The 142,754-nt window shown below is 49.5% G+C and overlaps 1 protein-coding gene across 5 annotated transcripts; it reads right to left on the bottom strand.

Moving 5' to 3' along the window:
* Nucleotides 1-75,668: 75,668 nt before the first annotated feature.
* On the bottom strand, nucleotides 75,669-141,256 carry ETS1 (ETS proto-oncogene 1, transcription factor). 5 transcript variants are annotated; one of them, XM_086626838.1, is made up of 9 exons: nucleotides 141,173-141,256; nucleotides 139,440-139,572; nucleotides 95,562-95,681; nucleotides 94,718-94,918; nucleotides 90,901-90,978; nucleotides 89,748-89,996; nucleotides 85,905-86,165; nucleotides 76,688-76,806; nucleotides 75,669-75,931 (listed from the first exon to the last, which is right to left on the bottom strand). In XM_086626838.1, the coding sequence occupies exons 1-9, from the start codon at nucleotides 141,242-141,244 to the stop codon at nucleotides 75,716-75,718; spliced, it is 1,449 nt and encodes a 482-aa protein (XP_086482964.1). In that variant the 5' UTR covers nucleotides 141,245-141,256; the 3' UTR covers nucleotides 75,669-75,715. The 5 variants fall into 5 exon arrangements, with proteins under 5 accessions (XP_086482964.1, XP_086482961.1, XP_086482962.1 ...); XM_086626835.1 differs by having other exon boundaries at nucleotides 139,440-139,575; nucleotides 141,173-141,244; XM_086626836.1 differs by lacking the exons at nucleotides 139,440-139,572; nucleotides 141,173-141,256 and adding an exon at nucleotides 119,397-119,466.
* Between the last annotated feature and the right edge of the window lie 1,498 nt (nucleotides 141,257-142,754).

The following is a 142,754-nucleotide window of genomic DNA, read 5'->3' as shown; positions in this document are numbered from 1 at the left end:
ATTAAGGGGTGATGCATAGCAACAGCCTCCAGCAGCCTGTGGGCTTCTCGTAATACTAATTAATTTTGCTGCTTTGGGCTCTACTGTAAGCCTCCGAGACCTGGCTGTAAAAAAGAGAGGCTGTAAATCAGGAGTCCAAGCACCCAGCACCTTCTGCTTTATTTCAAAGCTCAGCTTTGCAGCACGTTGCCCTCCTGCTTTCCACCAGAGCCACACAGGGGGTTGGAACTCAGACCTTTCCAGCTCCAGAAATCTTAATAAGCCGTGGTTTTCCTAAAAAGTCCTTCTTTTTTAATTTCTGCAAGGCGATATCCTCGTGTTACAACCCTCTCTAAGTGGGCAGCGCATGAATTTCCCAAAAGCAAACCCCAGTGCAGAACTTAACTTCTGTGTTTTTAGGGGAAAGCTGTAAAGGTCTGCACCACTCCTTTCAGGAGCCGTTCAGGAAGGTTTTTTTTGGGGAAGTTTGGCTCATTTTACGCCGTTTGAAAAGGCAGAATGTTGGAATCAAGGCTCTCCTGAGACCAACATCTTTGCACAGATGAAACCTTGGATGCAAAAGTATCTCTTTGGTGGGACTTGGGTTGATGTTCAAATGGTTTTAGGGCCTCCAAGGTGCAGGGTGAGATGGCCAGGTATGATTTCCCAGGGTTTTTTCTCAGATCCGATGCAGCAAGTGGTTGGATCCAGATGAGAGGGGAAATGCTCAGTACCCTGCTCCCGCCGTCACCCATTCGGCCGTTGCTGCACGTTTGGAGGCATCTCTATGGACCAGAAACTGCTGCAAATCCTCCAGAGATCAGCATCTCCCTTTTTCCTACATCAGACCTGCAAGCTTTGCTTCCCAAAAGTCCTTTTTTTAATTCTCATTTCCTCGCAGGGGAGGTTTTCCTCCTGCCTTGACTACATGCGATATGCTTGGAGGAAGAAACAACCCAGATGAGGTTGCAAATGTAGATGGAGAGCATGAAGTTAACTTGAGGGATAAAAGCCCCCTTTGAGTCCTGCATTGAGAAAAACTGAGCTAGAAGACACCAAAAAAAGTTAAAGATAGGCTTCTGCCTAAGGAACAGTGCAGGGCATCAAGGTGGGACTTCAGTCCCTTGATTTGTGGGGAAAAGCTCTTCATTTTTCCATATTTCCATATTTCACTCTTTTGGCTTAGGGCTGTGAGCGACATTGTGAGGACAACTCCATGCCAAGCACCCAGAGCAGAAACCCACCCATCAGTGGGCATTAATCCCAGCTTAAATCAAGTGTCATTTCCCAGCTCCTTATTTGTTGCATCGTACATGATAGGACAAAAAGAACTTAAGGATTAAAAAAAAAAAAAGTAAATAAATAAATAAAAAGAAATCATATGGAAGCAATTAGCAGCAACTTCATTCAAAAAAACATTAAGGTGCTTGTAGCATTAAGGCTCAAGTGATCTGTACTCTGGGACCATAATTCACCGACACTTAATAGCGTTTACCCTGCAGATGTGCGTTTTATGCAGAAATATCAGCTTACCGCTTTGAAAAATTAACCTATTGAAGGCTGTCAAGCCGTGGACATGCTCAGGGGACTATTAGATGTTGGGTTTTTTACCTACAGGCTGGGAGAGAGAGACGGGTTAACTGGGGAAGGGGATATTTTAACGTGGCGGCAAGAGGAGGAGGTTGCACCCTTTGTCTTATGAGAAAGGAAATTTCCCTTGTTGTAAAATTCACGGTGAGTTGGGCATGTATTGGAGAAGGCAAAAACTTTTCCAGCCTTGGGAAAGGAAGATTTGGAGGGTAGCAGATGCAATACCTCCTGGGAGATGTTTTCCATACGGCACTTCTTCTGCTTATGGGACGCCAGCAAGAGCAGCTATAAATATTAATGCCATTTGAAAGGGTTTGGTGATTTTAAAGAAAAAAAAAAATGGCATTTTGATTCACAAAACGCAGCTTTGTTGGTTTAGGTCTTTTTCCCCCTTCCTCAATGCAGGACTGTAACAAATGCTGGGCTTTCCTATGGGGCAGTAATTGTAATTTCCAAACTGGTTTACAGCATGGGCTGCCTCTTCGGAGAGAGACGCGTCCGGATTTATTCTGCACGGCACTTTTCAGGATAAATTATTACCTGCTGTCTGAGGGGAAAAGAGGTGGAGATGCTCAAAGACCCCTGAGGAGACCGGTGGGACCCACCGAGGGCTGGAAGCACCGTCAAGCCTCAGCTGAGAGATTTTGGATACTGCCCAAACGCAGAGGCAAGATGAGGCCAAAGCGGCTTCGTTGTCCTTCCAGCGGCTGGAGTCGATGGCAAGACAAAAAACAGGAAAGAAAAGGAGTTTTTTAGCTCATCAGCTCAATGATAACATAATGGAGGATTATTTTTCCACCCTAATTAACTGGTCCAAGCTGAGGAGGAAACTACTCCCATTGCCATCCATGGGGAGACCAGGCATTTTGTGGGAGCGATTTGGGGGGTGATCAGCAGGATGACACCCTCAACCCTTTCCTCGAGGCCGCCCGTTCTGATGGTGATGATGCCAGTTGACACCGGGGACAGATCTGGCTCTTGGCACGCCAAACCCTTGGCATCAGGATATTTTTCCGCTCCACACCCCAACTCCAAGCTTCGGGAACAGGAACGGCTGAAAAGTTTCCAGCACCACTCCCTGCTCATGCGGATGGGTATCACAAAAAAGGAAAAAAGTCCATAAAATGGATTTAGGGAGTCCTGTGATGTGCCAGTGTTAAATCTGGGGGTTGTTTTCTATCATCTCTTGGGGGAGAGACCCAGCTCCCAGGATTGCAGCGGGAATCACGAGATCCAGCGCTGGCCCAAGGCGAGCAGCTCACCGTGCTTTGGGCTTTCCCACCGCAGAATGGGGAAGATCACATTTACGAGACCCCAACATGCACCTGCCTCCTCTTTTTAGGGTGAAAACCTTGTTTTTTAAAAATAGAGATATCTATGTAAATGTGCTTACTTTACTTGGCACAGCCATGTCATCATCTCAACCGAAGCCGGTAGGAAACAGCCCTATAAATAAACTTGTACCTCCACCCAAGTGGTCCCTTTCCCTACAGTGATCCCAAAGCCCTGCCAAGCAAAATCATATTTTACCATCAACCTTATATTAAACTAAAGTGAATTCTCATCCCTTTGGGTCACCTGGGGCTCATTCAAGGTTTTCTTTTCTAGTCTTTTTGCCAGCCAGGACTGTCAGGGATGTTTTAGTGAAAATGCAAAGCATCTCCATATTTTTGCTGTAGGTATGTGTTTTCCAGATACAGCTTGGAGCAAAAAGTAGAATGCATAAATAACCCACTCCCCTCGAGTCATCATAAACCTTCAGCATCGTCAGAATCAAAGGGCTTTTGCAGGGCAAATAGTTCGCAGGCAGCTCGTGGAGTGTCAGTACGTTTTTCATAGGGGGGAAAAAAAAGGCTCAAGGGAAAAAAAAAAAGGAGAAGGGGAAAAAATAGAAAAGAAGAGGGAGAAAAAGAAAGAAAAAATAGAATGGAAAAATAGAAAAAAATAGAAAAAAGAAAGAATAAAAAGAAAAATAAGCAATAGATAGAAAAAATTATAGAAAAAATAGAAAGAAAAATGGGAAAAAAATAGACAGGAAAAAAAAGAACGAGAAAAATAGAAAGAAAGAAAGGTCCCTCAGAACCCTGATGTTGAATCAGAAAAGCAAAACCCAAGGTCTCTCCGTTAACACGTTTCAATTACCGAGGTGAACGCTGCTCTCACGCGCCGCGGGGATTCGGGGTTATTTATTCAGCCTCATAGATCACGGGCTTTTCTTAGTGGGAGTTAGGAGCAGGATCTTGTCTTCCCCATCTCTTTGAAGAACAATAAGGTACGGGGAGGGAAAAAAAAAAAAATAACAAAAAGGCCTTTTTTTTTTGAAGGGCACGTATTTAATCTTATCAGAGGCAGGCAGGACAATAACAGGAAAGGGTAGGGAGGCCTCGCCGGGGGATGCGGAGGGAAGGGCAGGGAGTAACGAGGGGTTAAAAAGCAAAATTCAGCGATGCCCCCAGGGACACGTCTAATCAGAGGTCTGGCTGATATTTAACCTGGCAAAACACCACGTGGAGCTGCACAAGGAGACAGCTGGTTGCTCACGGGCAGGGTAGTGAGGAGGAAGGCAGGCGAAAGGATGAAAGGCTGTTTCCCCTCCTCGCAGGTTTGAAAATTCCCCTATTTCCAGCAAAATGCACGTTGTGCTACCCTATCTCAAGGTCCAGCTCCTTCCATGGTCCTTTTCTGCCCATCGTATTTGGAAATCAGGATGATGGTGCCCAAAGTGGAGGGGAATTTTGGTAGCTTTTGGCTGCCCAATCCATTGGGCTTGGTACATGGATAAATCTCTGCCCCTCATTCCTCAGCCAGGGTCTGACCAACGATTTTTCCTGGCAGCCTTAAGATAAAGGTGCTTTTGGACAATGCCAAAGCGTTGTTTTTTTTCCCCTGGAACGAGATTTTTCTGCTCTGAAACGACACAGAAAAGGGTATTTTGCATCAGCAGCATCTTCCATCCAGAGCTGGTTGCGCCCAGGTGCTGAATAATTGATGCAACAAATCTTGCAGTGTTTTTCAAAGAGATTATTCAAGAGTTTTCTCCCCTTTAATCTGTGTCTTCACCACTGCAAGGATGGGGAACCATTTGAAAAAATCAGCAGGCAGAGGGCTGAAAATGGAAAAAGAAATGATCGTTCACCAAAAAAGCTGTGGAAGCCCTTGAGATGGGAACGTCGCAGATACCGAAGGCATCGGTACAGCCTGGCCCTTGCATCCCTTCTACATCCCATTGCACAGCTAAAGGCCTTTGGCTATGAAATGTAGCAGTTCTTGGGATTATTTCATGCTTTTACCCAAAAAACAAAAGGTGACATTTCAATATTTCAGAGCTCACATCAGTATTTAGCACTGAATAAATATAAGCCACTGCTTTGGCACCAACCACCGTGACACAGGGATGTCTTTACCTGCTGTCTTGTTTGATGGCTTTGGGTAACTGTTGCAACTTTAAATATAAAGAGCTTTGGAAATCAGATTTTGCATCTCCCTGGCCCCTCTCAGATAGCAGTAGGGCATTGGCTCATCACTATACCTTCCTTTCTTGGCAGCATCTTTTAATTACACAGCAATAGGCATCTCATCTCATCTCCAACGCGGTCTGTGTAAAGGACATGACTTGGGAGAGTATTTGGGAAGGCTGATAGGGACAGATGTGGGGTCTAGGCAAGCTAAACAGCAGCCAAAAAAATAGCCAAAAGGCAGAGATGTGATGCTCGTGGTCCAAGGAGCACACTCTGACCAAGACTTTGTGGGACTTGGTCATCCCAAATACTTTTCTTAATTATTTAAGCTCGATGAGAAGCACTTAAACCTCAACTGTGCCTGATGCAGAGGAGGGACTTGCTTCTCCCTTATTTCCAAGGCTCGCCCCGAGCTGCTGAATTTCGCAGGGAAAACAGCTTCTCTGCCTCTCCTGGTGAAGCTTTTCTGTTTTGCATCTGATAAATATTCATCGGCCGAGAGACAGGAGTCAGCGAGAAGGCAAGGCTCAGGCTGCAGCGGGCGAGGAGCTTTGAACCGCTGCTCCAGCATCAACTACTGGTCAAAATAAAAGTAATGATAGAAGCTGTCTGCTCCTAATAGCTCACAAACTCCCTAAATGAGGCTGCAAAAACCCGTGCTCCTCCGTTCCTCTGCTGATAAAGCAGGACAGTGTTTTCTTCTGGATGTTACAAGGCTAAAATAACTCAACGCCCCCCATCTCGCATCGATCCGGGCTGCCTAATTACCCCGATCCCTTTTTCCCCACCTCAGTCGCGAGGTCTTGGGAGTCCGTCTTCTTCCAAGGTGATGATCTCCAGGCAATTTTACAGCCTGGAAGGGCAGGGATAAAATGTAGCTTTGTCATCCAAGCCAAGGAGAAAGTGTCATGCCTAATGAAGCCTTGTTGATGCGGTCTAGAGCCGAAATGTTTTGCAGGTGTTTGTTGCGGAGAAGAGGACAGATAATGAATAAAACATGTTTGTACTTTAGTCTCCAGTAAATGTGACAAACTCCAATCTTATGGCTTGGGGGGGGGGGAGCGGGGAATGATATGAAATATGAGTTGGAGCTCATCTGAAAAGCTCGTAACTAATCCAAGATGTTGGGCTGTGTAGTCTCACTGCTACGGGGTATGGGTTGAGCCAGGTTTATAAGAGACCAGGGAAATAGAGAGGGGGCTGGAGTTATCTTTAAGAAGACAGCAGGATGTGACCCCTGGCCGCTGATGATATAATTCTGCGCATTAAAGCGAGGATTGTCTTCATCCTTCTACTCGAAGACTGATCTGACCCTGTTGTTTTCGAGCCCAAAGGAGAAGCCAAAAGGGGAAAAAAAAAAAAAAACCCACAACATTTTAGATGCCAAAGCTTATTGCGTTGAAACGCACATGCTGAAAAACCTCCAGAGTCCTTCAGGATTATTAGAGCTCTGAGGTCAGCGGCTGCGATGAGCAGCCAACAAATAAAGGATCGTTTTAGGAGCAGTGATTCTCCAGTACTTATTCCTGCGTGACACCCCTGGCACCCCGCCGATGTACCCTGGCTTGGGGCTGCTGAATCATCTCAAACTTGGACTTTCCACCTTTCTTGAGGACAAAGTCATGGTTTTCTATAGGAAGTTCACGTTTTTTTCCTACTAGTGCTAGCTGGAGGGTTTGAGGACTAGAGGTTGAACTGAATCCACGTGGGAAAATGACCTGGGAATGAGATCAGCCCGGTGGCTTTGGCACTGGGAGTGCGTACGATGCAATGGGGTCATCTTCTCCCTGCCCATTGAGTTACCCTGCCTTCACCCCAGCTCAAGAAGAAGCAGAAATAGCTTAAAGTCTGTTCTCTGAACACCTGTATTAGTCAATTAATTCTTTTCTGATCCGTTTTCGCTATGCTTGCACTTCCTTTTACATCATTATGTGTAATTAGGGAGCCAAATATTCCCCCGGAATACACCTACGCTTGATCTAAATTAAGCAAAGAAAGGGTTAGCTACGTGCTCCAGGTCAGTGCTGAGTTCAGTTCCTGGAGGTTCTCCTCTCTTCTTGTGTTTTTTTTTTCCCTTCCACAATCTCTTACCCACTTTTTGAACCTGACCCCATCCATACACATTGTCTTTGTGGCTGGAAAACAACAAAAAACACTGATATGTGCCATCGCAAATTAAAAATAGCCTAAAGTAGAAGCTTGGAGGAAAGTGCTGACTTTGTAGCACAAGGGATGGTGTCTCCAGTTGGTTCAAAACAACTCGCTCATTTATCTTCTAATTAATTAGAATTTTTTGCTAGTCTATATTCGAGAGGATTCTCCCAGTTATGAAGGACGCAGCTGAGATCACGGGGAAGCAGAGCGCTCTGCGTCTCAGCCCACCAAACCACGAGGTGCCGTCGGGAGACAGCTCCTGGGCTCGAGCCTACAAAATCATCAAAAAAAAAAGAATGATATTCCCAGGTCCTGGCTTGCAAAATCCTGCAGGTTTGGGAATGCAAAAACGGACGTGTTGCTTTATGGACATCCTGAAATGAACCCTCCCTTTTCACTTTTAACTTGTGCTTTATTCCTCATGGGATGCTCCCTCTGCTCCTCAGCCTTCCGCACTTTGTTGATCGCCTTATGTTTTTAATGTTTAATGTTAACATCTCCTGGGAGCTGGCTCAGAGCATTTCAGCCCTGCGTGATCTCACTGCTGACCTCAGGTATTGCTTTATACAAGCCCAGGTCTCTACTCTGGACTCTTTTCCCTTCATTTCTGTCTGCAGGTTCTTTGTATTTAACCCAGATGGCTTCACCCTGTCAAAAACATGAACTGTCATAACTGCTAAAGGCAGTTGCTCAATTGCTTGGGGTTTGGACCTGTTCCTCTTTCCAAGAGGAAAGAACGAAGCAGTGCATGGGCTTTCAAATCCACCCCGATTTGCCAAAAATACTTCAGCACCAAACACGTGCTTTGCACAGGAGTTCGTTAGCTGCCAGAGAATCATTTTGGCAAGTATTACTTTTTTAAAAAATAGTTAAAATCCCAGGAAAGCTCTTACTCTTTCTATCGCAGAGCATGCTGATTCCCACCTGGAGGTCAGATAACCATTAAACTAAATGCACAGATGGTCATGTAAAGCCACAACCTCCCTTTGAAGCCTGTAAGCCACCAGCAGAACATAGAGACAGGACATCAGCACAGCCCACAGCGATGCTCAGGGTGCATGGACAGGCAAGAATCTGCCCTCATAGGTGGATTTGTGGCACCGGTGGAGCTGTTTAGGATCTCAGGAGGCAGCTTTGGTTGCTAAGCTTGTTCAGATCTAGCCTTGCTTCGCCGCTGCACCATCACAGGCTGCAGGCAGATGGCTCTGGCATCCGTCCTTGCATCTCAAAGCCCTTTTCCTTCTCATTTTCTCCGGCGTGCAAAGATGTGGTCTATTTTTGAGGATGCTGGTAAGTAGCATCTCTCTTCAGGTGCAGTTATAACACCAGGAAACAGGAGTTCCACACACAGATGTGTGTGAGAGAGAGATAGATCTATCTTTCTCCAAACATATATTTATCACTTAATGAATTCATGGTGTGCACACACGTGGGTGTGTTTTATGGCTCATTTTCCAGCCTTCCTAGCCCAAAAACTAAAGCAGAAGTCCTCAAAACCCCCATCCAACAGGCATTTTGGATATTTCAAACATCAGAGCCCCATTTTTGAGAGTTTGGTAACTTTTTGAACCACGACATGAAGTGACTGAAGCTGGAGGAGTCATGACCTCAGCTCAGGAGACAAAACCACCAAAGGCTCAGTTGCTGATCCCAAATGCATGCAGGGAAAGCCTTTTCACCACATTCCTCCACACACTCTGTGAGGTCACCAAGTCTGTTGAAAGCCAATTTAGTGTCATCTTAGCAAAGGTGAAGAGTCACAAGCCCACTGATTTCTTCTTCCCCGCCTTGTGCATCCTCCAGGACATGCCAACACCTCCAGTTCTGCTGAAATGGGATAATCCTACCCTTTGGATCTCACCAAGGAGAGGTAGAGATGGTTATGAAGTGAGATGGGGCTTCTCCTTTGTTCTTTATTACTATTTTCTGCACATTTTATTTATTTGGTTATTTTGGCAAGGCCCCAGGTGGGAGATGATTTGCTGGAAGAAACTATGCCAAAATACATGTTGCATCCATGGGCATGGCCTCACTTTCTGGGCTCTCTCTCTGATTTGAGTCTATTTTCCTGGCTTGAAAGCCAAACTCAAGCAAGCACAGTTCAGAAAAGCTTTTAAAAGAGTCATGGGTGAAAGAGTTGGAAAATGCTTTAATTGGCTTTTGAAATTGTCTTTAAATTACCATCGAGCGATCTTCTCCAAGGCGAATTTCCCATTAGCCAAATTCTTTAGAAAATTAACCTCTGCACCCCCACCAGCTTTCTGCCTCACCCCTTTCCTCCCTTTGCCATGCCCAGTTCCCGTTAAAATTAGAAAAAAAAAAATGCAGAAGGCAGGAACGAAGGAAGGAAAAAGCGTAAAGAAGAAAGGAAATCTCCAAAAAGACAAGGGTGACTTAAAATCGGAGCAATTAATCCATTCCCATTGCCATCTTCGTGATCTTTTTGTATCCCTGAGTCCTTGCTGATGTCTCTTGTTATCTGAGTGCATTTCCTCGATTTCATGGATGAAAATGGTGATTTTTTCCATCAGTTATGACCCATGGACCTGGGGAGGTTTCTTACCCTGCTCAAGGAGATAATGCTACATTCGGGGTTAAATTGAGAAGTTTCTGTGCTTCAGCATGGTTCGCCGTTTTTTTTTTCCATGCTTTTGCTTTCTTGTTATCTTTCTTCATATCTGCCCAGGCATCAAACTCTGTCACTTGAAGGGGTTTGCATCCTTCCCCTACCTCTGGACATCGCTGAAGTCCAAGAGCTGCAAGCATCTCACTTACTTTCCAAACATTTTGGGGGGATCCAAACTTTTCTTCCTCTCCCAAAGTCTACAGGGAGTCAACAGAGCATCCACTGGGAGCAACAATCTGGTGAGGAGAAGTTTCACAAGCTCATGGATTGGATGTCAGTAGGAGATGAAACCCAAGTGTATTTTGAGGTCTTTTGCTCAGTCCTTCCAGGAAAATAGCTCTACCAATGATGCCTGGCAGACCCTCAGTGCCGAGCCCTTTCTGGTTTCCTACAGCAGCCTGGCCTCGTTTTTCATCGAGTATTTTCCTTCAAAGAAACAAGAAAAAACAGAGATATCTTCAGTTTTTGCCAAAACCTCCACCGATGACAAGGTGAATTAATTTGCCTGGAAATCACTCTTATTTCTTAACGTTGTGGAATCAAGAGAGAACAGACTCCTTTGAGAAAAATTTCCCTTTCTCCCTGACATGCCAGGTCCTACAGCAGCTGCTGAGGATACAGAGGAGAAGGTGGTCAAGGAAGGAATTAAGCAACTATTCCAAACGAGTAATGAAGGTGCTGATAGATAACAATAAAGACAAAGCAAGTTAGAAGTGGGTCAGGGCAAGAAGTAGTTTCTCTCCCAGTAAGAAATGTGTCTGGCCTGCTTCCCTGATGAGCTCATACATCTGACAATAGCCTTGCTTTAATGTTTTGCAGACCTCAGGTATATTATCATACCCTGAGCCTGAACCCTCCAGGGAAACCACATGGAGGAGGGAGGTGGGAAGCATCCGTGCGGTGGTAGGATGCCCACAGCAGCGGGATAGGGATGCTTTTGGTGGTGGGATGGAGATGGCCATGGTGGTGGGTCAGAGATGGCCACGGCCAGTGGGCCAGAGACCAAGAGGTGGCGCTGACAGACTGCTGTCCAGCCAAAAAATCAGATTATTAGCTCCGGCAGCAGAGGAAAGCTGGCACCTACCCAAGGCAGACGTGTTTTTATCTCTTATCTCCGTGCGCTCAGGCTGGAGGAGGCATTCTCAGGCACTAATCTCATGTCTGTCCTGCACGGAGTCCCCGAGGAGGCAGGGGAGCTGCTGGGGTTAGGAGCAACACACAGCATGTGGCACTCGTCTTCCAAGGCTGAAGGCCACGGTCAAAAGCAGCTCTAATTAAATTAAATGGAAGGAACCGTATTTTTCTGGTAAAGAAAACACGACTACTTTGCTGAACGGGAGGCTCAGGGGGGTTAAGAGAGGGTGAAAAATGCTGGCTGTGCAGAGGAGGCAATGCAGACTATTTCCTTCCCCATCTTGACCCATTTTTTGTTTCTCCTTGAGGGCACTGCAGGAGGCAGAGTCTTACAGAGGGGTGAAGCTCTGAGCAAGCCTTTGACATCAGGAGGCATTGAGCAACCTGGTGTAGTGGAGGGTTTCCCTGCCCATGGCAGGGAGGTTGGAACTGGATGATCTTTGAGGTCCCTTCCAACCCAAACCATTCTGTGATTCTATGATTCTATGAGTCACTTTGGCCAGGCATGTTATGCAGCTCCCGGGGGTTTCATGGCCACCTCTGCCATGCATTCAAAGAAAAAGCGCTTTTTTACAGAGAAAAACCAAAGATTTAGCAAGGCATGTCTGATAAGCAGGTGGCTGCAGGTAAAAACCAGCTCAGTGTACTTCGTCTCCCTGTTCCTCAACATCTTAAAGCATTTCTGGTACTAGAGATGAGTCACTGGAAATCCCCACTGTCTAGCGATGCTCTTCCTTGGGGCGTTTCTTTCAAGCACCGTTTGATGCTACTTTGAGCATCACACCGCAGAGTCCACGTTTAGTCTTTCTGGTACCACAATGCACTAAAGTTCGGGGAATAAGAGGAAGAAAGGTAAAGAGGGCACCTATTTTAGGCAGTAAGAGCATGTACTGCTGATGGGCAGGTTTGCAAAGAGTCTATCTTCTAGAGAACATCACTCGCATCTCCGTGGTTTGGCCATTAATAGCCCAAGTTGTGTTTGCAGTCAGGAACTACTTACATCTTTCTTCAGGAGCCAACATGGGAGAAAGCGGTGGGTGTGTTTCATGTGGGCATCTGGACGGGGTTAAAATCCTCAGGGCTTCTCCAGGTTTGGAAGAGATCACAGGCTGAGCTGGAAACAGGAGGCTCACATGGCACCGTGCAGCAATACACCGGCTATCTCCTGCCTCCTTGGGTTGTACATCATCATGGAAAAGATTCAACTGTCTCAAGAGGGTGTGAGTATTTCCAGCAAAAGGTCTGCAGCTCCCTGGTTGAAATCAATAGGGTCAAGCAGCAAATCCATCAGCAAAACATCCATTTCATATTTGAGTCTCAGTTCTCACCGTCGATGGGTAAAAGTTAAAGATGCATCTGAGACAAAGACATCAGAAAGATGATTGAGAAGGGAAAACCCCAGATTGACGTGTCTGTGTCGTAAACAGTTGGCAACAAGTATTTCTTTGCACCAAAGATCTTGGGGAATGTTAAAGTTGGAGGAGATTCAGGCTTGGAGAAAGCAGTGGCAAAGTCAGTTTGTGTGTGGATCAAAAAAACCCAAATGCTGCTGGTGTCACATCCACAAAAGCAGACAGTGAGTCAAGAAACCCCTCAAACAGGAGGGAAACGCAGCCCGAAGCTCCCAGAAAAGCCATGGGGAGGGGAAAAATCAAGTGACAGAGTCAGGTTTGGTGGCCATTTGTAGCTTTGAGGGTTTGACTTTGCAACCTCCGTGCTTTTCCCTGACCCAGCAACGTTGGCTTCTGTGTATCCTGGTCCAACTCCAAGAGATATTTTTGCTTAAAAAAAAAAGTGAAATTTCTCCCTGGAAGACCAGACCAACTTGTGCAGGAGGCTTGCCTCATCTCCTGGGGCTGTGACCCATATGGGTGAGGAGAACAATTCCCAATGAAGGAGTTTGGATAATCATTGAGGGATGGCAGGTAGCTTAAGATAACTCCTTCCATGACATCATAGTGATTAAGGATCTTGGATGGGCATCATTTCAACAATACAAGAGAAAAGGTGATACAAGAGAAGATGGAGAAAGGTTTACACAGCTTGGACAACCCTTGGGAGCCCTGGGGGTGGGAATAAGCTTCCAGGAACGTCGCTGGGCAAAGGTGCCACACCGGGAAGGCACGGGGAGAAAAAGAGACCATGCCATCAGATGCTAAGGTTGACCATATCTGGAAGGGATGCTAAAACTCAGCTTCAGGACAGATGTTAGCAGTAACTGTAGACTCTCCTTACCCAGCACCAGCCTAATAGGTACAAATCTGCCAATTAAGGCCCAATTAAGGTTCATTTTTAAATACATTCTCCCTACTCAGCAAAGGGCTTGCATGCATTAAACTATTAGCAATAGGCAGTTTGGTCAAGGTCATTGTCCCTTTCATCTAAGGATCTCAAAGTGCTTGATGAAACACCGTTGCCTTTCTCTGTGGTAGGTAGAGGCTCTAATGTTATTTTAATATCATGAACCTAATTTCTAAGGATAAATTACAGTGGGAGAGAAAGAGCACATGGACCCATGTGGATAAAAATAAAAATCCATATTGCCCCGTTATCTGGCATTGGTTAAGCTTCTGCTTGTAGAAGTTTTTTTGGCTAATTTCTCTCCCTTTTTTTTTTTTTTTTTTTTTTTTTTTTAAATGAAATGCTATTTATTTATAGCTAAACGCCAACTTTGAAGCCAGAGCCAAGCATTTGGGGAGCTGCTCAGATAGGGCTCTTGAAAAGGAGAATTATGTCTGTTTCAGATGTTTTCAGAAGTTATTGTTTAAAGACAGTGAGAACTATGACATTTCTCCCAACGAGCTCACCCTCCCCTCGGCATTTCTAGAGGACATGGGCAAAGCAGATGTCTCCAGAGCTGGGAGAAGAAGTGGTGACAAGTGTGTGTGTGGGGGGAGAAGCATCAGGGAGGGGATCAGATGAAAGAAGATTTCAGACAGGAAGCCTCAAAGGACCAATGTTGATGTAAAGTGCTCCCTGATGCCCCATGGGAACCTTGTCCTGCTGCTCACCGGGGTATGGGCCACAAACGTGCGACATGTTCGGAGGTGGCCATAAGATGTTTCACTTTCCCCAAAAAGCCATTCATTGACCATTCCAGTGGTCAAGAAGTTGGTCACCTTTTACAATGTACCTCGGTGGGCTTTAAGCTCATGAGCTTCCTCTGACCCAAAATAAAGTTCTTTTCAGGCCAAGGCGTAAAGGAGGAGCCTTCTGGTACCATTGGATGGACTGTGCTACATTTTTCAGAAGGCTTTTTTACTTTATTTGAACACTTTTCTTCGCAACATAAAGCTTTTCACCACTTCTTCCAGGCGATCACTCAAGGTTTCAAGGAAAACCAAAGACTGATGTCACACATGATGTCCCAGGGAAACTCAGGGCTGCCAGCTCTCGTTGGGAGCCATTTCCCTTCCCCATCTCAGCAACCTTTGTGCTTAGAAGCAGCAACAGAGAGGCTATTTCTAACCACTGCTCCCATAATAAGACCCTATGAATGGCCATGGGAAGCCTTTTGCCAGGAACCGCCGGATTTCGCCTCAGAGACGAGGGGATTATAGAAACGTTGGATTTTCCCGTGGCTCCTGCTTTGGTGGCTGAATGACATCATGCCCTCCCGACTGGCGATAAGACAGAGAGTCTTTGATAGCGTGGAGAGGGGGGGGTCTCTGGCCCACGGCCAAAAACGATTACGAGCGGCACGTACCTTCAGCGCGTCACATTGGCTGAGCAATTCCTGGAGGATGATATAACTTCCTCCAGGCAAGTGAGGCTCATGTGGAGCTGTAACGGAGACAAACTGGGGCTCTATCTTGGAGAATGGTGGTTGTTTGAGGGAGGAGAGGGGAGAAGACAGCAGAATGCATCCTCCCAGCTGGAGCAGCTTGGAGAGATAGGACGTTATTAGCCATCTCCTGGGTAATCAGGAATTTTGCTGCCTCTTTATGAACTTCCCATCCTTAACGTATTACCCGCTGCCCCTACAAGTACAAAACCAAATCTCACTGTAGGTTTTCCCAAAAGCTTTAGAGAAGAGCACCCCTTTGGCCAACTAAGTCCTTGCAAAGGTACAGGCAAATTTCCTGTAATTGCACCGCTGTCCTCCAATGCCATGGCTTTCATTTGGGAGCCTGGGCCTGGAGATCAGCAGCTCAGGCTCTCTCAACCAGCAAGACTGTTCTGGAGGAACGCAACTATAACAGAAAACTGCAGCAAACGATGCTCTGCCTCATGGACCTTCATTTCCCTGGGGTTTTCTCCATAATAGCATCAACCTCAGGACAAAATTGGTCCACACAGTTTATAGTATTTGACTTGATAACATTGTTATCCCTGTGCCTGCCTTCCCATGAGTGGTCCCTACTCATTTGGGTTAAAGATACCACCTAAGCATCCCTGGAGCAATTTTCCCAAGTCTGACACTAGCACAGAGATGTCTGCTTCTCTAGGACTTGTTAAAAGCTTTTAAAAAAACAAAATAGGAGGAAAGTAGCATACTGAGCATGGGAGAAGAGTCTCAGCAGTTGCTTTAAGGGGATTTTGTGTAACAACTCAGGGAAAAGTTTCCAAACCAGAGCTGCGGTGTTTGCAAACACCTTGTTCAGTGAAGCACACCAAAATCCCAGCTTTTTACCCCAGAGCCACGATGCCACGTTGGGTAAGGGGGAAGAATAGAGCGGTTTGGTCCTGTTTGAAGTGTAAATCTCAGCTCACCCTTCACTCTGGGGCCATTAGCAATGTGTCCATAAGACTCTAAGATCTCCATTTGTCCCCCTGGAAATCTGAAAGCTATTAGCACGCTCGAGAAAGGGAGGTAAATGAAAATGTGTTCACCAGTTTCACCAGATGTGAGGCTAGTGTCATGGACAGATTTTATTATTCTATAAATACCAGGGGCAGAAGGTTGTTATTAGCCACTCAGTAATTAATACAATGTGCAACAGCCTCAGACATGGCCCACCACTTAGTGTCCAATTAATAGCGTGCTGCCCTCCCGAGCATGTGTTAAACTCCCCAGATGTTGTGCAAAGTCGGAAGAAACGTAGGCACCGGGCAGAAGTATCCCTGAACGAGATCCTGAGCTCAGAAGACAGAGCTGATCTGAACACAGACGATGTTAAATATCACGGACATCAAAGCCCGCACGAGCGCGTTTCTGCACGCAGTCACGGCGCGTGCAAAGGATGCGAATGCAAACTCCCAAACCAGAGAGCTGCGTACTGAAGAGGCGGCTAAGCGAACAAATCCCAGATTTGCAGTTCCCCACTGCATGCTAATAAGCTGCTTTCATGCACTATTAGCATAGCAGAGAGCACTAGAACATCTGCACAGCCAAGGACGCTGCCTTCCTCTGCAGAAAGCCCCTGCTCGCTGCAGCGCAAGATGTGAAAATGTTCTGCTAACGCGTACTGATGCTGTTGATAAAACATTGAAACCGTTCTATTAACGGGTGCTCTTGCTCCTCTTCCAGCAAGCCAGAAATATCTGAGGCTGGATGTTTGGAATGATGCTCCAAAAAGTATAAATTGATGGATTTGCAAAGGAGTTAACTGGGGGCATTTCGGGTGGTAGCGCAGAGGTGGACGGGGTGGTGATGAATGCAGGGGTGGGTTGGGGAGCTTATGAGTGGTACAGGAAGGGAAAGTTGTTCCCACAGCAGCTCAAATGTGCTGTTGTGGAAAAAAGGGGAAGTATCTGGCCCTGATATGGGAAATCATGAGCTTTAAGTACTGGCTGTATAGAAAAGCCCTGCGTGGACCATGACAAATTTATTACGTAGTGGGTTTGCTCGCAATAGCAAGGATGGGACTCGGTGCCCCAGCACATCGCCTCCTCTTCTGTATTATTGTATCCTTGAAGGTGTCATGATCAAAAAGAATGCTTTCAGGAAAACTAGGTGTTATGTTCTATTACAGCCACATAATGTCAGAATTTACCTAAGCCAGGGCATCCAAGTGCCTGTGAGCCCTTCAGGGTCCTAGCTGCGTTGCCAGTGACATGGAATTTGCTCCTCTGCTCGTCGATTAAAATCATTACAACATCTCCTGAGGATAGATACGATCTGGCACCGGTGATCAGCACAGTTTAACTCCCCGAGTTGGGGTTTGTGGAGCCCTGGTCCTTCTCTGGGCAGCATTGAGCATCACTGCCAAGATACTGAGTTCAGCTCTGGGGCCCCCAACATCAGAAGGACATGGAGCTGTTGGAGTGAGTTTAGAGGAGGCCACGAAGATGATCTGAGGGCTGGAGCATCTCTGCTATGAAGACAGGTGAAAGAGTATCACCTAGCACCAGGGTTGCTTGGCAAACCTCTCTGCTCATCCCCATCAACGAACCCTGTTTTTTTTTAACCCTGCAAAGGCTCTTGTTTGGATTCCCATGGGCAAATTTTGATCAAGTACTTCAGAACAGCTCCCTGATGGATGCTCATTGCAGAAGGAAGCAGCCAGGGCTTGGTGTGTGCCCGATATTCTCTTCTTTAAGCTTGGCCTGGAATGCAAATACATCCCTAAAGCTGGTAGCTTGGTGCTTAGTCCTAACCATGTTATCCAAGCCTCTTGCCTAAGCAACCTCCCACTTTTTATGTTACCTGTGTCTTACACGGATCCTCTGTTTGCAAAGATCAGCTCAGGATGATTTAAAGTCAATTAAGAGCAAGGAAAAAGCACAGGAGGGCTCCTAATGATTTGTAGCAAAGAGGCTATAAAATCGGTAGCCTTGGAGGCACAAAACCAGTGCATGGCCCACAGCTCACAGTTGGACAATCCCATCACGGTGGCTTTTTGGCTCCAGCCTCCTGGTGCCGAGGCGGGAGAGAGAATAAGTCTTGATGTGACTTTGCTGGAGTGATTTATTTTACTGCATGTGCGCAGTAGAGTCTTGGCGTTTCGACAAGAGGTCACTGCCAACTTCAGGCTAGCCAGACTACACCCTGGTGTAAAATGAAATGGATGAACAAGAACATTTTTCCACAATAACAGAGCGAGGGATGCAAACGATACTCCTCGAACATCCATTGCTAATTCTCTGACCTTCGAGCAGTCTGGCAGCCGGCCCCTGAGATGAGTAGAGGTGATAAAATCGCTTGCCAAGCCCTCGTTTCCCAGCTCCATCTGGACTATCTAGCAGCAAACACTTGCATCCCCTACAAGACCATGCAAGGGCCGTTTCCAAGCCATTCCCACGTACTGCTGGGTGATGGGATGGGACCATGGCAGGTGCCACCGCCTCAACTACCCGTAGCCTGGGATGGAAGCAGGTTAAAGCACCTTGTGTGATCCATGTGCTGAAACATTCACTGCATCTTTCCTGCCTCTCTGGACACTCAGATTTTCTGAAAAGAAAAATTTGGGTCTACTGAAGGCTTTAGGTGTGAATCTAACACTCTTAAACTCATAGAGTTGATGAAATGTCTGACAGAAGAGACCATCTGGGTCACCAAAGGATTGCAGAAGAGCATACAAAGGTCTTAACGTGCAAGGACGAAAATATCCATGGTAAAATATCCATGTGCAAGGAGGAAAATATCCATGGCAGCTCTTCAGCACAATAACCTGAGCTGTCAGCCCTGCCATACCAATTGCTCCCAAGGGGCTCCTCTGATCCTCCATACGTTCAGCAGAACTTGCTCTCAGCAAAGCTCTGATACTTTCCCTCCTCTTGTTTACATCTCTTAAATATTTTCAGGCTGTTGTCATGTCCTGAGGTAGTCGTTACGTTGCCGAACTGGAGGAATGTAGGAGCAAAAGGCTGCTGGAAATCGAGATTTATCAATCTCGGCTGAAGATCTCAAGAAAATGGAGAGTTTTTCCAAGGCTTTGGGGGAACACGTGTTGTTTCTTGCTCTGCTTGGATAACATTTATGGAAAGGAGGTTTTAGTCCAGACCTGAGAGATGTTGCTCTGACAGATAATTAATAATAGTCTGTTTGTTATTCAGCCTCATTGCGTTGGGCTGAGCCCATCCACAGACCATTTTCCCCATGTGAAATGGAGCTGGTGTATTGTGGTGAGCCCTTCATTCCCTGACAGCCTTTCTTCTTTCCCATATGCCATTTTCTCAAGGATAGGGGTATAAAACCTTCAAATACCATATAAGAGGGTAGGATCTGACCATCAATGCCAAGAGCAAGAGCACAAACACCTATGGGATGGCATTGCCACCCCCTTAGCAACCTGCTGCAGGGACCCTCTTGCTGCACCCAACACGGAGCCTTCATGCCACCCCACTGCTCTCCCCACACGGCCGATCTTGAGCAGTTTCAGGGCTTCAACATGGTGTTAACATGGGCCAGACGCCAGCGAGATCTTTCCTTTCTCTTTTTCTGGCAAGGCTTGTCCGTCTTCCTGGCCGCAGGGCTGAGAGCAGCAGAAGGATCGCGCTAGCGGAGCAGACCCCGGAGGAGGATGGCGTAGGGATGCGGCGAGGTTATCTCTTTAACAGGTTTCTCCTGTCCTCTGAACATATGTGCAGTAACACGTCTCTGGAAAATATGTGAGTGGGTGAGTTTGGACTCGGCTCTCTCCCAGATGGGACGTTACACAACCCACATCACAAAACCATCAGCCGCGGTTTGACAGAGCTGCCAGCACCCCCCATCCCTTTATCAGAGGCCCAGAAATGTCCATATGATCGCTCCTCTCCCCCAAACCTCCTTTTTGCTCTCACTTACAAGCAGGAAACATGTTGGCAAAAGGGTTTGGCCCGAGAGAAAGGAAAAAAAAAAAAAATCAGAAGAAGAAATGAGAGGGAAGAACAAAGCTTCAAAAGGAGAATGTGGAAAAGATGAGGCTTGGGGGTGCAAGCTGAGCCCACGGCATCAAAGCTGGCACCCTTAAAGGGCACAGATACCTGTGTTCATGTCCCCAGGGCACCCAAACCCAGCAGGTTTTGCCCCATTTTCTGACAGTAGCTTTGCATTTCTGCTGGGGGTTGCTTCACAGCATCCTCTTGGTTGTCCCCTATTGCTCCTACTCACAGGTTGCACAGCCCCGACAAGTTATAGCAACATCTCCAAGACAGAGAGGACTGAGGGCTTCATGCAGCACCTAACCCGTTCTTTTTAGGGCTGTTGCTTAATATGAAGCACTCTAAAGACTCAACCCATTTGCATTTGGGAAGGAGGAAGGTTTTGCTAAGCCCAAAGTGACATCTGAATTCAACAGCCCACAGCTGGGATGCATTTCACCAGCTCCAGAGATCGTTCTAGTGTAAAGAGCTATTTCCCTGCAAACAACCCAGCATAATTCTTAGGAAAACCATCTGAGCCCTTGGCCTTAGCTCAAAACACATTAGAAAATCAAAAGCATTTATTTTATCCAATTTTTCTCCCGAGCTTTGTTCAATACTATCCAGAACAAGTAGGCTTAATAGACTTTGTTTTGTGACTGCAGACACCTTTCATAGCTTTGCTTTTTCATCACATGCGAACTCAGATATTCATCATCTGAAATCCGGTTAGCAACGTGTTCTCCTTCCCTGGTCCTGGATTTGCATTTTGTCCACTCTTGCTTAATGAATTTGATGTGTCAGGGCTTATAAATCATTAAAGTCATTAACTGTTAGCATCCCATTTTGGCACCAAAAGTCTCAAAGTGCCATAAAGGTATTTAAAACTCAGCAGGGGCGGTGCTGCAGGGAAGAAGCTCTCATCTCTAAGGTTTTCTGTGGTTTTAGGGTGCTCAAATTTGCTAAAATATAGCAGATTTTGAGGAGGCTGGGGGGGTGCAGGAAGGAAACTGTTCAGCAGCTCAGACTGAACTTAAAATTTTGATAAAATCTGGCAAAAAAATAAAAGTCCAGACAAGGCATTCTCCCTCTTGCTATTTCCCAAAAGGATGTTTGGGTGTTGTGGTGGGTTTTTTTTTTGTTTGTTTGTTTGTTTTTTTAGTTTTCAAGGATATTTGGTCTTAAAAATGGAGCCAGCACAACAGGGTTTACTCCTTGACCAAAAAACTCCTTTTGAAAGTCAAAAGAACCATTTCCTAACTTCGGAAGAGAAATTAATTTGGCACAGAACTCCAGTTTTGTTTGCTTTGACCTGACCTGAACTTTGCTTGGCTCCTTGCTGATGCTTTCTCTCCTGAGGTTTCGTCCACATCTCGTGGATGCAAACACCTCGGGCTCAGCAGCCTTGGGACCACATCTCCGATACCCAGGCTCTGAAACGGGTGTCATGAGCACCCCAGATTTAAGGTGGGTGTGAAAATCTGGCAGATTCATGCCGATCTAAAAGCACTCTTGGTCTTGAAGGTCCCAAAGATGCTTTCAGGTGACAAGTATCTTCCAGGATTAAAAGCATTGGCAGCATTTGATAGAGCAGATCCATATTTAAGCTCCCAAAACCTGCTCTTCCCAAGTCTCTTCTATTTCCTAAAAAGCAGAATTGTGCTTATTTCCAAGAATAAAGGACTATCCCATTGCTAACCAGGACCTGCAGGTAACAGATGTTGTTATTACGGGATATTTCCTCCCTAAACCTGGATCCCAGCGGTATCAGATGAGTCAACCACGCACGTGACCCAACCACGATGGAATTTTTTTCTGTAGAGTGAGACACCAAACACCTTGCCACTTCCTAAAGCGAACAGGCTCCATCTCAACACCCATAAATCAAAAAGCCCAGACCTTTGAATTGGGCTCACCCAGATCTTTGAAGCATACTTTAGTTTGGGGTGGGGTGGTAGAGGGTTTTTTTTTCCACTCATTCTAAAAATTATTATTTTTTAACAGACTCGCTGCCAACCAAAAGACAAATTTTCTTTGAATGTCAAAACAGGATGTTTTTGACAATTTCAGGATATTCTAAAACCTTTGTTTTTTCTCTTTTTGAAACAGGAAGCTCGTTTGAAAGCCTTTTCCTGCAAACGGTTTCAGTCGTGTCAGAACCAGCACTTTCTGACAAAGTTTGGGGACTTTTTTTTAAAAAAAAAAAAAAAAAGCTGCACACAAAAATAATTTAAAAAATTTTAAAAATCCTCTACCGGGTTACTCGATAGTGAAGATGGGTGTGGATTTCTGCTCCTAAAAAGGTCATAAATGGGTAATATGTCAAGATTGAAGTATCCTGGCAACTGGGTGGTGGGGATGGGGATGTCTGACATCGATATTTGGAGACCAAGGTCATGGCAAGGAATTGAAGTGAATGTATCCATGACGTATACTGCAACCTAGACATCTCCGCTGCATCCCCAAAACCAGGCAGGTGGCACCTCTGAGTGCAAGTGTGATGCAGGAGGGAATGGAGGAGGTGGTGGATGGTGGAGAAGCCCCGTAGAAACGTGGCGCTGCTCAAAATGCTCAATTCTCGACGAGGAACCGAAACGATATTTGCAAGTCAAACTCTTTCCACCGCTTTGCACGTGGAAGGAAATGGGGCTAAGGCAGATCAAGGGGACTGAAAGACCAGTCAGGATGGGTTTGTGGTGGGCTGAAGCATAGGAGCTCTTGTTTGGGGCTGCGAGGAGGTCAAGGCTGCATTGCAATGTTTGTTGGCCTGGATTCTGCACAGACCACCTAAGTGTTGACTCCTCTTCCTCTGCCCTGCCGATGATGTAACGTGAGCTCCAGAAGGGATTGCAACAGGATGAAATCCAAGCCCTATCACTACCGAAAATGATGCCAGAAGGTTGACCAGGGGCTCTGGAGCCCTGGATCTTAAGGTATTAACCTGGATGCGTTAATGAAGCTGCAGATGGGAAGCATTTCCAAAGAAGTCTCCTCCTTTCTTAACCTGACTCTGACTCCCACAACCAGCTCTGAATCCCTTGTGATACAGGAATGGGAAAAATAACCTGTTTCACACACGAGCATATGTATTCCAAGACATTAGTCTTTTATTTTATTAGAGATGGGACCAGCGCATCCTGGTCTGGCTTCAAACCATCACCACCTTACTTGGCTCTCATCTGGTCCTCAAGAGGATGAGCACTTAGCTTTCCAAATGCCAAAAAAGCAGATGCTTCATTGAGATGTCTGCTCCAGAGGCTGCTAAATACAGCCTGGGCATAGCATCTGCAAAGCTATGGGACACCTCCGTGAGATCCCAGCTTCATCGAAGCTCATTGACCATAAATGAGCCTCTACGGAGCAGCAGGACCTCAAAATGGATAGAAGTGGGAAAGGTAGAATCACCATCGAGTGCCAAGCCTTTTTTCTGCATTGTTGGGTGGTCTGAAATTTATGGGATTAATATGATGCATACACAATACTTCACCTTCATCTTCTCTATTTTTGCCAGGCTTTTGTGGTGACTTGCAAGAGAAGTCAATGTCAGAAGGAATGTAATGAAATATTCGTTCCTTCTGTTAAGGAAATTCAGCGAAAGGCAGGAAGAAGGAACCAAATGTGAGATCAAGACAGGAAGATGTGTCCTGCTTGTTTCATTTGCCTTTCTGTAACCCAGAGCAGGGAGAGGAAAGGTCTGACTCCTCACCATCATGCTGAATACAGCAGGACAAGCAAAGACCAAGAGCAGGACAAGGACTCTGATGGGAGACACAAGAAACTCCTTTAATTTACAAAGGAAGAGAAGTGCAGGTTTATTTGAATTTTAGCAAAGGGAGAACATTGCAACGAGAAATCTGTCTTGATTTTCTCTCCTACAGCTCGAAGCAGCAGGACCCTGGTGGTGGTGGACACGACGGTCACCTTCATCCGCTCGCCTTGGACAGTACGGTTGCTGAGTGGCAGTGCCTGAACGAATTAATGCTCCAGTGCTCCCCATCAAAAATGTTCTACAGGAGTGCAAAGCACTAATAAAATTGTTCCCCAGATGGGATTTTCAGACTCCTTTTTCCTTGTCTTTCATCTAATTTGATTAACTTAGCTCATTTCCTGTTCTCCCTGTGATCTCGCTTATGAGATGTGCAATCACAGGTTTTATTGCAGCCTGATTAGGATCAGTAAATGACAGGAGAGAGATTTGCAAGCACGACCTCAGCCCGACTCGGCTGCTTCCGTGTCCTCTGGGTCCCCTGAGCTACCTCTCTGTACCCCACTGCCAGGGGATGAGGTGGCCCGAGGTAGCAGGAGCAAGCTGGGGGCTTCTGGGCCACCCAGGGAGCACAGGAGCATCTCAGGACCACGGGGCTGCAGCTTGTAGGTTATGGGCAACACAAAACCTACTGTGCTTATGTGCCATAGATTACACAACGATACGTTGGATAGATCCCAAATTTTCTACTGCTGCCCTGCTTTGGGGGGGTGCCAGCTTTGCACCGCTCCGTGGGGAGTATCACAGAGGATGAGAACCGGGGACTTGTCCTCTCAGCCTTGTTATCTGCTCCTGACCCTTCTGTTTAAACAACGTTAAGCCTTCAAAAAATAAATACGCTGGGACAGTTTGGCTTTATTCAGCTCACCACCTGGCAGCACTCCTGAAACATCCAGGAGTTCTCGCAGAGCTATTTAGCATAATATTTGACTCTTCTATCATTCCTTTCATCCTGAAGTGCTTCTCAAAGCCAAGACCACCACTGGAGTCAAACTTCTTGTAGGACAGTGGGGTTTTTCCTTAAGGACCATATCCTACATCATCCTGGGACCCCCAAGCATCCTCCATTCCCTTAAAATTGGTGAGAGCTCAGCACGTTGCACATCCATGAGGATGTAGCTAGGGGGTAATGGTTTTAAAATAGAGGGAGGTAGGTTCAGGTTGGATATTAGGAAAAAATTTTTTACTATGAGAGTGGTAGAACACTGGAACAGGTTGCCCAGAGAGGTGGTGGATGCTCCATCCCTGGAGACGTTCAAGGCCAGGTTGGACAAGGCCCTGAGCAACCTGATCTAGTTGGAGATATCCCTGTTCCTTGCAGGGGGGTTGGACTAGATGACCTTTGAAGGTCCCTTCCAGCCCTAACCATTCTATGATTCTATGATTCTATGACAACGCTACTGCAAAGAGGTTGGGTGGTCCTGTTTTTGGAAAAAGTGGTGCCTTTGGAAAAAAATGTCCAAAATGTACAGAGAGGGCATCGGATTTGGCTCTGTAATACTCTGCTGGAGCGTGGGCTGGTAGAGTGTTTCTGTTAGTAATATCCAAAGCAGGACAACCACCTTCCTGGAGTTGATTCCTACACACCTCTACCTTTGGAGCCACTTTTGGTCTAGCTGCTTTCCAGGTTTTGGGAGCAGTTTTAGTGGTGAAAGAGGTCCCAAGCCATCAGTCTGCCCCGGGACAGGGATGCAGGGACAAGGGCAGCACAGCCTTTCTCATGGCATCTCCCGAGGACAGATTGACTTGAGCTTGTTTGGCGTTTCCATCTGTGTGCCCTTGGCCAGATCCCAAGGACTTCAACTTCTCTTTCCACCCCTATATAGGCGAGATGGAGAAACTCACTCCATTTTTGTGGGGTTTTGTAGAGTAGCTCTCCCTGTAGTGCTGTTTACTGAGAATTAAATAACTCCTTGGATCACAAAAACACCCCTGTCCCCATAATTAAACCCGAAACTTGATGAACATCAGCATGAAAAACCTCCAGTGTGGTGTCATGTCACGGCAGCTGCACAAAGAGGGTTCAGTGCAAAAGCTCCTCGCTCAGATGTTGCACTTGGACTTGATTCTTCCAACTCAGAGAGATTTTAATCTGTTGTTTTCCTTAAAATTGCCCCGAAGAGGTGACTGGCCCCAAAATCCTCGTTCTCAATGCTGGACTGCAAGGATGTATTTGCCCGGGGAGGGTGAGAGGTGAGAGAAGATACTTTTGGGTCCAGCAAGACCCAGTTCGTGCTGCTGATGAAGGCAGATGGTCTGGAGCATCACGTTTCCAAGCAGGCTCTGGAGAAGCATCCTTGCAATTAGAGGCAGGATTGCCAGGAAAAAATAAGAAAATCTGGAAAAAAAAACGAGCCTGGGACTTGTTGTAGGAGCTCTCCTCCCTCCTCCGGACACCCGGGTAGTGCCCAGCCCTGGAAGCTGTCAGGCACGTGGAAATGGGGTCTGGCTGATGTTAAGCAGGACGGGGACCGGTGGGTTTTATTAGCAAAATACAAACAAGATTGCAACCAAGAGTTGAGTGTGTGTGGCTGGGGGAGCTGGTCAACCCCTCTGCAAGCCAAAATCTGTCCTTGCCTAACCTGGGCTTTGCTGGTTGGGTGCTGGAAGAGGGAGCAGGGTCCAGGCAGGGTGGTTGGAGCTGGAAAGTTCATTAGAGAAGGATGGCATCTCCCTGCTAACGAGGCTGGAGATGGGGAATGTGCAGCGCATCAAGGAGCTGCCTGCGCAGCCGAAGCTGAAGTTAAAGAGAAGGTAATTATATGATTAGGGGCTAATGAAGGGCAATTGAAATGGATAAGCCGTGCTTGGAAAACACAAATGAGGCTGACCACGGAGTTTCTAGGGAGACCAGATTGTCCTGATCTCAGCTGAGGAGGAGAAAGGGGGGATGCAGATCCCTGCCAAGCCAAGCCGGGGAAGACAATGTCTTTTCTGAGTCAGGATCTCCAACTTCAAGCCAAATTGAAGCTGTTTGCCATGACTTTATCCCTGTTCCTTGCAGAGGGGTTGGACTAGATGACCTTTGAAGGTCCCTTCCAGCCCTAACCATTCTGTGATTCTATGACTTTTTGTGCACACAGGCTCCCGTACCCTAAACTCAGTTACCACAAGGCAACAACTTCTCAAAGCCTGCGAGGGTGAAGACAAATTGCGTTTGCTGCCCCTGTACCCCACCAGCAAGTCCTTCTCCCCCGCGGCATGGTGTGTTTTCCAGCTGCTGTGACTTCAATCATGTCTCCTAGTCCCTGGGCAGAGCTACAAAATGGTTTTTAATGTGTCTGACTGGGAAGGAGGTTATTAATCCGTCTGGGGGCACGGGGGTCGCGATGCAAGGGGTGGTGCTGCTTTCCTCCAGGTCTGAGGAAGCCAATCAACAGGCACCCAGAAGACACGGTATCTGTTTATTTGATTTATTTAATAAATATATTTAATCCTTAAGATTAAATCCTTCATCCTGCATGAAGAGATGCTCTGTCGGGGAAAAGCATCCCACCGAACCATGGCAGTGCCCGCTTGTCTGCATCCCTGGGCGTGGGTGAGGATGCTGTGCATGGCCAAGGGGTGAAGGGCAGGGTACCATTCCTTGGCCAAGCAAGAAACACCCATCTGAGCAGATCATCCCTCTCCAGCACACAGCTGTGTTATTTCTGCTGCCGGGAGATAAAAGGTTGTAAATATTTCCCTGAAAACAGGTGAAACACTCACTGGCAGGGATCGAACCAAAAAGCAACAGTGGTTGGAGATATCCCACACGCTTGTGCTGCTCCTTGGGGATGTCCCATCCCCATTCCCAAGCAAGGAAATGTGCTGAGCCGCTGTGGTTTCCCCCTTGGCACGGCGAGAGGGTCTGCAGATGGGAGGGGGGGGTCACGCCAGGCTGATAACAGCCCCGGAAACCCATCAGAGACACCCGGCCCTGACCCTCTGCCTCTCGTCAAAATTACCTGCCAAAGGAGGCTCCGCTCCAGCCCTGCACCTTGTCAGCTTTTATGGTAATAAGAAACAGCTGCTCGTGGGGGATGGCAAAGCAGGAGTGAAAGGGGCTGGCGGCGGAGCGGGGAGGGGAGAAAGAATCATTCATAATTTTTTGCTCCTTGCCCAAGGCTCCAGCATGAGGCAGGGGTAGGGAGGAGGGGCCCAAAAAGGCTGGCAGTGGGAATGCTGAGGATGCTCGGACCCTCCCAAAGCCAACTCCTGGGACCTGCTCACCTGTGGATGCAGCCAACACGTGTGCTGGGGTCAATTTTTCCGGCTCGATGGGATTTCCCATTCTGCCAAGTAGGTTTTGGCTCTGATGTTGGCTCCTGACAGCATCCCGCTGTCCCAGCTCAGAGGAAAGCTTTGTGCGGAGGGGATACCATCTAGCACCAGAGCCGAGCTTCCCAGCCCAGTCTCAAGGTCATCCCCAGGAGATAAGCTCAAATTTTTACCCAAAATAGCCATTCCACACCCCAAACTGCCTGCAGATCTCAAATCACTGCTCTGTGCAGACCACAGATCTCCAAGGAGGGCTGGTCCCATGGGGATGGTTGTCCTCTGGATGTGACAGCATCATCCCTCTCTACACTCCAGCACCCCAAGCCCCCCACAGCACCCCAAATTTTCAGCTTTGGTTTTGGGATTTGCACCCTGCTTAGCGTTGGGAATAGGAGCGGGGTGAGGATTTGCATATGTGCCCAGGTCGGGTTTCTGGGAAGAGCAGCATCATCAAGGAACCAGCTCCGTAATCGGGTTAGCTACGCTAATTTTCAGGAACAGGTTGCTGCTAACGAGTTTTAATTAAAACCATCTTCATGGTGTCAGCAAGTTGAAATCAAGGGCAGCTATTCATATCAGTGGTAATTCTCCCCGCTGGATAGGCAGGCGGGCAGCAGGTAGGACCACTCGTCTGCTGGTGTTCCAATTTTGGGACAAATAAAGCAAAATTTGCCAACCCCAATGTCTCAAGCCCCTCTCGGGTCCCACACACAAAGCCCACGGTTGGCTTAGCCTCCTCCAGCAGCTTAGATGTTTTCTCACTCTCCCATCTCCCAAGCTTTCTCCAGGCTAATTTTAGCAACCACAAGGTTTCTCCAGGGCTTAATCCCACTCAAGACGGGGAAAAGGAAGAGTTTTCCTGCTGTGAAGTCACTCGCTGCTTTTTTTTTTTTTTCCATGAAAATGCAAGTTTTGGGCCTTCTGAACCTCTGGAAGAGATTTTCCCCTTCTTTTTCCCAGCCCTGGCGCTGCCCTGAGATTTCACAGCTCGTTGGAGCCACGCTTCGAGTACATCTTGAGGCTTTTAAAGACAGCTCTTTTATGCTCTCTCCAGCTTTTAAAGCTCGAGGGAGACGGGGCTGTGATGGTTTCGGATGCACCAGTTCTGCACCGTGAAACGGGATCCGTGCTGGGTACCGCTCTCCTCACCAGAGAAGGAGGGTGAGTGTATTTTGTGGGTGGAAAAAAAAAAAGGCTTCTGTCTCTGTCCTTGCAGTTCTGATGTTTGGGTCAGGCTCATGGATTGCTCAGATCAGGGATTTAATTCACCAAGATAAAAAAATTCCAGTTCAATCCATCAGTGGAACATTAAGATTGAATTCCAGGGGCTGTTTGCGTCCATGCCATTTCCCCACTCAACTCCAAATACAAGAAGAACTGAAACAGGCTTCTCATCACAGAAACACAGTATTTTCCATTTTTTCCCCAAAAAAACAAGTCTTTAGCCCAAATCTGTGGCTGCTGTTGGCTTTTTGTCTCCCTCTTGTGACTGGCTTGGAAAAGGTTTCCAGCTGGATTGTTGCGAGGAGGTGGGATGCTCCTTCCACCACATCAGGTCTCAGCTCCATGGGTTGAGCACCAAGGGGCTGTCATGACATCAGGCAAGAATTAATGGCAGCTCAAAGATCTGAATTCCCATGCAGGATTGTCCCTAAGGAATTGCAAAGGCACAAATCCTGCCTGGGCACATGCATCATTTGTCCGTTGTCAAGCCCCAGGACCAGCACCCTGATGCACTGGTGCACCAGTGCTGAAGCACTCCTAGAGAAAAGTTGTATTTTTTAGAAAAATCTCAAATCTGTCTTATTTACCAGGAATAAAAAATCCTTAATTTGCAATTAAATAAAGGGAAAAACCTGCTGGAGTGGGTTTTTTTAACCTGGCTGGCTCCAGAGCAGTCGCAGAGGGTGGGTTTTGTCCACCCACGGTGCCTTTAAGACCCCATACCACAGAAAAAACTTGGTTTTTCCCAGCGTTGGTCGGATGAAGAAGGAATTGGAAGCAGATGTTGGAGGCAGCAGTTTGTTGGACGGGGCACAGCGAGGGGTGCAAGCGGTTGGGGTCGAGCCCCCATCTTCAACCCCGGGCTCCCGTTGCTCGAGGTGGGGCTGAACTCGCCGCCCCCCCGGCCATGCGCTCGGCAGACGGGCTCCAAACCTAAACCAGATGGAAAGGGGAGGGCTTTTTTGGGGGGAGGGAATGAGGAGCTAGTGAGACAAAGTGATTCGAATAGATCATCCGCAGTGAGACAGCTGAGGTGCTCCGGGGATGGAGAATAAAATTTGGGATAAAGCCTCCAGCGATGGGTTTTTTGCTGCATCTCCCTTGCAGGGATCCCTAAAAGCATGAATGTACATCAAGCATCTGGACAGTCAGGGTTTGGTTTTTTTCCATCCTAGGAGGCAGAGTTAATCCGTCCTTCTTTCCAAGACCCAACTGATGGCAGGTTTGACAGTCCCCAGGTCTACCATCACATTTTCTCCCCATCCTTCACCCAGATCCTGCAGTGGGAGCGAGCCGTGAATGCGGCAGGGCTTGCATTTCACACGGGTAAAAAAATATAAGAAGTCCTGGTTCCCTCAGTCCTGGGGAAAATTTTGGGAGTTTTTCAGCTGAGATGGGAGAGACAGCACCCATGTGAACCCCGTGCCTCTGTTTGGGAGGATTTTGGGGTTGGCAGGAGTGTTGTATCGCCGTGCAAGACGCTGGCTGCCGCTTACAGAAAAAAAAAAAAACCTTGAGAAAACACGGTGAAATTTCCTCTTTTTACCTTATAGTTCAGAAAAAGCAGAGGAAATAGGGCAGATATGTCATCTCAATGGCCCGTCTCCACCTGCAACACAGATTTCATGGGCATCTGTGGGAAAAGCCACTGATTTTGGGGCGCTGCGTGGTGCCAGGGACGGCAGGACGATGTGCTGGCTCCGGCCAAATCCAAATTGCAATGAAAATCCACTCTTTACCCAGTGTTTTTTTTGCTGACATCCTCCCTGCAGACTGTCCTATGCAAAAAAAAAATACCAAAAATAGCCCTTTTCTTTTGCCTTCATGAGTCTGGGACTCTACATGCACAAATTCTTCCCTCTCCCTTTCCAAACCAGCCTTGGAAAAGAAGAAAATTATTGAATTAGCCAAGTTAATCAGGTGAGCTTCTGACACACCTCATTTATCTTTCTTTCGAGCCTGAGCCTGGGAGACCCAAAAATGGGATTAAGCGCAGCGATAAACAAAAGATCCCAGACGGCCAAGAGATTTGTGGATTTTCCCCTGATCTGAACTCTGGGCTGGATGGCCCAACATTTGTTTTTTATTTTTGAATAATAGGAAATGACGGAATCGGGGTTTTTCTTCCACATTTTCGTGACCAATTAAAATAGCCTGGAGGAGATGGGAAGAAGGTCTGGTAAGGTGATGGCCAGAGGGATTAACTGCTCTACCCTGGTTTGAGACCTAAACGAAGGGTCTTCTCCACCCTGTTAGTTCAGAGGGGGGGTTGCAGCTCCCATCTCCCCTCGCCCAGATACTTCCCTGCTTGAATCTCCCCATCCGGAGGGGGAGTGGGAGCTCACTTTTGGGTTATGTAGAGTGCAAGCATTGGGATGAAAACACTCGTGAAGCTTTCACAGCCTGCCTGCAGACACCCTTGGTCACCTCCATCCATCACCCTGGATCCAGCCCCTGTAGGCAATCCATCACCTGCAGGAGCCTTCTCTACCCGCATCCTCCTGATGCCTTGCAGACACAGAGCTAAATCCCTCTTCCTCCCCCCGCCTAAACCCCAGCCAGCACTGCTTGGATTTTGGCAGAAATCACATTTTCCATTTAAAAAATCCCTTCCTTGCAAACATTCCCACCACCCATCTCTATTTCATGTTCATCAGGGGGGTTTGGGTGCTACGGAGCTACTGCTTGCACTGAATGTAAGCAGCAGAGAGAAGATGCTCTGTGTCTGGAGGATGTCAACGGGGAATGGAAACGTGGCCCTAGACCTTCTCAGCAGCGCTTCTGGTTTGGGGATAAGTGGAAGTCCTTTGCTAGGATTATGAGAAATAGAGACAGAACGGGTTTCAAAGCCCTTGAGCTAAGTGAAAATTTTCTAGCAGGTTTCTCCTGCCTGCTGGCTTTTCTTCCCTGAATGAAATACGTTCCTTTGGCTGGAATTTCCTGAGAGGAGCACAGAAACCCATAGTCATGGGCTGAGAAACTATAATTGATCTCTTAATTTCTGTATTTTGAAGGAAAACCTTTTTGCTGGAAGATTTTGAAGGTGTCATAAAAAAAAAAAATAAATAATGCAAGCAGCATCTTTCCATGTAAACTCTTCTAAGAGCTGCAACCTTATTCCTAAGGCTCCTAAATCAGCAGCATTTGCTGGATGTAACTAAATAATCCAGCTTAGATCCTTGTTGGATCTAAGAAATACATCTTCACAAGAAGGTGAGCATTTTTCTTTTAGTTTAGTAGAAAACAACCCTGGAAAGACAGAATTCAGTACTGGAATTCCATATTTCCTCCAAAGCAAACAGCTTTTTTGGCTGCTTAAGGTGCCGTAAAACTGGTCCATGAGGCCTTGAATGGACTGTGAGGCTATTGAAGACATCACACAGTGATCTGGATGTGAAACCCCAGACATACATCCACAGCAGGAAAACTCAGCCCCCACGCAATTTTAGAAGGTTATTCAAGCAGAAACTTTATTTCTGCAGAATTTGTTTATGGGCTGGTGAAGAGGGAGAGCAAGAGAGATGTTTCCCTCTTGGAAAGAAGTGTTTCACACCAGCTTAAGCATGCATTGAAATTTAACCACTCAGGTCAGCTGGAAATAGCTCCTGAAGACCCTTCAAGCTGGAATTGTTGGGTTCTTCCTTTTCTCTAAGACTTTTCATCTTTTAGGGTTCGGGTTTCACGCTTCCAGCATCCCAAAGGAGTCCCAAAGCATCCCAAAGGAGTCCCAAAGCATCCCAAAGGAGTGAAGCTGGTCTGAAAGGAGGAGGAAGAGGAGGAGGTGACCTTCTCACCCCAACCCAAAAGCAGAGGAGGCATTTCCGTCCCTATAGCCACTAGATGGTGCCAAGAGAAAGAGTGTGGGAGAAACAGGGTGGGAGGAAGGAGGGGTACCCATATCACCAAAAATCCCCTGGGGATGAGGGATGTTGAGCATCGTTCCCAAATCTGAGCCTCAACACACCGACTGCAAACCGTGGAGCTGAGCCTCACGCTGAAAAACGAACAGTTTGCAGCTAAAGACCTTCCAGACTATGTCCATAGGAAGGTGGTGGCTGTGGAGCATTTAGGACCTATCCAATGGCTGTGGCAGGTGATGCAGGTATAGTGGGAAAGCCCTTGGTTGGTTTATACTGGGTTTGCAGGCTGGTTTCACTCCATGTGGTTGTGCTCACACCAAGGATGCTTTCTCCACTCCTCCTGTCTCTGTCCCCATCAGATGACCCTGGTTTCCTCAACCAGTGAAGATACGATACATGAAAAGAGGGAGACACCTCTGCCATCACGGTGGAAACTTGTAACTGTGGTGAGATGGGTCCTGGCTCACTTATCTATGGAGATGCCCAAGGAAATGAAGTGCTCCCTGCACTGTAGGGACATTCTCTCCTGCTAGCTGGGCACCCAACAGTGTAACTCCCCACAGCTGTAAACTTGCCATTTCCACTGGCACATAATTTGGAAACCTGAAAGAGCCGGGTGGATCATAAGGTGTCATCAGCCAATCTTTCATTTGCAGATCCCTTTGCTTTTGAAGCCAAACTGTTATATCATCTCCTTTACTCCTCTCTTGCAGCCAGCAGTCCTCTTTGACAGCCTGCCCCAACCTTCTTGCACTTCCCGCTCTCCTCCCATTTCTATTTTACCCATGACTTACTGGGAAAAAAACCTCACAGCTCCTGTGAAACCAGCTCCTGCCTTTCCTCAAGTTGTTGCTCCATCCTCTAAGTGTCGTTTCTTGATGTCTAGCTTGTCCACACTCACAATCAAAGCCCAAGCTCTGCAGAACCCTGATGCATCTGCAGCTCCAGGGGACCTTTCAGAGAATCATAGAATCATAGAATGGTTAGGGCTGGAAGGGACCTTCAAAGGTCATCTAGTCCAACTCCTCTGCAAGGAACCTGATAAAGTACAACCATGGAGCTCATGCTTCAGCTGAACCAAGAGCCAGAGACATGGATGTGGGTTCACCACGCTGAGATTACTGATAACAATCTCCTCGTAGGCTCCTGCTGCAGGAGAAAGCATGGTTGGAAATACTGCTGGGGTGTGGGAGACGTGGGTGCAGCGGGTGGACCTGCAGATATTGCAGCCTTCTTGCAAATCCGGGGTGCAAGATTTGGGGAGCATCTCTCGGCTGCGTTTCGAGATCAAAAGCAAACCTCACTCGGCTTCGTTTCGACGAAAGTTTGAAGCTTGAAAAAAAAAACCTACAAAAGCCAAATGAAGTTCTCTGTATCTGTCAGCCTGCTGAATTTGCCCATCCGTGCCAGGTCGCCTGGGTTGGTTTTGGGTCTCACACTCTTTATATTTCTCCTAAAAGCCCCAGTTCCCGGAATCCCATTGTTACAGATGAGCCTCCACTTTCTTTTCTTTTTAATTGTGGAGGTTTCTAGACCTGATTCCATCTCAAAAACGTGACCTCAGGCTACCTCAGAGGCTCAGAAAATCCTTGCCCGTTCCCAGAGGATCTATAAAAAGAGCTCATGAACTTTGAGGTCCTCTCCACGCCGAGGAGGGGAGGAGGGAGGATTCACAATGCTGTTTGTATTTGCCGTGAAAAAAGCTTTGTCACAGCCAGCCAGGCTTGATGAGCCAAACTCATTGCACATGTGAAGGCTTCCATTTAAACTGGAGTAGGAAAAGAGCCAAAAAGGGCAGAAAAAAAGCCAAAGTATTGGGTTTCCCATGGTTCAGCATCTCTCATGGAATAATGAAGATCAAGGAATAATGCTGTGGTGGACACTGAGATAAAACGATGGGATCCATGCTGCCATGTATGGCATTTTCTTGGGGAAACTGAGGCACAGAAGGATTTGGCTGTACTGGAAATCTGCAGCACAGCTGGTGACTGGATGTAAAGGTGCCCGAGCATCCTTTTCCCATGTGTTGTCTTCCTAACTGGCAAGAAAAAGATTTACCTGCAGCATGGGCATTTCTCAGGACTTGCCTGCAGCCAGTCAACAGAGCTGGAAAGCTGGTACATGGCACGGGGATGTGTCTCCAGGTTCCCTTTCACCCCTCTCCCTCCCTTCTCAAAGTCCTGGGATTTGCTTTCTTCATCCTGTATCATCCAAGCTGGAAAACCGATGCAACAACAATGCTGGGCTGGGCTCTCCATCCACAGCATTCCCAGAAATTGGTAGTTTCTTCTCATTTTTCCCTCCTTTATCCTGCAATCTACAGGGGGAAAGAGCAACGTGTCACTTGAACTTGCTCACCAAGCCAAGTCAAAATCCTCTGGGGAAGCTCTTTTTTGTCACTTGGGTTTGTACATAGCTTAGCACAGAGCAACCACCCACCACGGCTCGGCCATGCCATGCTCCCACGTTCCCATCCCCAGCATCCAACAGCTTTTCCTCTTTTAAAACCTAAGAAAAAAAAGGAGCAGATCAAGCTTGAAGCTAAAATCCAGGGAGAAAACCTTCTCTATTAATAAACCATGGGCCGAGCATCTCCCTCCTCACCCCTTCGCCCACATGTCTCCATCCTGGAGAACCAGCTGCGGCGTGTAGGAGAAAACGACCCTGTCACGGCTGTCTGCGCCGTGTTATTGTTAGTGTTACGTTACAAATCCTCTTTCCATGCAGAGGTCCCAGGGGGGTCATAAATGGGGCGGGGGGAGGTCAGGACCCTGCCAATAAACAAGACCCCCAGCCCCACCGCAGCCTCCCCGCAGCGGCTGGAGTGACGTGGTTGGGATTTACCCGCTGGTTTGCAGGTTTGGTCCTCCAGACCCTGGCTCCGAGATGTTCACCATCCATTCCCAGCCAGCCAGGACATGTAAATCCCCTTGGAAATACAGCACAGCAGCAGTATGATGCGGCCAGAGTTGCTTTTTACCCCTTGCAGCTTGATCTAAGCTTTTAAAATAAGGTGTAAGGAGGAATTGTTGGTTTTCCCCCATAATTAACATTTTTGGCCAACGGCGTTGCCCGGTGGCAGCCTTCAGCCAAGTATTGTTTCCCAGTGCATATTCCCAGCACAGCTCCATGGCTGTTTGTAGGCAGGATGTGCAAAAATATCTTAAAATAAACTCAGGTGTGGAGGGAAAGTCAAGGCTGATGCTCAGGGTTGGCTCCTTACGCGCGGTTTTACAAAGGCTTTTCTGCATCTCCTGATGCAAAGAGGATTTTGAGAGCATCCCGGTGGGAATCAGGCTCTAACTCTCTGCTGCGGCATTTGTGATCCCAAGTAGCAGCAGGGAAAGGGTTAACGCAAGATCCCACAGGAGAAGATCCCATCAGATCCCATTAGGAAGGTTCACAGCAGCCCACGGGGCAAATATCAGGAGCATTGTAGCCTCTTCTCACCATCTTCCCCTGCGTTGGACCATGTCATTGAGGATGTTTCTTATTAATTGAGGATATTTCTTATTAATTGAGGATAGTTCTTATTAATTGAGGATAGTTCTTACTAATATGTGGGTTTATTTTGCTGCTTAGGGTGGGAAAAGGCTGGAGAAGCCAAAAATCATGCAAGTGAGGACCAAAACTCAAGCTCTCTTGCTTGCATTCCCTTTTCCCATGTTATTCTCCAGCACCTTCTGCCCTCCCATGGGCACATCTACAGCCCTGGGTAGATATTTGCAAAATAGGTGGAGGATAAACTAAAAAATGGGACTTATCCACCATGAAAAATAAAACTCCTCAATGAATCATAGCTATCACGAAGACCATATTGTCCAAAGCATTGAGGTTTCCAGATGATTTCGGAGCTTGAACCTCCCTCAGATGACGTTGAGTGGAACCTGTGCTCCACAGGCAATGAAGATCTCCTAAAAAAATCCTGCCCACGGGTGCCGTGGGAGGGTTGCAGAGGTGGAAGCAACAGTTTGTTGCCCAAGTCCAAGTGACTTTCGGTGATGCCTCCAAAAACCCCACACCCAAAGAGCAGTTGGCTGCCCACGGACTGAAAGCTGATCTTCCCGTGCCTGACTCACGGACACGGGCTCAGCCGCTCCGAAACCACCGTGCAGGTAGTTTGCTAATAGGGAAAAAAAAAAGAAAAAGAGGAGAAAAAATTGGAAAAGAGAGGGAGAAAGAGAGAAAAAGAAGGGCTCAGCTGCATGAAGGTGCTGAGCTTGAGCTGGTGATGGAGCATCCGGGATTACTTTTGGGTCCAGCGTTGGAGTAAACTTTGAATAGCCAAAATCTGGTTAAAACCATGTTTTCTATCATTGCAAACTGGCACTTTTTGAAAGGAGGCAGCTCAGGCTGGGCTCGTAAATCTGCATCTCGAGGAGTCAAGGAGGGACCTGCATTTCTTACCACGTTGGGCCACATCATCGGTGATGCTCAGCGGTGAGGTAGAGGAGGTTTTGGGCTAGGATGCTCTCCGTGCAACGAGACACGTCGCTTGTTTTCAACATCTCTTTTACGTTGCGTCTCACCGAAAAGCAAATGTTGTAGGTGCAGCAAAGACATTTCTGTGGGTCCTCTCGTGCTGAGGTCTTGAGTGTTACCATGTACACCCCAAAAAAAAAAAAAAAAAAGAAAACCCGAGGCAAATAGCGTGGTGACTCAGAGGTATGTGTGATATCAGTTTCACATAGGGTAGATGTGAAAAGAGCTCCCCATCTCATTTCTGCCAGCGGGCCGGGTTGGTAACAGCTCCTTTTTTCAAAGGCAAGAAGGTGTTTGGTTTTTCTTTTCTTTTTCGTGTTATTTTTTTGTGTGTGTGTGTTTTGTTTTGTTTTGCAGATGCTTCACCCAGAAGGCGAGCGAAGCACTAGGCGAGCAAGATCAAGGGCTGACTAGCCACGGAGGACCTGGAGACAGGCAAAACAAAATTCGGAGGTGCAGCGAGCTGGGAACCGCAAGAATCGATACCGAGAGGTGGTTGGGTTGAGGCTCCTCAGCAGTTGTACGGTGGAGGAACCTGGGGGATGATTCAAATGCCACGCTCCAGGGTAAAAAAATGGCTTTATGGGCTTCAAATCCTTCCTCCAGATTATATTTGCAAATAGAGATGGAGCGTTTTCCCTGGAAAAACGTGCAGATCCATGCAAATCTATTGAAAGGGCTTGAGGTCGGAGATGAAAACACAAGAGTTCCTGGCTCAGGATCTGTAATAAGCTTTATTTGAGGGGATTTTAATCAATCTGCCTTGATTTGTGCCATTTTTCACAGGAGGGTGGCAAAGCCACGATGCGCTTTGGAAGGAGTGAGAAAACTCCCCATTTGTGGGAACGGGGAAACTGAGGCACGGCATGGGGACGTAACTTGCTTGCATGGATGGGACAAATCAGGGCCGGCTACAATATTTCGTGTTTATTGGAGGATTTTGGAGCTCATTTTTACAATTTTGGTGAAGTAAATCAGGGTCTGGTAAGAAAATAGCCTCGTGTCCAGGGAAACTTTGCCTGACAATAAGTCAGGGGAGGAACTGGTGCTGAGAAGGTCAAGTTCATGTCCAAAAATGCAAACAGTTGCGTATTTTGATTAAATCCCCCTTTTCTGAAGGCAGCTGATATTTTCCCACGTGAAGCTGTATTTTGCCTGTTGTAAAGGGAGCTGCTTTGCCTCTTCAAGCATCCCAATAAAGGCTGAATAAATAAATAATACAGAATATGTTCAATAAAAAATGTATATACGCGTCCTAGCCCCATCAGCCACGAGACCTTCCCCTCCACGAGAAAATATTGTCAAGACCTCAGTAAAAAAGGGGTGATTTGGGCTCGATTCAACCCAAATACCCATAAAAAACCAACGAGCCTCCACCTTTCTCAGCTTCTTTTTCCAAATGGTGAAGGCTTGGAGCATCCTGGGGACTGAGGACTTTGCCTTCATCCCTTCTGCCCGTTGAAAAGTGGTTTATTAACGAAGCCTGGTGTAATTATATCCCCTCCTCACACTACTGTAACCTTCAACAGTCCCTAAATGAATGGACTTGGTGCATTCGATCCCCAATTTCCCTCCAGCTCCATCCCCTCCCAGCCCCAAATTTCCTCTTCCCCGCCTCGTAAAAGGATTTTCTCCCCAAGAAACGCAGTTACTATTTTACTGAGGGGGTCAGGACCTTTCTTTTTTCTTTTTTCTTTCTTTTTTTTAATCCGTTTTATTGCCTGCACCGGGGAGTGAGGTTTTCCATCTGGGGAGAAGACGTGTAACGCAATCCAAAAATAACAGCGCGGTCGGAGAGATGGAGAAACGGAGATGGACAGTAAAACCCTGCCCCAAAACGCCCTCCTCGTGGTGTGGGACCAGCATTGCACACATTTGAGTGGAAGATTTAGATATTTATTTCTATATTTATCCCAAAGGTGCCATTCCTGAGTGTTATGTACTTGAAGAGACTCTCAGTTATTAAAAAAATGGAGCGGGAGAGTCGTAAGCAGCTTTTTCCCCATAGAGATCTTGGCAACATCTGGATCTGGGTTTTTTTTCCCCAAAACAAAGGCTGTGCTTCAGGGGAGATGCTGGGCCAGACGTGCATCCCTACGGATTCACCCTGGGGAACGGGAACCAGAATCAGGCAGCATTGTCCTTGCGAAAAAAAGGAGGGGAAAAAAAAAAAAGCAGAAGCTCTTGTTTGCTTTTATATAACCCTGTGTCCAACAACACAGAGCCTGAGTCATGGCCAGATGTGCAGGCAGATGCTGATAATTCACCTGGCAACGATGAATCCAGCAAAACGCTGCTGTACTCCCGCACAAAGCGGATTATATGCACTTACAACAGCAATTTTCCTAATTATTTTTTTTATAATGGCAGGGGAGTTGGAATCGGATGATATTTGAGGTCCCTTCCAACCCAAACCATTCTGTGATTCTATGATTTTGAACCCAAAGTCACCCAAATCAGTCAACGCTGCAGCTTAGATATCTCCTCAAAACAACCCAAGAACAACTTCGACTTCGGAAAGCTTGACCAACCTGAGGGTATCATGTCCCCCACCAGCCCTGTCCCCATCCCCTTCACCTCTGCTCCCACCGTCCCCATGGTCTGATATCTGTACAAAGCCATGCCCCAGCCCGACCAGGCTTTAGGTGATGTCTTGAACTCTTTGCATCCTGTATTTATTTTAGGAAACGGGGGCTTTTAGCATCAAGAAAACATCCATAGAAGCTGCCAAGCTGCTGAGGACCGACCCACCTCATATCACGCACCACCCTTCACATCAGAGGGGATGGGAAAGGGATGGGAGAGTTATTTTTTCAGCTGATAATTCAATATAACACAAGATATTTTTCAAAAAGCTGCTCCGAGCACAAGCTATGGGGCTCCATGGGAATTATTCCCCCTGGGTATCCACCCAAATGCCCCCTGCATCCTTTTTTTTTTTTTTTTTTCAACCTCCTGACCAAGCTGCTCTGCCAGTAGGGTGGATGTCTGGGTAGCAGACAGCAAAAATCCACCCCAAAACCCTTCGCAGCCCACGTTAAAAATCCTGCCTCTGCCTACACCCACTGCAAGTCCAAGAAACTGCTATTTCTGGCTAAAAAAAAAATCACCCCCCTAATGCACAAAGCTCCAGCAGCATAAATATCAGTGTGGGGGGGTGCTTAATGTATAGGGAGAACATAATGCTGCACATTTCCTATGAAAAACTGGGATTGGGTAGCACGGAGAGAGTGAATTTGGGGATTATTTTATTATTTATGGTTTATTCAATAAACAAACCCAAAATATACAAGGAGGATGCTTTTCAAGTCACCTTTTTTCCCTTCTCCCCTTTGTTAAAACAGTTATGGCATCCAGGCAGGAAATAAAATTCCAATTTTTCTTTTTTTTCTCTTTGCTAGCAAAATAATCATCTATTTATTTTAGAAAACAGGGCTCAGAAAAAAACACGTATGCTCTTCATGAATCCACCATCCCTCAATGTTCTCAAAGATGCTGTAACATCATTTTCTTTTGAAATGGAGAGGGGGAAAAGTAAAGGTTGGAAAAAGAACCTGGTCCCCACATAACTCTGTTTCTCCTCTGGCTGCATCATTCCTCCTTTAGCTTTTCAAAAGGGTTTTTTCTTTTTTATTTTTTTTTTTCAGTTTTGAAATGACTCTTCGCTCCCCGTTGGTCGGCTCAAAAGGTGGAGAGAAGGAAGGTCTCAAGTGGTCGGATGCATGGCTTTTTGCTTTAAGAAAAGAAGATAAAACACCCCAAAAATAAAGGATTTGGGTTTTTTTTTCCTCGTTTAAGGAAAAAATAATATGTAAAATATTAAAATTGGAGGGGTTTGAGGTGGGTTTTTTTTTTTTTTTTGATTCAGAGCTGACCCTCGGCACAGCCAACACCACTAGAGGGACCAAAAGGTGTTTCGAGTGATGCTGGTGCCTTCCTAGAGGTGTTTTTCCATATGCGCTGCCTTAAAAAATGACAAAATAAAATAATATAATAACACATATAAAATAAATGACAGTTAAAAAAAAAAAAAATAGTACCAGCTATTATTTGGAAGGATTTTGCTAAAGAGACTCCCCCAAGTCTCCTGCAACATCATTATCTCACGTATTTTAAACCCCATTTGCCACTACTTGTGTACTTATATGTACTTATAATCTGTATTTTGGGTATATTTGTGCCTATAACAAGTTGTTTCGTATCAATACAACTCGCAGGGATGTAATTCCAGTTTTCAGGGGACAGAACTCAGCTCCTGGGCTGGAGGAGCCCCACTCTGACCCTCCTGCCATGGCTAATGCCCATGGGCTGCAGGACCTCACCAGCTCCAGGCAGCTGAGGCTGAAAATGGATAATTATTTCTCCTGGGGTTTTGAAACTCCTTTTCCACGTTCTTTGATAAAGTGAAAAAGGGAAGAGCTTTTCCTGGCATTCTTCTCTTGAGATATTTGGCTCCTAAAGAATAGGCGATGGTTTGCAACTTACAAAAAAATAGAAATGAAGACCCCATAGGAATGGACCTGGTGGGATTTGACATTGAGCTGCTGGAGCGGGTCCAGAGGAGGCCATGAAGATGATACGAGGTCTACAGCACCTCTGCTATGGAGACAGGCTGAGAGAGTTGGGGCTGTTCAGCCTGGAAAAGGCTCCGGGGAGACCTTCCAGCACCTTCCAGTACCTGAAGGGGCTACAAGAAAGCTGGAGAGGGGTTTTGGACAAGGGTGTGCAGTGTCAGGACATGGGGCAATGGCTTTAAACTGAAAGAGGGGAGATTTCGATGAGATCTAAGCAAGAAATTTTTTACATTGAGGGTGGTGAGGCACTGGCACAGGTTGCCCGGAGGAGCTGTGGCTGCCCCATCCCTGGAAGAGTTCAAGGCCAAGTTGGATGAGGCTTTGAGCAACCTGGTGTAGTGGAGGGTGTCCCCGCCCATGGCAGGGGTTTTGAACTGGATCATCTTTAAGATCTCTTCCAACCCAAACCATTCTGTGATTCTCATGGTGCAAAGTCCAGAACCCAGAGCGATCACCCCAACCCAGCTTCTGACCCTGAAATTAAGGGATTTCCAGGACCAAAGTCATGAAGTTCTCCGTGCTGCCGGCAGCGATGCTCAAACACTTCAATCACGCACGGGATCAAAAAGCCCTTTCAGGGAGGAGAACAAGTCCCAGGAGGCATTTTGATGCCCGGCGTGCCCCTCCGAAGGGCCAGAATGGAAAATCGATGTATACAAAGGTATCTGAACCACGGGCTGTTGTCCCAGAGGCATCTCCCAGTGGAGCAGGTCCCTGAGCATCCCTGCTCCGGAGGACCACGTCACGTCTGGAGCGCAGGAAGGGGCCGGGCTCCCCTCCAGCGCCGTCCCGATGCTCTCGGTCATGAGCGGCCAAGATGTTTCCTGCAATTCTTGCTGGCCCTGACCTGGCTTTCATTATCGTCCTGACGCTCGGCACCCGCAGCAGCTGGCTATCACTGACCTTCCCCACTGAAGCCGAGCTGGGCTGCAGCATCCCCCTTTATCCCAGTTTATCTGTCCATGGCTCTTGCTTCCTTTGACGTCTTTAGATTATCATGGAGCAGAGGTGGCTTTGTGGGATGGATTATACAGCTGAGGAGCATCGCAGCCTCCTGTGTCCTCAAGAATCACAGCAATGTGCGCAGATAACCCCATGAGATGCTGGAGTTGGGTGGAAAAGCCTTCCTGCCTCCAGCCAGCTCTGGAAGAGCAACCAGAGATGCCCACATCATTCATGAGCAGCTCTCTTGCTACCAAACACTGCTATTTAAAAGTGCATTGGTGTAAGGTCCTGGCTAGATTTGGGGTGTCATTGCAAAGTCTTGCAAGCCTTGGTGGGGAACAGGAGGTGTGACCTCTCCTCTCCAGGCTGTTGGGATGTTCAGCGTGAAACCATGGTGGTATCCTAAATCGTGGAACCATAGAATGGTTTAGGTTGGAAGGGACCTCAAAGATCATCCAGTTCCAACCCCCCTGCCATGGGCAGGGACACCCTCCACTACACCAGGTTGCCCAAAGCCCCATCCAACCTGGCCTTGAACACTGCCAGGGATGGGGCAGCCACAGCTTCTCTGGGCAACCTGTTCCAGTGTTTCACCACTCTCAGAGGGAAGATGTGGTCCAATCACCCACAATCCAACATCAAGCAGGTGCTGTCTCCCCCGCCATCCCCCGCCACAGCAAACTGGCATCCATGGAGGTACATGCACCCCTTTTTGGGAAACCCCAGAGCCGGTAATAGGGGGGCTCCACCTGCCAAACCGAAACCCCCACAGTCCAGCCCACACCAAACTCCCCCTCCCTGCAAAGAAAACACCACGGCTCTGCTGACGGGGGGGTCACCACGCCATTTGGGGAAGACCCAACACCCCAAAACCCCTACCACACTTCAGAGACCAGTTGCACCCCCCAACCCCCCCTGGAGCTGAGCTGCATCGCTGCCTTACCGCCCGGCAAGGCAGCCTTGGCCCCGCGGCGTGAGCAATTCATTCTCACCAGCCTTTTCCATCCTCCCACTCCCTATTGTTTGCCGGAGTCTGGCCCTGACCCTGGGTATTTATAACCCCCCTTTCCGGCACGGCATTGTGTGCCGGCGGCCCCGGCGCGCACCCCGCGTCCTGGATGAGCCGGGGCTCGACTCCTCATTTCCTCACTTTCCTGTTTACAGGGCTCGGGAGGAGCCAGTCCAGGCCACTCCTCAGAGACCTCTGTGAACTCCTAGTTATCCCTCCAGAGAAGAGAAGGGCAGCAGCTTGGGATGGGTCCGGCCAACCCATCAAGCCCCCGAAATTTGGGAAAAGATGGGTCGCGCCGTAAGACGTCCTATCGCTATTGGAAACGGGTCATGCTCGCCATCAGTTTGCAAACTCTGATGGGTTTGTCCCAAGACTGATCACTCATTGCAGAGGAAAAATGGGTGGGAGACCAGCTCCCTCGTCATTTGTCTGTCCGTTGGATCAAACCCTCTCTGTGTTCATCACTTCCTCCAGGACGGGCGTGTTTTGCACCAAGCAATCAGATCTGGGCTATCTTGAGTCCCTTTACCTCCCTGAAATGCTGTGTAACCCCAAAACAATATCCAGGCTCAGATCTGGGCCCCAAAATAGGCTTTTTTCTTCTCTCCTAGAGCAGGTAGAGGGTGGTAGCCCAGTGATCCATGGCCATGCCTTGATGTGGGCAAGTCTCGTATGTGTGGCGTATTAGGAAAGGAAAAACAAAAAATCTACACTCTGCCCTGGGATCATGTGCAAAACAGTTTATTACAGCCAAAAGAGACCTTTTGCCCAAATACCTTTTATTGTTCATGGAGGTAAATTAACAAATCTGGCAAAGGACCATCGCTGGGGCGTTGCCGAGACCTCACCAGCATTTCCACCCCCCTGCCAGTGACCTCTGCGACAGAGCTTGGGCCAAAACAGGATGGAGTTCAGGCTTCTCTCTGCTGAAGGGATACATTTCAGGCTGAAAAAAAATAACTTGATGTTTAATGAGAAAAAGTGTGTCAAGAAAACGTGAGCCCCTGATCCTGAATTCAGTTGCTTTCCCTTGGCTGGGTGGATGAACGCGAGGGTTCCCTGCCCGTCCTAGTGGAGGGAGAGCCGAGGCATAGGGAAAAGGCATTTTCCTCATGCCAAAAAGAAGGTAGAATTCCAAAAAGGAGGAAAACCAACCCCTGGGTTTCCTCCAAATAGGTTGCGATCAGCAGGTTGGGCAGAAATGTGGCCCATTCCCACCCCATCATCCTCTCTGGGCTGCATGGGAGGATGATTTATCTCCATTTTTTGCCACTTTTCTTTGCTTAAATGAAGATGTTGCCAAGCCCATCGTTTGCAAAGGTCACCCACAGAGCCAAACTCCGTCCCCCATCCAACAGCCTCTCTAGGACGGCCGCCTCCTGCCTCCCAAAACCCCTCCGTGCGGTCCCACCAGCGGGAATTAAACAAAGCCAAACAAGAACCCTCCCAGCATTAATCTAACCCCTGCAAAAGCTGGGTGGAGCGAGCGCTCCAGGAAACCCCCACTCAAAGCCATTCATTAGTTAAACGCTGTATAAATAATTATCTCTGCTGCTGGTTCCCCAGCCTTCAACCTCTGGGTCCAGGTGGGGACGTCAATCCCCGCGTCTACTCATCGCTGGAGGAACACGAGTCGTTTTTTTTTCCCCCTCCAATGTGCAAACACCGACATCTGAACAATAGCCTTGCGTCAGCCCCCGGTCCCACCACCATTACTCATGGAGTTCCAATATTTGTGTGGTTTTTTATCCTGGTCCTGACCTGCAGATGGAGAATTACACCCCAAAATCCCACCTGGAGCCCCGGCTGGGCTGGCAGATGTGCAGACCCCCCCAGCTGTCACTTAACACTTATTCTTTATCTGGCTAGGACAGGAGAGGCAAATATATTTCCAGATGTTTCCTACCCCGGAGTCCAGCCCAAGGTTTTTGGGTTTTTCAGTCCTGGGCTGCCCATTCTGGTGGGCGAGAGGAAGCAGCTGACTGTAAATGCTGATTTTTTTTCACAAAAAAAAAAAACAGAAAAAAGCAAAAAAAAAAGAAATCCACGGAGCTTCTATGGATTGATTTTTAATATCAAAATAAAATCTCATGTGCTTTCTTATTTATTAGGTCATTGATATCACTGTTTGTGGGGGTTGGGGAAGAGGAGAGGGATGAATAACAAGAATAATCCTCCATAAGGGAGTCAGTCACAGCATCACGACAGCGTTCATCAGAGCTGGCCTTTGTGAGGAAACCGAATTTCCTTCGCTGGAAATGTGATGGAAACGTAATGGAAATTCAACTGAAGGCTTACACACACATTCCATAGGTTTCATCCATCGCTGGTAGGGAAGGGACCAAAGCATCTCCTGGTATGATATTGAATGTGTTGGTTTGGGCAAAACGAGATCTCATGAGAAAAATTAAAAAAAAAACAAAACAGACTTTAGTCTTCATTTTGAATTTTATTTTAATTCTAAAGCAAAATAGTGTGTGCATTTTCCATGGAAAGCCTGCCCCTGGGTGTCACCATCTCTGAGGTGGAGCTATAGAACCAGATCCAAAGCATCCCACCCACGTCCTGGCAGGAGGAAGGTCCTGCTGCCAGCATAGGCTGCGGTTCCTCGATGCTGTGACTATTTACTCATCTGCTAGACCTGCTCCAGCCAGTGCAAAATGAGCTTTGCCTTAGCACCCTGCATCCCTTTGCCTGTGTAAATTCCATCCTTCATCCCTCTGGAACCCCTCCTGCAAACAAGCAGCAGCTGGGGAAGGAAAGCCCTTCCTTGCAAGCAGGGTGGCACTTTTTGGTGAAAGAAATTGTGCATCAGGGATCATGGGATTTGTGTGATATGAGAATTTACAGCTGGGAGATGTAAATTCTGATATTTTTTTCAGAACAAAAAGAAAAGAAGGTGCTTGTCACCCACCTCAAATGAGCAGGGAAATCACAGGTGAAGGAGTTGAGCTTGGAGAGCCACCTTCCTTCCAGATGGAAGCCAGGATGCTTCTGAAAGAGCTGTGAGATCCTGCCATGGATTTAACACCGAGTATTTTCTCTCTGCGTTAATTCTTCCATTGGACTTTCCTGGTTGAGTCCCTACACAAGTCCTCAGCTGCATCGATGGTCCTCGTGCTATTGATGAGGTCTTTGGAGATGCCCCCATTACTTTGTACTCTTTTCCTCATTTGGAAGAAAAATATAGTTCCTAAATCTGAAGCCTACAGTCAGGGGAGACAAACTCCATCTCTAATTAATGAGGAGAAGAACAGAGAGAGAGAACAGGGTCACACACTGATGATGTAGTAAGAAAAAACTCCACAGTTCATCCATGTCCAGAGGACACTTTCCAAAGTCTTCATACACCATGGGTCATCAAGCCCAGCTGGGTTCATACTGAACATCTAAAAAGATCTGAAATGAAGTGATGGGAAAGGAAAAGTTCTTTCTTTTACTGGCTGGTTAGTGGTAGTGATGGGAAGTGGAATTTCCCTTTATTTATATTTAGGTCGTTAGAAAGAAATATTCAGAGTTGTGGGTTTCTTTATCTCCTGGTCATCTAGATGAAGGGGTGGACAAGCACTTGGTGAGGTGCACACTCGTGCTTGTTTGCTAAGGTCCATCTTGTTTGGTGCAGGTCACCTTGCATTGAGACATCTCTGCAGAGCTCATATGCCCTGGATCCCATGGGGACACGGCTCCAAAATCAGTGGCCTGAAACTACTGGAGTAGTTTCAAAACGCTTTGCAACCGCCGAGACTGGTGGGTGGAGGTGGTCCCACATGCCACGTCCTCACCACGCTGAGGTTTCATTTTCCCCCAGCCTTTCCTGAGACACAGGAGAAATAAATCACAGCTCTATGGCCGTAACACCCATGGGGTTCAGTTCCTCTTGGATCACCCAAAACCCTTGGAGCTGTCACATCTCCCAGGCCCATCTTGCTGCACATCCCAAGCTGGAGTCTGCACAAAGTCACGTCGCAGCCTCCCACGCGCTCCCCTGGCCTCGCTGCTGTGACTCAGGAAACCAGAGCCTCCCTGTTTGTAAACTCAGCAGCTTTTATCAGAGCTCGGGCCCCAGCGCGGGGTAGGGGGGGAGAGGACACAGGCTGCTTTGTTGTGCAGGCAGGCTGGAAGGAAGGAGGTGGCATGAGACCTAAAAAACATCCCCAAGCCACAGCTGGATTTCTGGAGTCCACACAATGTGAAACCCACCATGTAAACCCATCCATTTTACAGATGGGGAAACTGAGGCAAGGTGTTACAAGGGAAATAGCGAGACTCAGTGGCCTGAAAAACCTGCTTAATCTTCCAAATTTATTTTAGAAAGCCACCTTAATTCTGTGTATCTGGTCCAGGTTGGTGGCTTTCACCAGAGACAGGCTGGTTGGGGTGGGGTTTTCCGAATATAGGTAGGCTTTCAAAGCAATTTGGCTCATGCCTAACCACACTGTGCTCTCATTCACACTGCTGAGAGGCTGCTGGCTCTGTGGTCTTCACCGTGGAGTTGCAGAGAGCAAAGGCTTTGCGGGCACGTCCGTCCGTCCTCATCCTCCCCTGGCCTTGGCCCTGAGATATCTGCTACATAAGATCATATATTTATTTTTAATATAACATTATAGAGGCTCAAGGTAGTGCTGCAGCACTCTCAAAGGTGGCTTTTCTTCTCCAGGGAAGAGGTGGCTTCAGCATGGATATGGCAAGAAACATCAGAGGAACCCCTGGCAGATGATTCAGGATGGCTCCATGGAGCGTTTCCAGGCTCAGCTTCCCCAGGGCAATCCAAAGTTGCCTGGGGGGTGATTTATTTTAACTATTGTAGAAGAGGGATTGTATATAGGATGGGTTCTCCTTCCTCTAAAGAGAGCCTGAACCCAGCTCTGCTGACCTTCAAGCCCAGGATGAAGCTCCAAGGTCAACATGAACATTGCAGGGATCTGATGGGAGAAGGGATTCGGAGGAGCAGGAGAGCTCTGGGCACATGGGCTGAGGACAAACTGGAGATCTTGGCAGCGAAGATGGGAAGAAGCCAATGACGGGGATTTGCAGGAACATTTGTGGATGTTTAGAAGCTGGAAAATCGGTGGATATGCCAAATCAGACACCCACCCTTTTTTTTTTTCCCCACTCCCAAATGGAGGTGGCTGCAGCTCCCTGTGCCCGGGATGGGGGAGGAAGAGTAAGGAATGTTGGAGGAGGGAAAACGGTCTGTGATGCTGGCTGGCATGGGATGGGGAAGCTTTGCAGAGCTGTTCAGCCTTGCAATGGGGGAATTTTGGGAAGAAATTCACATTTTTAGCCAAAAAGCTGAAAATTTATTTTTATTTTTTCTTCTTATTTAACCATTGCTCCTGCTGGGAAAGGGAACAAGTTCCCTGAAAATTTACGAGATTTCCATGAAAATCAGATCCCTGCCTCACCTCGGATTCCCCAAAACCTCCTGCATCATTTTGTGCCACAACATCCCTCTCCCCACTCCACGAAAATAAAAGCCACTTCCCCACCGGTCCTTCCAGAAACCTTCCCAAGCCCTGATCCCTTGCTCCATTCCTGCCTCAGTTTCCCCAGCAATTCAGTCAGGATTCATGATCTTTTCCACCCTGGCTCAGTGAATTCCCGCATGGCACAAGGGATGCATATAATAAATAAATTTTTTTAATGCCATTCTGGCATTTAACACCTTCACCTTCATAACAACGGAGCCAGCAGACGGTGTCTTTGCACCCTGAGCTGCTAGAAATCCGTCGCCAAGCTCTTTGTGGGGCCCGGGCATGGAGGGAAGGTTGTCTTGTTTTGTTTTCCAATGTTTTCTTTAGTTTTCCAGTGCACTTCAAAGCTTTGGTGAATATAACCAGGTCCATAAGATTTTTCCCCGATGATGTTAACCCCTTTGCATCCACACGCTGAGCAGAAAAAGGTGTAGAAGGGCCACGTGTCTGCCAAGCCTCACCTGCAGCTGGGAGACGTGACCTGTCAATATTGATATATCATTAATAACAGCAAAAGGTGCTTCGGAAAAAGAAGAAATTCCAGAGAAATTAAGCAGGATAATGCAATGCCCTGGTTTGCCCCACCGGTTGGAGAGAGTTGGGATAAAGCTTTGGTGGGTTCCCCATCGTCTGCTGCCCTTGGGACAGGACCACGTGCCGCTGCAGGAGCTGTATATGCACAGCCCTGACATAAAAAATTGGTTAATTTGGGAAGTATGGGAAAATTTTCCTACACAGGGCAATTCAGGCTGTCTCCCCAGCTCCTCGTATCCTCTATAAGCTTATAAATCTATTAACTCAGGACTGCTAAGCTAATTATGGCTGATTACACTTCCAGCCAATAAAATATTTGTCATTTTTAAAGCACGTGGGAGTTTTTCTTCGGCTTAACCAAATCACCCCTGCCAACCCCTTCAGCTGGAGAGATTCCCAGCAGCATTTTTGCCAGAGGTAGGAAAAATCGGATTAGGTGAGAGGCTAAAAAGGTGCGTTCCTGCAGTTTTCCCAGAAGGAGCATAAGACAGTGGATGGGAAGTGGCTGCATCACTCCAGCATCGCTCCCATCAATAATCCAGCGGCGTGCGGCAGCGGGGGTGGAGGTGAAAGAAAATTCTGGATTTGCCAATGCAAAGACTCATCAGACCCTTAGGTTCGAGGGGGTTCATCAGTTTGGCTTCATCCTTAAGCCAAGTCTTGCTGAGCTTGGGAGGATTCCAGTTCACTTGGCTGTTTTTTTGGGGGGATTTGTTCATCTCCTGGTATATGTTTGAGACATATTTAATTCAGCAAAGGAAAAAGAAGCCTTTTGAATTTCTGCATCTAAAGGACAGCTTTTTATTTTTCCCTCCCCTTCTATCTTCTCTTGGTTTTTAATGGACTTAATAAAAAAAGGAAATGTATTAGTCAAGTCCAGCCCATGTGTTTTTAATAACTCAATTTAATTAACATCTCCCAAACTGTCTTATTAAAACTAAATTAAATCCTTATTCGAGATGTTTAATAGATCACACGGACTTTGCACAGAGACAACTGCAGCTGTGGGAGTGCCAGAAAAGGAGCTGAGATTTTCCTTGCTCACCTTTGCAGGAGCCAGACCTTCTCCTTCCCTCATTTCCAGGCCACAATCTGGGTCTCCTGCCGAGATAAATCAGTTCTAATTCATTGGGATTGGAGAAAGTCAGGAGAGTAGAAATGAGGATTAGCCCCCCAGCTCCGTAGTCTATTCTGGAAGGCAACAAAAACTGGCAACAGAGCAAATTTTGCAGAATATCCAACCTTTTCCGTGGTGTTTTCCATTTAGCTGAACCACACATTTCTGCAAGATTACTTTTTGACTTAAAAAACTGAGGGTGCTCAGGTTAAATAAGATTTATCCTTAAAATTGCACTGCTCCCAATACACCCTGCGTGGGAAAGGAGTTGGGCTTTGGGTTTTGCTGGAAGTGAGTCAGTTTTTGAAGAGAAATAGGGAAGAGCAAGAAAATACCAATTTCTTTTGTCAACATTTGCTCTCAACAAGAAGTCAGCAGGCAAGTGCCAGCTCCACCACCCTTGTTGAGAAGCTGGTGTCTTCTTCTGGAGCCTTGTCCCCATTGTCTCGTCTTCCTGTGTCCTTTTTTTTTACCTTCCTTTGCTTCCTTTCCACTTTCTGTGTTTTTTTCTCTTCCCCCCCTCGCCTCACTCAGCTTTTGGGGATGCTCACACTCCACAAAACGTCTGGGCAAGTGCTTCTGATCATCCTTTTCCCGCCAGAACCTCCAAAGCCAGAGAGCCAACGAGACGGCATCTGCTTTCCGTCACATCTGCCAGGCGAGGCTTAGATCTCCTCCAGTTTAAGACATGTCGGTGCATTAAATATATCCAACCAGATTAAAACCATGTTCAAACAACACTCGCTCGTGGCCACCGTGGCCCAGAAGGTTGGAGTTCAAAGGAGCTTGTTGGGGGCGATGGTCTGAGATTGAACAGTCCAAAGCTGTTGGCAAGGATGCCTTGGACCTCGTGGACAGATGGACAGGATTGAAACGGCTCACTGGAGTTTTTATTCGGCATCTGTTGGCTCATGTCGACCACTGAGGTGATGTCAACCACATGGCTGAGCTCTTCCCCTCTGCTCTGGATGGATGGGTTTGGTAGCAGGGTTCAGCTACTGCTTCCACCGCAGGAACGCGGAGCTGCCCCGGCTGGACAAGGGCACCCATAATGGTGGGAATGGTCAGCCCCAGGAGATAACGTCAGTCTGGAAAACGTCTAAACTAAATACGGAAGACGCTGTGCAAAACAGCAGACGCAAAGGCCACGGGAGCTGGGGAGAGTCATGCAAATGGGCTCAAATCCCTTAAATCCAGCTGGCCAGAAGGTCATCTCTGAGAGGGGTTGGAAAGTCCTGCTCCTTGGTGGGTGTACGAAGCCTGTTTTCCCTGGGCAGGCATTCAGCAGCAGTGGAAAGTCTGGGATTCGTTTATTTGCGAGCCCCAAAGATGCCCCGTGCCCATCAAAATCAACACTGCGTGTTGGCCAAGAGCATGGGGCAAGCAAGGGAGGGCTGCCAAGATGGGTCAGACACTCTCGGGCAAAAAAAAAAAAAAGCATTTTAAAAGCATGTTTAAAGCACAGTAATCGGTTAAAAAGCCACTGTTTCATCATTTTGCTTTAAGAGAGCAACTTTAAGCCGGCAGCTGGTCGTTTTGCAATTCTGTTGACAATGATTTTCCAACCTCCCATCCATTCCTGCTGACGTTCATGGAGTTCTATCACCTGGAAATCTGCTCCAAATGTGTGTCGAGCAGCATTGTTTATTGAAGATTTTTAATCCTCCATTTACAGCTCCTCTGATGCAAAGTTACGCTGAAATCAGCAAAGGCATCTGCAAAAAAAAAAACAACAAAAAACCAACCACCCAAAAAAATCCCTTTGTAAGTGGAAGAGGAAGGAGATTTGAATCATCGTGTGCTGGAAAACTTTTCTCATCTATTTGTTCCTAGACCTGACATCTCCAAAACACACCAAAAAAAAAACAACCAACCACTTTCCAAACCCAGAGAGGGGTCTGAAAAGGTTAATCCCCGCACAACTTTACCATCAGCCCTTCTGGAAGCCCTATCCCCATCGGAAAATCTTATCTTGGGTTGGGTTCATTATCTTGGGTTGGGCTGGGGTGGCCCTGGGTGCTCTGCTGCAGAGAAGGATGAGGTGTTTGCACCATAACTCCTTTTAATGGTGGGAGATAATGATCCCGTGATAATTGCCTGGGAGCAGGGAAAGAGAAACGCTCGTGTGGCTCCAGCCTCACGCTGACGTCGGGTGGGGAAAAACTCCCTTTTTTCCCTCAAAAGCACTAAAAAGGTTGATGGAAAAACCATGGCTGGGTGTTTTTCTTGAGCAGCCCATGACTTCTCCCGCTGAGGATTTTTTGGGTACTTTCTCCTCATCACGGAGTTGTGGTTTTAAGGGAGGTGTGACGCGGCGTGCGGTGATGGCTTCAACAAGTGGTGGCATCTCCGTTGGGTTCAGCGTGGTGACCCTGAGCGTTTCGGATGAAACACGGGGTTCTTTCAAACCTGGAGCTCTAGCTGGAAGGGTGGTTTAGAAACTGAGCTCTGTAGGTTTTAATACTGTTATTTTCTTTCCATAAAGTGTCCTTAGAGACTCCAATGTCTTGGTATCAAAAAACTGTTTTTCCCTTTCCTGATAATTCAGATTAATAACTCTTTGGTAAAGCCAAGTGTCACCCTTCCAGCATCCCGAGGAGGCTGGCTGCCTTCATTAAGGACACGCTTCCAGAAATTCAGGCAAAAGAGGAAAAAACATAGAAATTATTTCCCTCTCTTTTTTTGAAACCCCGTTCCCTTCTCTGCCACCTCTGCCTTTTTCATCCGTTTCTTCTCCTTTTGTGGAGTGGTTGGCTGTGAGTGCGGTTCACCTCTCATTTTCAAACTAAATTTGTCTTGTAGAGGTAAAAAATTTCAAACTTAAAAAAAAAAAACAACAAACAGTTCTAGGAAAATGACACAGTAAAAAAAATAAATCATTTTAAGTGAAAAATAATGATAAAAAATAAATTTATGGACAGCCCACTCACTGACCCACTCCTGTGCAACAACATGCAACCATCCTTCTCGGTTTTATTTTTGGGGGTTGGTTTTTTTTTCCCTGACCTGCCTTCCTTCACCCCAAGGACCCTTTTAATGGTGTGAGCACCACAAAGCACCCATGGAAGTGGGGTCCCCTCGTGTGGACCCCCGGACCTTCTCCCTGATAACCTGAGCTTCCCAGGGCACGCAGGAGCAAACATCAAAGCTGCGAGAGATCGGGGCTGGTGCACAGAAGCCGGGGTTTCAGGCAGTGAAATCCCCCCCAGTGAACCTCCAGTTTGAACTGGGGAGGTTCATGTGGCCATTTATAGATGGGAGCAGGGATTAGACATGTTGAAAGGGGAGAGGAGGAGGGACCCAACGTTGCTTTTGATCCCTCTCCGTCGCTCCCCCAAAAGCCACCATGTGCCCAGCACCTGATAAACTCTATTTATAAACCTGGAGGAGGAGAAGGGAGGCCATAAATCTGCCTTTCCTTTTCTCTACGGATTGAGAGGAAAATTAAAACCACGTGCTCAATTTCCCAGGGATGCCCTGTCCTCCTGCCCAAGCGCGGAGGTGGCCGTGGGGACCTTCCTGTCCCAACTTGGTGATACCCAAATAAGTCAGGAGGCAAAGTCCACGCACCAGCAAGGGTGATGTTTTGCCCAGGTGAGACACTGCCACATAAAACTAGCGGGGAAGAAGTTTTATTGATGTTTTGGTGGGGTTTCATGTTAAAAAAACAGACTCCAGGACCATAAACTTTGCTGCTGGACCTCCATCTCCGCGGCTCCTCTGAGGACCGTATTCCCTCGTGTCATTACCAAAGTCAATTTTATTGGAAAGCAGAAAACTGATCACTTTTAGCAGGGAACCAAACCCTTTGTTTTACCAGGCACGAACCACGGAGTTTCCAACAGCCTCATGGAAGCTGCAGCGGAGATTCTCTGATGTCTAATAAGGGGTTGAGCTTGCGCTGCAGCCCAGCACCTCTATGCTCATGATAAATTTGGTTGCTGGAGCCCCAATTCTGGGTGGAAAGGTGGATGCCAAGCAGATAGCATGCTCGTACAACACCAGGCTCAGCGATGCTCTGGAGAGATGATGTCCAGCCAAAATGGACAGAATTATCTGCTGGGGAAAGCTGCTTTCTTTGAGAGCAACGGGTCAAAGGCCAGTGCCACCAAACGTGACCCACATGGATGACCTCATGCGGGGGCGAGGAGCACATCCAGATGCCAAAACCTCATCACTGGAGCGTTGGAGGCAACAAGAGGAGGTGGGAGGGCGCGATGCTCCCTCTCCCCATCCCCACCGAGCCAGCCAGGGTGAAAGGGGAGACGCATTGGGCAGAGCCAGTGACCCAAAAGGCCACGGGAGAAGTAGGACCAGATGTTGAACAGAAGCTGGCAGTGTGGCTGTGGTCAGCAGGAGCCTGCCCCGCAGGAAATGACCCCGCGTAAGATGCGTTGTCACCGAAATTTCTTAACACGACATGGCGGCGAACGCATTCGGTCGACCTGCCCGGGGGTGGCAGCTGCTAAAAATACTGGGAAGCAGAAGAACTGGCTCCTCCTGTCCCTGCAAAAAACGGTGCCATCGGGAAGTCGCTGTGCAATTTGCATGGTGATGGAAATAAGAATTTCCCCCGCTTCTGGGGTTTCTTTTCCTGATCCTCCATCTTTTCCACTGGTGCTCTTCAGCTCCGTGCCCTGGATCTAAAATGCAGAGGCTGGAGATCCCTTCTGCCAAAAAAAAATAACCCCAAACAGTGATTTTCAAGGGTGTTTTTAAGATGGGGAAACTGAGGCACAGAGTAAGGACAAGAGTTGCCTTCTCCTTCATATTCCAGGGATTAGATGGGGCATTTCATATAAGTTTTCATGCAATCCTGGCCAAAATGAAAGCTGTTTCCCAGTTCCCCATGGACACGTGCGATACCCTCCACCTGGCGCAATGCCACCCTGCCCGAATCATTTTGCATCCCCTTTCTCTCTGCCAGCAGGAAAATAAATAAACCAAACAAACCCAAGTCACCAAAATCCCTCCTAAAAAGCCCAAGTTCTCACAGCCACCAGCGACCGGTCGCCAGTGAGGAGCTTCCCTGTGGTGCTTTCCTTGGAAAAACTTGTGGGTTTTTTTTTTTATCCAGGGAGTATAATCAGAGAAAAAAAAAAAGAATTTATTTCAAAGTGCCACAGTAAGTGGGCAACTGCCAGCCCTTCCAATGGGTTGTAGATAGGGGCGAGCCTGCGAGAATCAGGTGCTTTTATTGTATAGAATAATTCTATCTATAGAATAGATATTATTATATAGAATAATTTTTATATATTATGATATAAAAAATAATATCTTATTTTTATTCTATAGAATAATTGATTTTATTATATAGAATAATTCTATCTATAGAATCAGGCGCCTATTCTTACGGCGCTTTCGGTGGAGCCTTTAAGAAAGGAGTTTGTCTGAAAGAACTGATTTTCGTTCTTTTTTCTTCTTATTTTTGGGGAAGATGTTGAAGATAAAAAGGAAAGAGCAATCTCAGCTGCCCTTTTTCCCCAGGAGCATCATTGAGGGGATACAGGTCCTTGCTGTCATCTCCTATGGCTGGCTGCGTGCCTCAGTTTCCCTGCTTATCTTAGGGACATGCTAAAAAATCGTACTTAGGTGAGTTTTGCAAAAAATCCTGATGTTTGAAGTACCATATCCACATTCCCTCTGTTGGCCCAGCATGAAACCAGCAGGAATTTAAAGAGAAAAAGAAAATGCTCCCACTATGCACCGAAATCTCTTCTGGAGGGATAACTCCTACAAGACGAGGGACTGGGGAGGGTGCTGGGATTGTCATCACCTTTTTAACATTCCTATGGAACGTCCAGGTTTTCTTAAGATGGGAAAATCTGCAGCCAGGGAGGGCAGTTGTTCAGGGGGTCTGGGGTGGGTGGTTTTTTTCTCCTGATTGCAATTTTATTTGTATGGACACGGAGCCTTGTGGCTCCAGAACATCTCAGAGACTCCAGACGGTTACGGAGACCGACTCGAAAATAATCCTTTCGCTTTTTGACACCATCTGATAAAGTCCTGCAGAGATTTATCTCCTCGTCAGGAGCCTCTATCAATCACTTCCTAAACACTAGGGAGGGGAGATCATTTAGCTGCCATTTCCATGAAGCCTCATTAAGATTTTCGAGAGTCCATCTCTCCTAAGTGCTTGCACGGTTCCTGCAACTGCAATTAGTCTCCCAAAGAGCTTTTGTTGAGCTCATCGCATCTAACACAGCTGGAGAAGGGGGAAAGATCCAAACAAGAGATGCCCAGGGATGGAGAAGGGTTAGGAGCAAGGATTTAGACCCGATGCCCTGGGTGATACCTCTGCTTCTCATGATGAAATGCATGGGATGAGATAGAATCATAGAATGGTTTGGGTTGGAAGGGACCTCAAAGACCATCTAGTTTCAACCCCTCTGCCATGGGCAGGGACACCCTCCACTACACCAGGTTGCTCAAAGCCTCATCCAACCTGGCCTTGAACACTTCCAGGGATGGGGCAGCCACAGCTTCGCTGGGCAACCTGTTCCAGTGCCTCACCACCCTCAGTACAAAAAATCTCTGCCTTAGATCTAATCGAAATCTCCCCTCTTCTAGTTTAAAGCCATTGCCCCTTGTCCTGTCACTGCACACCCTTGTCCAAAGCCCCTCTCCAGCTTTCATGGAGCCCCTTTAGGTACTGGAAGGTGCTGGAAGGTCTCCCCAGAGCCTTCTCTTCTCCAGGCTGAACAGCCCCAACTCTCTCAGCCTGTCTCCATAGCAGAGGTGTTCCAGCCCTCACATCATCTTTGTGGCCTCCTCTGGACCGTCTCCAGCAGCTCCATGTCCTTCTTGTGTTGGGGACCCCAAGCTGAATGCGGAACTGCAGAGGTTCTCATGAGGGCAGAGCAGAGGGGCAGAATCTCCTCCATCGCCCTGCGGCCCACGCTGCTTTGGATGCAGCCCAGGACCCGGTTGGCTTTCTGGGCTGCCAGCGCACATTGCTGGCTCATGGTGAGCTTCTCATCACCCAACACCCCTAAGTCCTTCTCCTCAGGGCTGTTCTTGATCCAATTATGCTTTAACACCAAGTAGTAGCACCTGAAATCGCAGTGGGACTCACAAAGGTCTCACAGAATGATGTGGCTCTGATGCCACCTCGCTAACCTTTGCTCCAGGGTGCCATGAAACCACCCGCCAACAGGACCACAGGAGACTTTTCTCTGCCCCAAGGTCCTACCTGCTCCCCCAGCCCAGCTAAACTTTGTGTAGGGAGTGGGAAGAGACAGTCAGGGAGGTAGAGGAGGGAGGTAGAGGAGGGAGGTAGAGGAGGGAGGTAGAAAAGGGAGGTTCAGGCTCAGCAGATCGCTGAGGTTTCTGCTGCTGTTGTTTCTATTTCTATTCCCTTTATGTTTTTCCAATTTCAAAATTCCACTTCAAAAAAAAAAAAAAAGCCCTGCCTGGAATTTCTTTCATGCCCCGTTCTCAGCCTGCGTGCGTATTTCCCAACGCGTTGTCAAGGGTTGCATTGACTCAGCGAGGCCAAGAGCCAGCTCTGGTTTCCATTACCCGTGATTAATGCCAGGGAACGTGTTTAGACTCCCAGGGCTTACACGCTGCTCGGGGAGTTTTTGGTACCAGCTGTGGTAAAACCCTTCATTCCTACTGGGCAACCAAGTTCACGTTACCGGCCGGCGTTTTGAAGTCGGCTCCCCGGGAGGGTGGGAGCAGGGTGGTGACCAGGACACCCCGAGTCCTGGCGGCTGCTGGGGACCCCCCCGCTTTCCCTGTTCTCTGTCGAGGATTTCTTTGTATTCCTTTCCTGGTTTCTTCCACGGGAAGCCCAGTGGTGCAATACCAGGAGGAATGGGCAATCCTCCTTTTTCCTAGGAGATGCCCCAATTCTGCAGCGGTGCCTTTAGGCAGAGACTGTCCTCTCCGGTTTCATCCCCGATGTTGCATGAAGAAGGGTAGAGAGTGTTCTGGGGACCCTCAGTCCCATGGGCTGTCGATAAAGTCCTGGGGACATCCAGAAAGCCACCTCCAGGACCAGCATCTTCTTCACCTCCAGCAATTTTCAGTTAACTCCAATCCCTTCTCTACCAAAAGGATCACTAAATTCAATTTTATTTTATTTCTTATATTTTTATTTGCTTAACTTAGTTCAAATTGCAAAGACCGGAGCTGGCTACTCCCAAATCCTAGATGATAGAGGCATTTTAGGAGGAACCAGGAAAGCTGGGAAGATCTTCATGGGATGAAAGCAACACTGTCCAGTCCTTGCACACCAAGCTCAGGGTCACAAGCCCGCATGCTCCTGCAGTTGATCTTCAGAGATGAAGCCACATGTCCCCTGGGAGGACTAAAATCCCCATTCCCTTTGCTCAAACGGACTCACGGTCCCAGCACCATGACGATCCCAGTTGTCCTCATGAAGCTTTCCCCACGCTGGGTTAATTGGATTAGCCCCGAGAGGAAATGCCCAGACTCTCCAAACTCCTTCTCCAACAGATGTCCAAATAACGCTGCATTAAAAAAATGACATTTCCTCTTCCAGGTAGCTTCAGCTGTCAGCGACGCAGAGGTGGAGTTTATCCTTTTGCTCTTAATGGCATAAATCCTTTCCTGGGCTTCAGGCCAAGGCAGCTGCTGTTGAGGGTCCAATAGCTGCTTGGAGAGTTAATTCCTCCTACCTTTGCACCAGCCAGCCTGGACCTATGGGGGGAAAAACCCCAAGTGCCTTGAGACTCCATGAGGCTGCCCATCTCCTGGGAACAATGCCCATTGGGAATCCATGCTCACAGGAGAAAAACAAGGTGGTCTCAGAGGTGCATGGATTATTCGAGGTGCAACGGTGGTACTACCATGCACCAGCAAGATCTCACCAGGTTGGTTGGGCCACCTGTCTCTGTCCAGACAGATGGAGTTAACCATTCCTCTCGGTTGCTTCCAAAGCCTTGGATGGTCACCAAAAACTCCTGCCATCAGCACTGACCTCCCTCTGCCACTGCACTGGGTTGCAAAGACTTTAGAAATCCCATCAACTGTGACTTTTTTCTGAATATTTTCCATTTTTGCCCCTATGTCCTGCTCTTTTCAAAACCTTTAGTCATCAGAGCTGGGCTCTCTTTGGAGATAGAGATTTCTGCCACCCAAAATATTGGCACAACGTTGCTCACAGACCTGGGGGAGGTGTCAGCAACCAAATCACATCTGACTTACTTTCACAGTCAACATTTAAATGCTTTACCTGCTTATCCCTCTGCCACCGGTGATAGGTAACTTCTCTCTCACCTCAATCTTATCGATGTTGCATTGTCAGCTCCATCTCAGAAGATACAACTCTTTATATCTGCCCATGGTCAGCAATTTCTAAGCTTTTGAAGACATCTTATTGGAGGGTTATGGTTCTCAAAGCTAGATCAAGGCTTGCTTTTGTAGGCAAGAAAAGGCTACAAGATGTGGAAAGGATGGAAGAGTGAACCCCTGTGCCATGCTGGGAAAGCTACTTGGGTTACAGAATCCAGTATCTGGGAGCCTTTGGGAGAGGAAGATACTGGGATTTTTTTTTGAGAACTGGTCAAAACATGTTTTGATTTAATTTGATTCCTCCACACCCCCAGAAAATTGTTATTTTTCAACTGAAAGTCAAACTCTGCCCACGCAGTATTTCTGTACAAGTCTGTTTTGATTCCTTCTCCTCTTTTGTAATGTCAATCCCAGAATTTCCATGGAAAGCAGACATCTCTTTAAAAAAACTACCAATTTATCAGAAATCCCATTCTTCACCTAGAAAATTGTCTTGAGGGATTGTTGCCTTTTCCAGGAATGCGAGTTATGCCCTTTGCAGGCTTTCCTTTCATTCAGCAATTCAAGCAACCAAGGAGCTGGCAGAGCCGTGGGGCTGCGGGGCAAACGTGTCCCGCTCCTCTGAGCATCCGGCGCGGAAGAGGAGACCAAGCTGAGGCTGCGTTGGCCCGTTCAACTCTGTTTGAGGTCATGGTCCCTTGTGTTCATCCTCCATTCCTGGAAAGCAGATGGATATTGTCTTCTCCATCCCCACTTTCAAGCCAGGCTTCTTGCTTCCCAGCCCACCCCATGCTCTCCTGCCTGGAGTCAGAGCAACCAACTCAGCCCCAGCTTTGCTCCGCTGGTGATGGGGATGAAGATCTTCCATCGCCTCCTCCTAAATAATAACACACACACACACAACCACATACTTCCCGCTGACTTCGGCGAGACCTCTTGTCTGCTTCCCTCCGTGTCCTTCATGGGGAGAGAGAAAGTGGTGGGAAAGTTATTTCCCAGGGCACCCAGCCGGCTGCGGCAGTGTCTTCGGGCTTGGAACAATGCTTGGAAGGGAAGATGGGGAAAAAATAGACTGGGATGACAGCGTACAGACTTATCCAAGCAGCAGCAGTGCATAGTTTGCGGTGGAAATGTCCTGGAGTTATTTCCTACACAAATCTGGTTTAGGTTAGGCAGCCCCGCTAGCGGGCTGAGATCTTCACAGCTCCGAGTTCCTTTGCTGGACTCTCATTCATTTACCACCAGCTTTTCTGCTACAGGCTTTGCTTTTCCCAAAGGAGATCTATTGGCCTCCTCCCTGGCTGGTTTTCCAAGCGATGGTCCCAAAACCACATCTGCTGGTGGCTGGGATTTCATCCGCAGGAGGACACCATGGGACTTCTCACCAGGATATGCAGAGCTGAAGTCCCCCAAGACTTTGCTTTTACTGTCCATCACATCCTTGTGTTGGGGCTTCAAGAACAAGTCAGGGACCACATCAGCAGTTTTGGTGACTTCAGTTAGGTGAGATGAAGCTCACAGAGAGGGTTTGTCCAGCAGAAATATGGATGTGCGTGGCTTGGAGGTCTCCATGCCACCAGAGCATGACAAGAAAAGCAAATGGGCAACTGAGTCTGGGTAGTTCTCCAACGACTGTCAGTGTTTTGGGAGGAAAACAGAGAAGGTAAGAACTGAGCTCCATTTGTCAGCACTTCTAATATCTGCTATGATGTGAATGATATCTACTAGGTGCTTTTTGAACAAATCAACCCTTGCAGACCACCTTCATCATTCAAGAGAAGTGCACATGGGAAGGCACCAGCACTTTTCCCTTTTGCACCTTCATGCACATTGCTAAGCCTAGACCCCCCTCTCCGTAGCTCCATCAGCTCCTACTCCTACTATCGTGCCCTGAATTTTGGGACCTCACTTTGAACAGCTTTGAACAACCCTACTTTTCCCAGATGACATCGTCAGCGTTCTCTGAAAAGCTGTCCTCTTCGAAGCATCTGGAAGCTGAGTGCACAGAAGTTGGTCAGTCGAAAACCACAAGTCATTTTTTTTCCACCACCAGAAACTTCTGTGTTGATTTCTGTAGCTAAGGCAACCCAAAACGAGGATCTCCACAGCTTCAAAAGAATGTCTGAGAAAATTGTCAACGAGCCTGAAAGACTGTCCGGGTACAAGGGGGATGTTCTCAGCAAAGAGAAAAGGATGCAGGTCCTCATGCCATGCCAGGCTGGAGGACCATCACCTGCCCTGTGCTGGTGCTCCTCCTGTGCCATCTCATTTTGGTCAAGCTCAAGGGAAGATTTGGGGTTAAATTCTTCAAATCCTTCTTTTATCCACTTTCCCAAACTAATCCAGTCCTTACCCGTGATGGGTCACGTCCACGCGTGCACACGAGGAGTGAGGACCGGCTCGCAGATCCGTGCAAACCCGAGAATGCATACCAGCCTACGGCTGATGTGTATCAGTTTTGCTTGCGTGGTTAAGCAAGTTTGAATCACAAACCAAATTGTTTATTAAACTAATTTAGCTAAAATGTGCAACTTCTGGAAGCAGCCTGCGCTCCATTTTCCCCCCTCCCCTCTCCTACAATCCCGATGCTCACGGCGGGGGAATCGACCGCTCCAGCTGCCGCCGAGATTTCTAAATCCACCCATAAAACTTTATTTGTTCTGGTTCTGTTTATCATTTCCATAAGCCATCCCGGTAGGAATTGCACATTCCTTGCTGCTAATTTTAGGATTGCGCAGATCCCCAGGCTGCCGTCAGGAACGCTCGTACGGAAACTGCATCGCGTTTTCCTGCCAACGCGGCGTGTGTGCACTGGGTGGCTCCTCCTGAGAAGACTTTGAATGGCTTTTCGTTGAGTTTTTGGGCTCATCTTGGTTTTTTTTTTTTTCCTCTTCGTTGACGAGTGAGCAAGCAGTTGGCACGGTCTCGCCGGTCTTGAGGTTGCTGCTGACTCACCGTGACCAGGCGAAGACATCAGGTTGTGATGTTTCAGGGATGGGCACCAGCTTTGTGTTGGGTCGTTGCAGCCGAGGGTGGTTGGGAAGGAAAAGATGCAAAAATCCTCTTTTGTTATTGCTATGACATCGCAAGGTCAAGGTTAGCCAGGGATGGGCTTCCCGTTGGCGCCGGGGCACATTTCCAGCTCAAAATAAGATTTGGTTGTGAAAACTCTCCTAAAACTCGTATGATTCCTTAGGTATAAGGAAGAAATTTTTTACACTGAGGGTGGTGAGGTACTGGAAGAGGTTGCCCAGAGTAGCTGTGGCTGCCGCATCCCTGGAAGTGTTCAAGGCCAGGTTGGATGAGGCTTTGGGCAACCTGGTGTAGCGGAGGGTGTCCCTGCCCATGGCAGGGGGGTTGGAACTAGATGATCTTGAAGGTCTCTTCCAACCCAAACCATTCTGTGGTTCTATGATCCTATGAAAATCCCAGGAGATGGGATCTCCGCAAGGACCTGCTGTGCCCTCTGCTACAAGACATGGATGCATTTCTTTGAGCTGGTGAAAATATTGGGTGGGAGAAGAAGCAAAACCAACCCCCCAGGCTCTGTGTAAGCCTCAGCAGCCATGAGCGAGCCCTTCCAGCGGTGAACGAACCACGTCGCTGCACACATCTTCCTCATTTCCACTTTCAATTTGTTCATCCCCTGGTTTTTCCCTCCCGATCCCTCAGCCCTCTGCTGCCAAATTTCTCTTCCCTGCAGAGGGAGGGAGCCGGATAAGCCCTTTCCTACCCGTAGGGAAAGAAATGAAGTTCCCAGAGCCTCATTCCAACCTTTTTCCTTGCTCTGCCCTGAATTGAGGCCAATTTTGCAGCTTCCCCCACTCCAGCTGTAAATATTGGTGCTGCCGGAGCTCAAAAGCTGTCACACCTCGCTGCTCCTAGATCATATTCTCCCCTTATTCACCCCAAAATCAGATTAATATATTGGCAGAGCCATTAGACCCACCACCTGTCTTTGGTTTTTATCCTTATCTTACTTTGGACAAGGATGAATGAACGTTAAAATTTAGGGTAGATGCTACCAAAACCTGGCAGCACCTATCAAAATCTTGTACAGCAAAGCCACGAGCAAAATCTTCCAAGAAAAAAATCATAATTTCTGTAACATCTGAGATTATCACTTGGGTCGCGCTTCCTTGGATGCCGAAACCGCTTGGAATCACCCAGCCAGCACAGAGCACCCACAGATGCCCTTTGCAAAGGCACCCATGGGTGCTGGGGGTCCCAGAGGAGCTCGAGTAGGTGCTGGGTGAGCTGAAATCCCGGCGGGAGCTGCTGGCATCCCGCAGAAACCAGAAGGGATTTGACAGCGTGGGATCTGAACCCCCTGGCACATCCCAGCCGAAGGGCTTGGCGCTGCCTTTAAATAGGTCAGCAGCGAGAGAGGTTTCCAAATTCCACTGGGAAACGGGCTGGAGGTTTGAGATTTACACTTCAGGGCAGAAATCGGGGCAGGAATCGGCGCCGATCCATCGCGTCGCGCCAGCAAAGGGGTTTTCTCCTGGCAAAATCCCACCGTTTAAGATCACCCCCTCTATTAATATCCACAGCAGCCAGCAGCTCCTCAGATCCACTCATTTCCCTTTATTTATCTATTTTGTGTTTCTTTCCCCTTCTTTCTGCCCTTCCCTTTGCTGGCACGAAGCCCCCAGCTCCCATTTTTAGCAGCGGGAATCGGATCCGCCGCGAAAGCCGCCACGTGGGACCTCACGGGAGCATCGCCACGACCCCAGAAAGGGAAAAAAATAAAGATGTATATCAGCCCGTGGCAGGCAGCTGGGCTGGGGGCTGGTTCTCACAGAGGGGGGAAAAGCTGAACCAAAGTTGTGCCAGTTTTGTGCCAAAGGTGATATTTCCCCCGCTTCCGATTTTAGTTTAATTTTTTTTGGTGTCTTCGAGATGAAAAACGAGCCCCCGGTGATGCCCTGCAGCCCCGTGCAGAGGGTCCCAGCCACTGGGGTTTGGGCTCCGTGGCCCCAGGGAAACCTCAGATAACACCCTCAGCTGCCCCCATCCCACCTGCATGCCAGATATTCCGGGTAGAGATGGGGAAAAGCTGCCAGAGGCACGGGCATGGGTTTATTCTGCAGCATGGGGTTTGTTCTGGCCGGGTACACGGGTAAGTGGAAAAAGGGTTTGGCAAAACCACACAGCAGTGGTGGGGCTGGCAGGAGCAGCCATCCCATCCTGCTCCCAAACAGGGACCCTTGGCACTCGTGTGGTCCCGCTAAGCCAGGCAGGGAATGCTTGGGAAGCAGATTTGCACTTGGGGAAACTGAGGCACGGAGAGTGAAAGAGGCCAAAGGTCTGAATAGCTCAGCGAGTCGCAGCTTCTGTCTCCTAAACCACCCGCTCCTGCCCTTTCCGACGGGCAGCAAACGCCTCTCCCGCTGCCAACGGCCCCTGCCTGGTTCCTGGAGCCCATTTAGCAAAGGGTTCACCCCCCTCGAGCGGAGCCCCTGGTGTGGTGGCAGTGATGCCATCACGGGCACAAAGCCACGGCCGGGATTTTTGCAGGAGAGAGTGGGATGGGGGTGGGAAGAAACATAAAATGTATCTGGCAACGTTCCCACGGGGCCTTTTCCACGGGGCCAGAGCTGGAGCGGGAGGAGATGGGGTCAGGTTGGGGAGCGGGGATGTCCCTGGGCACGAGGGGTGGTGGGAGATGGTGGGTTTGGGATGCTGGGAGGGGGGAAGGGGGTGGGAGGGAGAAGGAGGGGGTGGAGGAAGGCAGCTGGGAAACAGCACAGAGCTGGGCTGGGGTGAGGAGGAGGAGGAGGAGGCAGCGAGTCTCATCACTCCGGGTCCATCAAGGGCAATTTAAGCCGGAGGGGGGGTGAAATTAGGACATCCCAGTTTTATCCCGTGCAAAATAAAAATAAATATAAAGCTCAGGCTGCAAGGGCCCCCTTCCCACCCCAGCCCCACAGCGATGCTGCAGACAAGAGGGGGATGCAGCATCTCCCCACCCCAAGGCTGTGGGATTTTGGGGGAGCATCCCCGGCCCCGGGCTCCCCAGGAGGCAGCTGGGTGCTGGCAGGCACCCAGCACCCCCCCCAGCAGCGGGGTTTTGGCCCCAGTGGCTGTCTCCCCTCCGGAGCAGCCTGGCACAATGGCTCATTGTGGGGGCAGCTTTCAAGCCAGGCCAGGGAACCGCAGCGCTCGCCGGCGCGGGGGGAAAAGGCCGCCGGAGGAGCCGGAAAGTTGCTGTTGGATGGTGTTCAGAGGCCTCGGCGCAGCGGGAAGGAGGCGGCCATGGAAAGCAAACAGCTCACGGAGCGGAAAGTGCTGACTCCGAAAGGCAGCCCTGGCACCCCCGGTACCACCCGCCGCAGTACCGGCCCGGGTACGGTGAGCCCCGGGTGGGTAAATAGGGCCCAAGTGTCTGAACACCATCCAGCAGCCCTAAATCTCCAGTTACTCTGCTGCAAGGGCCTTGCTGGCCCCAGTGAGCACTCGGCCGTGCACTGCTGAGCATGGGTGTGCGTGGGTGTGCAAGGGTGAGCATGCACCTGCATGGGTGTGCATGGGTGTGCAAGGGTGTGCACGCACCTGCATGGGTGTGCATGCACCTGCATGGGTGTACATGGGTGTGCATGCACCTGCACGGGTGTACATGGGTGTGCATGCACCTGCACGGGTGTGCATGGGTGTGCAAGGGTGTGCACGCACCTGCATGGGTGTGCATGCATCTGCACGGGTGCACATGGGTGTGCAAGGGTGTGCACGCACCTGCATGGGTGTACATGGGTTTGCATGAGTGTGCATGGGTCTACATGGGTGTGCATGGGTGTACATGGGTGTGCATGGTTGTGCCTGCATCTGCATGGGTGTACATGGATGTGGATGGATGTACACTGGTGTGCATGGGTGTGCATGCATCTGCATGGGTGTATATGGGTGTGCATGGGTGTGCATGGGTGTGCATGGGTGTGCATGCATCTGCATGGGTGTATATGGGTGTGCATGGGTGTGCATGGGTGTGCCTGCATCTGCATAGGTGTACATGGATGTGGATGGGTGTACATGGGTGTGCATGCATCTGCATGGGTGTACATGGGTTTGCATGGGTGTGCATGGGTGTATAAGGGTGTGCATGGGTGTGCATGCACCTGCATGGGTGTGCAAGGGTGTGCACGCACCTGCATGGGTGTACATGGGTTTGCATGGGTCTACATGGGTGTGCATGGGTTTGCATGAGTGTGCATGGGTCTACATGGGTGTGCATGGGTCTGCATTGGTGTGCATGGGTGTGCCTGCATCTGCATGGGTGTATGTGGGTGTGCATGGGTGTGCATGGGTGTACATGGGTGTGCGTGGTTGTGCCTGCATCTGCATGGGTGTACATGGATGTGGATGGGTGTACATGGGTGTGCATGCATCTGCACGGGTGTACATGGGTTTGCATGGGTGTGCATGGGTGTATAAGGGTGTGCATGGGTGTGCATGGGTGTGCAAGGGCTGCATGCACCTGCACGGGTTTGCATGGGTGTGCATGGGTGTATAAGGGTGTGCATGGGAATATAAGGGTGTGCATGGGTGTGCATGCATCTGCATGGGTGTACATGGATGTGGATGGGTGTGCATGCACCTGCATGGATGTAAGTGTGTGCATGGGTGTACGTGCATGGGTGTACATGTGTGTGCATGGGTGCACACGTGTGCATGCACGTGCATGCATCTGCATGGATTTGCACCCATGTACATGCATCTGCACGCGTGTGCACACCCGGCATCACCAAAGGAAGGAGCAAAGCTCACGGCTTCGCTGCTGCAGCACCCTGTTCCGCCTCCTCGCACCTCTCCCTCTCCATCCTGCTCCTTCCCCCTGTATTCACGTTCCTCCTCTCGCTGCCTCCTTCCCCCTCTCTCCTTCTATCTCAGAGATTTCTAGAGAGCCCGTCCCTTAGCTCAGTCTTCAACAATCTCAGTTCCTGTTCCGACCTCTCTCTATTTCCCTCAAGCGCCGGTTTAAATGTCTCATTTCAAGACTCCGACCCGAAAAAAAAAAAACCCGTTTGCTCCCCAGCTTCTATTTAGAGCAGCAGCTCTCGGCGCGTGCGGCTGCTTTCGAGCGTGCAAAACCCCCTCCCACCCCACAGGCTCCAGCTCCTCCTGCTCCACTGCTGGATACATACATCCCTGGGCACATATATGCTAGGGCCTGGAAAAACCCTGCTTGCTGCTCCTGCTTTGTTTAAATCACGCGCCCAAGCAGCGGCACAGCAGCACCTGGGATCAATAAGCCGTGCAAAATCCTCCTAAAGGTGCAATTCCCTGCACGGGTGGGATTTTCCTGCTGGGGAGCTCATCCCTGCCAGCAAACCCCTTCCCATTAAGCTCCATTTCAATATTCCTTTCTTAACACCTTGCTGGCACCAGCCAGGGATCGCTTTTAGGGGCGCAGAGCTGCAGCCGTGATGCTTTTCCCGCGGGAAGAGCTCCGGCTCCCTCCCCAAATCCTGTTTCCCCCATCCCAAACCTCCCCAGCAGGTTATGGCAACTGGTGCTGGCACGGAGAGTCTCTGCACTGGAAACTTCATCTGCCGCCTCCGGTGATTCCTACGGGGGAGCGGGGAGGTGGGTGCTCGGCCACGGGGCCGTTAACCGCTGACCATCATTTCCATAGAGGGTGCTCCAGGTGCACGGGGGCTTCCCCCAGATGGTGTTTTTAGCATAAGCATTAAAGCCATCATCTGCGATGGCTTGGGGGGAGGATGATGAGGAACACTGGCTGCTCGCTGCTCCACTTCTCCTTCCCTCCCATTCGCCAGGACCAGAAGCATCCTCTGGTTTGGCCGAGGTTCGCAGAGCTCCGCGCGCTCCCCAGCTCACACAGCCCTCGGGGGCAAAACCCCCTGGAAGAGCTGAGCCACGGGCACCCCTTCGGATTTTATCCCGGAGGCCTCCGGCACGGAGCGGCTGCACGGAGACTTGAAAGCGGCGGATGGGGAACAGAGCCGCGCTCGCTGTTTATTTACCCGGGGCTGCCGAGCACGAGGCCGTGCTGCCCAGTCCAGCAGCTCCAGCTGGGATGAAAGGAGCTACGGGAAGATCAAGGGCTGGTGGTGTAAGCGAGCTCCGCTCCTGCTCGGAGCGCCGTGTCTCCGAGCCGAGGATGGAGCTGGCTGGGTGCTCACCAAGCTGGTGGCCCCAGGATCCCCCCATGGCTGTGATGAGGACCATCGTGGCTCTCCACCTCTCGTCCTTCAGTCCTTCTCCAGAACTTCTTGCTTCCTGCCTGGCTACGAGCCGAGTTACTATAAGTACAAACGGAGTTGTTACAAATATCATAGAATCATAGAATCATAGAATGGTTAGGGCTGGAAGGGACCTTCAAAGGTCATCTAGTCCAACCCCCCTGCAAGGAACAGGGATATCTCCAACTAGATCAGGTTGCTCAGGGCCTCGTCCAACCTGGCCTTGAACGTCTCCAGGGATGGAGCATCCACCACCTCTCTGGGCAACCTGTTCCAGTGTTCTACAACTCTCATGGTAAAAAATTTTTTCCTAATATCCAACCTGAATCTACCTCCCTCTATTTTAAAACCATTACCCCTTGTCCTATCACAACTGGCCCTCCTGAACAGCCTCTCCCCATCTTTCCTGTAGGCCCCCTTGAGGTACTGGAAGACCGCTATAAGGTCACCCCGGAGCCTCCTCTTCTCCAGGCTGAACAGCCCCAACTCTTTCAGCCTGTCCTCATAGGAAAGGTGCTCCAGCCCATCTTATCATCTTCGATATCCCGGATCCCGGATTCATCTGTCGCATCCTCTTCACGCCGATGACCTGTTCACCCTTCTGAGCATTCAGCAGATCCGAAGGGCGCATTTCTGAACGTTTTTGTCCAATCCACTTCATGCTGACTCAAGCAAACAAGCGTCAACGCTATTGTCCTCTGGGAATTTCCCAGCACGCAAACGCACCAGCCCTATGAATAAGCATCGGCTCCCAGATCATGAACCTCTCCAAGATGCTGGCCTCATTAATCAGCACTTCCAGACCTACATGCTAACGGGCTCCGATCAAACCATTGCCCAAGTAAGCACCAGACAGATTCCCTCCTGGCTTGATGATGAGGAGGAGATACCCGAACCAGCATAAAACCCACTGGGGACAACACAATGTATCATAGAATCATAGAATCATAGAATGGTTTGGGTTGGAAGGGACCTCAAAGATCATCCAGTTCCAACCCCCCTGCCATGGGCAGGGACACCCTCCACTACACCAGGTTGCCCAAAGCCTCATCCAACCTGGCCTTGAGCACTGCCAGGGATGGGGCAGCCACAGCTTCTCTGGGCAACCCGTTCCAGTACCTCACTACCCTCAAAGTAAAGAATTTCTTTCTTATATCTAACCTAAATCTCCCCTCTTTCAGTTTAAATCCATTGCCCCTTGTCCTATCACTACCCACCCTTGCAAAAAGCCCCTCTCCAGCTTTCCTGTAGGCCCCCTTTAGGTACTGGAAAGCTGCTATAAGATTTTTTCAAAGATCTGAAGCACAACGGTCTGATTTGATCCATTAGAAGCCCAGTGGCAGGTTTTCTCTCCTTGATGGACCACGATCCGAGGTCTCGGGTAGGAAAGCAGATGCTCAGCAGCATCTTCACGCCGCGGCGAAGGCTGCGGGGCTTTGCGAGTCGCCTACCCCCATTTCACAAGAGCCTGCCGAAAAAAACCCACCCCTGTCCGAGTCAGCCGGGGTGGTAAACCACAGATATCCCAAGCTCCCAGCGATGAGTCAAGATGAAAAGACGTTTTGAAACCCTGGAATTGCCCTTGGGACAGCAAGGAGAGCCGGAGAGGACAATCCGTGCTCCCAAAGCGAGCGGGGAGCCGGTGGGGCGCAGCGTTTCCCTTCTCCATCCCCCCCCCGAGACACGATCCTGGTTGGCACCGCAGCCTCTGATTTCCTACAACCAGGCAATTATGCTTAAAATGAAAAAAAAATACAGAAGTTGCTGGGATTTCGAAGTTTTTGCATCGTTTTTCCCCGAATTTAATAAGCACACCGACACCGAGGGTTATGAATTATTCTTCTTTTAATTTCACATGGTTTAAAATACGATATGAAATAAGGCTACAGTATATAAAAAACTCTCCAGCAAAATGATGTGCCAGCATCAGCAATTAAAACAAAACCAATCCCCTCCTTCTTTAAGGATTCAATGCAGGAGGGACTTTTTTTTTTTTTTTTTTTGTATCCTTTAAAAATAACAAACCAAAACAAAACGAAACACAACACAACACACGGACACACACACACATCGCTACATCTCTAAGCTACCTCAGCTCAGTTTTTTTTTTTTTAAAAAAAAAAGCACCTGCTTTTTCCTTTTTTTTGTGGTTTTTTTTTTTTTCAATCTCGCTTTTAAAATTTTTTTTCCACTTTTAAAAAATATAAATTATATGAAAATACAAGTTGGAAAATAGTCGAACAGCACAATATAACAATCTCTCTTTTTTTTTTCTCTCTTCTTCTATGTTTTATCAGCTTAAAAAAAAAAAAAATCCCGTGTGTAAAAACAAAAACCAGCCCAAAATAAAAAAGACTTTTTTTTTTTTTTTTAACTGAGGCAGTTAATTCCTGGAGATATTCCATTATAACATATATGTATACATAAATTTATCATTTATTTAAACCTCTTTGGAATGTAGACAACAGCTCACGGATGTTATATAGACCCTACCAGAGAGCAGAGCACGCCAAGAGCATCCAAATTTTGCAACATTAACGAGGAACGAGCACCTGAGCCCTAAAGCCTCGTGGAAAACCCTTGGAAAGAGCAGGAATTAGAAGACAGAGACATTTCCCACAGCATCTAAATTTATCCATGCTTATTGGGACTGGTTTTTTGGGGGAGGAGGTGGTGGTTCGGAAAGACGTGAGAAGGTTAAAATCTGACGTTATCTTCTATTTCTTGCCCTGTTGCAGATTTCTATTGTCCTTCTTAAATCCTTCTGCTCCAGCACGTGTGTGTGGAAGTTAACCAAATTTTCACGGCCTCGAAAAAACAGGAGGTCAGAGGGTTTGGGATGCAGCACATCCCTCGCCAAAAGTCACCATGCAATTCAAAAGCAAAAAAAAAAAAAAAATTAAACAAAAACAAATCTGCACATTTCCAGTGTATAAACAGCACACAGCTCTCTCCAAGATGGTCTCTAGATTGGGAATAAAAAAATAGAGGAAAATAGGAAATGATGAACCCCACGTCCCCAGGACTGTACTTGCACGTGGGCTGGGAGCTGGGATGGCAAAAGGCTGGGAGAAATGATGGAGAAGCTCCAGCCAGAGGCTACTTCCAAAAAAAACGAGCTGCTTTCCACGACTCACCCATCCTAATCTTTCAACCATCTTCCCAAAATCACTGCGAACACACAGGTTTGGCTTGGAAATCTGGAAAAAATCAGCCCAGCGGAGTGGATGAGGGATTTAGCCCGGCAGAAGGATGGGGTTGGTACCTGGACCTGCGGTTCCTTCCATCGGAGGGAAATGTTATCCCTGTTTTCTGCTCAAAAAAGGCACTTCAAGCTTCGGTGGAGCATCTGAGCAAAGCAGATGTGTCCTGGGACCCGGCGTGGTGCCAAGGGCAGGAGACGGGGCGCCTGGCCTCCTGGCAGCACCCTTTCCAAGGGTTCAAGGGAGGTTTTTCAAAGCACTGCTAGAAGTGGCCCGGGAAGGGTAAGCTAAGGGCACTTGGCAGCTGCAAGAAAGACACCAACCCCGAAAGCCTAAAAAAAACCCCATCCAATTGCTCCTTAACTATTCCTCCCCTGGGTGCTTCTGTGCTGTCACATCTTGCTGGACTCCCTTTGCAGCTCGGTGGCTGTGGCCAGCCCTGCCTCGGTGGTAGAGCTCTGTCCCAGTGCCTCATCCATGATACTGATGTTTTCCCTTTCCTCTCTCTGGTTTGGCCCAGCTGCTTTCTCCCATCCTCCCTATCTGCCTGAGGACATGAGCTCAAGTTTAACTTCCCAGTGGGCAGCATCCCTTTCCTCCTTTCTTTTCCTTCCATCCCTTTTTCCTTCCTTTCCGTCCATCCCATCCTTTTCTTTCCGTATGCTCGGCGGGACGATGCGCAGCCCCGTGAGCTAACGGCATAACTCATAACCTCCCTTACCTAAACCACCATCTGCTTCCATCCCCCTTGGCTGGAGCTCCCTCTGGGCCCAATCCTTTCCCTTCCATCATCATCTTTTTTGAAGCACGCAGCAGTTTTGGGGCTGACTTGTCCCAAAACGACCAACTGGGGATACAGAGGTGCAGGATCTCCCACCAGGAAGCAGAGGAGAGCCCAGAACCTCTGAGCATCACCTCGCTCTGGGGTCGAGCTCCCTGTTCAACACTGTCCCTGTGCACAGGGGCTCCGTGCCTGAATATTTCGGCTCTTTCCACACGGAGCCCTGTCCTGCTGATCCCAAATATCAGCCTGGATCAGGCAGGGATTGCCCAGGGAGCACCTCTGGAAAGCTTCTCCCCCCACTACCATCTCCCAGTGCCTCTGTAACGAACGTGGCTACCTAAAACACACAGACAGACAGACAGACAACACAAAAAAGGTACTTTTGGTTCAAACACGTAATACTGTCTTTAAAAAGCAAATGCCCAGTGGCTCTCAGGGGAGAAAGACCCCGTTTGGCAGCCGGATCCGCACGAATCCGGCTTCGGGGTCGTATCTGGATAGGGAAACACTCACAGCCTGATCCTCTACCTCACACCCAGCTCCCCCCCCGAAGGTGGTCACCAGCCTTGCTGTGCTCAGAGCACCCCGGGAAGCGCTCGGTGCAGCGGGATTTACCCCTCTGACCAGTTGCAAAAGGTTTGGAGGATCGACGGTCTGGAGGACCGATCCCACCACCAGCTCGGGCGAGCACGTGAGACCTCATTTACCCTGGTGACACTGGTCGTGTGCTTCATGTTAATCACACCCTGATGGGGTTTGCAGGATCAGGGTTTGCAGGATCAGGGTTTGGAGGATCAGGGTTTGCAGGATCAGGGTTTGCAGGATCAGGGTTTGGAGGATCAGGGTTTGCAGGATCGGGGTTTGCAGGATCAGGGTTTGCAGGATCAGGGTTACAAAGAGCAGTAAAGAATCCATTTGCAAAGACAATTTCCTTTCTGCGTGTGCCCAGGCTGGTTCAGATGTACAGCAATCAAGATAGAGCTGGTCGAAACAGGAAGGAAAAAACATTTCCCTTTGGTTTTTCAACTTTTTCCTGATTTTTTTTTTTTTTTCCCCCCGCCTCAATCAACTTCTACGTTTTGCGTTTGCCACATCGAAAACACGGGACTTTCTCCCTTTTTCTCTCCACAAAGAAAAAAAAAAGAAAATCTCAATTTTCTGAAAGCACCAAAGTGTTCCTTGAGCAAAACAAGTGATTGGGAAAACGCAAAAAGATGTCTTGCCTGCAGATCTTCAGAGGTTTTGTGCACAAAACGTGGCCGTACAGCAAAGCCCCTTTTTAACAACAACAAAAAAAAAAAGCAGAAATTTCAACCAGCTTTATCAGCAAACGGCAGAGAAAAGCATTTGGGACTGGAAACAGGAGGGGCACACCCAGCCAGCATCACTGGGAGCCAGTTTGGAGTTAATTTTCCTTCACATACAATTTGGAGATGCTGAGTCGTAGCTCTACACTTCTCCAGTGGGGTCTACATAAACAAATTCTTTTCTTTCTTTTTTTTTTTTGGTCCTTTTTTTCTTTTTCCTCACTGTGATAAAACTCTCCGCTGGCATAACAGAAACAAACACACACAATATTGCAATACTGAGACCATCTTAGAGCTTAAGACTATTTAAAAAAAAAAAAAATACTGGCACAAAATTTAATAAAATAAAACTTTAACAAATTTAAAAAAAAAAAAAAAAAAAGAGTCTTGATCTCTCCTAGTAAAAATTCTGTCTTTCGTAGAAAAGATGACAACCGACAGAAAGGTGATGTAACAAGAACGACAAATAGTTCTTGGTTTTTTTCCTATATTGTCCCTCTCCGAAGCAGGAATATTCACCCACTTTGGTTTTCCCTCCCTGTCCTCAAAAAAAAGTTTAAAATCCTCAACTCCTCAGGAATACTGTCATTTCCTGAACCGTCAGTTTGTGTGTGGATAACACAAAAACCAAAGGGATCTGTTCGATAATACTTTTTTCTAAACAGCAAGGGATGGGGAGGGTGGTTTTCTTTTTTTCTGTTTTGTTTTTTTTAAGTGAGCTACATTGGTCTGGCTTTCTTAAAACTCAGAATTTCACCCCGCAAAAAAAAAAAAAAAGCCTGTCCTGGAGCTTTCAGGTAAAAAAAAAAAAAAAGCCCATCCTTCTCTGAACCAAACTTTTCAGGTTTCAGCCAAAAGTTTGCCTCTTCCACCACCCTCTCTCCCAACATCCTCAAAGCATCAAATCTGAGTTGCTCATTCAAAAAACAACAACAACAAAAAATAATAGCAAAAAAAAAAAAAAAAAAAAATCAACAGCAAAAGTCCCATCGACTCGCCAAAAATGACACGGGGTGACCCTCTGCCCCCATCCATCCGTCTTCACTCATCGGTGTCCGGCTTGACGTCCAGCATGGCATGGAGCTCCTCGGGCGTGTAGCCCAGCAGGCTCTGCAGGTCGCAGACGAAACGGTAGACGTAGCGTTTCCCAGCCGTCTTGTGGATGATGTTCTTGTCGTAGTAGTAGCGTAAGCCGCGGCTCAGCTTCTCGTAGTTCATCTTGGGTTTGTTTTTCCTCTTGCCCCATCGCCTGGCCACCTGGGAGAGGGGGGGAGGGAGAGGCAAGAGGGGATGAACGGCGCAGGGATGGGAAGGAAAAGTCAGTCTGGCTTGGTTGGGCAGCCGTAGGTAAGTGGCAGTGTCGGACACAAGGGAAGGGAGAGGATTTTCCTTGTCTTTAAGATGGACATGGATGGGTTACGAGCATTGATGTTAGGGAAAACCAACCTCCACGCAATGGCAGAACATTGCAGAGGACTCTATGAGGATATGTAAGTCAGGGAAGGGAATAAATCATAGAATCATAGAATCACAGAACGGTTTGAGTTGGAAGGGACCTCAAAGATCATCTAGTTCCAACCCCCCTGCCATGGGCAGGGACACCCTCCACTACACCAGGTTGCCCAAAGCCTCATCCAACCTGGTCTTGAACACCTCCAGGGATGGGGCAGCCACAACTTCTCTGGCAACCTGTGCCAGTAAATGTCCCACTTGTTCCTCTCCTCTCACCTATACACATCTTATTTGAAGAGCTCTGGCACTACGCTTCTCTTACGGTGTTTCAGCTACTTCCCACCAACTTTGGGCACAAATTACCACTTCCGAGGTATTGCTGCAGCCCTAATTTTTAACCAGTTTTCATCTGGGCTCTAAATCATTGTTTTCCCCTACACGTAGCCAAGACCAGAACAACGTGACTGCCCAAATCTCAGCCCTGAAGGGAGGAGGGGAGGGTTATCCACGCCAATATTTCAGAGGGATTTAGGCTGTGCGCTTCATTTCAGGGCACTCTACCTCGTCTGGGTCGGAAAGCTTGAATTCCCAGCCATCGCCTGTCCAGCTGATGAAGGACTGACAGGACTTGTCAGTGAGCAGTTCCAGCAGGAATTGCCACAGTTGGATGGGTCCACTGCCTAGGAAGACAAAGGGAACACGAGACATTAATGCCAGGAAAACCACGGTCCCTTCTATCCCAGAGGAGGAGCAAAAAAAAAAAAAAAAAAAAAAAAATCACATGCAAGCAAAACATGAAAAAAATAAAACCTTCTACTATCAAAGAAAAAGAATCAGCGGCCACAGGGCAAGATCTGGGCTGAGATGACAGCTTGAGAGTTAAATCCTGCAGGTAAAAGAGCTTCCTCTTTGGAGGAAAAGCTGAATATTCATGCAGTGGAATGCTTCGCTTCGAGTTACATAAATAGGATTATTTTTCTGGCATCCAAACAGCGAGGAGTCATTGTTTTGGCACAAGAACACCACCATTTCCTCCGTGCCAAAAACCTCCTGGCCACCGCATGAACCCCGGCAGACTCTCGCTTCCCGACCTCGAGTCTTGGTTCCGTCGCTGCTCACCGTGATAAGTCGGGGGGACACCCAGGTATGAAAATTATTTGGTCTCTTTCCAGGGCATGTTGCTGCAGGAATGGGCTACGCCGGCTCACGGAGCTCAGTGTGGGGAAGGCAGGGGCTGGCTGGCTCGGCAGACGGATCTCACCAGCTCAGGACTGGTGGATCTCCCCATCACGGTCTTGGCACGGTGGTAGCAAAGTCATCAGCAAACCTCTCCCCTGGCTCCAAATCCAGGTGGAGAGGCACGAGGCAGCACGCAGCATCCCGGGCCACGTAGGTTCAGCCTCTCCTTCCAACACTGTGGTCTCCATCTCCCCCCCTGGGTGCTAATTTTGGCCAACAGCAATTAGCTGCGGGGTCCTGAACCTGACACATCTAACCTGCTGGTACCAGTGCGGCTCCGCAGGCTGGTTTTGGCTGGATTAATGGTGCACACGGAGCGATTTCGAAACCCTTATCTCTCCTTTGCACTTGTGTCCCAATCAAAGGTAGAGGAGCCAAAATCTCTTTGATGAGCAACTCCCAAACGCAGCCGCACCCAAAATATTGCACTTAGCTCTGGGCGACGTGTTTCGGGAGAGGTTTTGCCATGTTTTAAAAGGCAGCGTAGAACATATCACTAAGAAGCACAACAATAATCACAATAAACACAGCCAGAGGTTAGAGGAAATGATTTATCACCAAAAGAATTGCACAGGCTGGGATTAGGGTAAACCCTCCTGCTGACAGCAGTGAGCATAAGATTCAAGCAGGGGGGGGAAAAAAAATAAAAATAAAATTATATGCTCAGAAAAAGGGATGGAGAACAGCCCATTTCCACGAATGACAATGAAGGCTGTCAGAGCAGTGGCTGTGGGATAACCCGTGGAGGGAAGGGGAGAGCTGTTCCCCCTTTTCCACAAGTTTTACAATGACTCAAAAGCAGACAAGCTGCTGGGGAGGAGGAAATGAGAGAGTTGGCTCCGGCACCAGGGGAATCGCTGCGGCCCCGTCCAACCCTCCCCAAATTGTTTCACTTCTGTTATCCCTACGGAACCGCTCCAGGGTTTTGCAGGCACCGGGTCCTGCGCCAAGTCCCGGGGGTTATGGCACAGCCCTGGGCAGGGCAGAGCAGGGAGCTCACAGCATCTCCCTGCTTCTAAATGGGCAAACGACACTCGGCAGGGAAAGGCTCCAGCTCGTCATCCTCGGCAGGGGCTTGCCAAGACATCGACTCCGCAACCGCGCTCTCCGGTAGGGATGGAGTTGGGTTATCCACGCCAAAACGAGGGAGGAAATTCAGATGACGCCTTCTCCTTTCAGCTGAAAGGGAAGAGCCAAAACCCTGTCCTGAAATGCCACCACATCTCAAAGCTTAGACCTATTTATAGCAGCAAGCTTTAAAAAAAAACCCAGGCAAAAAGGTTATTTCTGCTGCCTGAGGTCCTCCACAGGGAATTGCAGGTGAATTCACCGGTTTCTCTTGGCCCATCGGACTTTACACCAATTCCCTACACTCATAGAGAGAGCAGCCCAAATCGGATTAACAGAGACAGTCCTAGGAGAGGAGATCAAAGCAAGACCAGGTTGGTCACTTCGCACTGATTTCTCTCCTGCCCAACCAAAGAACAAGGCTTTATTTTATTTTTTTTTTTTTATTTCGGGATTTTGAAGGAAGTGGCATCACCCTCGGAACAGGGATTCCCAAGGTCTATTCCGAGCTGCCTGCGGGACGTGAGTAAAACCCCAAATTCCTCTGCGTTGGACAAGCAATTATGGCAAGAATGTGTTTACTGCAGGGCTCGCAGGCATGTCTCAGCTCCTACAAACACACGCCCTGCCAGAGGGGAAGGCAGCCGAAGCCCTGCAGATGTGCCGCCGCCGCTCCGCTCCGAAACGTCAGCGAGGCGGGCGATGCCCGAGGTGGCAGGAACCAAAGCCTGGCACAAGCCCGAGCCTGCATGCCTGGAAACAGCTCCGGGACACCACAGGGTAGGAAGACAACATGATCAGGGGTTGCTGGAGGTCCATGCGTTGTCCGGTGGGCTGGTATGGCTGTAATTAGTCCTGGGAGGGCTCTTTTCAGAAATGAGCTTCTTTTCCTTGCTGTGCACATCAGCAAGGAGCAGGGAGTCATTTTCCCAGCACCTAAAAGGATTTCGAGGTGACCTTTGGCTCATGCAGAGGTGCCACCCCCACCACATCACATCCCCAAAGGTATCGTGAAGCCGCCGGGCTTGTCTCTGCACCCCAAACCTCCGTCCCCGCAGGAGCTGGGAGTGGCACCCGTTTTCCATCCCTTCTGCTTCAACCCTTCCGCTCATCCCCAGCTGGGACTGGGAATCCCCACCGTGGTGCCCAGTCCACATCATAGATTTCATAGATCCATAGATTTCTAGGTTGGAAGAGACCTTAGAGATCATCGAGTCCAACCATCACTTCACGGTACAAGCACACACAGTCGCCCCGACTGCCCCGAGGCCGGCGTGCCCCACCACGCGACCTGTTGCCTTGGTTATCTCCAAAAACAACCACCACTGGAGTGTTCCTGCAGCCTTTTTTTGGATGTAGCCCCAAGCATGGGGTGGAGGGACACAGGCTATCTTTGATGGCGCTGGTCCTGCTAGAGGAGCTTCCCAGAACGAGCCCGGGGAACAGGAACAAGGGCAGCCCCCGCTCCCCAAAAGACAAGGCGAGGACTCAGAGGGTGGTGGGATGTCCTCCCGCCCCGTCACGACCTCCGGCACCCGCAGAGGCTGCTAAGAATAGTGCCCGCCGGAGGGGCCACAATGGGGGCCCTGTCTGGCCTCGGTGGCACTGAACAGGGTCCTTCAGCGGGGAGTGTCACACCGCAGGAATTCTTCCACGTCAGGGGGAAAATATGCCTCTTAAGTCAGATGACAGCCGGCTGCTCCAGCGGGAACCGCTGGCTGAGTGGTGCCGAGGTCCTCCACCAGCACCCATGGGTGTCCCGAGAGCAAAGGGGTTGGTGCCACGCCAGCCCCGTGCCATCCGCCCTTGGTCAGGATCAGAGATTCCCTCCCACCTCCCTGCTCAGTGTCTCTGGAGGCGTTTGAAACCAAAATATGCAAGATGGCCACTTTCACTGGTGATGGTGGTACCACCCAGCCGGGGCAGACGGGCATCCGCGCCGTACCCAGGAAGGCACAGCCCAAAACACGTCATCCCCACGCTCTCTCTCGAGACAGTTTCACACCCCCACCCCTCTCAACGGCCTGTTTTGTTTTCCTTCTTTCAAACAACACGAAAAGAAGAAAAAAAAAAACCAACCCTACTGAAAAAAAAAACCCAAAACAACCCAGTACATCTATGCTTTTCGCTCTGTGGTTTGTGGTTCCAACCCAACAAAAAATTTGGCATAGCAACGGCTCCAAAACAGCCTTCACCTCGATCGTGCCTGCCCTGCCCAAGCCCCCTCCGATGGCACTGAGGCACCGAAGGTCCCCAATTTCCCCCACCACGTTGGAGGAAGGCAAAGCTCATCCTCATCGCTCCCTGGTTAGACCAAACCCAACCGCCTCCTCGCCAGCTCTTGCCCAGACTGGTGCAGGTTTTTGTGCCACTGCGATGCGCCGGCTTCGCATGGGTGGGAGCACAGCCCTGGAGCTCGGATGGAAATATCTCCAAAGAATGGTCATGAAGAAAGCAGGGAAGGACCCAGAAAGCACCTTCCTTGGGGAGCCACATGCTTTTGACCATGCTGATAGACAGGAGACCAGTTGTGCTTTCCTAGTGCATCTCCTCTGTTTTGAGGAAGAACATGTTGGGAGGACCAGTCTCACTCTAGAAGCAGCTGGCAAAGCACACGGAGTTTCTTGAGCTTCACATCTCCCCCTGAAAGTGGTCCTGCAGGCCAAGAGCTGCCGTGTGATGCTCCAGCTCGTTGCTCGAAAGGAGAGACAAAGCCACACTTGCTGCTTTGCCATCACCTCCGGGCTGCTGAGAAGCTGCTGCTGGTGGCTGCAGCAGCTCTGGTGGGAGCTGAGCTGCTGTCACGGTTGGGCAGCGTTGCGTGGGGCTGATTTCACTGTCATTTGCACATGTCTGGCAGGTGGAGCAGGAGCCACTGAACCAGCCCTGAGCCCCACCCTTGAGCTCCCCACCTTGCGAAGGGCTGTTGAGCCCACGTTGGCGCTGCACCGGAGGCAGAAAGTGGGCAGGAGCTGCTGGCTGGTCACACTTGAAGTCAGTCTGCAAGGGTAGGCAAAGGGTACGACCCAAAACGAGCGAGCTAACAACATCTCCTGCATCACACAGGGGCCAGAGGTGCTGCTGTGCTGCTTCTAGTGCTGGGGCAGCTGACTGCACCTCCAAAGTCCCCTAACCCAGCACACAAGTGGCTCCGGATGCCCATCCAGGCACACTTCTCTAGAAGTGCAGGCAAGCAGGCAGGAAGGATGCTGATGTTTCTAGCAAAGCTACTGCACAGACTCTGGATGTCAAGGACAGCTGGATCACCGGACCATGGTGGGAGAGGGGTTGGGAAGGCAGCTGCTGGCGAATCTTTGGATGCCGACAACCACAGCACATTCGGGGAGCTCACTGGTTGAAGCTTCAGGCCAGCAGTGTCAGCAACATGAAGAACAGGGGAAGCAGCACACAAGCTCTCTTGAAAGAGCCTCACTTTCTTTGGCACCAACTTGACTTTCTTGCAAAACAGCAGCTGCATGCTTTCACTTCTGTGTCACAGATAAGCATCGCTCAGAAACGGAGCCTTGTCGAAGACTTCAGGCTCTGCACCGCAGACCCATTCGGCCAGGGTAGATGGGTTTGGTAGGCAAATTTGGGCCCTATCACCATGGAACTGTGAATGCTGATAGTGAGGATCAGGGCTGGATCTGGCCTGGGCAAAACCCTTCGGTAGACAGAAGCGCTCCTGGGTGCTCGGGTGAGATAGCATCTGCGAGAGGTCAGCTATTCCCCGCACGACTTTCTGGCTTCTTTAAGGGCAGCACGATAATGAAGATAGCATCAATCTAAGAGAGACACTCAGGTCATGCGTGACGTTAGCTGGGAAGGGGGCATTAACTCTTTAGGTGCTGAGGTTGTCTGTAAAGGCACCAGCAACGTCCTAACCAGGTCCGTTACAAAGGACAGCATCACAACTGCAAAACCAGCCTTGCAGATGAGGGACCAAGGTTTGGTGTGCCCTCACTTCACCTTTCTTGTCCCTTTTTCCTCTCTTTGCCTCTCAAACATGAGGGGAACCGCTCTGCACTGTCTGTTCAGCTCTGCGGAGCAGCAGCTCGGCACAGCACGGCTCCGGTGTTGTGGCAACGCAGACGACACCGCGAGATGGAAAGCCCCAGCCTGCACAGACGATGCTGAGGTCCACAAAGCAAACAAACACCACGTCTTGGCTATAAACCCATGCAGGTGCTGCAGGGAGCTCAAGAAAAGCCAAAAACGATTCAGCTCTGAGTGTCTATCCCCAGCCACAGGGGCAGAGGGAGGGTCTGAACCTCCACTGGACCTGCCTCACCAAGAAAGCAGCAGCACAAGCAGGTCAGCGGAGTGGAAAAATGAATATAGGGCAGAAAGGCCAAAGATTGATGCGGTCAGAACCACACCACCCACCCTCTGCACAGACTGCACGCTTCTCTGCTACCGACCACCCATGTTTATCCACGTGACGTCGGGTCTCACGAAGGATGCGGGTGGCCCTGGTACCCATCAGAGCCAGCGGCGTGGGAGCATCCAGCTATGGCACAGCCCCAGGCAGGGCTGCAGGTGGCACAGAGGCAAAGCCGAGCTCGATTTAGCCCAGGTGGGCTCAGGTCCAGAGGGATTTGTGCACCTAGCACGAGCTGCACGTCCACACCAGTGAGCTGCTGCAGGACTGAGGGAGCTTAAACTGTGCTCAGCTAAGCCAACGTGAGGTTTAGCACATCTGCCTGCGGAGAAGACACATTCTGACGCGCCGCCTGCCTGATTTTAATAGATGCATTCTGCCTCCGCTTCCTAGGTCATGTCAAAAGAAATAAAATCTGTCTTGATGTAAGACTCGAGCTGGCCAAGCTTTGAGAGAGTTGGCCCCAAAACCAGAGGTGTCCAGAGACAGCCCTCCCTGCAGCTATGGAAACTGAAGTTCACCAACTCCTGAGCAGTTACGGTTCTCCTTCAAGAAAAAGATAAGAAAATTGCATCAACCTCTATCTGAGCAACCATGGCAACTCGTTAAATTAGGTCAAGATGTGGGGGCAGATAACGCAGCTTTGAAAAGCTGCTCGCGAGCTGGGTGAAGAACACATCAAACGCAAACGGAGCTTCCGCCAAAATGCACCTTCTCACCAAAGCATGCGCCTCCCGAGGCAGATACCATCAGAGATCTGCCGCGGCTGCGATAAAGCACTGTGCCACCTCCCTGGTCCACCCTGGTAACAAAACCTGAACAATATTGTCGAGCTCTTAAACTCAACCCAGAGAGCCCTGGAGATGAAGGATGCGATCTCCCAAGCTTCGCCCTGCCAGCCTTAAAAGATGGACAGTGTAGGGTGTCTGCTGGGTGCTCCACTGGTTGGTGACTGGTGTTGGACCTGTGCTTGAGGCATCATCTGAGTGAGACAGGGAAGGCGGGGGTCTCAGTGCTTTGGGTAATCTCCTGCTCTGCTCGTTTGGAGGCTCCACCTCCTCACCAGAGCTGCAAACAGAGCCCAGACTTCAAGTTCCTCTGCTCGAGCTGCTAGAGAGCACTTCCTCCCCCGAGTAAAGTAAAAGTAGTGTAAAGCAAAGCAAAAAAAAAAAAAAAAAGCACCTACGAGTTCTGCCTGAGAGTCACCACGCTCCCTGCTCAGCTGGCCCAACAGGTGGGTCCAGCACTTCTCAGTAGCCAGCCTTGGTAGGTGATTTTTTTTGCAAAAATACACAAATATGAAGCAATTTTCAGAGGTCACAGCTCTCCTCTGGTTTGTAATGCAACATGTTCTCACTCGCTCTCGCTGTGACCTGCTTGCACAGCAGCCTGGCTTCGCTTTGCACCCATGCTGGGCTCCCCTCGAGCAGAAAACCTAAGGTGCTGACAGCTCAGGAGGCTTCAAAAAGAGACAGAGGACATCTCTGGAGTCCCCTACCTGCAAAATTCATCTGTTCAAAGATCTTTCCCGATGGTAAATGCAGGCTGTGGCAGTCCGAGTACTGAATTATTGCTTCCACACCAGCTCAAGGATTTCCAAGTGACTGATTCTGGAAACCTCTGATTTTCCTCTCCTTATTTCAAGTTTCTCAGGCGAAGAAATGCAAAAATAAAACTCAGGTGCTCCCACTTATTGATCACCCCGCATCGCCTGGGCCAAGGGATTATCTTCTCAGCTCAAAACGGGGTTTGAAAGGAGGCAAAGGAAAATGTTACGTGGCATAAAGCGCTTGGAAGTGTGCTCTGGCATCACCTTCACCAAAGCCTCCCCTTCCAAGGACACCCTTTAGGGTGCAAATACTTCTTGGCAAAACACAGGGTCCAGCCTTCGGCTCCTCGCTCGTAGAGGGAGCTGGGAATGTTGTCTCACTACAGGGGCAGCTCTTTTCCATGAGCTACAGCAAACGTGGAGGGAGATATCCTGCTTGGAAAATCAAGCTCCTTGTGCCAGTGCCTCCGTGCCTCAGTTTCCCTGGCTGTTAAAATGCAACCAGCGCTCCTGCCCAGGCACTGGGTACTCAAAACGCTTATATGGGCCACAGTGAAAGGTGTTATTAGGAGAAAATAAGAAGAGAAATAACGAGTTGTGCTCACTGGTCTCTTTTCTTAGGAAAGTCAACTCTCGTGGCACGGCCCCTCCTACCACTCGTGCCTCTCCCCACCACATCCCCCAGCCAAAAACCATTCAGGAATAGCAGAGCACACTTTTATTTTGCATAGGCTTAGTTGAAACAGGCTCATTCAGCAGGCAGGGCTGAGCTTTCTTTCTAACTAAAGCTATAGCAACAAACCACTTCCTTTTTTACACATAGCTCCTAAAATTATCTCTCCACCTCTCCTCCCCTCTGCAACTCTCCCCCCCTTGACAAAAAAACTCGATATCAGCCCGAAGATGAGCCGTGCGTGGGAGGAGATTTCAGGGACAGTCGCACCTCAGGATCTGCTCTGAACCTTTTGCTGATCTTTATCTGCACAAACGACTTCCACCACTTGGCTCCTCCGGGCCACAGCTGCTACCAGTTGGGACAGGAGCGATCAGTATGTAGGAGGGAAAAGGGAACTGGCAGGAGGCTACCCTGCAAATTTTACTTCTAGCACAGGGGAAAGACATGGCACAGACGGATTGGAAAGGATTATCTCAATTTTAGCTGGAAACCCCATCCCACCAGGTTTCTCTCCATGGAGATGAGAGATTGCTGGAGGGTTGTCGTACAAAAAGTTGGAGTTTCCATGGCCTATCACTTTTTCATCTCTTCCAGTGCAGGGAATGGAAAATGTTTGGGTCTGCTCGCACCAGAGTAAAGAGCAAAAAACCAAGGGGCTTCCTCCAAGCCAAAAGGGGAGAAGATCATTTCACATCACACGCAGCAATGCCAGAAACACAGCCAACTCCTGCCCCAGGTGGGAAACCACAGGCAAGCGGTCAGCACGTTGCACAAAAAGTGTCGGAGGATGTGCAAGTGTCTCCAGCGATGGAGAAGCTCTACCCAAGACAGCAAAGAGGTGGTTTCCTGAGGAGCATGACCCTACCTGTGTAGCCAGCAAGCGCAGCAGCAGGAATGACAGGCTTGTCCTTGTTCATGTCGGCCCGATCTCGAACATAGTCCTTGAAGGTGCCCTTGGGCTTGTGGTTGGGCAGGGCGGCGGGGTAGTCCTCCGAGTCGAAGCTGTCGTAGGAGGGAACGCGCTGGAGGCTCTGGAAGGAGGACTGGCTGCTCCAGGACTGTGTCAGGCGGTCGCAGCTGTCGTAGCTCTCGATGCTCTCGAAAGAGTCCTGGCCACCCAGTTTACCTGGCGAGAAGGAAGGGCACGTGAGATGTGCCTGGCCAGCGTGGGGAAGCTCTAGCATGCCGCGGCCAGGAGGAGGCCTTCAAGGCAACCAGGTGAACCATGTTGTCCCACTACGCCTCATCTCCAAACAAACTCAAAAGTACGGCCTGAAACTGGGATATTTTTGTTACATTCCTAATTCAGAGCAGGGATATCTGAGCCCTGGAGATGTTCAAGCAGCAGAACAAGGCGGAGAGAACCCCAAGTTCTGACTCTCTACCCAAGACTGATGCCCGGGGCTAACTGGAAACCACCCTCTTTCACAAAGGCAATGGCAGAGAAATAATCCACTTTAGACAGATCATAGAATCATAGAATGGTCAGGGCTGGAAGGGCCCTTCAAAGGTCATCTAGTCCAACCCCCCTGCAAGGAACAGGGATATCTCCAACTAGATCAGGTTGCTCAGGGCCTCGTCCAACCTGGCCTTGAATGTCTCCAGGGATAATATATTATCCCTGATATTATCCCAGATATTCAAGGCTCAGTTCAGGTGCCTAAATACGCTCACTCCAGGACCTCTTGTTCTTGCTGCTGAAAGATATGGGTGTCCTATAAGTCCCACATTATACCTGTCAGCCCTATATAAACACTGCTCAGGCATATTCGAGGGCACCGGACACCCAGCTGCTTTACTTTTGATGTTTCCTGCAGAACTATACAGCAGCCTTTTATTGCCATATGTTACAACCAGCTTCCACCCTCAAATCTCCAAACAGCAGCAGATTTGATGGAGGAGGAGAGCAAAAGGCTGAGAGCTCAATCAGCTATTTTTCCAGTTCTGGTAAGGTGAGCACAGCTGGGTTGTATCAAGGCTACTCTCTGGGGTATTTTTAGTACAGATCAGAACACAAGAGGCCAGATCCTCAGCGGTGCCATGCTGATTTACACCCACTAGAGACAGTGTAAGTATACCCTCTGTACTTTGAGAGCTAAAAAAGGATCCGAAGAACAAACTGAAATTGTTCTTTCTCTGATCTCCCATACGCTGCCGATTGCTCAACATCTTTACTGACAAACTAAGCGTAACAGGATCATTCAAGTTCACTAATTTCCCAAAGAGGGCTAAAAACAGCTGCTGGGATTGTGCAAGAGCTCCTGGAGAAATTTCCATTGGCAGAGCTACCAGCAGCTTGGGCCTGGATAGTAAATCCCAGGGGAACGGGAACGTGGAAGGACACTGGCACACTCCCCCAAATATTTGTTGTGTTTTAGTTTCAAGAGCACTTGCTGCGAAAAGACTCAACTGCCGTGGGCTCTGCCCTGGTTGCTGGCCCCAAATCCTTTGAAGTTTGGATCCATTGGCTTGATTCTGCTGGCAATACCCATGCTTCCAACTCATTTTTGGTTTTTTTTTTTTTCCTCTAGTTTTTTGAGACTTTCACAGAATACACTTCAATCGCTTCCTGAAGCCTGCTAAGGGGCAAAGAACGCCGCTTTGTGCGTGTTCATCAATTGGCATAACCACTTCCCTGAGAAGTCCTGCGGCACAAGCTCGTTTAGAAAAGGAATTATAAACCTGCCAGATGAACGACCGCAGCATCAGAGACGTGACTTGGGCCGTTTCACTGAAAATTCACCTAAATTTGACCTAAACGTGAACCTTCGGAAAAAAAAATCACGCCTTGCACCTACTCCTGAGAAACACGTTAAAAGAGTTTGGCAGCTACACTTTCCAACCAGACGTCCTCACTGATAAGGCAGAGGGAAACAACTCCCTTGGGACAGCAAAAATTAACTCCTAAAGCCCCTACAAAGAGAGACAAAACGGCGACTGTCTGGAAAACCTTCATCCTGAATTTCCCACTGCCGAAGCGCTTGACTTGGAGACAGGCTAATCTTTTAAGACAGTGGGAAGTAAAGATGTATGTAAATATAAATAAGCTGGGGTCTGCTTTATATTAAGGCTTCTTTATACCACTCTGGGAGGATCGATGCCACCCAAAGGCCCTTCTACACGGCTGAAACGTAGCGTTAGAGCGAGCACAGCCGTAGCCTGTTGCATTTCTTCAACTGCAAGCAGTATGGGCAAGTGTTTGCTAACACCAGGGGCCCTTGGCCCCGTCCCCTGGAGCCTTTTTAGGCTTGCCAGTGAGAACAGGCTCAAGGTACAACTGCAAAAGCATGCCTGAATCATTGTTTTTCCGATGAGAATGATGATGAAATCACCTATGTTAAAGAAAAGTCAAGAAAAGGGAAAGACACTGATGAAAGATAGCCAGAAAAACAAGCCCCAAAAGAGGAGCTTACCTAAAATTATAACACTGCTGCCCTTTTGGCTCGCCATATCGTCCAAGTCACCTCTCACATATTAACACTCAGCCAGCAGCAGAAGCAGAGGTAATAAAATAAATAAGAACTTTCCTGTCATTAGCTCTCCCAGCTTGGAAAAAGAATGAGAAACTTAAAACAAGCTCCACTGAGCAGCACATATGCAACGCAGACCTGCAAAGGGGCTCCAGCTTTCACAGGGAGCCAGCACATCTTCAGCTCTCCTAGCTGGATGAATAGGTTTAAACGTTCGACATCAAACCTGGCTCACAGCAACACGTTACAATAACGAATTTTAGGCATGGGCACACCTGGATTCTATTCAGGGAGTGATCACAGGCAGGTCAGATCTCTTCCCCATGCCTCAGGTTCCCTACCTGGAATCAGGAGATAATGATACCCCTTTGTAAGTGACTTTGAGCTCTATGGATTAAACTTTTGCTTTGAATAGATACTGTGAGCCAGATCCTCAGCTCTGCATTGAGCGGTGTCACTACCAAGCAGTCGGGCATCTGGGCCCCATGTGTTCAGAATTTAATAATATTAACTGAAAAGGCATTTGGGCTCAGCCCCTCAAAAGTGTTTAGGTGTTTAAATCCCATCATCTCGAACAGGAATCATGTACCTATAACTCTTTGGAGATGTAGGGTTGTAGCACAAGGATTTGGGGGGTCCTTTGGCTCTGTCGCTGATTCAGCCCATGACATCTCCATCTCCCAACAAAGCACAGGGCTCGGGTTCATCGGAACAGATTATCAGTTCAAGCAAACAGCCATCAAAATCAATGCAGATAATGGATAAAGACTTTGGATCATGAAGTGTAAAACCCTTCAGAGCCCTGGACGGTAACTCCTGATGAGAACTTGTGAAGGATTTGTGGGGTTTTGCCTGGTCTCCTAGGAAAATGAGATTTATACAACCACACAGCAGTCTGTCCTCCTTAATAACCTTAAAGCCTATTTCAACTTCACTCAAGTTAGACATCAAAGCACAGAGCCAGAAATGCTACATTTTTGCAGATGTTGTAAAAACAGGCAGCAGAGTAGAGAGAAGAAAGACCTTGTCCACGTTTTGCCCAGACAGAAAGGCAGGGAGGGCTCAAAGCCTTCAGGGAATCCATCTGGGAGTTCAACCTCTTACATAAGATGCGTGGCTTTATTAGTGGCATCGCACGGTGCCTTGATTCCCCCAAAGTACATCTCCTACAGAGGAGAAGATGGTACAGACACAGGTGGGAAGAACCCAAGCAAATCCTGGGAGATGCCCAACTTTACCTCGACTGGCACGTCCCATGCACATGTTGTCTGGCGTTACTACTTCTTGCTTGATGGTGAAGTAGTCTGTCTGCAGGGAGTCCGTCTGCACCGGGTCACGCAGGATGACCGAGGGATAGTCGTTCTCGTACTTGAGGGACAGAAGCTCTTCCGAGCTGATGGGATGGAGGGTCTGGTAGGACTCCGTGATGAAGCTGGGCTCGGAGAACTCAGAGGGAGGCACGCACTGTGCGTGCTCGATGCCATAACCTGCCAGCAGAACGGGAGTGTCAGGAAGAACCCAAACACAAACAGCTCGAAGAAACCAGTGTTGCTCGCTCCCCTTCCAGTCTCCCCCAGCACAGTGAGATCTGGGGTCTGCAGTGCAACAGGAGATTGCCTTTGGATATAAAATACCTGGCACAACTGGGCAGTAATTTGGAGAATGATTTCTAAAAGCCACAGAGAGATGGTGTCTTACAATTGCAGTGATTCAAAAACAGAAGACATCCTCAACTGCCATCACTGTGCATTCCACCAAACTCCTCTCAAGCAAGCTGCTAGCGGGAAAAAGCTGGAAAATCATGAGGAGCATAGTCTCTGCAAAGGCCATATAGGGTGAAGAAGTGTCACTGATGGTTATAATAGACGAATCACTTCCACAGTCACCTCTCCTCACTGGAATCCCAGTTCAGGTGAGTTTGGGTTCATGTTTGCTGGTTCATGAAATACATGACAGATCTCAAATGCTTTTCCCTTAAAGAACATCTCCAAACAAATGGCAAAGGGAAGTGTGGGAATCCAGATTGATGACTCTTCTCTTTCCTTGCTAGGCACCTACTTAGCAATGCAGAATTAAGCCTTCTTCCCCCAACATTCCCCCCTTTTTTAATATTTTTTTTTTTAATTTCTGACGTTCTGGGGTGTTGAGGCCACTTTTCAGGTAGCTTTGAGCTACAGCTTCCAACAGATAGTGCTTGCAAAGGCAGACCATGGCATCTCAAGGCAGTCACCAAAAAAACCCAGATGGCTTCTAAATCAACCCAAACCACTAAGAAAGACAAAATTACACACTTTCCATTCTCTGCAGTCCCCCTGTGATGCAGACAAACCTCTAAGGGGTGGCACTTTCGTGCCTGGAAGCACCAGAATGATACTGGTAATTGAGACTTACTAATGAAGTAGTCTGAAGTATAGCGGGATTCTGGATATGTTGTATTCGCTCCGTTGGCTGGGTACGGTTTTACCTCTTCTGCAAAGAGAAAAGGAAGGAAATGTCACATGTCCACAGGCATATCATGACTTGGTGGAACGTAGAAAGGTCTGAACTTCCTAAAACGCTCCTCTCCGGGTTAAACTGGGACGTTCAAAGGAACAGAAATGAGTTAGGAGCTGAAATCCCACTGAAGCAAGTGCCTGATGCGCTTGAGCTCCTTTGGGAATCCTTCCTGCAGGCATGCTCAAATTTAAACAAAACAAACCAAAACAGAACAGAGACAACTTTCTCAATCAGTGGCTCCAGGTGGTTCTGAAATACCCGTTGCATAATTTCCTTGCTCGCCTTCGTTTTTGTCATCTTTCATTCTCTTGAGGATCGCTTATCACGCTTACATGTATGAGCTCACGAAAAAAAAAAAACAACGTGGTACAAAGTTGTTTTCCTGAAAAAGCCCCTATTTTTAGACCAGGAGTAGGTGTGTGCAAGTGAAGTGGGTAACACAGCCCGAAACCAGCCCCTACAACCACAAACTAACGCTAATTCCCAGCCTGCACAGCACCTTTGACTCTACACCTGATGCAGGTAGAGGACCCCGTGCTCGGAAGAGCTTCGTCACACTGTCCACCACCCAACTCCTGACACAGACTCCGGGGTGTATGTGTGGGCAGCATGCAAAATTGTAGCCTTTCTACAGGCATAATTCACTGAGAAAGAGCATGGATCACATCAAAGCATAGATCCTCCACTTTCCATTGCTTTTTCCAAGCACTTTGGTACTCCCAGGCTTGGCACTGAATTTGCTTTCCCATGTAAAAGCCACATTGCTCCTACCCTGGCCAGTTTTTCCATTAACACCTTCCTCGTTCCAGCACGGTATGTGGGCAGAGATACCAGCATGGGAGATTTTATTTTCTTTGCAGAGGGTAAGCGAAATCAAAAAACCTACTGACAACTCCAGGGTTATGTTTATTTCTGCTGAGGCTAAAGAGAAGCGAACCGAAGATAACGCACGTTCGCTTGCAAGGAGCCTAATTTTGGCCCTCTCTCCTGGGGATTGCAGGGTGGAAAATATTCCCTAACAAAAGGAGGTTTTGTGCAAACAGAGAGACCTAATGAGAAACGCTCCTTCCCTCTCCCCACGGTGTCTGCCAAGGGGCAGGGTGGGTGACCACAGAGAAAGAGAGCAACCTTCAGCTCTGCTTACAGTCAAGAGGAGGGCACTGCTGACTGCTGGTAACTGAGGAGGTTATTTTAGGAAGAAATTTTGGAAAAAATATGCCTGAAAGTACTCCAATCCATGGAGGGAAAAGTCGCCCATCTGCTGCCATTTTTAAACCCTGAGCAGCCTGCGGTACATGAGTCACTCTCTGCTCACAAGGGAGGCATGTTAGCTGGTGGGACAGCAAGGTCACAGCCTGTCCCAGCATGACCCGATGCTGGCGGTCGCACTGCTATAGGTAAAGCCAAATATTTTGGGATTAACCACCGTTCCCAGCGCCAACACCCCCAAGGGATGACGGTGGGTGGCTGGGAAAAGTGGAAGAGACAGGGACTGGCAAGCTGGACCCTGACTCCACAGGTGAGCCCGGGGAAACCTTCATCTCTTCAAGCTTCACATCTCTGGCAGCAAAGTGGAGACAACCATCTCTCCTGGCGTGGGAGAGATGTGGCAGGGACAACGCTGCACATTATGTTTGTACAGCACCGGCACAACAAACCCAGATCTTGTCAGGGGGTTGGAGATGTACTACCAGTAAGACGAGTCCCATGACTTACAGGGAATAGAAATTAGTCCTTGGGGTGAGGCTGGTTATTTCTTGGAAGCTCTTCTTAGTTATTCTCCAAATGCTTCACAGATATTGCCCTTCTGGGAAATGTGTTAAGAACCCACCATGGCAGCTAAGGCTCAGATTGCTTATGCAAGAAGTGACAAAGTCACCAGCAAAAGCAAACACAGAACGGAGACTTTTTGGTTCCCAGGGCTACGCCAACAGTGTTGAAACAAAGAAATTCAGCTTTATTCTTTTCCATCCTTTCAGAAGAAAAGCTACAACGGGCACAAAGATTTCCAGTTTCTTTGTGAAAGCTCCTCTCTATCTCAGACCTTTCGCACCCTCATCATTGCAGCATCCGAACATCCTCACGTGTCATTCCTGCAAGGAAATATCATCCCTACCTTCCTGTGAAACTTCAGCACCGAGTTCACCTCCATACCCTGGGGAGTCTGCAGGGAAGGAGCTGCAAACCCAGCTCTCGTGCCCCAGGCAGCACCCACAGCACTTGGCACCCCTCTCCAGTGGGTTACAGCCCAAACAAACGTGGAAGGGCTGTGGGGAGGCAGAGCTGAGTTACAAGTGATGGCTTAAAGCACGGAGAAATCGGACTGACCGCAGCGTTTCGCTTTGTTTGGTTAACCTGCCTGCTGTTGATAGAAGCACTTAATAAAAATTATGGAAAACGAGCAGAACAGAACAGAGTCAGAGAGCAGAAAAACAGCCTGTGGCACACAGACCCTGGGAAGAGCCGTGTTTACCTTTTGCAAACCACAGGTAGCAGCAAAATTAGTAATCAGCAATTAGCATCCACTTGTCGATGGTTTCCTGGAAGGCATAACTTTGCTCCCCCTCCCCTTCCTGCCACCAGTATGGGCCTGCTGACGAGCACGCAGGGCCAGTATGACAGTGCAGGGGATATTCCAGGAAAGCAAACAGCTCTGCACAAAAACGAGCTAGAGACAGCCCAGATTTGCTTTTTGCTCCTGCTCGTGGCTCAGTTAAAAGCTCTGCACTCACTTTCACGAAACCATCCTGCGTTAGGTGTTGCTTGTACATCCAGGCACTATGAAAACTGACATCCAAAATCACTGTGTGTGTCCCCAGTCAATGAAAATTGAGAGTGGTGCGGTACTGGTGTTCCAGTACCTCACCACCATTGAGGTTGCCCAGAGAAGTTGTGGCTGCCCCATCCCTGGAAGTGTTCAAGGCCAGGTTGGATGAGGCTTTGGGCAACCTGGTGTAGTGGAGGGTGTCCCTGCCCATGGCAGGGGGGTTGGAACTGGATGATCTTTGAGGTCCCTTCCAACCCAAACCATTCCATGATTCTATGATTCTATGAAAATTAATGCCCTTAAGTGCTGGCACACAGGGACGGGCAGAGGTGGCTTCTCCTCTGGGGGACACAGGGGTATCTCCTCTAGTTGGAGATATCCCTGTTCCTTGCAGGGGGGTTGGACTAGATGACCTTTGAAGGTCCCTTCCAGCCCTAACCATTCTATGATTCTATGACACAGCCACTCTTAACAAAATGCTGTTACACTTTTGGGGACGTGAAGCAAAACAAAGCAGCTTCCAATCACAACTGGGAAATCAGGGTGGGATTTTGGTGGTATTGTTGCACCCCGTTCTACCGGAGGAAGTAGTAAAATTCCCACCAGGAGCTGAACGAGCTGAGGAAGAATGCTTTGGAAAATCCCACCGTCGTTTCCAGGCAGGCAGAGCGTTCCTGCCTGCTGCGGGTTCCTGCCAAGCAGCCGGTGCAAACACCCTTCCTCTTTCAAGCAGTGCCAGGATTTGCATTGCCTGCTCCCGGTTGGGATGCCCGTTTGAAATCCTACTGGAAAGTTGGCCTTTGAAAGCTGCTTTTATTGGGATTGAAGCCTAAGAGTGAACACCACGTTGCAAAGGCAAACCACAAGCCAAGGTCTTTGGAAAGACCCAAAATTGGGTGAGCCAGGACAACGTGAGCCGTTCACCCTGGAGACTCCAGGACTCACCTTTCTGCAAGATCTCCAGATGTTCCCAAAGGATATCTCCCACAAAGTCAGGGGCCAGCTCCAGGAAGCACTCCTTGCCCAGGGCGCAGAGGGCAGCTCCGTTCATGCAGAACTTTTGGAAATCCACTTCCTTCAGGCTAAACTCGTTCACTGCCCACATCACCCAGTCCCGCACGTGCGTCTCCGTCCACTGCTGGGGATCTGCACCAAGGGGTTGTAGAAGAGACCCGTTAATGAGCACCCACAAGCCATTTCCCCAGGAAAACAGGACACAAACAGTGCTACAGCTGTGCTGCACTTGGACAGCTGCATTCCATAGACACTGACAATCCAGAGCAAAACGTGGTGGGGGAACACCATATCTAGTTTGGATGAGCCTCATTCACAGACAAATTTCATACAAGGAATGAGCTTTGGATTTGTTTGGGACTTTTAAAAATCCCACCAGCTTTCTGACCCCTTCTCCCACCCATTTCTCCATTTTGCTTAGTTTCTCCCTGTCATCAGCCTCTCGTAAAAGCTTCTCACTGCTTCTCCATACAGTGGAGATGACATGCAAACAGAAGTCTTGGAGATGCCTCCAAAGGAGCAGGTCCCCAAAGCTGCAAGAGCAGAGCTTAGCAGGACAAAGAGGCACAATCTGTCAGACAGGTATATTTTGCAAGTGATACTGAAAGATTCTGCCTCTACACCCAGATTTTTCCAGCTGAAGATGTCAAGAAACAAGGCAAGGCTACCTGAAGAGAATCAACAAAAGGGATAGCAAATGTGGAGAAAGGAAGCCTGGCAGGAGGACACAATCTCTGTGGCCACCACGGTTGCTCGCTGGGAAACCGTGTCTTACCTTTGGGAATTCCCAGCCGCTGTTGCTCTTTTGCGAAGCCGCTGAAGGTGGCTTTCAGTGCCTGAGACATCATTTCTTTGCTGCTGGGAGTTAATAAAGGCACATCTGCACATTCCATATCTGAAAGAAGGAGGAGAGAAAAACAGCCATAAGGACATGGGAATGGGAATGACGACAGAAGTCCTTGTAACACAGCGGGCAGTGAATTGTCAGAGAAACAGCGACCCATTTCACTTTTTTCTTCTGAAATTTTCACACCCAGCCCTACAAAACTACACCCTGCAAGTCCATCAGCAGACTTCTTAAACACGAGAAAAATAAATGTGCTTCTAGTAAGCTTGTGCTTAAAGGGCATCGACACACCATGTCTGGTAAGATAGGTGACGTGGCCCACATGGTCTCCCTCCAAGTCAACCATGAAAATTCAACAGTGATATCAAAGACCACCACAGACATCAGCCTGCTGGGCTTCATCACCCCAGCTGGCATCTGGAGCCTGGGAGATAGCTGAGCAGCTCCAGATGCCCATGAAGGTAGAGTCCTACACCAACGTGAACGAGAAAGCAGGGAGAAAAGCATCTCTGAATTACCGCTCCACCTCTGGGCATCCCAGTCCAAAGAAAAGCAAGAGGATAAAAAATTAATTAAGAATCACGGGCAATCCTGGAAAAAGTAAGTTGACAGCAGGCTGAGGCAGGATGAAGAACCAGCAGAAAACCCATTCGAGGAGGGAGGGAAAACACAGAGCTGGAAAATCCCACGTTAGCAAAGAGTTACATCACGCGCAGCCCGGAGCGACGCGATTCGGGGTGAGTCACTGAACAACGCTCAGCCACCCCCACGGGAGAGCATGGGGCCAAGCCAAGAGCTTGGAGTAAGTCCTGATGAGAAGCAAAGCTCTTCCTTTCTTTTTTCTTCTTTTTTTTTTAATTTTTCTAATTTATTTGGAAGGAGGCGGATATTTGTAGCCAAAGACTTTCATAAACAAAAGCAACCGTTAAAAAAAAAAAAAAAAACCTCCTTCATCTGAATAAAGGTTTGGCTCTTTTTCATATATTTTAAGCATTCCTGAAAAACATCGTTTGCAGAGAAGGGAAGCCTTATACAACCACTGCCTCAAACGACCAAACTTTATCGGTTTTATATGTCAATCTTCCACCTGAGGCTGGTTCAGCACTGTAGCCCACTGGAAATTTTTCAAGGAAAACCGTTCTCGGTGGAAAAACGACACCATGCACAAGTGCTTTTGGTGTTTTCATGAATGTCTGGATGTAGACATCAAAAGTCAAAGAATTCCCTGTTTTGTGGAAATCCCAGCCATCTCGGCTTACCACCACCACTCTGGGTTCATTTAAGCTCTGATTTAATAAGCCATTATACCTGGAAAATGCTGGGAGTGCTTGTTCCAAGCAACGTTGAGTGAATCCCTAATGCAACGGTGTGGCCAGGGCTGGAGACAGTGCTGCAGCCACCAAGCACGAGCAGCCCAGTGCAACGACGCTGCTTTCCAGTCTGACCCAGTCTGGAGTTCCTTCTCCACTCAAGCCCTCCACAGCCAAACTCGTAGGCATCATTTAAAGTCCAAACAACACAATATCGGGGCTTTTTTGCAAGTGGGAAGGTGTGGGTTGAGTTGATAAGTCCCCATGTGCAGCTCTGCAGCACAGGGTGAGGTTGATGCTGCAAAGCATCTCTGAAAGAAGGTAGATTTGGGTCAGATCTAAGGAAGAAATTCTTCACTTTGAGGGTGGTGAGGCACTGGAAGAAGTTGCCCAGAGAAGTTGTGGATGTCCCATGCCTGGCAGTGTTCAAGGCCAGGTTGGATGAGGCTTTGAGCAACCTGATGTAGTGGAGGGTGTCCCTGCCCATGGCAGAGGAGGTGGAACTAGGTGATCCTGAAGGTTCCTTCCAACCCAAACCATTCTATGATCTCCAAACCATCAGCTGGATGGACCAAACGCAATCCCACCGCCAAACCAAACAGAACCACTTTTCCATCTCCGTGTTTGCACCTTCCCCTTATCGTGCTCAAACAAAAGATGTCATACAAAATCACCCCCCTCCGTTTGCAGCTCTCTCTAACCTTAGTCACCAAGGCACTCAAGTCATGATTTGCACGACTCTTTGCTCAGGTAGGACTAGGAAAATCCCCGACACTGAGCCTCTCGAGACCCAATTCCTCCCCCTAACCCCCGCCAATAAATCAAGGATTCCCTGCCACAGCGGAAGCATCAGGACCTTCGAAAGCAAATAATACATTCAAAGGCTATTTAGCAAATTACACTTCATTATTTACTGGATTTGGCTGGAAAGGGCACGGAAAAAAACGAGCAGCCACCTTCGCTATCTCTGTTCTCCATCTGCTGCTTCGAGATAACACTGGGAGAAAGTGGTTGGGTGCCCCTTTCCCTTCATCCTCATGTTACATTTGAATGCTTTGCTTTCTGTGCTCTGTGGTTACTGGGACCACCCAGGAATCCGCTCCCCTCCGCCGGCTGGTTAAACTGCCGTTCGCTGCTCCCAGGCGCTATGGGAAGATGAGTCAGACTCGGGCTAAGAAAACGTTTCTAACCCCAATTTTGACACTGAATCACTCACCAAAACCTGTGCAGAGATGACCTCCTTAGGCAAAGCCACCAAGAGCAGCAGGGCAGGGTGAGGAGAGTGCAAAATGGGCTTTTTAGCTCTGCAAATATGAGTATCTACCAGTGATCCCCCCCTCTGGATTTCTCCCGCGGGATTCGCGGGGTTGGGTTTGCACATACCCACCGAATCAATTTTTCGGTAGCGGGGGGATAAGGTTTCGGTTTAGGAAGGTGAACGCTGAGCTCTGCACAAACAACATGTCAAAACAGGGAAGACTTAAAAGTGATTCCCAGGGAGAGGTCAGCGGCGAAGCAAACAGTCGATTTTCAAATTTGGAAAAAAAAAAAAAAAAAAAAAAATTAAAAAGCAAAGGGCTGGAAGAGAGTTTCTATTTAAACACCAAACCAAACCCAAATGTGCATTCCGTGCTTCGACTTCGAAATACCTTGTACTCGGCAGATTGAGGATTGAAACATCATCTTCTTTTTTCCCTGTTAGACCGTAGCTACTAGTTCAAATTTCTTCAGAAGACCAAACAGCCAAAAAGCCCCAAACCTGCTAACGCTTGCAGAAGCCTTACTTCAGTCAGCAGTGCCCCACATCTCCAGAAAAGCTCGCACGTGTAAAACAAAACGTGTTTGCAAAGCCCTGCACACGCGTTTGTGGACAAGCCTCAGTCGTGTGATCCGAGAGAGACGGGGGGGATGGACAGTTTTGAATCTAAATTCTGGTTTTGAGAGGCTGAATTGACTTAAATATCTTTTTTTGTTGTTGTTAATCCTTGCGTTTTCTTGGAGCACGGTGGGCTTCACCCGGCTCTGCCCGATGCAACTTCACTGGGTGCAGGGGAGTCACTTCCCAGGGAGGAGAATCAAGCCCTGGTGATGTCCTCCAGCACCCGCAGCCAAGTCCTTCGCCTTCGGTTTGGGATGCCGAAAGGTCAGAGCCAAGCAGAATTTCGGTGACGAAAGCAGCCTGGGCTTAGCTCCCCCCCAGGTTTCAGCTTTCACTGCCATCTGAAACCCGTTTCCAAGATTTTAATCAAATCTTGCACAAATAAAACAGCTCCTTTTGCATCCCCAAAGTACACACACGCACGTGCGCACACACACGGGCTCGGATGAAACACGTGGGAAGGAGCATCAGCCAGCACCAAACCCAGCTGTTACACCTAACAATTTGGAAATTTTGGGGGTTTAATCCAAAAAGCAAGCACAGTGGCAGGGGCCAGGGGACCACGGCGTTGCATCCCAGACCCCATTTGCTGCATCCTTTTTTTCTGACACGCGTTAAAGCCTCACTGACACGGCTGCCACGTGCACTTTGCTGCCTAAATGCCACGTCCTCCTCTCGCCGCCGCTGCGCTCACGGGGAGCTGCATTTGGTTTTCCTCCTGGGAGACCAGGCAGGGTGTTCTGGTTTGATTTGGAAAATACTAACAGGACTTGCAGCCGCTCTGGGAAATTATGTCACCAGCATCTCCAGCATCTGTAGATGATAATTCGCCCTGCACGGTGGGAAGGCAGAGGGGGACATCTATTCATCTGGCTGCAGCTTTCCAAAGCAAGGAGGGATCTGGAGGCTTCTCAAAACCAGATCCTTATTTTTCTTCCAGCTCCCTGACATTCCTGGAGACGGGGACTTTGGAAAGACAAGAGGATAATAACAACTCTGACATTGCCGAGAGCCAGCGCTGCACCCCTATATGGATTTTATGCCAAGGGGGATCTGCCCAAAACCCACCACCCGACTTGTGCTCGGTGTTGCATACATGGAGCCTGGGAGAAAACCAGGCAGCAAAGAGAGAAAGAGGCCAAGATCACCGAGTTCATCTCCCAGCCAAATTCCCACTCTGTTCTCACCAGGCTCCGCATGTATAAACTATTTCTACGCATCTGATCTTTTTAAAGGGCTACAATTTACAAACTTTAGGGATTTTGACCTTAAAACGCAAGCGACTCCGTTGCACGCCAAAGCATTAGCATCTGATTGCATAAGCGAAAGAAATAGCAGCAAAGGGGAAAAAAGATGCTCTGAGCAGGAGGATGGGAGTAAAGTCATTTTTCACCCGAGTTTCCACTCGGGGTCAATGCCTCTTTAAAGCTCCCCTCGGCCACTCACTTTTTTCCCCATCAAAAGCCCCAGTGTGTCCTTGTCTGGTCCCCGCTATTTTCCCCAGTAGCCTGCGTGTAAATGGATGTCCGGCGGGTCAGAGTGGAGCCAGCTGACCTGGCGGCCTCCTCCTGCCCTTGCTCTGATGGATGGACACCAAGGTCAGGAACCCAATGCTCTGTTGTCTCAGGTAAAAGCCCCCTCCCTGCTCAGCCACCTCGTCCTCCTCTTCCCAGGCCTGAGACTAACCCTGCAGCACGCTAATATCATGAGGATTTCAGGCCCTTTGGTGGCTTGAAAGAGGCACTGGGACGAGTTTGGGAGAAGATGCCCGTTGGTTTCAAATCAGATCATTTGCAGAGAGTCACGAAAAATCATCTCTCTGGGACTATGCATCCAAAGGCTGCATGAATTTGTGCCTGTCTCCCTCAAAAGACCTCAGTCCTTGAGCCTTCAAGCTAGCCAAGGTCCTCCTCTGAGCCCCCGTGCATGACAGCCGCCAGTGCTGCCCCACCTCGAGGTGTCCACAGTCCAGGACATCCTTCCACCACTGGATGTCTGTGATGGAGCAGGAGGAGTTTCTCAGAGGCTCTGCAAGGAGGGACGTGGGTTTGCTCCTCTTCCCACGTGCCCGTGGTGAGCCCGTGACCACCAAGCCCCAAGAGTGGCCATCTCCAGCCCACACCCAGCCCAACGCTGCCCGAGCTCGTCCCCCTGCTGCACCGAGCCCCCTCCATCCCAGCCTTCACCAGGACTAAAACTAGGGCAGAGTGAGCGATGGGGGAAGCTGAAACACAGCAGATTTCCCAACATCCCGCAGCTGGCAGGGTTCAGCAGCCGAGAAACCTTTCTCAGGATAAGAGGAGGCTGGAGAGAGGGGGGTCGGGAGCCGAGACCCTTCCCACGCTCCCCGAAGAAGCAGCCCGGGCACCGTGGAGGAACCATCTCCCCATCTCAGGTTTCCACCACCACCAGGCACCTCCGTTCCCTCCGGGACAGCTTTGCCTTTCCCAGGTGCCCCCAGCTTCTGGGAGCAGGGACACCCGGGCAAATAACCCTGGCTGAGCCCCCCTGTTATTTAGGCAGGATTAGGCAAAAAATTTGTCTGCACTTTTGAACTGTTTTCACAAGCGTTGCCTCTCACTCCCACGCAGGAAGCTGGAGAGGAGCCGGTCTGTTCCAATTAGGGCTCCTCGGACCGAAAGGGCAGCGAAATTCAAGGGGAGGGGAAAGGGAAAGCAGGGCAGAAAACTGGAAAAAAGGGAACAGAGGGAAAATCGGGAAGCAAGGATGGATGGGGAGAAGGGGTGAGCACTGGGAGAGGTGTTTGTTGGGGATGTGGGGACAGGACAGGGGGAAAGAGGCAGAAGACTGGGCAGTATGGAGGGGAGATTTGGTTCCCTTTCCTGCAGCAACTTGCCAGAGACCAGCCCTGCTCTCCTCTGCAAGGAACGGCACAAAAGGCACGGACATTTGCTATTTTAATTTAAAATAAATATATTTCTTTTGGGAAAAAAAAAAAAAAAGAAAAGAAAAAGAAGAAAAAGAAGTCTTTTTTTTCTGTCCTTCAAGCAGTGAAAAATAAATATTCTGAGATGAAAGCTGGGCTTCAAGAGAAAAACAAGAGAGGAAACCGAAAGCCCACACTGCTTAGCGCTGCAGAAAGCACAACAAAGCCGGCTTTCTTCCGGCATTCAGCAGCTTTCTTATGGAGATGTAGTGTGTCATGGGGGGTGAGCTCTTCCCCTAAATAAAGGGCCTGAAAACCGTCTTCCCTAAATGCAGATGAAAGCATTTCTTCCAAGTTTGGAGTCTTGGGCACTTAGAGCAGCACAGGGAGCGAGGAAGGGGAAAGGTGAAGACGAGGGTGAGATGTCAGGATGCTCTGCTCGGCCTTGGGCTTTGGGGTAAATTGCTTCACCCCTCTAAAACAGACACCTTTGCATGCGTGCAAGCTTGCTAGAAGAGGATCCTCAGTGGAGCCCACGAGGAGAACTGGACACAGAGCAACCAAAAGGCGAAGGAGGGTTTGTTTTGGCTCTGGGTATGTTGGAGGAACCAGGCAGCAGCACCGGCAGGTGAAAGGATGCTTCACCTGCAATCCCGATGCTATCAAAGTCACAGGCTTCGCCCTCAAGCCTGCCTGCTGTCCTCATCCAGGCTCCTTTCCACTCCCTCTCTCCCTCTCCTGGCTTTATAATGTGGGTGTTGGATGGAGATCCTGGGAAAGCGGCATCCCCTGCAGTCCCAGGAGCTCGCAGGGGAACAGCAGCCTGGTGGTCAGCTCGCTCGGTCCTCCCCGGCTTTTGAGGAGGGAAAGAAGTGCTAGAGAAACCCCCGGCCCGAAGCTAAGCAAAACCCCAGGGCTTGAGTCAAGGCTGGCTACAATTACAGGGAAGTTTCCCCATGCTCAGCCCAAACCACTCCTGCTTGGGAGTCAAAGCCTTTTCTTGCATCGCCCTTCCCGCTTTCCCAACGGAACACCACGTGAGCCAGGGCACCCCTTCTGAAGATGGGATTAGCATCTTAGCATCTCGCTTTCAGGCTTGTTTGCCTTCCATCCTTCCTTCGGAATGCTGGGAGGACACTCCCTGCCTCGTGCAAACCTACGAGACACGCTTCCCCCGCGATAATTCGCTCTAATCCCCGCTAACCGCACCACTAAAGAGCTCTAATCCCCGTGCAGAGGCACACGTGTGCTAATGGGAGCACGGGGTGGGCTCAGCAAAGCCTGTAATGGACACCCAGCCTCGACTGAAAGGAGGTCAAGTGTAAACAGCAAGTCTAGGTCATGCCCGTGGCAGCTGCCCTGCATCAATGCTCGAGCTCCGGGAGATGCTCCTTTGCAAAAACACGGCTAAAACCCGGCTCCTCGCGCCCCGAGTCCCAGCAGCGAAGCTCAAATTGCCCAACAGCAACGAGAAAAAGTAGAAAAAAAACCCCAAAACACCAAACTAACCCTGCAAAACCCCAGCGATCCCCACCGAACAAACAACTAGATACTCATTTGCTTCTTGGAATGGTGCCTGAGGTATTGGAATGGCTCACGCCTGGGACCAGAAGCCTCTTGAAATTCCTCGCTCTCTTTGGGCTGGGAGCCCTGCAAGGCCAGCCGTGCCGGCTTCACCGCCCTGGAGGTTTCCACAGCCACAAGAGCACGGCCTGAGCTCTCCCAGAGGAAACCCACAGCTGGGGTCCAGCACTCCGAGGAGGATGACAGCGGTCCAGGTTGTCCACATCCAGCACTTCCCACCATCCGCGAGAGCATCCGTTTCTTTCCAGCCAGGTTAAAAGCAGGACTTCTACGGTTCTCACCTGGGATCTCTAGCTGATGATGCCATTTCTGGCATCTTCAATGAAGAAATGATGCAACCAGAGGATTTGGCCCTGGGAGAGGATGCACCCCGATGCCCTGCCATAGGTTTACTCTGGGGTGCAAAAGCATGCATGGGATGCTACCAAGGTACCACTCTAATCACACCTGAGTAGTTCAGATTGAGCATTTCTCTACCCAAACAAGCCCTCGCTCTCTCCTCCAGACAGTAACCTCCCTCTCCTTTATCATCCAGCGATATGGACACACATTTAACGGGGATTCATCTCCAATGCCTCCAGCTGTTCGCTCCAGGGAGGACGGGGCTGCCAAACCACACGTGATAGTCTCCTAGAAAAGGGAGAGCAGAGATTTTGCAAGGCTGGGTTGAGGTTAATCAGCAGCACATTGTGCGAGGAAGACGCTGTCAGGATGGGAAGTGTGAAAACGGAAGGCTGAGACCTCTTGGCAGGGCTGTCCCCTCGCAGCAAGGATAAGGGCCAAGCAACCTTCAGCCACGTTGAGCTCTTTCATCACCCCACAAAGAGATCCCAGTCCCTCTAAGTCGGCTCAAACACACCTGAGGAACACGCCGTGCCAACACATTTTGGAAGCAGCTACTCATGAGCTTGGGGTGGTTTCACTGCGTATCCACAGCCATGTGAAATGACTCCGTGCCCAGAATGAAAAGCCCATTATTTGTGCTGCCCATCACCACGATACGACACGCTCCTGATGTAGATGGACTCCACAGATGTCCCTGCCACTGGGAGCCCACTGGTCCTAAAAAGGAGCCTCAATTTTCCTTGCCTCAGGAAGGGATTAGACATGCAGACGCTCAGCCAGATGCCTCCATTCCATCTGTCCCAAGGAATTCCCCAACCTTCACTTGATTTTCAGCCCAAGTCCTGCATGAACTGATCTCTCTGTGTCCCAGCCTTAGCCCTTGCCCCCGGGCTGAATAAATGCCACGTCATGCCAGACACGAGGGTACCACATGGCAGGACACAGTCTGAAGTGCCCTCGAGCTAGGATGATGTTCAACCCCCAAAATATCTCCCTCCACATCAAAGCCACTCTCCTCCGCTCACCAGCTCTCTCATTCATAAGCCAAGAATGTTTGTCAAAGCTGGAAGAGCTGGACCTGCTGCGGAGACGCGTTGGTGGTGTCCACACAATAAAAGTGTCCGTCAGTCACGAGTGGAAGGTGCCCCATGGATACTCCTACGGCATTTCAAGGCCAGGTTGGATGAGGCTTTGGGCAACCTGGTGTAGTGGAAGGTGTCCCCGCCCATGGCAGGAGGGGTTGGAACCGGATGATCTTTGAGGTCCCTTCCAACCCAAACCATTCTGTGATTCCATGATTCCTCAAGCCAGGATATCTCCACGTGTTGCAAAGAGCACGAAACCAGCGACGGAGCCGATGACGAAGAAGGGAGCCTCGGCAGCTCCGGGTCACCTCCCGAGCACGCACGCCGCCCCGGGGCAGCAGGGTACGGTGGGACGGGGGCGAAGCTTGCTACATCGCTCTGCAGCTGCAGATTCCTAGCGCCCATCCCACCCCCACACCTCCACAGCCTCCCCGGCCAACCCTTCCCTTCAGGGCAACGCCAACCAGCCGGCGATAAACCACGGCCGATTGCTCAACGGGAGGGTGCAAGTTGCAGCGTATCGCATCCTCCACGGATTGCAGAGGGATTGTCGCTGCTGCCTTACCCGGAGAAAGCCCTTCTTCTAATCTCAGCTTTTTGATAGCATCTTTTTTTTTTTTTTCCATACAGCAGGGAGTGTTTCGGCTCTGCCCAGGAAGCGCGGGCAGCGCTCGATGAGTAAGGCGAGTACGTGCGGAGGAGGAGAAGGAGCCCGAGAGCTTTCCCCTGTCCTCACCTGGTGACCAGCAGACCCCCATCTCACCACCCCAGCCCTTTCTGCCCAGGGACCTGCCACCACACACGAGGACTCCAGGTCTGTCCTCCCTTATCAGGCCAAGCTGTCTTTAAGTTACCGAAGGAGAAGAGGAGAGATTAGGGTATTTAGCTGCGAAATCAAACAAATAATTGCACAGGCTTTTTGCAAACAGAGCAGGGTTGGGAGGTCAGAGCGCGGCTGGTAAATCTCAGCACTGTTTGCTCCGACTAAATAATATTAGACCCAGGATAATCAATCATTTTAATCGACAAAAAAATTATTTATAACTCTTTTGAGCAAACAGGCAGCTCCACCAGCAGCTGCCAAGAGATGGCAGGTAGCGTAACGATCCACATACCTCTGATTCCCCTGCGCTAGGTATGGATTTACTTCTTTGCATCACTGGATTTGCTGCCCATGAAGACTTGCACTTGCAAGTACCTTGACACCTCCTCTCCAAAGGTATCCTTCCTCCCTCCCTGTGCCTCACAAGTACACACGACAGCTCCCTGCAGCTGAAATCCAACCTGGAGCACCTCGCAATATTCACTGTACGCTCCGAGCATCCTCCCTAGGCGAGCTGCATCCCTCAGCGCAGCATCATTTAACAGGAGGGGAGAAAGAAGCAACTAAACAGACAGGGCAAAAGATGCTCAAAGCAAAGGAGCTCCTCTCTTGGCTTTGCTGCCTGAGCCAGCTCCATCTCTTCGGTTCCCCAGGCACCTCTCAGGGTTGTGACTCCACTAATGCCACCAAACGACACCTCCGTGAGCGCCATCCGTGTCCCACGCGCTCTGCACCCGTTGCACATTGAATGTTTCCACCCACCAGCCCTGAGGCTGACATGTTTTGCACAGCAGCAGATGACCCCAGCAGCCACAAACGGGGGACGATTTTGCTGGCTGGGCTGAAAGCCATGCCAGAGAAGGTATTGGTGGGGCCAGGAGGGGACAAGGGACACAGCCATCCCCAGATGCCACCTGCTAGCCTGACACTGTTTCACCTCCCTGCCTCCTGTACCTGGAGCGTGAACCAAGCTGCTCAGTTCCTCCAGTGATGGAGGCCAGAAAGGGCCCTGGGAGAAACCTGGGAACCAAAACTCTCCAGCCCAGGTCAGAGAAAGCGTCTCAGAAACACTGGTGCCAAACCAATTTCGTTTCACTACTTCCCAGGAATGATTCTCCTGGAATTATTTATTTTTAAGCAGACAAGGAAACAAAGGCAAAGAAAAAGAGATTTTCCCCAAGCACTAAAAGAGCTGCAAAGATTAAGTCTCCTCCATCCCTCTCCTGCCTGAGTTGTGTTTCAGACATCAGGTCAGGGAGCAGCGCTGCTCTCCCAAAAAAAAAATAAAAAAGGGTGAGCACAGATTTCCCAGGTTTTGCCCTTTTTGGGCTACACTGTGCAACCTCCAGTTTATCCAGTGCTCCCATGCATGAGTGCAAGGGTTTTCCCAATCAACCCCAGGAAGGTCTTCTTTTCCAGCTCCTATTTCTAGGAAACTTCCCACCAGGAAGCGATTGGGCCAAACAAAGCCCTGGGAAGATGAAGAAGGTGGGAGTGAGCTGGGAAAGGCAGCCAAAGACGAGCTGGGCTGCCCCATCAGCTTCAGTCATCCCTATCCCAGAGCCAAGGGCCATCCAGGATGGGGATTATGTCACCTATTGGCCTCAGACTGGAGAGACTGGGGAGCAAAGGGTGGGCAGGGATAAATCAGAGCGCCTGGAGGTGCTTGGATTTGCCCAGAGGAAGCCTGAGCTTGGAAATCTCAGCGAAGGCTGGGGGGAGAGAGGCTGAGACACTCGCAGCCCTCGCATCCACCCCGAGCGCAGCATCCGGAAGCTATTAAGGAATTACAGCCTCTCTGGCCCCGAGCCTTCCCCAGCAGAAGTGCCTGGGAGCAGATGGTGAAAGGGTTGATTGAATTCGGCTGCTCAGGCCAAGAGGCTATTAGGAGGAGATGTAAATGGAGGAGGGGGTGTCATTTGGCCACTCGGGAGCTGGGAGCCCTTGCCAGGAACTCCAGGAATCCTCCATCGACCGTAACAAGCTTGGAGAAGCTTTGGCAGGGCCCTGGATGGGTGGCTGGGGGGGTGCAAGCCTCCCTGCTCCCCTCGGCAGCTCTGCCCCCAGCTCCTGCTATGTAGGGGTCGGGGTGAAACCAGTAAGTGTATGGGGAAGCAGGAGCCACAGGTTGGTTCCTCTCCCCAGGCGTCTTCATCCCAAAAGGCAGCACGGCCACCGCGGCGGACGGGCATCCTTCCAGGGAGGCAGGATGCCCGCAGAGCCCCGTGGCCCTGCGGTCACAGCCCCAGGAGCTGTGCATTCCCGAGCCTTGATCCCAGTGGTAGGAAGGAGGTACAAGAGTCACCAGCTCAGCAGCCCTGTCCACCCACGGGGCCAGGCTTCACTCCCAGAAAAAAAGCAGGTTTGCAAAGATCCTTAATTCCCAACCTGGTCTAATCCCACCCCATCCCCAGCACTGGGCATGGGAGCAGACCTCCCAAAATGCCTTCAAAAGAGGATGGGACTCAAGTGAGTCTGGATACGGAGGAGGTGAGGAAAAAAGGCTGGGGTGAGGGAGACACGTAGGACGAAAAAAGCCAACAGGCAAAAAAAAAAAGCGTAAATATGATTTGTACGTTATCCACCGTGCCAGCCCCGCTGAAGGTAACACTGGTGTCTGAGCAAAAACACTGGTAGGAGAACTGGAATCGCCGGGGGGTGAAGGAAGGTTTAAACCCCTCCCTGGGAAGTGGGGGAAGCAAGAGGAGGAATGACCCAAAAATGAACACAACACCAAGCTCTGGGCTCCCTGCCCTGGCAAGCCAGCTCCCCACACTCCTATGCCTTGAGGGTTGACAGGCACCGGCTCCGGGGCCCCCACATCACCCCCATCCCTGAATCCATCCCTCTTTTTCCAAGGAAAAAAGGTCCAATGAGTTCCCCCTGGCTGGCTGCTCCGGATCCCCGAGGTTGGGAAATCGGGAGCCTCGTCAGGGCTCTGCCGGAGGGGCGGGCACGGAGTGCTTGCTCCGTGACCGTACGGGGATCTTTTCGGAGCAATCTTTTCCGAGACAAGTCATGAGATTATTTCTTGCCTGGAATTTGCTCCCGCGGCTCCCATCGGTCCCGGACTGCTGAGTCAAGAGACCGCCAGGGCTGTGCCCTCCGGATGAGTAAATAAATTGCCACGGGGAGTGGTGGGGTGGCTCAGGGAAGGGGGGGGGCTGGCGCCCCGGCGGGGCGCGGGATGAAAGGAGGGAGGGGATCCGATGACTCCTGGAGCCTTCGGATGTGCAGCCCGGCTTGGCAGCCGGCTTCGCTTCTGCTTCCCAACGCACGGAATTAGTCACCGGATTAGCAAGCGCAGTTACGCACGCTGGCGCGCAGCTGTTTAAAGGCACATTATCCCTCCCCTTTGCTTTTCTTCTTTTTCTCTAGGCTTTTTTCCTCCCCTCCTTCTTCCTTTTTTTTTTTTTTCTAATTTATTTTCCTTTTTTTTTTTTTTAAAGCCAAACTCCGGCTTTCAATGAGTCCTTGGCACCGACAGCCAGCAAAACTCCTGGGGATGCCAAGGAAGAGGTGGCCCTTGATGATAGCCTGAAGATGCCAAATGGCTTGGGCTAGCAGCGAGAAGGCTGGTCCAGCCCAGGACCCCCTCCTCCCTCCTCGTCCTGTTGATGTTACGCCAGTCCAACGGGCAGCCAGGTCACTCTATAGGATCCATATGGCCCCGGCTGCTCGGGGCTCGGCTGTTTGAAAGCAGGAGTCATCCAGCTCGGAGGCAAAACAGGCGCACGGCCGGGGCCTTTCAAGTCGCAAGCGTTAGAGCCAGCTTCAAATCTGGAGCCGCTTAAAGGGATGGAAACTGGTCCCAGTGACTAACCACCCCGCCAGGCCACGGCTACCGTGACAGCTCCGAAACCCCACGGCTGAGGCTGGAAAGTGAAACTTTCCCAGCGTCGCGGCGGCACCAGGCTTCCCAGAACCGGGGACAGCCCTCTGACATCAAGCCCAAATTAATTCCTTCGTGTCCCTTCGAAAGGAGACGGGTCTGGGAAACGTCACGGGGTCAGGGTATGGGATGAGGAGCCACGATGTTGCTGCCGACCCACCGGACTCATCTGCTGCCTGAGGCTGATGCTGGGGATTGATTAAATGAGTTTTTCCTCACTTCTGGCTGCAAACAAGGAGGAATTGCATTTACTGACCTCACGAAGCAGTTTGGGAGGGATGGAGTGTTCGGTAACACGCCTTGAGCATTTGAAAAGAGAAAGCACTTGGCCTCGCGTTTTAAAACCGCTTCTAACAAAAATGTGCTAAAAAAAAAAAAAAAAAGACCCAAATTTCACGTATTCCACTACATCTTTTTTTAATTTTCCAGTGGAAAAAGCCAGGAATACTCAGCTTTTGCAAGTTGTTTCTTCTGACGGTTCAGGTTTCGGTAAACAATTTCTCAAAATGAAAAGGTAAAAAAAAAAAAAACAAACCACCTTGCTGCTTCCAGAACACTGACCAAAATTAAGTGGTTTTGCACAAACACATGCAGACACCTACGAAAAAAAAACTTTCATGTGGGTCAAAAAGCCACATTTTGATTATTGTGATAGATGGTTCTGACGAGGTGGGGGGGTGAAGCAACAGAAAACAAACCCCAAAGAGCTTCTCAGTGTCTGGCTCCAGTTTCTGGGGTCTGCTGGTTGCAACATCAGTGGCAGCTTTCTCTTAGTCAGCACTTTTCATCCAGAGACCTCCAAGCACATCCCAGGAGAGGCAGCATCCCAGTGGAAATCCCAGGCCAAGACTCCAGTCAACCCGAGGACACGCAACCCTCATCCTGCTGTGCAAGACACTTGGTTCTTGGAGGGATGCAGGGCTGAGATGTTCGCCTTCCCCCCCCAGTCCAGCTCCCAGCCCAAATCAGAGTCAATCAGTGCATCCAAACTGGAAATCTTGAGAGGCAGATGGGTCCTGGCCAGCCTGGTGCTGTGGAGGAGCCAGAGAGGTGCAGAGGCTTAACGCAGATCATAAGAAAACCCAAATACTGCAAGTAGAGGGAGACCTGGAGCACACGGCTAGGCATGCTCCCACGTCCCTGCTGCAGTGTAATGGGGGCACCGTGCCTCAGTTTCCCCTAAAACCAGGTCTCATGGAGCCTTTCTTCAACATCTTTTAGGGTCAGAGGCCCCAAAAGCATGCTGCATTTTAAAAAAAAAGCAAAGCCCCACTGGCTGGCTTCTCCTGTGCTCCCCACCAGCCATCTGAAGAATGCCTTGGAATCACGTCAAATATTTGAAATGAGATGGGGGGGGAGAGGGGGCACGGGGAGGGGAGCGCGGGGGGAACCGCTCGGCTTTTGACTCAGTGTCTGGCTTCTTTCATCAAACCCACATTCCTCCTCATGCCATCACCCTCCGGGAAAGTGCGACAACGTACATAATCCATGTGGAGCCAATTTAAAATCCCCTCCGTGTAAGAAAATGCATTTCGTTCATTAACAAGCTCTGAACACTTCGCTGGGGTTAGGAGCCGGCCTGCAGCTCCACAGCCACCCCAACAACATGGTCTTCAGCAAGGAAGGGGTCCTACGCCTGCCTGGGGCACAGCCACATCCTCCAGGAAAGCAATTCCCCCCTGCAAACCCACCCAGGGTGCTGGGGGATGCTGAGCAGGCACGGCTCAGTCCACCAGACACTTGTCCCAGTCCGAGTACCACTAGGGTTTTCTACATCAGCCACCTGAGCTGGAGGTATCTGTCTCTTCTGGCTTCACAGAAAAGGTTTAACGGGAGCAAAAAAAGCCAGAAAGCAAGGAATTGCTGAAGTAGGGGATTGCTGCTGTGGCCAGCACCAGCCAGGAGATGATGAGGATGGGAATTACAGCCCCAGACAGAGCCCTGCGACTTTGCACATCCCAATCCACAACGGGGGCTGCTGCCAATAGCCGAGGGCTCACGGCGACCTCTGATCTTCAGCTCTCATTCCCAAACCAGACAGAACCTCAGAAACAAGGGGATTTTCCTCTCTGGGAAAGAAAGTTGCTATTCCTTCCCTTGTATTTGTAATATTTTTCTGGCGGGTTATATTTATCCACAGGCTGCCTGGCTACAGGAACCAGACGCGGGACCGAACGGCATCCCAGGTTCTCGCAAACAACGGGTGCACGGAGCAGGGCGCTGGACCAAGGGAGCTAGGCATCATCATCAACAGCAATTCCAGGCACCCCAAAAAGGTGTGCGTGGGCAGCAAGACCAGGGGAGACGATGGGGAAAAAAATAAAAATGTGTCTCTTGCCCAGTCCTGCACGTACAGATATTGCCCCGCTGACTTGATGCTGTTCGCGGGACAGAAGAGCAATCCAGGGCTCAGATTTTTGCCGGTTGAGCGGAAAAAAAAAACAACACCTCAAGACAAAAACGTGCAGTTTCATCTCACAGGTCAGAAAGAGGCGAGCAACGGTGGAGAACTCTGGGTTTGCCCCCCCCATCCAGGGCTAAATAAGCCCTGTTCTGAGCCCTGCACCGTGCTCAACAGGGGACCAGAAGAACCCAGAGCACTTTTGAAGACGCCAAGAGCTTCGCCTCCATCTCAACACACGCAGCCTTGCAGAAGCTCAGGCTTTGCATGCAAACATTTGCAGCCTGTTAACGTTACACGCTTTCAGATCCGGCGGGTGTCTACAATCTAGATGCGAAGGCTGAGCCTTCTAACCAAATTACAAACTGAAACCACCCTGATTTTCGGTTAGTTGGGTTTTTTTCTTTAATTTGCCAGCCTCTCTGGACCAGACATCGAAGTGGGTATCTCCACCCCAGGACCTGAGTCCCTCCCGTGTTCAAGATGTTCAGGCAGGTAAAGCGACTTGTAAATTTACACATTTTCACATAATTATCACCAAAGCCTGCAGCAGTCACAGGCACAAATCCTCAAACCTGGAGACACTGAGATGGACAGAAGAGAGCAGATCTCTAGGCTGGATGAGCAGAGTCATACAGCAGGACTGAACTCAGCTTTCCAAGGGTCACCTCCGCATCCCAGACCACTTAGAGACCTGTTATCTCTGGAACCATCTCCCAATTTTGTGATCAGTAGGACTCAAGTGGGCTCCCCCCCTCAAATTCCACTGCACCTGGGAAAAATGTAGGAGCTTGTAAGAGAATCAATAAATATTTATTGTTTAACCAGCAGTATTTTGACTGGAGATGTAAGCATGGCCCCATGCCAGGGAAACCAGAGCCTTCTTGGCCAGCACTGCAAACAAATTTTTTTCTGTATCTAGCTGGAAGATTATAAACTACACAATGAAGGGGAAAAAAGAAAAAAAAAAAGAAACACAGGCAGCAAGCAGCTTAGTCACGGAAGAGGAACAAAAGAGTTGAGATGCATAACTATGTCGTGGGTTAAAAAAAAAAAGGGGGGACACAGGCCCGATTTTTGGCTGTGAGAGTGAGACAACTGTACAGTTTGTATCAGCTACAAATTTGTCCCACCAGCTTCTGCAGCGATGAGGCTTTACGCTGGATCAGAGCACATATCCCTGGCTTCAGTGGAGCTACACTGGTTTGGACAAGCTGCAAACTGGTCCGTGACTCACAGCCAAGAAGTAAACCTGGGGAGTCAGGTCTCAACCTGGAGGCACAATCCTGCACCCATAAGGAAGATCCTGGCTTCCGTGAGGATCCCCCCAACCTCACAGTGTCAGTCCATGGTTCCAGGGGCATTTTAATGCTGAAGTAAGGCAGATCATCTCCTTCTTCACTTCGATCAGTCCTCTGGCACCATCCCACCAAGCACTGGTCTTCCCCTGAGCAAATTTTGTAAGCCTGGAAGATGCCAGCAACTCCATCCTTTAGACCCATTCCAGGGACAGCAATGACACTTGCTCTCCTAAGCCACGTAATTTGCTCGCCTTGTGCCCATGCGAGGACCAGCTGAGAGTGTGAAGAGGAAAAGACCCTCTTTCCTTGTCTGGGACAACTCCATCTGGATTTGTTCCTTTCTTCCCCAAAATCCCAGCTGATACGGCTACCACAACTGAAAACATCCATGTGGGATGACAGATCTGCAAGTTTACATCCCTAAACCGTATTCAGACAAAAGCCTGGTCTTACTCACACCTAACTCTTCCCGGAGTATCTGAGATGTATTTAACCTCACCAAAAGAGCCTCTGGTGAAGAACACCAAACAACCCACCATTTTTGCCTCCAGCACCAAACTATGGTCCCGAGGTCCAGCCACAGGACAACCTTTGCACCCTAAATCCGGTCCCTGCTCCCGCCCCAGCTCAGCCACGCAGCCGGGATCCATTCAGGGGGGATGCAGTCACTGCTTTTTCACTCAAAAGCCTGGTTTTCCTGCTAAAACTCGGCATGCCACAGTCCTGCTGGACATTCCCACACGCTTCCAGCTACTTGCTGCCTGCCAGCAATCTGCCATGGATTTGGGAGAGCGGGATGGCATACAACGCGCTCGTCAGCTCGCTTTGGAGAGCTTGAGTGCAGCATTCCAGCATGAGACTCTTATCCCTTCATTTTCTAAGGCCTATCAAAGCATGGCACGCTGTAATTACATGGCAAATTAGCGGCCACTTCATGTAACAACATTGTAATTACGCAGTTGTTACATGCTTTGGGGAGTTTATGGTGAAAAAAGTGGAAGGAATGGGGCTTTGGTCCTTTTTCCTGGAAATCTCACTCCCTGTACCCAGGTTAAAATCGCTGTAGTCAGGGATGCACTTTAGTTGGTGTATCCCTGAAGGAAAGGTCTATGGAGTCGCCCTCTTCCTCACTCTTTTCACAGCTTTATCCTTTAGGTAGACAGAAGTTGACACTAAAAAAGCTGGAGCTGGTGGCAGCCAGACACAGACAGTCCCCTCCCTCCTGGGAAACTATCATTCCCTAATCCTAACTGGATACCACAGTAATGGGCATTTTGTAAGTGCATAGGAAGATAATTGCTCTTTTTCAGCTCAAATTCTCACCTCCTCCACAGGCAATCAGCATCGAAAACACCAGAGGAGCCCCAAGCCCTCAACTTATTAGAGTCTCACCCTTGTTGGCCGATGATTCATGCCCACATGGAGCAACCCACAGCCAAAGCCAAGCTCTTCTTCCCACCTTTGCTGTTCAGGCAGAAGCTAAAGCATTCAGAAAGATGCTGGATGCAATTCTCCACATCCCTGAAATCACCTTTCGGTGCTTGTTTCCTTTCCTCAGGCTTTGTTGGGCTTCCAGGCAAACGCTCGGGCATTTTGTGGGCATGCTGCCCGTCCCGGTGAGGACAGGTGATGCTCTTCCAGTACAACTGATGCAGACGAAGGGACAGGGGACATCTCAAAGCTGAGAGGGAAACGCTGGCGTTCCACTGCTGTGTTTCATCCTGCCATGCAAAACTGTGACCACACAAGCCACCAACAAGATCGATCTCTTAACAGCAGCAGGGAAACTGAGTCACCCAGAGGCTGAGACAGCTGTAGGGACCAACCTGGAGTCTGAGTGCTGTGCAAGGATAACCACAGAATGGTGTGGGTTGGAAAGGACCTCAAAGATCTTCTAGTTCCAACCCCACTGCCATGGGCAGGGACACCCTCCACTACACCAGGTTGCTCAAAGCCTCATCCAGCCTGGCCTTGAACACTTCCAGGGATGGGGCAGCCACAGCTTCTCTGGGCAACCTGTTCCAGTGCCTCACCACCCTCAGTGTAAAAAATTTCTTCCTTAGATCTAATTGAAATCTCCCCTCTTTCAGTTTAAAGCCATTACCCCTTGTCTCATCACTATACAACGCAGGATCAAACCTTCCTTTTTGGAAGAGGAGATGTTCCAAGGCCCTGTGTGCCACTCTCTTATCCCCAACCGGCTCAGCAAATTGAACAGGCTGATCCTGCTGTGAATCTATCCTGGACGCATACGACCTGGGAGCAAAGATGTGGCTGGAAACTTGCCCTCCCTAGACAAGACAGAGGGAAGGGTGACAGATCCCACCCTAAGACCGTAATGAAGATGCATTCAGACTCATAAAGCACTTTGCCATTTCCCTGCGGTGAGGTCCTGCGGAGGAGGGTGTGCATTTGCCAGAAGACTGGCTTTAAAAAGGGAGTTTAAAAACTTAAAAACTCCCTTATTTGCCTGCGTTGAAAGTGAAAGCAAAGGAGAAAAAGGAAAGATTGCCCTGGCCATGGGAAGGGGAAGAGGCCTGATTCGGGCAGGTCCTGCATCCAAGCAGGCGTAGAAGCAAGCTGTCCTCTTCCCTGTCCCCTGCAGCAACAACAGCAGGAGAAATCTTGCTTCAGCCCTGACCCCACCGTTGTCTCAAAAGCTAAACAGAGGGAAAAGCTCTTGCCAGATAAAAATACACCCCTGGGATGCCACCCACGCACAGGCCAATGGAAACAACGCGTCTGTCTCCCAGCTGTCCTTAGGGTACGCATGGGAAGCACCGAAACGCGCAGGGGACGGAAGGCAGGCAGGATTGCAGGATTTCTACGCTGCATGTGCACGGACCGATTCCCCTTTCCACGCCAGGCAGGAGAAAATCCACCACTGCACCCGAAATATCCCTCCAGAGAAGGGAAGCAAAGAGGGAGTGGATGCAGGAGGACGGGGAGCTCAGCATCTCTGCCTCACCTGGGATGCTCAGCATCACCATCTGCCACTCCAGCCCTTCTCCAGTACCTTGTGTGCTTCAGCGACAGCAGCTTCATTAGCAAGAAATGTCGTTATCTCTCAGTACTTGGGAGTCCCAGTTACAGACTGTCAGCTTCCAGCAAGGGTTGGGGAGCTGCTTTTAACTCTGACCACAGAGAGCAAACAGAGCTTCGAAGAACTGGAGGAAATGAATTGATTTGCAGAGGGCAGCGTTTACCCATCGCGAGGTCAAGTTCCCGTTCGGGTTGATTTTTGCACGGTTTGGGTTTTTAACTGCCTGAAAAAAAGCTGGTAAACTAAGTCCCACCAACCCACTGGTGGATCAGTCATACATCTGCAATCACAACTGACGTTCCCATCTACTCTATCAGATCTTTATCATGAAAACCCGCACGCGTACAACTTGCATACGAAAGGAGAAGCCCACCACCGTGGTTTTTTGGCTCCTGACCTACTCGTCTCACTCACACGTTCTCGCTGGCAACAGCGAGGGGGGGTTAAATTTGGCTTTGGAAGCTTCGTACAACTTCACATCCCTTTCAGGTTATTTTTAGACCCTTTGGACACACTACAAATCCCATCTAACTTTTACAGGGAGAGGCTGCCTGCACGTGTGGGTTGGAAGCGGGTTTTATTTCGGGGGAGTGAGAGGGGGACGGTACCCTGTGGCCAATGCATCTCTGCAGTTTTATGGGGCATCAAGCACCTGGCACATTAAACATCTCGTGCAACTGAAAACCTCTGTCTGTAACGACTCTCCTTGCATATGGTTAACCCTATGGATACCGTGAAGCGAATCTGCTTTGCTGCTTACTGGCACGTAAAGGAACAAGGGGGTGGACTCCTTCTCTGCGAGGCCGATGCCCATTTTGAAAAGAAGGGCAACGAGGCACATTTGGTGGCAGATTAACTGAGACCAAGGGCTGAACGAGCCACTGGGGAGCAGTGAAGTCCTCAGACAGGTCCAAACCAGGCAGGAGCACAGAAAAGTTATGTCCCCTACACAGGGTATTGCTGGATCCCAGAAACATAAGCTAGCAGCATCCCTACTCCTTCTCTCAACGTCAATCCGACCAAGCAAGAAAGCTTCAGCATTCTCTAAAAAGTTAAGAGGGGAAACAAGGTTAAGCCAGCTAATTGACAACATTGACCTTTTTGGCTCACAGCATTCGAGCAGCCACCAAAACAGAAGCGAGTGCAGCTGAAGTCGATAGGGAGTCAGCTCTTTTTTACCTTTTTGGTTGTGTTTTTTTGTTGGGTTTTTTTTTTTTTTTTTTTTTTTCAGAGCCCTTCCTGCCAAAGTTTAAACTTTGGGTCAACTCTAAAAATTGCTTGCTGACATAAGCTGCAAAAGAGCTCGCACAGAGAGAAGAAAATGAACTTGAGGCAGCGTGAAACACCGAGTCCTCTCTTTGGCACAAGGTAATTACACTGAGCCGCTGCTCAAACACCCAAACAACGCAGACTCTCACCCATGCCAGGCAGAGGTGTAAATTTAAACAGCACTTTGGTCTGAACTGGAAAACAAACAAACCCCACGTCCTCCGAGCCCTGCCCCAATGGGCCAGGTGTTTTTTCCTATCCTGTTTTCTTCCCCTGCAAGCAGGGGAACGAAGCGCAGGAATGAGTCTCCGGGAAATGTTCTTTTAACCAAAGCTTTAGGAAATAGGCACCAACAGGTCCTCAGCTCCACCAGAGCCTCTCGTTCAATCTGCATAGGTGCTTTGGAAAATCAGCCTCGGCCTTGGTGTCAGAGGAATTAAACTCCGAAATAGCTACAACCAGAGTCTGGGTCCTCTCATGGTGCAGGTAGAGCGTGGAGATGGATCACGCAAAAGACACTCTCACCGCATCGGACACCACGTAGCCCATGGGTGGCAGATCCCCCAGGCTTGTGCTGACTTACTGGAGCTCTCTGCAGACAAGCTGATCCTACACCAGCATCTCTTTTAAACCTGAGCACCCAGCCCTGCGCTGCTCCGGCCCCCCTTGCACTCCAGCAGTCAGCTGTCATTTTATTTCCCATATGCAGCCCGAAATCATATTGCCTGGCAGGAGCTGAGCCCCTTTTCTAGGTTTCCTAGAAACTTGCTAACTGGCAAAGAAATGCACAACTCTCTCTCCAATTTGATTTTCTTCAGCATTCCGGCGCTGCACAAAATCCAGCAAACCTCCACTTCAGCACAGCGGGAATTACAGCAGGGAGAGGCAAAGCAACAGGACTCATTGCACCCTTTCTTGTACCCAAAAAGAGAAGGTTTTTTTTCCCTTCAGGCCCTGGAAGCCCCATCCTCTACCTCGACTGAACAAGGCAGAAGTCACTTGAGAGTCTGGGGTCAGCAGGCAGTCAGACGACAACAGGACGTGAACAACAGCCTTTATTATGGTAAAGGCTCAACTATTAGCGTTAACCACAGCCAGCAGCAGCTAAACTTTTCACTACAAAAAAAAAAAACAAACACACAAACCACCAAAAAACCCGCATGCCTCGATTCAGTAACGTTGCTATATTCCCTGATAGATAGCTCCTGCACCCTTCTCCAGCTCCGGGGGTGGGAGGAATCAAAGCAGCGGGCTTTCCTGGTTTAAACGTGGTAAATCCAGAGGAGGCACCGCTGGAGTTTTGTTCCTCAAATACCAGGAGTGCTTGGACCACACAAGACATTTCTAGAGAGGGATGGGGGGGGGGGGGGCGTGGGGGACGGTGACGGGACCGTACATCCCAGATACGGAGCTTGTGCAGAACTGCCAGCCCCAGCGTGGCTCACCCACTCGGGAAAAGGTGGCGATGTCCAGGGGAACTCATAAAAACCAACCAAAAAATCCCATCCGAGCGCATCTCTCCTGCCTCCCAGCCGGAGGTGCTTGTCTACATCCCCGCAAGGATGCCAGAAGCATGAGAAAAGGAGGCTGGGGGGGGGGGCGGCGGGCTGTTTTTTAAGGGGGTTTGGGGGGGAGTAGGGGGAGGTGGAAAATCTTCCAAGTGCTGGGAAAGCAAGTTCGCCTTTTCCCCGCCGTCCTGCGGGGCAGCGCCGGGCCGGGCGGCAGAGCCAGGGCGGCGCCGCTCCGCTGCAACTTGGCGGGTGCGTTCCACCTCCCCTTCCCAAAGACAACCCCTCTTCCCCTCCCTCCCCCCAAAAAAAAAACCAATCCAGCCCTCACCAGGCAGATATTTCCCCACCGCCCTCGCTGCGAAAAAAGGGGGAGAAGGGATCCCGAGGGCTCCCCGGCGAGGAGGGGACGGGGAGGAGCGGGCAGGGCGCTTACCGGGGGACGGGAAGAGCTCGAGGTCCACCTTCTCCGTCTTGATGATGGTCAGGTCCACCGCCGCCTTCATGGCTGGGGCAGCGCCGCGGGGGCGTCGCGCCGGGACCGGGGGGCGGCGGCGGCGGCGGCGGCGGCTGCTGAGCCCCGCCGTGCGCGGAGCGGGGCGCCCGGGGCAGCGGCGGCGGGGCGCCTGCCTGCCTGCCTGCCTCCTCCTCCTCTTCCTCCTTCTCCTTCTCTTCCTCCTCCTCTCTCCTTCCTTCCGCGCTCCCTCGTTCCTCTGTCCTGCTCCGCTCCGCTCCTCCGCCGCCCCTTCCGCGCTCTCTCGCCGCCGCTCCGCCTCGCCCGGCCCCCGCCGCCGCCCCGGCCCGGCCCGAGAAGCCGAGGGGAGGGCGCTGGGCCGGCCCCGAGCGCTGACAGCGCGGGGAGGGACCCGTTTGCCCCCGCCCCGGAGGGCGGCTCCGGCGCCGCGGGGAGCGGAGCCGCCGCTGCCCCCCCGGGTACGGCGGAGCGGCGCGGTCCGGGGAGGCGAGAAGTCCGGGGAGGGGGATGAGGGATGCGGGGTGATGGGGGCGGTGCGGGGTGATGGGGGATACGGGGTGATGGAGGGGGTCTGAGCTCAGCCAGCACAAAGTTGGATACTGCTGCACCTCCGCCGCGACCTCTGCTCACGTCCCAACCCCAAAACACGGAGGGAAAAAAAGGGAATTGGGGGTTTAGCACGGGAAAACGCTGCTGGCGGGGGCTGGAGCCGCGGCAGCCTGCCCAAAACTGATGTTTCTTGAAACCGGGCCAGTTGCCTTCACCCGGCCTGTCTCGACACGAACCGCCGCCTTCACGCTCGCATCACCCCTTCACGCTCGCATCACTGACCCGCTCCCACCCACGAGAGCACCCGAATGTGTGGCATGGTCAGGGCACAGGGTGTGAGCACAGGCACGCTCAAGTCGTGTGGCCAGGGGCCTTCTTTGAACAGGTGGGAGGCCAAAAAGTTTTGGGAATTGACAGGATAAAAAGCATCTTAAAGATGCAAGATGAGTGTCATGCCAGCATGGCATGAAGTTAACAGAAGAATATCGTTTTTCACGTGAAATATGCTTTATTGTGTTTGAGTAACACAAACTTCAGACCACAAACGGCAGAGCAGAAGGGAGATTATGACTCACAGATGTCAATTTACCGGTACAAGTGTTTTTTTTTTAAAAAAAAAAAAAGTCATTAGCAACCAGCTCTTGTGGTTCTCTCACTCTGAAAGTCTTAACAGTCCCTGACATGCTGGTAGAGACCGGGCTGCTCTGATCAAAGATGGGCTCAAATGAACATCCCGGCTGTAACGGGGGGAAGAGGGCAGAGACATGAGTCAGGCTCTGGGGTTCAAGGCTACCTGCTAACCCATAGGATGAACCAGGGTCCTGCTGGTGAACACCACCGAAACCCCCAAACGCACTGAAAGACGAGCTGCAGATGCAAACGTTACGGCTCAGGATTATTTCTAGCTTCTTCAGCGCTGCCTTTCTCAGTCACCTAAGGCATATTTATAGAAGGAAAGTTCCTGTAACTAAAAGAAGCTGCGAGGTGCCGGGGCCAGAAGTTGAGAGCCTGATTCTGGCTCACACGAGCGGGCGGTTTTACCAAGGCAGATAGCTCGAGACGCAGCCAGCAGGAAGTTGGAGAGCTAGCAAAGCAGAGCAGCCAGTTAGCTCCAGCTGAAAGTTCATCTTTTGGGTGCCTCACATCTCCAGTTTACAGGCAATCATCCTCCCAATTCACTTGCAAGCTCGCTTAAGGGCAACCTGTTCCTGCAGCAGTGGAGTAGGACCAGTGGTTTGCTGTGCGACCAGTATACAACCTCCTTCCACTGATTCCCGTGTGCTTTGGAGAATCTGAGCTGTGCTCAAGCAGGGCACAAGGTTTGAAACTTTTGGGTGGTGGGTCCTCGATTTGAAACCTGCCACAGGAATGAACCTGGAAATCCGAAAGTGAAAAGAGGATGGCTGTAAGGATGAAACTTGGTCCCCATTGCCTCTCTCTGTACAGGATAATGGGCTTGCACCTACCCTTCAGTTTGGGTTTCTTTCCCCACTTCTCCATACAGGATGGACAGCAGCGATTGAAGGAAGAAACTATAGAGAGGAGGTTTAGGGGAACGTTTCCAGTTGAAAACCAAAAGGGGATTCAGGAGAAACAGCTGCTTTTTTGTATGATCCCTCCCAGAGCAGGCTTGGGAAGAGAAACCTGACGCAGTTATCGCAGCCTGACAATCTTTCCCTTCCCACATTTCGCTCAACGCGCCGCAAACCCCCGGGCGAGCGCGCGCGCCGGCGGGCTGCGATCCTGCAGTGGGGCGAGTGTGGGAGAACGCGTGCGCCGGTGCAGGGGGGGGACCAGTTGATGCAGCTGGCTGCGGGCTCTCGGCCGCGGCGATGAAGCCATCAAGAAAACACCTGCGGTCCCGACTGTATTGAAATGACCCCAGTGTTCCCCCCCCCCCCAACCCCCCGGCTCCGATTCGGAGGCGTTCGATATAATCCGCCCTGCTCGGAGCGAGCGCAGCCTCCTGCAGCAAACCACAATCCCCGGGATGAAGAAGAAGAGGAGGTGCGTGGCGAGGCTGCCGGGGCTCGCTCGAGGGGACGGGCTGTAGACACCACGCAGGAGAAGGCTCTCGTGAGCAGAGATGGTCCCAGATGGAGCTGCTGGTGGGGTTATAAAGCAGCTGCTGCCCCTGCGGTGTCCGTGCTGTAGCCTTGCTCCCGTGGGCCGATGCGTTTGGCTCGGCCTCTCCTGCAAGCGTTACAGTCTTAAGGACTGGCTGAACTCCAGCACACCTGTAATGGGGCTTCTTCTCTTCTGGACCGGTACAAAGGCTCCAATAAAGATCTTTCTCACAGCTTGTGTGTTTTTTGTTGGCATCCCGGCCCAGGTTTGATCCCGCAAAGCTGATGACACTAAGAGACGCAGCTTTGAGCTCCTCCCTTCCCCTGCCTTGCTCCCCTCTCCATGCGCCCCCAAATTTCTGTTTCATTTTCCTCATGCAATGTATGGCAGCCCCTATGGGCGGGGAAACTAGAAGTGCTTCCAAAAGTAGCACCGAGGCAAAAACCCCCAAAGTGGAGGAAAAGAACGGAGAGGCTGCGGATCGAGATTTCCTCCCAGGGCAGCTGGATCTCTCCTTCGAACTCGACTCCGTCCTAGCAGCCGCTTTAATTTGTGTTCACTTCAGAGCCTGCAACATGAAAGCCCTGGCTCTGAGCTCCAGCTGAGCCACTCAATGGCTCAGTGTTCGCAGAAGGCATGGAAGGAATCCATTGATTAGTTTCTTCAGCTGGGATGTGACCATTTGGAGTCCAAGACCTGCCAAACATGACTTCGCCTCAGCAACTGGTTCTTATTTGCTGCTTAGAAAAATCTTTCCTCTTTCACATCCAAGTCTCACCCTCCTTTTCCATTCTGTCGTTATTCCACGTTAATATCTATCCAGGCTCTCTCCTGTCGTGGGAGGATGCTGAGCTGCGGAGAGCAGCCCTCCTGCCATTGATATAGCCCGAAGATTTTGCCGTGGATGGGAGATAACCATCTGCCCTCCCTCCACAATGCAGCCTGGCTGTTTTCGAACGGTTTGGAACAAAGAAAGGACGGGCAGTAATGCCACATTGTTCCCAGGGACGCTGACTAACCTTGGTTTAACAGAATAATAATAATTATTCATTTAGCGTCAAGGAAAGGTATTACAAGACCAGAGCATTTGCCGTGGTTTCCCAACAGGCAGCACAGGCAGGACTGGCTCTTCCACGACCTCCCTCCTAGCCAGGGCTGGCTTTTTTTCCTTTGGCAGAGCCAAATTCACCCCTGTCATGGCCCTTGTGCAAACGGGCAGCTGCTGGCTCCCCTCCAGATGTTATGGAGCTGGGATAGCTTCTCCTTTCCCTCGGATTTACCCATTCTCCTTACAGCGGGCTCAGGATTAGGTGTTACTGGTAGTCTGGAGAAGGAGCTTTTCCCAGCACGGCTACTACCAACACGGCCATCTCTGGGGTGAAGTACAACGGCTACGTAATAACGCGGAGCGACACCGCCCAGCTGTTATGGACAGGAAATGAAGAACACCATATCCAATTAAAACTGCAGGGGGATATTTATGGCAGAACGTAATTAGCCAAATTGGAGCCTTCCCCAAAACTGCCATGGGATTTTTAATGACTGCGAGCGGTCAGGGCTTCGATTTGATGTTTTCTCAAGTAAACAATATCCAGAGGGCATGAGTCAAAAATCAGGAGCAAAGGGGAAGGGGGGGGAAAAAAAGTGTCGTGTAATTCCAGGGAGAAACGGAGACATGAAAGGATTTATCGTAAGGGGGACATTGTTGGAAAGACCAGCAGTCACTACTTCAAGAAAGGAAAGAGCAGGGAGGTGGCTCTGGGTGTGGAGGTGGCCCGCTGCAATGAGAGGAAAGAGCAAGCAGCTGCCGGGACCGTTCCCCAGGGAGATACCTTTCCTGGAATTTAAAATGATACGAGAAGTTCTTTCAAGCGCCGTAATAGCTGGGAAGTATTTGAGTGAGTTGTTTTACGCTGGTAAAAGGAGGCTGGATGAGGAGTCTTGGTGACTGCAGCCTCCCCGTTTTGGCTGGCATGGAAATCGAGCTCATTAGTCAGCGTGTCCTGCGTGTGCCCCCCGGGCTGCTCTCAGATCCAGTATTCGTGGCCAGGAGGTGACAACCATCACAAAAGCGGTGGCTCCTCCGTGACCCAAATGGCTGTGACCCCTCTGGGGTCCCCTTGCTGCTCCGCACTATGGAGCTGGAGTCACGGAAAATCCTCGTCCTCCTCGCCGTCCGCATTAACAGCAAGTTTCTGTTCCCGCTGCCGAGATCCAGACTTCTTCATTCCCGGCTCAGCCCCGGGACAGCGCGGCCACAATACCATCCTCTGATTGCCCTCCGGGCACGAGCAGAGGAAGCCGCCTCCGAGGCTCCCCGACTCCTGCTCTCATTAACTTCCCGGCGGAGATGGCTCACAAAAGCATCTTTGTGGCCAGCTAGGCATCAGGACTCCGGCGCACACACATCCCTGCGTGGCCGCGAGGGAGCCACAGCTCCGGCCGGTCGACGCGCCGTAGGTACCTCAATCAACCGTCTCGCAAGCTGCTTGAGCATCTTCGAGTGCCTCCTGCTATTGGTTTCCCAGAGGTCCCATGCTGATTCCTAACTTGATTAGCTAATCTGGGCTCCAGCAACGTAATTCTGCCTTGAATTTCGTTGGCGGGGGGTGCTGTCACTCACTTGTTACCCTGCTGGAAGAACTGGCTGGATGGAAAATCCTCGTAAGATGTTCTGCAGCGCTGTTTGCTCTCCGTGCATTTTCCTTCTCCTCATCAAGTAACAGCACTGAGTTCTTGGTAAACATAACCTGAGGGTTTTTGCTGTTTAACTCTTGATATTCACAGTTACACGCATCAAACCTCATCTGTAGGACCTCCCATCTTTGCTCAGATCTCTTGGACAGCCTCCTCCACAGCAGAAACAAATGCAGCCAGCTCAGGCTGAAGCAAGACATCTCTGCTTGCGACTTGGCATTCACCCAGCTCTGGCAACAGAGATTACTGAACCGATTTCTGATGGTCCTTGAGATCCCTTTCCCCGGGGAACAGGGGAAGGATCACAAAGGAGAGGCAATGGGATCATTGCTCATAAAGGAGATCTCCTGGAGAGCTAGACAGTATTCACTAACACTTGCCTCCTCTTTCAATCTTTAAAAAAAAAAACAACAACCACAAAAAAAGACTCACTGCTTCAAGAAATTCCAAGTAACAGCCACATTCCACTTTTGTGAAGGTGCCAGGAGCCACACAAGCACCTCCCAAGGAAGGTCAGTCCAGCACCAACCTCTAGTGTACATATTCACCGCCTAAGAAATGGCAGCCACCAGAAAAACTTGCTTGCCCACAGCCAGTTGGAAGTTGTCAGTGCAGGGAAACAAAACACTTGAGTGAAATGATCTCCAGATTAATGTTGTGGCCAGGACAGAGGGAAGTTTAACTCCTGGTCAATATTTCCACAGGACCTCTTACAAACCTTTGTGCCTCCATCCCCCTTCTTTAATGAAACGACGCTTTCTCGCTTCACAGGGGGTTGGGAGCATCAGCTGAGCAGCCCTGAAGGAAAAGCTCAAGGGATGGGGTCTCACCAGTGAGAGATTTGAGGGGAAAGCTCAGGAAAGAGAACTGGAACTCATATCCCTTGTCACGCAGGACCCTGGGAGGCACAGATAGCCAAGATCCCTCCAGCCCAAACCGCTGTCCCACCACGATCATGAGATGACAGGTGCACACAGCCAGTCTATGGAGATAATGCGGCGATGGGCACAAATCCCCCACGTGCACCATGCCCACAGCACAGGAATTTCAGGATGAGAGCCACGCTATCGATTAAAACCCTAAAGCCCCCCTCCCCAAATAGACTCTGCTGCTGGAGACACCCCTTCAGCCCACCGGGATGAAGGATTCACCCGCCTGTGGGTTTCAAAGAGGAAAAAAAAACCCTGGAAAACCTCCTCGCTTCCAATTGTCTCCGCTTGGCAAACGGGCCGGCGAGTGAATAAACGCCAGGGAAATATTCCGCTCTACACGTGTTTGGGTTTTTCGGGGTGGTTTTCTTGGAAGGCTCTCCTGGCTCTGCAACAATACCCGTCTTGTTCGGCCCCACGCTGCAGAGCAGGCTTGAATAGATCTGTCTAAAATTATAAGCGGGCAGCCCCTGGGCTCCAAGAGATCACAGGCCACATGCTGGGGCTGAACAAAGACTCTGCTATTTCCTAACAATTAGCCCAGCTAAAAGGACATCTATCTCCTTCCATTAGAGCCACCACGTGCCTCCCAGTCAGTCCATTGTAAAGTTAATTAAATAACACGCCTCTCTCCCCATGAGGGTCTCCTGATTAGCTCGCCCTGGTCCTAAATCCTTGCTGGTGTAAACGGGGAGGAGACAGCTGGTTGGCAGGGGCCTGCGAAGGCAATGGAAGTATGGTCACCCATCTTCAGCCATCATCATCCTCACCGGTTATTGTAGGTTTATTAATTATCTTCGGCGAGGCGTGGAACGGAGGTCTTGAGATACGAGGGGGTTCAGCACACAAACTGGTTTCCTTCCTTATCTGCTTCCCCACCCCCTGCAGCAAACCTTGTGAAAATAACTGGTTTATTTGTTATTTTTGGGGTCTTTGCTTGTAGTCGGAGGAAAAAAGCAGACGTAAATATTTTTTCTACATATGTTCCGGGTTGATGCAAACCGGTTTGGGGTTTTTTTTTCACACACTTCTCATCGGACTGAAACAGCGAAAAGAAAATAAATAAGGAAAATCATCGTGTGTCATTCAACCCCAGCAAAAACTTTCTATTTTTGCACTTTTAAAGTGGGAAAAAATTTCAAGATGAGAAAAAAAAAATAGTCAATTAAAAGTAATCTGTTAACAAACCCTCTTTTCACCCAGTTCACCTCTTCAAGGAGGTTTCTGTGAGAGGGATGAGCTGAAATGGATTTACCTTTTGAGCTGGGAAGCCCAATTGGTGTTTTAGCATCACGCGTGAGATGGAGCAAAATATATCTCTGACACTTGGAGTTTCCTTCCAACCTGAAAATCAGTTCTGCTAAGTCAAGAAAATTTATTCAGGTGATACACCAACATCCAGGGGCCACCACAACCCATCATCTGTCCCTGGAGGAGGTCAACACGGCCCTTCGGCAGCGCCAACGTGTACCTGCTCAAGCCAAACGCCGTGAGCGGCTTTTCTCTCCATCAGCCCATCCCAGTTCTTTGGAGTGAGCTGGGTTTGCACCACCGTGAGTGCACAGCCACGCCACAACAGCACGAAACCACTAAATCGCTCCAGATGTTCACCACCTTTTCTCACACGCTCCCAAGACCCGGAAGAAATAGAGTTTCCTTCTGCCAAGTCTACAGCCAGCAATAGTTGCGAATATCCCCTTTAGCCTCTTTAAATCATTATTTTCCACCCTTGGCTATTTAAATCATTATTTTCACACTGAGAGAGCATGGCTGGAAAGCTGGGAAGGTGGGTCAACAGACTAATGAGCTGATTTCCTGTGGACCTTTGGCTCCAGCCTTGAAACAGCTGGACCTGCCGCTACAGCCGGAGCTTTTTCCGCCCGAGGAAAACAGAAAGACCCCGTTCCTCAGCTCTCGTGGTGGGGAGGCAGTGGGAGGAAGGACACGGAGGAGGAGGCAGGGCTCGGTTTCGTTCTGATGGGAGCAGGGAGAAGCTGGCATGAAGCTTGCTCCTGTTTTCCAAACCCACGAGCCACCCGTGCTGCTCACAGCCATCCTGGGTAGCGGCCGCTGTTGGAGCCTGGGTGGGAAAATGCCGGGAAGCTTTAAAAATGCATCAGGGCTTGCCAGGAAATATATTAGTGAGTGTGTGTATGCATGTCCATAGGGTTTTATTGTAAAAGCACAAGGATCAGCTCATTGCCCATTGCTATCGAAATCATATTTACCCTACGCTGAGGAAAAGCAAATGTTTTACCTTAAATGAACAAATTTTACAGGCACATATCATCGGGGCCAGGTAAATCATCACTAAAAGGTGCTACATGACTCACTTGAAGGCCTAGAAGGGGCTAATACAAGAGTCAAGCCCAAAACATGGTTTGAATGGAACCTAGGAGCATGCTACCCAGCCCTCTGGCTGCTTTCAAACCCCACCAGCCAGGTCTGACTGCTCCATTCATCGCTAACCTCCCAAAAAAAGGGTGAGAGCCAAGAAAAAGATGTCTTGTATGAACCGCCTGCCTCCCCTCACCCAGCTCGTGCCCTTGATCCCAAAGCTATGGGAATGGCTCCACAAGCCACTTGATTAATAAGAGCCCAGGGGGGGAAAAATCGTTTATATAACCTCGTCTTCTCTAAACTTCCTAAGTGCTTTAGAAAGTGGCTGCCCTGGAAACCCAAACTGGAAACGCAAAATATTATCTCTTCCATTTATAAACATCTCCGGCGCTAATGAAGTGAGGAGCGGCAGCGACGGGGAGGGGAGCATCGGGATGCACTTGGCAGGCGTGGGAGAGCCCCGATAAAACCATTTCATTTCAGATGGGTGTGGAGCAGAAAGTCCTCCCACCGCTGTCCGGTGCCACTGTAGGCTGCTGGCTACACCGCTGCGAGGCCCCCGGGGAGGGATTTTGGAAGATGGATGGTTATGGAAGTATCTGCTGCGCTAAACACAGAGGCAGACTGACAGCCTTACTAGGTGCAAACGTGGAGGGGAGGAAGACAGGGCGACATGCAAGGAGGCAAGAGCAGATGGATGAAACCTTAAAAATCGATTCCCTTAGCATGAAGCTGGAGCTGGGATGGAGCATCACGTCCCAGTGTTGGAAAGCAGGGAGCGAGTGTCGGTCCTGACTGTGCACGCATACTTTGCAGCACAAACTGCACATGTCAACAGAGCACGTCTGTTTACACCAATCTGGTCTAAATAAACAGATGAGTGATCCAGATTAAGCTCTCGGGTTCAACCACCCTCTTGCCTTGCAGCCCCTGAATCAGAGATCCAGGAGAAGTATTCCGCAGAATAGTCCAACCTACTTCTCCGTTTTCTTTCCACGTTGGCATTTCCCACGGAGATTTGTTTTTGCATCAACACAGCCCGCACCAGAAAATGCTGAGTTTTGGCTGGAAATGTTTGGATTTCGTTTTGACAAAATATTGATGATTTCCGCAGAACGATCCGACATTTTTGGCAGCAAAGAGAAGAGAAGTCAAAAAGCTGTATTTCCTCTAGATAGGGGACTGAGCTGACACCCAGCCTGGAACCCAGCACAAGTGGAAAGGCAAAGCAGGCTACTGGGTTGCCTCGTTATCCTGTCGTTTTGATTACTGTCAAGCAAGGGAAACTGCTACTACTTTCCTGTAGTAGCCGTTTGCCTGGATAGAAACACAACCAAAGCTGCCAGACAAAGGAAGCATCTGGTCTCCTGGGGTTAGGCAGTAACTAGATGCAAAGTAGGGGAAGAGAAGGTCTGATCATCTCTGGAGACGTTTCAGGACATGCAGATACCCCAAGGTTGCAGCGTGGCAAAGAGCTGGTCCAGGGCAGGACGGAGATGCCAGCTTGATTTCCATCACTACCTTCCAGAATTATTCATGCCTCTTGAGCCTGCAAAACTGGGTTGAAATCTCCCAAGTGCAGGCTCTTCTGTGAGATGCCTGGAACTGACCAAATTAGAAATTTTCCATGAACAGGCTCCCCTGGGGCATCTCCTTTTTTTTTTCCTATTCTACCTCAACGCTGACATCAGTCTGGCCAAAACAAGTGCCCTCTGCCCCCTCCTTGAACTTAGGATGTGGAGAGTGAATCACGCAAACCAGGGGAGAAAGGCATTTCTGACTCCTGAAAAATAGTTGCTGATGACTTAGGGAGAGGCAGTTTGGACCAGCTCTTCTTAGATATCGAACCTCTGCTTTGGTGGACCAGTTTCTTCTGCTCCATCCATTAGTGCTGTGGGAAGCATGAAGATGTGCAATGCTGCCCCACGGATTGAAGCATTACAGGTCTTCGTATGCCATGTCAGTGGCCTTGTTTCCATTTCCAGGGAGGGAAGTCCTGTCCTGAACTTTCTTATATTGCTTTTTGGTGTGTGCACTCACCCCTTCCATCACTAAAATCAATGGCAGAGTTCCCACTGAGCAGGTTGAAGCCAATCCTGTTTTCCCGTAGGCTCGCCGAGGACTACAGCTGACTTTGGGAATTTAAAGGCTGGACCCCGGCCTTGAATCCTAACCTGCCCTTGCAGAGTTGCAGGGGAAGAAAAAACACCGAAAGAGGAACCCTGCCTCTAAAAGGGGATCAGAGGTCTCCGAAGGCAGCTCCCAAAGGATGGGCCTGCACCACTCACGCTGGCTGAGAATCTCCTTTCATAAGCCTAATGCTGAAAATAAGCCCCCATGCAAATTCCACCCTCCATCCCATGCTTTTTCTCAGTCGAGTCATTTGAAGGCCGGCAAGCCACCAGCTACAACCCTCCCATGGCTCTTCTGCAGAGAAACCATCTTCCCAACGTACACACACCCCTCCATAGCCCTGCCTGCTGCCGGAGAGGCAACCTCCCTTCCCAGGAACCAGCTGCAAAGGGAGAAATTGTATTTCATCTATTGTGAAGCACCAACAATTGACCCACTGCAGCTTTTTCAAAGCCTATTGATACAAAACCCCGCAGGGGAAGGTCCATCCGGTGGGCTGGGTAAACTTCAGCACGTGTTCAGTGGCTTCAAGGGCTCGGTATCGCTTAAGATATCTATTTTTATTTTTTTACAGTATCAAGTACTTCTACAACACCGTTCTCCAGGGACTTCCAGCCACTCGCCTGACCTCAGTGAATTAAGGATGGCAATAAAATGTGCAATGAATTAATCATCTGCATCTCCAACGTGAGAAACTGCTAGGCAGTGGCTCACAGGCAGCCTTTTGAATGATTTAGGCATCTCACTCCAATGGAAGTCAGTGGGGTTTAGATGCCTGACGATTTTCTGTTAAGTGATGTAGCCGAGGTCTTCCAAATCCCAGCTGTAAGACCTCGTAATCTCAGCCAGATCTCCTAAATCTGCTGTTCTTGTCCCTGAGAACCTTTCCTCCATAGAAAGACCACAGATGCTGGGGAAGAACCATGAGGACTGAGAGCTCAGGTGGATGAAACCACCCGGTGGTCTGGGAGGAGGACGTTGCATTCTGCAGACCAGGCACTGCAGGGTCCTTTCAGTCCAACGGTTGATTGCTGCAAAGCAGGGATGAAGAGGAGAAATGCTAGGAGAGCAGCAAGCCAGCACAGACCCCATATTTCCTCCCAGGAGCTCCAGACAAGGTGAGAAACTTCACAGGCACAAAACAGGGCCAAGTAAACAAGGTGCAGAAAGCACCTTGAGAAAGTTCAGAGCTGGGTCTGCTCTGAAAAGGAGGAATCATTTCCATCCACAGTTAATGACAGGGACAGTTTGAGCTTATTTCTATTCGGTTTTAGAAAGAGAGCTGAGAGATGCAATCCCTTACGGAGCTTTCAAGGAATATTGGTCCCAATCCTGTCCTTACTCTTGTGTGGCTCTGAGCATGGTATTTCTCTTTCCTGCTCTTCATCTATCCAGCCTGCATAGAAGCTCCTTGAGCTGCATGGGGCACAGGACAGCCAGTCCTCCTGGAGGTGTCTTTGTGTTAGAAATAACAATTAAAAAGAAGACAGACCATCCTAATACAACTTGCCCCCCTCCCCAAGTGTCTGACAGCCTGGTCTTGCAGACTGAAGTGATGCAAATAGCTCAGATAAGGTCCAGATAAAGTATCTGAGCCCTCAAGGCCTTATCTGAGCTGAACACCGGCTCCAAAAATTCTGAAATTTGCCCTGTGGGACTATCTCCCTAGAGTTTGATTTCCATCTGAAGCTTCCACCTCCAGAGGCTGCATTAACAGCTACTGTTCAAATGCATTCTTGAGATAGCGGGTGGGACTCAGCAAGTCTGCAGCTCCCCTGTCCTGCTCTATCTGGGGATTTGCCTTCTGCTGGGAACGTGGCAAGAGCCCGGCTGATGGCTCAAGGAACCGGTGACGGCACCTTTCACCGCCAGCGCTTACACTGTGACAGATGAGGTAAAAACTTCTTCGGTGGCATCAGTGGAAAGACCACTTTCCCTTGGCTAAAAAGTGCTCCATGCTGGCTTTTCCTTTCAGTTGCATTCCCTCTCAATAATTGCTACTGGGAGAGTACTGGCGCAGGGTGCCGTGTCCTGAACTGCATCACAGACTGTACCAGTGTGGGCATCGTGAGGAGGTTTGAGGTTTCCAAAGCAGCCTGGATGGAACAAGGAGCTGGGTGCGAAATCCATCCGGGCTTCTCCGAAAATCTCAGCCTGGCAGGATGTAAAGGGAGTCAGCAATCACAGCGAGGAGTTGTGATCAAACGGTAACGGACGACCTCTAATACTAATTTACGGTGATAGAATGGAATCATGGAATGGTTTGGGTTGGAAAGGACCTCAAAGATCATCTAGTTCCAACCCCCCTGCCGTGATAAACATTCCTGCTTAGAAATCCAGCCTTTCTGAAACACAGAGAGCCTCAGCAGGCTCAAAGTGAGACCTGGTAGTGGGCATCCACTTCCAGCACACACCTCAGACTGTGAAAGAAGCCAGAGGAAGTCCAAGGCGAGGCTTGGAGAGGGTAAATCGAGATCTCTTTGTAAAGTTGGTACAAAGGGCCCGTTAGCTCACTCACACCTGGACTACAATTATGCTTTGTCCTGTAGGAACATCAAGGGTTCCCCACCTTACAGCCAGATCCCATATGCTGGGTGCTCTAGAAATGCAGGAGTAAAAGACAGCAGGAAGGGTTCTTCCTCGAAGGGCGTGCAACCAAAGAAGCAGTCATCTGATTATTTATACACCTAATGCAAATCCAGCAGGGATGAGAAAAAAAAGAGCTTTCTGAAAACGGTGCAGAGCTCTGCAGAAATTACCCCCGAATCTCGCTGATTCAAGCAGAGAAAGATTTTCCTCCTCCCCGCAGAGGTTTGCAACCGTCAGGCAGAGTTCTCAGGCACGAATTAACTATGAAATTCTATAGGATGGCTCATAAACCAGAGGAAAAAAAAAAAAAAAGACTTCATTTCCTACTCAAAAATTCCCAACGGTTCGTTCCCAAAGGGCCGCCATGCCAAAGGGCTGCTGCGGAGCGCTGGCTCCCCTGCCGCGCCGGCGCTTCGCCCCGGCGAAAAACCAGGGAGCTGGGAAAACACGTGGGCAGGCTACGGGCTCTCCGCAGCTCCCCGGCACTCCGCTGTGTTGGCAGCACCAGGGTTAACCGCGGCGGCGCCCTGTAATGCAATGATTTCTGGTTTATTTCAGTAGGGGAAGTGTGTCCCGGCCTGATTAGCCCAATGGTTTCCTCTTTTCCCATAACCTCCAGACCCCCATGGCCTAAGTGTTTACTTTCTGAAATAAAAAATCTGCTCGTGTTTTTCTTTTTTCGGGGCATGTGTATTTTGGGAGGATTCGGGGGGAGGGAAGCGGAGAGGGGGAGTTGAATGGGATGGGAGGCTCGCATACACCTCCCTGCTCTCTCCCACCCCTCACCCCCAGCTCCTTTCCAGCTGCAACCTCCGAGCTGAGACTTCTGGCTTCAATGTGAGCAAGAGAGAGAGAAAGGGAGAGAGAAACGTATTAATGAGAGAGTTCAGTCTTTTGCTTCAGCAGCTATAAACACAGCGAACATCTGGAAGGAGAGAGAGGTGCTTCATGCTGCCAGGAGCTGAAGGAAACAGGCTGTTTTCAGGGTCCCAGCCCCCCCATGCTCCCCACGTCCCCCTCTGCCTGCCCTGCACATAGTTCTCCTGGCATCACCGAGTCAGTCCTGACCATCCAAAGAAAAAATAGTATCCGGCCTCCCGGCTCCATCCCAGCGCAGCAAAGCCCACCTAGGTGCTGCTACAAGAAAGGCTGGCCACGTGCAACCCAAACCTTCTAGGTAGGGTGCTCTGCTGCCCAGAGACCCCAGAGACAAGTTTTCATGGGTCTGTAGGTGAAGGAGTTTGGGAAAGCTCAAAAAAAAAAAAGCAGCTGTGCTTCATGTGGCCTGTCCGAAGCAAGTGTTTGGTGGGGCAGAATAGCCGCCTTCTCCAGAAAAAGAACCAGCTACATCCACTCCACTCCATCCATACAAAGGAATCAATTCTACTCCAAGATCATCTCAAAACAAAACATCTTCTGCAGTCATCCTCAAGACGTCATGGAAACCCTGGCTACCCTGTTGCCTAGTCCTTTTCCTCAACTCTACGTCAGGTTATTCCTTCCCCATGACATACTGAAGCTGCTAGTGCTTCTGCTTGTTTTTGCTACAGTCCTGGTGCAACAGTCTGACTTGGTTTTCCCTCTTACTGAGCTCCCATCCCCCTGGTATACTGGAAGCCCTCAGCAAATGTGCAGGCATCACCCAAAAGCCATGCAACAACCTTCCAGCTTTCACCCAGCCTCACCCAGGAGACCAACACTGTTCCGAGCACGATTCCTCCCTGTACAGCAGCTGATTCCCAGCTGACACCAGTCTGCAGCTCAAGTGGGAAAAGAGCTCAGCGCTCATTCTCTGGTGATGACCCAACGTGCAGGGAGCTCCCTTGGGTTTTGTCTTTGAGAGGCGAGACAAGGATTTTTCCAGAGTCAGGCAGGAAGCAAATGGAAAAGCGAAAGCCTGGATTTTTGTCATTCTATTGCAAATAAACCTCTCCAAGTGCTGAGTTGCAGCAGGTTACAGCGGAGGATGCAGAGGGAGCATCACTAGGTGCCAGAGGGTCACCTTCCTGTGTTTTCCTCACCTGTGAAAGAAGGAGCCACCCAAATCAGGCACTGAGTCCAGCTCCCACCCACCTGAAGAGCAAACCAGTAAGAGCATCCTTCACAGGGCCCTTGCAAAGGGGCCAGGAGAGACTCGGGATGCCACAGGCAGCCCACAGCCCTACAATTAATTCACAAAGCACAGAGGGATCTTTTCTTTCCGCTGACCGATCGGCGTAAGTTGGTCTTAATAGAAAAAATTACAGATGTCCTTCAAAAAACCCAGAGCACCCAAGTATAGTAGGTGGGACACGGCTCCTTTTTTTCCTCCCCATGTTCTGTTTCCCTTCACCTTCCTCCACGTCCTCCCTTTCCCACTCATTTATTAAGGAGGGAGAGGACAGAGCGGCTGGTCCAGGAGAACTGCCCGAGAAGTCCTGCGAGGTCTCGGAGCCGCGAGCAGATGTGCGTGTCCTGTGAAAAGACGCCCATTCATCTCTGCGGAGAGCGTGCGGGGGAGGCAGCAGCAGCACAGGGGAGGGGGGACGTGTTGGAGGAGGCTGAGAAAAGGAAGGAGGCCACAGTTAAAAATAGGATAAAAGGACGTGAAAAAAAAAAAAAAAGATTTTTTTTTTTTTTTTTTTTAAAAAAAAGCTTCGCTCGGAAAATGTGCTGCAGCTGGAGAAGCCATCGGGCTGAGCCTGGTCAGCTTTCACCTTCCCCCCTTCTCTCCTCCTCCCCAAGCCCCCTTCCTTCGAGCGTGGGCCTGGAAGACGGCCCAGAAACCACTCGTGGAATGAGCTTTCCTCCAGGGATCTCCACCAGGGAAAGAGCAAATCTCTTGGCAAAGGAGGGGGCAACGTGGGGAAAAGCAGGGAGAGTTCGCCACGGATGCGGACTGATCCCCACGGGACTCCTGCCTGAGGTCCAGGCTGAGCTGAGAGCTGGGCTTGGAGGAAGATCACAGCCCGAGTTGGCAGGGTGGGGGGCAAAGGGAGAGCACCCCGATTTTGTCTGCGTGGGCGTGGGGCAGCGCGGGCACGCCGCAATGCGTTGTGCCAGCTGCAAGGGCTTTGCTTTCCTGCCAAATCCAGCAAAACACCACTGCGGCCCCGGCTGCAGGGACCCGACATCCATGAAGCACCAGGGGGTCAGATGCAGGTTTGCTGCATTAGGGATGTGCCACCCCCAAAGTTAATAAACCCAAAATGTTGTGGGTTGAGAAGTGGCACTAAACTAGTATGTCCAGACAGCATCGGCAACAGACTGGGAAAGGCTGATCTCCTGCAACACCGCCCTGAATGGCACTGGGTGTTGTTGGGATGGGATGCCCCATCCCTGGAAGTGTTCAAGGCCAGGTTGGATGAGGCTTTGAGCAACCTGGTGTAGTGGAGGGTGTTCCTGCCCATGGCAGGGGGGTTGGAACTGGGTGATCTTTGAGGTCCCTTCCAACCCAAACCATTCCATGATTCTATCATTCTATGACGATACCTTTTAAGATGATGCCTTTTATTCGTGACGGTGTCTTGGTGCGGGAAGCCTGACCGTAATCAGCTGGACTGCTTTCATGGTGGCACTAGACCTGCAGCTCTAATTTCCCCTCTAGAAAAGGCTTTAATTTCATTTCTTGCCTTGCAAATCCCAAAGCCAATCCTGATTGCCTCAGGGAAAGCAGGATCACTCCTCCAAATGCTCCTGTAGTGTCCAGAAGGCTGGAAGCACCTTCAGTCCAAGCACAGCAGTCGTAGAAACTTCTTCAGCCAGACTCGTTTCATCTCTCACTTGCCATTAACAACAGTTTTATCTCCGCTATCACTAAGGAAAACAAACCCCTTGGAAGTGGAAGGGGTTGTCAAAGTGGCCTTGGCTCAAAAGGGCAGTGCAGCCAGAACTATGTCCGTGCTGAAATTAGAATGCTGCTATCAAATCTTTTCCTCCACTCCAGTTTTATGCTTAACCTTGTATCAACCAAAAAATATTTCCAGAAGGTAATATTAGGATACTATTACCTTACCAATTAGACACAGGGCGCTAAGTGTGGCTTTCAGCATCTTTTCAGCAATCCTGCTGCTTCAGGCAGACGCGTGGCACCCTTAATTTTGGGCTGCCAGACAGTTCAGCCAACATGCAATGGCCTTTACACTCCTATTCCCACCTGTCCAAGGAGCAAAGCTACTTTTCCTAAACAGGCAACAGCTCCCTTCTCTCAGTTTTTTTATTCTATCATCTCTGGGACGTGCCCTTTGCTTGCTGTGGACCCAGTTTATGTTGATTTTTCTGGACAGTAATAGTCCCAACATATGCGCCACAGATTGGGGTAGCAAGCTGACTAATAAAACTGATCCTAGACAATTTCCAAATTTTTGGTTTTTAAGAAAAAAAAAAAAACCAGCTGAAAAACACCACCACTCCTTGTCTTTATCAACAAGCTAAATCCACATCAGGCTTTCCTTTATCCATATCACTGAATAATCTAATCAGACTTCAAGCACAACGTAAATAAACGCACCCAAGCTTCAAAGGCAAAATATCTTCTCTAAACACAAGGAGCTTTAAAACTTTTAGAAAATTTGTGGTTTTCTATTGTAGAGGATATGTTCACACTTGCATTTTCCTTGTTGACTTGTCTCTTTCACCGACATCAAGACCATGAAAACCAAAATAGCCTCTAGTACACCAGAAAAATAGATGACAAATGGTTTTAATGTGCACCCGAAACACAAAGGAGAAATGAAAGACCGTTCCTAGCGGTATATACAAATGAGAGTTTCCTCTCATTTAAAATTAGAAACTGCTCTAGACTGAAGAAACAGCAGTATATTAAAGAAAAAAAAAATCAGAGAAAGAGTACCTTGCATTGCAAGAGGAAGAACTGAAAAGTAATTCTCAGGTATATTGCAAGAGAATCAGAGGCTCCTCCTACCCATCCCAATGTACCGAAAATCTGATCAAAACCTGTTGAAGACAACGACAGCTTTTGATTTTTTAAACTGACTTCACTGAGGTTTGAACCAGGCTCCAGTAAGAAATTTCACAGACCCAGCATGGGGTAATGAAGATCTGGGTTGCAGATATGTTGGTCCCTGGAGAGAGCACTTTCACAGAAAAGGGGAGAGGGTAGGGAAAAAAAAAAAAAAACACAAAGAAAACTTTCCAGGCACAGATTTGCAAAATGTTTGAGTAAATCCAAATGCTGCAAGGGCAGATTTCATCAGAGCAGAGTTGACATCGTGCTGAGAGAGGTCACCCACAGGAGTTGAGCAAATAGCTGAAATAAGAACGGCTGGGAATAGACAGCAGAGCCTTGCTCCAGCACTCTGCATCCATCTCCTGCTCACACACAAATGCTCACCAAAGGAGGGGAAAAAAAAAAATCAAAATGCCTGAATATTTGCCAAGGAGAGATTTCAAACTGTACATTTGACCGCAACAGTTACTGGTTCTGCTGAACTCTTTAGCTGCAAAAAGTCTCTAAACATCAGGGCTTTCCCCCTCCCAAGGGGCCAATGTGCATAACTAACGAGCCGGGAACAAGCCACAGAAGACCAGCACATGCCATGCAAAAGCTTACGTGGGATTTAAGTGCTTCATGATAGGCTTATGTGGGACTTAAGTGAAACATAAACCTCATACTGGCCCTTCGCAGGGGTCACATTCGTGCAACTCGAGCTCTTTGGCTCAGTTCCTGCAGTTGGCCCGTGCCACGGCGTACCTGAGCCCCTTCCTCTGCCATGGCACAACCGGGCTCTTTGCTGGTGCCTCTCACCCACCCCGTGGGCAGGAGGGCCAGCTGCCTGCCCAACATCTGTGCTGCCAGTCCGTTAGGCAAGAAGCTGCCCAAACTGTCAGCTCAGCTTGAAGATTCACCGGTTGAACAACATGTGGGACAAGAATTAGTCACCAGCGATTTTGTAACGACTTTCAGATCACGACTGCATTAGAGAAGATGATCATCCAGCCCGAGCCAGACCCTGACAGCATAGTCTGACCATACTTCTCCAGTTGTGGCTGCCTGAAGACCGTGCCACCACCCTCCCAAGGAGCAAGGCAACGAGCTACAAGAGCAAGAGACCCAAAATTATTACCATGGTGGAATTAAAACTTGGGACTCTCCAGCTCCTTGCAACCTTCCATGAAGGCCACTTTCCAAAGCCGCTGGCGAGGACATCAGTCCTGCAAATGCCATGAGAATGCTGAAGATGGAGCAGGTTGGCTGATCCACTTTGCCTACGGTGTCCTCCTGGAGACCCCCATATCTGCCAAGACCCTGGGAAGCAGTGACCAGGGCTGCAGTCCCTAAATACAAGGCAGGTGCACGCGGGACATCAAAACCACCCGAAAGAGGAGAGAAGTTCTCCCAGCTGGGCACCCACGCCATGGTGGAGAAGAAGGAAGATCCCATTCTTCCTCATCGCTCTGCCAGGAGAGGAATGGGTAAAGAAAGCACCTTTAAGGTTTTTAGCTGCTTTCTGGCCCCATCTCCACTGAGGGAGACCCTTGACAAGGCTGGTACCCACCTGGTGATGCCCTACAGCTCCATTAAGGGCGAGACACCCTCATAAATTAAGTCAGGACTGGGGCAGAAAGCAGATACAAGAGGAAGGAGACACGCTGGACAACAAACAAGAGTATGGCAGGTCTTGGAGGCTCGTCTTTTCACCAGAGCGTGCCGCCGAGCCGCCATCCCAGTTTGCAAACCTCCCCCTAAATGGTGTCCTACCCGTGCCGTAGTGCTCCAGGCCCGTGGGCACCTCTTGCGTGGCGGGCTCGTCCCAGAGCGGGCAGCATGGCCTCGGCTGGCAGCAGGCAGACTGAAAGCCACAGGTCACCTCGCAGGGGCCGGCGGCACCTTGCTTCTGGGAGAGGGAGAGGGAAAGGTGTCAGGGGAGCAGGACCCCAAAAGACATATAAACTTCTGTATTATTACATGTATATTACATAATATACTATATTTTTATATGCTTTCACGTAATAAATTATATATGTATATGCATGTAGTGATTACAGGTGTGATATAGGCATGTATATACCCACACGTATGTAATCTGGGGTTATTATGGTCATTCTATATTACACATGTTAGTTTTTATTATATATAAAGCTATTTTTTACACTTTATAAAGAAAATATATGCATTAGATCGACAAGCGTATTTAGGTGTATGGAGATAATCCCAGGGTATAATTTTATTTTATACATACCTATTTTTTATATATATGTCTATAAATATATGTGTTAGGCCAGGTTGGATGAGGCTTTGGGCAACCTGGTGTAGTGGAGGGTGTCCCTGCCCATGGCAGGGGGGTTGGAACTGGATGATCTTTGAGGTTCCTTCCAACCCAAACCATTCTGTGATTGTATGATTCTATATAGTGTTTATATATGTATATACCTCACATACATATTTACCATATATACATATGCATGTGTATATTTATACCATATAATGGTACATATACATGTATCTCTCTGTATAAAAGGATAACAACATATGCATATATATAAATAAATTTAGAATGTTTTCTTTTTGTTATTATTATTATTATTTCCCAGCAAGGAAATAGTATTCCTTTGTTTCTGATCAGTATTTAAATGTCAAATGCATGCTTGGAACCATTTAAAGGAAAAATACCGAGCTGTGTTAGAAATATTTCGTGTGTCAGGGTGGTCTTTTCTTCCTAATTTGGTGAAAATTTTCCTTTCTAGCAAGTCTTATGTGCAGCCTGGTGTCTCAGCTCGGAGTTACAGCTTTCATCTGACCTCGTCTAGGATCTTTAACGCTAGCCAGCATTTCTTTGGGCGAACATTAATGTGATTTCTCTAAATAAGGGTCTGATTTCTCTAAATAAGGGTCTGATTTCTCTAAGTGAGGGTCTAAGCAGTGTCAAACCTGTCCCATAGCTGCTGGCAGTCAGCACGGGCATGCCCAGGATCATGCTTTGCCATATGTGATACTTAACCACCCATCAACTGCACGGGCAGAAAAGAGCTGCCTCGGGAGGGGGAGCACCAAAGTTGTCCAAAAACTCCAGCCAAACTTTTTGCTCTGCTTTGTGCTGATCCCACTGCATTCATCCCAGCAGGTGAAGGTCAGCACGGGGAGCGGAGGCACTGGGACAATGGTTACCCTAACAATCCTCCTCCCAACACAAGCGCAGGAAATCCGACGCAGCGATCCTATTTCCAGTTGAGGTTTGCGAGCTCGAGAGGTTCAGATAAGCTCTGGGTAAACACTCAGCGTTGCTCAAACCTCAGAAAGGAACCTTCCAACCTCCTTGGAACTAGATGATCTCTGAGGTCCCTTCCAACCCTAACCATTCTATGATTCTACGATTCTATAAACATTTAGCAGCCAGCACCAAGGGGTGGCAGTGAATGGGCTGGCAAAGTCACAGCAACCCAAGAGAAAACCCACTGCTAAGGACAGAAAAAGAACCTAAACTCCTTTCTTACCATCACTCCAGGGCGAGCCAAAGGGTAAGGGGCTGCGTTGCCAATGGTTGTGTCCATGTAGTAACTCATCATCTCAGAGATGCCTGTAGAAATGGAGATGGACGTTAGAAGCCCTGCTGCAGAAGGCATAAAAGTTGATAACATCAGCTAAACGTGTGCTCTCTCAAAGCCATATAAAGCTAAGGACCAGACTATCATCTTAATGAGATTAAGCTGGAAAAGTTACGAGGAAAAATATTTGTATTAATAGCAGATATTGTGATTATTGTGTTGTACCAACAATGCAAACACACGGATCCATTAGCGTAAGCTGATGAGAGCCTGACAATGGTGAATGAATTATCACCTGGAAGCTGATGGAGCTGCTCTGACGGAAGATGAGATCATATTTCCTTTGCTGTAGAATTGGTGGGAAATTGTTGCCAATTTTTTTCTTTTGACCAAAAAAAAAAAAAAAAAAAAAAAAAAAGCCGGTTTGTCGAGATCAACTCCTTTCCTGTAAAAGTTTTGTCAAAAACAATGTGTTTCACAAAGAACTACTCTGTTTTCAAGAGACATCTTCTGTTTTCCAGCATTAACTCACCCCCCCCCCCGTGCTAAAGCTCTGCTTTGCACTGCTCAGGTCCATATTCCTGAGCAATTAGCAGCGCAGCGATCACTCATCTCAGCCCACGGGAGCATGTCAGGGTTCCATGTGGCATTCCGAGCATGGGACATCCTCATCCTCCCTCTGAGCAAGTCCTCCTAGCGGTGCTGTTCATTAGATGTGATTTTTTTGATCATTGATTTGTGCAGCTGAGGTGAAGGAGCTGCAACCTGGCTCTGTGTTCCAATGTGTAGATGGTTTTATCCCCCTCTCCTTCAGATGCACAGCAGGGCCAATGCACTTTTTGTGTTTTGGGGGCTTAAATGTGCTGGGAGGAAGGAGTAAAGGGGGAGTAGCCTGGGCTCAGAAGGGCTCGCTAAGGCAGGATATGACTTGGAGCCAAAGGGAATGGCTATTTTCATCACGCTGATACATGGCGCAGCCTGCGAGACGGAAGAGCTGCCACTGCTTTAACCTCTCTGAGGTCACAGCAGCTCTGGCTCCCCTGAAACACCTCTCTCCTGATTTCTGCAGCTCTGGCTCCCCTGAAACACCTCTCTCCTGATTTCTGCACACCTCCCGTGCTGCCGACTGTAACCGCCGCGTGCGCAAACGCTTGTGCGTGTCGTCTTCCAGGCAGACCCAGCGCAACCACCTCACCTTCAGCCTCTGCTTCTCTGCTGCACCCACCAATAGCTCCTGGAGGCACTGGGACACACTCCCAGCCTCTCCTCCACCCCTTCCCTGCTCACGGGGCCGGGGGCTTCGCTTGCTGCTGGGGGCTTCTGCAATGGGGACTCCGGTCGGCGTCTACCACCACGCTCTGTGACTAATGGCCAAATTTGAAACACCTGCACGTGTATGTGCATTAAATTATTATCATCATTTCCTGCTTGTTATTACTAACTTTTGCTCGAACACCAGTTTTTATGTTGGTTGGTTGTTGGGTTTTTTTCCCTTTTAAACTTCTAATTCACAAAACTGAAAGCTGCCTAC

The sequence above is a fragment of the Tauraco erythrolophus genome, chromosome 26, assembly GCF_009769465.1.
Source record: "Tauraco erythrolophus isolate bTauEry1 chromosome 26, bTauEry1.pri, whole genome shotgun sequence".
NCBI classification, from domain to species: domain Eukaryota; kingdom Metazoa; phylum Chordata; class Aves; order Musophagiformes; family Musophagidae; genus Tauraco; species Tauraco erythrolophus.
This window is presented reverse-complemented; position numbering and strand designations above follow the sequence as displayed.

Coding starts and splice junctions, on each gene's coding strand:
- ETS1 (XM_086626835.1), bottom strand. CDS start 141,244: ATGATGAGTTACTACATGGACACAACCATTGGCAACGCAGCCCCTTAC. Junction 86,166..89,747: donor CATGGGACGTGCCAGTCGAG/GTAAAGTTGGGC, acceptor CCTTCTCGCCAG/GTAAACTGGGTGGCCAGGAC. Junction 76,807..85,904: donor TGCGCTTGCTGGCTACACAG/GTAGGGTCATGC, acceptor TTGTCTTCCTAG/GCAGTGGACCCATCCAACTG.